We start from the raw sequence: 138,598 nt of genomic DNA, 5'->3' as shown, positions 1-138,598 counted from the left end.
GCATAATGTCATAGACACACAGTCTATTTTCAGGCAGTTTTCAGGTTAAAGTGTTGTCACTGCTGCCCTGCGGGGTGTCACGTCTGGATGAGTCTCTTCTCTGTTCTTTCTCACCCACCCACTCTTACTGACCTAGATCCCCAACTGCAGGAGCAAGTGGGGAGGTGGGGGCAGAAGGGTCATCCAGGGGGACATAGGGACAGGGCAAGAAGTACACTTCCTTTATTACTGCCACCACGGAAGGCAGAGTGGGGCTGCTCGAAAACAGGTGATAGGCAGAGGGCAAAGAAGGGGAAGCAAAGTGGCCCCTGTTCTGTTCTGCACAAATCTTCCCCACCTCTCCTACCACAGCAGCCAGTTCCCATACTCTTGGTTCAGTCTTGGGTCAGTTTGAAGGGAGACGGCTAGATAAACCTGTTCCTCTTGGCATCATAAAGCTGTGCTTGACCCTCATATTCCTTTTGGGTATTTATTTTCAGCACTAAGATTTGATCTTCGCCTCCTGTGAAATCTGACCCTCAGTCCATCCCTCTCCTGGGAGCCCCGTCTGGGATGCCCAGAACGGGCACTGTGCTCTGAGGACTCAAGGCAAACACACTAGTAGGGCCAGGGGGGTGATTGTTACTAAGTCATCTGTGACCTTGGCAGGTCACTCAGCCTCTCAGTGATAAAGGAGTGAGGTTGGATTTCAGGGGCAAGGGTGATTCTCATGTCATAGCTTGAGCCATTTGCTGACCTGTCCTTGGTCACAGAGGGCTAGGCTGGAGCCCCATCCAGGGCATCCTCAGGGCCTGTCTTCTGTGCTGTCTTATTAGGTAGACCTAAGGATTCACCAGTTGCCAAGGCCAAGAGCCTGGGAGACTTGCCGAGTCCTGGGAATCATAAGGGCACATGATCAGGCTGGACAGCAGCAAAGTACCACCCAGAATTCCCGGCCCTTGCGTCCCATCCCCCTGGACCTGCCTCGTCCCCTTAGGCAGGCGTTTCCTGTTGATAAGAAGTTCAGTTAACAAACACTGATAAAGAGATGAAAAAAGGAAATTGACAGGGCTTGGGTATAATGGGCATTTTGTCTGCCTTTTCTACCCTTCTTCCTTCTCATAGCGCTCCTCCCCCCCTGCTTCCCAGAACTGAGCGAAAAACATGCCCCCCACCTCCACTATGGGGACTATTTTGTAGTTTCCAGGAATTTAGCCTTACAGAGCCCTCAGAAGCAGGGCCTGGTCTGACCGGGGAAGGAGGTTGGGTAGGAGCTCAGAGGCAGGAAGCCCTGGGTGCTTCTAGGCCCCCAGGTCCAGGGAAAAGGGCAGCGGCAGCAGGAAGGAAGGACTGTCAGGCACAGGTTGCATCTCCGACCTTCCCTCTTCCCTTCCTCTCCCTCCCCGCAAGAGGCCTGGATCCAAGTCGTGGAGAGGTGGCTGCGTAGTCTATAATTAGTGGATTTTCCATCATTTTCATCTCAGGCTCATTACTGGAAAAAAATCTCATTAATTTTGACTCTACTAATTTGAAATCTATGATCCTTCAGGACAAGAAGCTGGACTGCTGTTTACAAAAATAAAATAAACAAGTTTGCAAAGCGTGTCCGACTGCCCTTCCTGGGTTTGGATTTGTAAGCTCAGCTCAACAAAGGCACTGTTCTTATGCGCTCGGCCTGCAGTTAAGATACCCTGCCACCAGGTGGGTGAGGAGGCTTTGCCCGTCGCTCGGGCTTCAAGTAGTCATGGATCACGGACAGAGGTGTTTTAACGATTTATAGTCCATACTTCCTGTTCCCTCTTCCCCGGAGAGATCATTCCTTAATAAAACAGTTAGGCAAACATAAAGCGGCAGAATAGATTGTTCTAAGTGGCCGGTGTTTAAAAGAAAGCCAACAGCCATCTACAACTTGGAGCCTTTCTCTGGAATTTGGAACTGTTTCCAGCCCTGGCTAGCACCTGACCAGGGCCATCTCCTGGCTTCAAGCCCTTGAAGCTGTTGTTGCACTTCTGACACCTGAGGGAAGGAGCAGAGTAGTGAAGAGCCAAGGGTTTTATCCTAGTCCAGACTCCAGTTGTCGGGGGCAGGTAATAGCTCACTGGTAGAGCCCATGCTTAGCATGCATGAGGTCCTGGGTTCAACCCTCAGTACCTCCATTAAAACAATAAATAAATAAACCTAATTACCTTCCCACTAAATTAAAAAAAATTTTTTTAAAGATTCCAGTTGGATTTTTTTTTTTAGTAATTCAAAACTTTACTCTAAATTTTATGTGGAAGAGTATAAATTCATGAAGAGTTAAGTCAATTTTCCCCTATTTTAGGTTACTTTTTGAATAGGTTATACATTCACATGATACAAAAACCAAAGTGTCAAAAGGCAGACACTGAAACGTCTCTCTCCCATCCTTGTCTACCGTCTGCCCAAGTTCCTTGATCCCCAAAGAAATTACTGGTCTTAGTTTCTTATGTTTCTGTCTCTTCCGAGTTCCTCTATGTGAATATAAGTGAATTTGAATCTGGATCCTTGCCTCTCCCCATCTTTATACAAAAGTAGCATATTACATACACTATCCTACACCTTACTTTTTTCACTTAATGATTATGTCTTGGAAATCTTTCCATATCTGCACATAGAGAGCATTCAGATTCTTCCTTCCTTCCTCTTCCTCCTCCTCCTCCTTCTTCTTCAACAACAGCATAGTATTCTGCTGTTCGAATGTACCATAATTAAACCAGTCCCCCATTTTGGAGGTTTTGGTTGTTTCCCATTTGGGGCTATTATAAACAGTGCCACAGTGACTAAACTTGCATGTATATGATTTTGTTTCACTCAAATATATCAGTAGAACTTCTAAAAAGGGGAATTCCTAGGTCAAAGGATATGTGAATTTGGCCAAGTCAATTTTGGAAAAATGTGAAGAGGGGAGACTTGCCCTCACAGACATAAGACAAGCCATAGTAATAGAAATAGAACACTACCTGACAATTGGACACACCAACAGATGGACAGGTGGAACGTAATAAAGGGCCCAGAAACAGAACCATACACACCTGAGAATTGATATGTGCCAAAGGTGGCATCAAAAATAGTGAAGACGGTAGCTAAAGGGTATAGTGGGCTTTTTTTTTTCAGGAGGAGAGATGAGAATGTTGTAAATTAATTGTGAGAATAATTGTACAATTCTGTGAGTATGCTGAAAGCCACTTTAAATGGGCAAACTGTATGCTATCTGAATTATATCTCAATAAAGCTGTTTAAATATTAGTGATGAAAGGTTGGTTTGTTTCAATAGTGTTGGAAAAACTGGATTACCATTTTGAGGGGAAAAGGTTGGGTCTCTACCTTACATCATACACAAAGATGGACTCCAAATGGTTTAAGGACCAAAATGTGAAAGGGAAAACTATAAGGTTAGTAAAAGAAGATCTAAGAGAATATCCTTGTGACTGAGGGGTGGGGAAAGACTTAAACAAGACCTTTGAGGTGGGGAGAATATAGCTCAGTGATAGAGTATGAGCTTAGCATGCAGTAAGTCCTGGGTTCAATTCCCAGTACCTCCATTAAAATTAAAAAATATATATATACATATTTTAAAATCCAAGACCCTTAAAACACAAACAATAAAATGAAGAAATATATGGATATGATGATACCAATTCATGCTTCAACAATACACCACAAATAAATCTAACATTAATAAATTAATAAAATGAATAAATAGATGGTAGACCAAAAGAGATATTTGCAGTCCCTAAAACTGTTAAGCATTAGCATCTACAATATATGAGAATGGTATCTACAATTTATGAGAAAGTCCTGGAAAGCAACAAGACTCAATTTTTAAAAATGGGCAAAAGACATGGAGAGCCAGTCACAGAAAAAGACGCCCAAATGACTAACAGGTATGAAAGGCTCACACTCACTAGTGATCAGGCAAATGCACGTTTAATAACATAGCAACTAGCATCCACCAAAATGGCAAAATTAGAAAAATGAGTAATGTCAAGTGTTAACAAGGAGGTGGGGAAACAGGATCTCTTGTTCAGCTCCTGTAGAAGCATGAACTGGTGTAGCCGTTTTAGCGTTATGTAGTGAAAGTGGGTATGCTGATGCCATCCGACCTCGTGGCTCACCTTCTGGGTTCATATCTCAGAGACATTGTCATACAGGTCCATAAGGGGACAAGCGTGAGGAAGTCCAACACAGCAGGGTGCGTGGTATCAGGGGGATGGAGCCAACTCTGTGTCCATCGCTGGGGGAATGGATAAGTAAAATGTGGATGAGTATTTCAAAGTATTACGTCATCCATCAGAAGCAAGGAACCAGATATACACACAGCAACATGGGTAGACCTTTAAAATGTAGAACTGACTGGCAAAAAGAGAATGAAGGTTATAGCACAGTGCCTTTCATGTGAATTTAGAATGCGTGATAAAACCATCATCTGATCCAGCAATCCCACTTCCGGGTATATACCCAACGGAATTGAAATCAGGATCCCAAAGAGACGTCTGCACTTCCGTTTTCATCACAGCACTTTTCACAACAGCCAAGACGTGACGCAAACTAAACGTCCGTCGACAGACAAATGGATAAAGAAAAGCTAGTATATACATACAAAGGAACATTATCCAGCCATTAATTAATTTTAATGTTAATATTTAAAAAGAAGGAAATCCTGCCATTTGCAACAGCGTAGATAAACCTAGAGGACGTGATGTTAAATGAAATAAGCCAGGCGCAGAAGGACACATACTACAGGATACCACTTATGTGAGGAATCTAAAATAGTCAGGCTCATAGAAGAAGAAAGCAGATGGCGGTTAGCAGTCCTGGGGTGAGGTGGGAATGGGGTGGTAGTACTCAGAGGGTACAAAGCTTCACTTAGGCAAGATGAACAGGGCCTAGGGATCTGCTGTGCAGCACAGAGCTTCTAGTTAACAATACCGTATTGTATAAAAGACATGCTAAGAGGGGAGACCTTATGTCAAGTGTTCTTAACACACACACACACACACACACACACACACACAATAATAATAGAATTCATACATATTCAAAACAACGCTACATTCTTAACAAGGATATGCATGCACTTAAGGATGAGGAGCAAGCTTGGTAGAATGCTTGTGGGGTGAGGGGAACAAGGTGGATGGAGATTGAAAAGGGGATTGGAGAAAGAGGTGGAAAATAAAACCCGAGAGAGGCCTGCTCCCTTGCGCAGGCCAGAGATGATAACATGGTTAACCAGCACGATTAACCTGAGGCCCCTACAGGGCAGGGGGCAGGGGGCAGGGGGCAGGGTGCTGAAGAAAACAAAACCCACGAGCGCTGCTTTTGGGTCCTGACTCAGCCACCCAGGAGCTTGTGATGCTGGGCATGAAACAGCACGGAACACTTGGCTTCCTCACCTTGAAATGCGGGTAATATGGAAGGTGGTTGTGAGGAATCGTGATCGTGTTGGGCAAGGGGCCTGGCAGAACTGTTGTTTGATAAATCATCATCATCATCATCATCATCATCATCATCATACCGACAAGCATGCACTGTCCTCACGGTAGTGTTCGAAGCTTCAGTCTGCCAGAGCTACAGGCCGGGTTGGTGTCAGTATCTCTCGCTCTGTCCCTTTCTCCAATGAATGCAAGAAAGGCAACTCCTCTCCCCAGCCCCTGGCTCTCTGACGTCCCCGGCCTCCTCATCTGTGCAGCAGCAAAAAAAGAGAGATTTGCAGGACAAGGGCAGAGCCTGTGATAGCAGATATACATGTATATGCACATATATGTATCGATACATGTGTATATATGTATTTATTTCAATTAGAAAAAGACTCCTCATCCTGTACTTACTGGCTGCTCCCTTTGGATCAATACTTTGGTTAGGTCTTTTGTGAAATGAAATTTATATTCACGCCCACCGTTCCCTTAGTAACAATCTCCAGCAATCAGATCTGCTCTCTGGTGGAAATGGCCTTTGGAAAGCGCCGTGCGGTGCACAGTGGCACAATCTTACCTTCGCCAGAAACTGTGTTCTGATGTAGCCGGTATCTTTTCCAGAAAAAAAAAAAAATTGAACTACATTTAAGCCGACTTAACAAGGTCTTAAAATAGATATAAAGTGGTTTCACCCCGCAAGGGGAATTCTTAAAATACGAAAGTACTGTTTTTAAGCATAGTCAAGTACTTCAGAAAAACTAATTTACATTCCAAACAATTTCTATGCTAATTACAAATCATTCTTTCCCAACCACGAGGTAATATTTTCTGTTACTGTATGTACCTAAAAATGAATAAAAATTATTTCTCTTTTTTTAAACTAATATTCATTCAAACTAGCCCTTCCACAATTCTACCGGATTTGCACTTTTATTGTATTTCAATAAAAATTCGATTTTTTTTTGAAATTGACAATTTGACTCCTAGTATTGAGGTAAAAAACACAAAAAAGGGATTTATCACAGTTGTGTAAATGAGAAGGCTATGACTCTCAGATTGCAACGGATTTTGCCTTTTTCTGTGTAGGAAATGGAAGCCCCAGGGTGCTCTCAACTGCAGACACCAAACCTATAAACTCATTGCATCCAAACCTCTCCCTTCTCAGGTCCCCCTTTCAGGTCCTCACACTTCATGGCCCTTCACTTTTTGAAATGAAGCCTCAACATAGCCTTCTCTCTGGAGTCTGTCCCGCTGGGGTGTAAACTTGCTGCAAACAAAACACTCAACCCCACCCTGCTTCAAACTACCCCAGTCTCTCTCCCTTCCCCTTCATGGTCACATTCGTTGGTGAAGTCTCTGCTTCCGCACCTCCCACTCACTCCCCAGCCCACCACCTTCTGGCTCTGCCATGGAAACAGATCTCCTGGAGGTTACCACCGGCCTCCTTGTTGCAAAATCCAGGGCACCCTTATCAGTCCTTCCTTTTTTAACTACCTGGCAACATTTGACTGCTGACCACTCCCACCTCTTGGCTTTCCTGCCACATGCTGCCTGCTGCCGGTCTCTCTCCTTCCTCGCCAGGGGCTCATTTGAAACATCTTAGAAGGTCACTCTTCTTTACCTCTCCCGAAAGTGCTGGTGTTCCCAGTGTTCTGTTCCAGGTCCTCTTCTCCACCTACACACGCCCCCTGCATGAGCTCATCGCACCTTGGCTTTAAGGCTCACTGATGATGACTTCCAGATCTGTGTCTCCAGCCCACACCTCCATTCTGAGCTCTAGACCTCAAGACGCAGCTGTTTCCGGACATCTCCTTGGATGTCTCCCAGACTTCTCAAACTCATCATGTCCAAAACAGAACTCGTTATCTGTCACCCCAAAGCTTGCTCTGCCTCTGATGTTCAGAGAATGGTATTACTATCCAAGCAAACATAGGAGATTCGATCATGACCGCTTTCTCCCAATCATTACCCCTCTATCAATTAAACACAAATTCTTGTCCATTCTATCCATTATCCAACTCCCAACTCCAACTCCGTCCACTTGTCTCTGTCCCCACCCTGGCCCCAGCTATCAGCATCTCTCCTCTCGGTTAGTAGAACATCCCCCTACTCTCCTGCATCCATCTAGCCCTTCCAGCTTATCCTTCACACCGCAGCTGGAGAAGTTCCTCTAAAATACAAATCGACACTCCATAATGCGCTCCATTGAATGTCACTGCCCTCAGGGTAAAGTCCAAACTCTTTATTAGCAGGCCCTTATGGCTGGACCTGACCCGGCCCACAACTCTGGCGACGTCTCTTTCCATGGCCCTCTTCCACCTTTGTATTCCAGCCACACTGGACTTCTTCCTTTCAGCTCCTTAGACCCACAGTTCCCTTTGCGTCTGGGCCTTTGCACATACTCTCCCCTCTGTCTAGGACACTCTTGGTCTGATTACTTGCATCAGTAATATGTGTGTTGTGTGATGAAGTGGACTTTGGAGAAAGGCAGTCCTGGCTTTGAATTCTAGCTCTGTTGTTTTCAAGCTCTATGTTACCTTGAGCCTACTGACTGACTAATTCTCTGAATCTCTGTTCTCACTTGTAGAAAGAGGAATAACAATACCCACTGTGTCTGGCATATGTAGGTTTTTCTTTTCAACCACCTGACCCTCTTCCACCTATCCACTCTCACACATTTTTTTTCTGGGAATTGCCCTTTCTTCCCTATTTCTATAGGAACAGAGGTGGTCCCTGGCAGTCATGTTTGTACAACATGATCAAGCCCACTCTTCACAGATAACTGGGCCAGAGGTTGACACCCAGCCCAAGTTGGACCATCAGTTCCTACCTCTAGGCCCAGAGTGGGAACCAAAGACCCTCCAAGTGGGACCCAGAGAGCATCACACTGGAATCTTCCCTGTGCAGTTGGATAGAGCATAGATTTAATGGCTGTCAGGAGTCAGATGTTTCTGTGCGGACGGGATGCAGAGAAGGCTGGCCTGCATCAAAGACAATGGAAGCAAAGGTTTCAGCAAAGGCCTGGGAACCAAGAAAAGGTCTTATACCTTTGACATCCTGTTTCTAGGCACTGCCTGAGACCAGCTGCACTGAGTCTGGGAGAAACCCCTTCATTCTTAAAGAAGAACAAAAATGTTTTTTCTTAAATAGCTAAACTGGGTTTCTATTATTTAGAATCAACAAAGTCCGACGTAATTTACCTATCTTACAGAGTTAACGTGAAAGTTAGAAATGAGGTACATATACATATGGTAGGTCACCAAGAAATAATTACAATAATATTATCAATACAGTCAAAGGATGAACGAGGTTAGGACTGAGGAAGGGAATTCAGAACTCTCTGCATCCATTTCTCTAGAATAGTTTCAGAAGGAGGGCCCAATGCTTAGTACTGTATCATCCCATGAATTTTTTTTAATTGAACAGGTAAAGTATAATATTTTAGTAATTTTGAAAGAAAGGAAAAAGTTGTGTATAATCTCATCCTACCAAACTGAAGCAAATATTTTTATTGCATACATAATTTACATACTTATAATCATGGTGCACATTCGACTTTGTGTTCAATATTTTTCACTTATGTCATAAACATTTAATATTTCTATACAGACTTCATAATCATTTTAATGACTGCATAATATTTAATACAACGTATTATGTAATATATCATCATCCTGTATTTTTTCCATCATAAATCATGCTGCAGTGTATGTCTTTGTGGATAAGGCTATTCTTTTTCGCCACCCAGAGATACCTCTTGTAAACATTTTGCTAAATATCCTTCCAGCCATTTTTTATGATAATTTAAAAATCAGTATTAGATTATACTATACTACATATTTTATAACCTGCTTTTCCCCATTTTAGCTGTATATCATAATCTTGTGGTTTGATTAAGTTTTCTACAACCCTTTATATAGGTGTACCTACATGAAGATTTTTGGATCTTCGTTTGTTACCAATATTTTACTATTTCAGCTGAAGCTGTGATGACATTCCTAATCTTCAAATCTTTATGCAGGTGTCTGATTACAATATTCCTTTGGGATGAATTCCTACAACTGGAATTACAGGGTCAATAAGTATGTGGATATGCTGGATATATTTGGGATCATTCCTAGGGTTGGAATTATGAGATCCAAGTTTAGAAATTCTTTAGGATTCTTAAAAGAAAAATGGCTGCCTTAATTTTTGAGTGGAATTTTAGTAGGGGAGGAGAGGGGAGTGGTTTTTTTGCCTTCTCAGAATCACCTCCTCCTGAAACTAACATTGTAAATCAATTAGACTTCAATAAAAAATTAAATAAATAAATAATAAATAAATAAAGTAAAGAAGGAAAGAAAGAAGAAGAAAAAGAATCACTTCTGAGAGGAAAGACAGATGGTATGCACTGGGTTATGGGGACCAGCTATTGGCCCTCCTTCCTCCCTCACCTGCACTATCCAGGGCAAGGTCCCCTGAGTCCCAGGCATTTCAGGGCAATGGCAAAGATCAAAAGACTTGGGTTCCTGGTGCTGGTTCCACATTTTACTGGCTAAAGGACTCAGGCAATTCACTTAGATGTTCTAAAGCCTCAGTTTCCTCATCTGTAGAGTGGGGCCAGTGATACCTACTCTGGAATCATGTAGTCTGTCTTGAAGGTGAAGGGTAGTAATATAACAATTATAAATCCCTATTCTGAGCCGGGCATTTGTTCAGCTCCAGCAGGAAACAATGGTGTTCAGCACCAGGATCCATTTCTGACAAGAGGATGGAGACATGGTGGTGGAGAGTGTTGAACTGTGGATTTTCACCCACCTGGCCAGTGGTGTGGCTGGGCAGGAGTGAGCCCCCGTAAACCCTTCCCTCTGGCGCCCCCATTGTCTGGAACGATCCTGGTGGGGAGTGGCTGGAATGGTGGCCAGCCTACTGTCTGTTGTAGTGGCTGCAAGAGCAGTGGTGGGATTCTTTGGCTTTTATCCACAACCTCTTCCTCCCCCGAACCCGGGCGGCCTCTGTAGGTTCCCATGACAACAGCACGCCTGGAAAGGACCAGCTTGAGGAAAAAGCAGATTTTACGGTAAGAAAAGCCGGTCAGAAGCCACAGGCAAGGCAAGCTGGAACAGGGGCTCCATGGTGGGGCTGTGTCCTGAGACAAAGACCACAGAGGTGTGAGTACAGACCCTGCGCTAGGCCGTCTCCAGAACAGTACCTGACACGTCTAGAGCACTTACCATGGCCAGACACCATTAAATGTGTTGCTGTATCGACTCTGATTCTGACAAACCTGTGAGGCAGGACCATTATTTTCTGTTTTACAGGTGAGGAGACAAGCATGGTAAGGTTAAAAATTGGCAGTCTGGCTCACAGCAAAAAAAAAAAAAAAGTGACAATGAATATATGTATGTTCATGTATAACTGAAAAATTGTTCTCTGTACTGGAATTTGATATAACATTGTAAAATGACTATAACTCAATAGAAAAAATGTTAAAAAAACAAAAACTGGCAGTCTGCCCTCAGTGCCTGCATCATGGATCTCTTGGACGTCATAACTCTCCTGTATACAGCCTTTGGCAATTGATAAAGGACAATTTCATTCTATCCTCACAAAATTTTTGCAAGATGAAACTTACTCTTCCCGTATTACAGATAAGGAGCCCAAAGTTCAGAGAGGCCAAGCGATAGGCTCTGAATTACAAAGCTAGTAAGTAGCAGAGCTGGGATTTGAACTCGGATCTGTCTGAACCCAGAGCCCATGGTCTTTCTTCTACTAAGGAAATAGTAGACCTTCTTCAGATGAATATATCTTCACCTGGGTACATTTTCCCATAAGCCTTGAGAGGTGGGTAATGGTTGCTTAGTATAGCTTTGGGGGGGGTGGAGGGGGTGGGGGCAGGTGTTCCTGTGCCTTTAGCACTGTGCCAACATACACACACACATGCACACACACACAGGCCCTGGCAGGCTGACACTGTCCTCCTTCCAGCCAGGAATGGGCCCGCCTACTCACAACAGGCTTCCCAGTCCAGTGAGCCTGCCCACACCTGCTTGCCTCACCTGGGAGAGGCTGCTAGAAGGCACGTCTCCCCACCCCAGCTCACTCTGCGTAGCCAGGCTGGGGCTTCCCAACGGAAGAAGAAACTTCCGGAAGTCTGTGAGGCCACTGGGACTTTAGGGGATGTTTTTCCTAAACAGAATGGGGAGCCTAAACCGCCGAGCTTGAAGCCTAGGCTGCTTAGGGTAGTTAATGAAGGCTCTGTCGTCCCTAAAAGACACTGTCCCCAGTGTTCCTCCAGTGTCTATTTTTCACTTAATATATTTAATGAGTTGTCCTCTGATTTGATTATTTTCTGCGTGATGACCTTTAATTTTTAAAAGTCCTACAATCCCTGCAGAAAGTGCAGTGGTCTTCTGTCTAACTGTCTGTTGTTCTGTCTCATCTCTGCCAGACCATTTCATATTTTCACCTGGCAGATTACGTCTAAAGTCATGAGGTAAAAATCACAATATTTGCATAAGATCAGGCATTGCACAGATACTGATCCTATAACTTCCTCCTGAAAGGGGGGGCACACTTGGAAAACTAAAGACACATTTAGACCCACCCCTTCCCACCTCTCCAGAGTCAACTGCAGCAACAGAACCTCAGGTCCTGCCAAGTTCCCTCTCAGGTGGTGGGCTGGGTAAGAGGCAGAGACCTGAAGCCTGTCTTGCAGCAGGAAGCTTCTACACACTTTTCCACTGGAAGCAAAACTAAGGCTCTGTCCCCGACTCCATCAGCCTGACCATCCAGTTCCCCTCTGAAGCACCCCTAGCACGCCTGTACCTGGGGACGACTTGGAAACCATCCTAAGAGGCCTGGACACCCCAGCTTTCTCCAGCAGCTGGCCAAACTGCCTGGGATCAGAACAGAATGATCCAGGGTGGGAGGCACAGGACGGACAGCTCTCAACTCCTCGCCTGTGGAGAAACTAGCCTTTCTTTAGAGGACCCAGACATCTATCCACAGGATAGCACAAACTCCACAGTGGAATGGGCAAGAAGTTGAGAGGGAGAATCAGAAAGAAAAGAAGTGGAGGTTGGTGGAAGAGGGTGGGAGACCATGGCCAAAATACGTCAATATTATGTTTGCTTTTCCCTCTTGTGGGGCTGGCGGGGAGGGCAGCCCTGCTGCCTTGAGGACGGAGCACCTGTGCACACTCAGCTGCACCCCCTCCCCTCCCGCCTGGCCCCAGCAAGCGGTGGGCATCTAGTAAGTGCACACCAGAGCCGCTGGTTATGTTGATGAGCTGACAGCACAGCACTCAGTCTGCAAAGTCCAGACTTCTGTCTCTTCCACCCCCTGGGAATTTCATAAATAAATCCCTGGATCTGTTCCAAGAAGAATTTCAAGGCTTCTCTGCGTGTGTGTTTCCAGAAACACAAACAATTTTACATGCTGCCTGGTGTGCAAACTCCTAAGCAACTCCTGGGGAGGGATGAGGGCTGGACATGGCCTAGAGAAGCTGGAGGCCTGGTTCGGGCTGGGCCGGACCGGGCCGGGCAGCCAGCAGTTCACAGGGTAGGTTGGAGCCGAGGCTCTGCAGCTGGCTCCGCTAACCTGGCTCGCAGACGCCCAGTCGCCCCAGGCTCAAGTTGCTCAGCCTCCCCTCCCCCGCCCTCTGGCTTTGGCAGTGTCTCCACCAGGTTTTCGAAAAGTGCTGGGGTCTTAAAATAGCATAAAGGCACACACACACTCAGACTATAGTGTCAATTCCCGTACCGCAGAATGATCAAAGAGGAGGGAGAGAGGAGCGGGAACTCCAGGGCATCTTCCTGAGCAGTGAGCACTGTGAGTGTGGGATCAGGCCCAAGACAGGTGGGCACTTGACGTGAGGAAGGGGATGGAGGAAAGGGGAGGAGAAGACAAGATAGAGCCCGTGTCTGGGTGTGTGTGACAATGTGACAGGGCTCCTAGTCACGTCTGGGGTGTGGATATGTGTGTGTGCGTGTGGCTGGGATCATGAAACCGGAGGCTGTGTTGTTGTGACCAGTCTGGCAAGAGGAATCTGGATTTCCCTCCTGGACTGTGAACTCCTAGAGGGCAAAGAACTAAAAACCTCATCTGACTCATTCCCAGGGTGTAGCCCGGGGCCTGGCACAAAGACACTCAATACATGTTCCCAGGATCAATAAATGATGGCTGGATGCACGGATTGGCTAGAGCATAAAATGGCAGCAATATAGTCCAGCTTCAGACAGTGAGATTAGACATGAGGGCCCCAAAGTTAGTATTTATTGGGAGGGAAACAGAAGTGGTAGGGTTTATGATCTGTCTGGGATAAGAGAGGCAACGCACCCAGGAGAGGGGAAGGCTTCCTGGAGGAGTCAGGTTCTAAGCTCGTTCTGAAGAGTGGGTAGAATTCCTTGAGCAGGCCTCCTATGCTATGAGGACCAATACGCTTGAAGCAGTGGAAGTGAAAATTTCCTGGAAAGATACATGGGAATCTCAGAGAAACTGGTATGGGAGAATATGGCCAGATCTCATGGGATCTCAGAAGACCCTGGGCTGGGTATGTGCTGAGGACAATTGGGCTGTTAGAAGGGGTGAGACTGGAGGATGTGTGTGCACAGTCACACGTGGTAACCACCCGCCCTTCTTCTCCCCGCCTTGGCTCTACTCCACTCTCTCCTCCCAGCTCATCCTCATACCCACCCACATGGCCCAGGGTGGCTTCCAGGGACTACTAGATAGCTCCTGCCACCATCCAAGGAAATGTTTCTACGCCTCCTTAGTTCAAATGCTCATGAAAGAGAAGCAGAATAGCTTGGCCAAACTATTTACTACTTTCCCTTGGTTCAGATGCCCATCCCTGGGGCAATCACCTGTGGCCAGAGGGCAGACCGTGTGCTTATCTAGGAGAAGAGGATGAAGCAGGTGAGAGTGATACACTCTCATAATCCAGATGGAAAAGAGGGAGCAGGAGCTGTCCGAGTTGGGGGAAGACCGTGAGAGAGGACTTGGTGGGTGTGCTTGTCGGGGGTAAGTGTGCACGAGCAGGAGGGTTTAAGAGAGAAAGAGAGAGAAAGGAGCCAGCATGATAGGAGAGCTGTCAGGACTGGGATTAGCTGGGTGACCTCGGGCAAGGTATCTAATTAATTTCTCTATACCTCAGTTCCCCATCTCTACAATGGGGTGAACAGTAGTACCACTCCTGTGGGTTGTTGGGAAGATTAAAAAATAATCCACAAAGAGCTCTTGGCACAGTAAGTGGTCGCCTGTCTATGCTATTTTTATGTGTAGGGGAAGTAAGTCCAGATGAATACTAAGTACTCATCATGTAGAGGTCTTGACTGCCAGTTTTGGTTTTGTCCTGGACAAGTCGCTTATCTTCCTGGACCTCGGTTTCCCCATCCGTGAAACAATCGGATCAGACTAAATAATTCCTAAAAATCCCCTCTAGATTTAGAATGCCATGCATTTGGCTTGGTGTTATGGGCAATAGGGAGCCTGTATGTTTTCAAGAAGGGAGATGACAAAGTGAGAGGGGCTTTCTGGGAACACGGGTTTTTTAGTGGCCTGACTGGTGACTGTAGGAAGGGTGGCCAGGAGGTAGGAGGTTGCAGCACTTGCCGTGCCAGAGGTGTGTGTATGAGGCTCTGGATGGGGCTTCATCGGAGGCATGGAGAAGAGGGAGTGGCAGACAGGCGGAAGCTCAGAGGTCCACAGCAGAGGGAGAATGACCAGGAGAGCCATCCTGCTTGGCCACTGGGCACGCCTCAATAGAAACTGAAGCATGAATCATCAAGGCTGAGGGCACTGGGCCTATTTACCAACGAGGTACTGGGCTGGAACAAGGTCAGTGTGAGGGTTAAAGTCATCTAAAACCATGCAATGGCCTCTGGAGCATGAAGTGAGGGGGGGAGAAGCCTGGGGAAGATCTTCTTTAAGAACAGCAGAGCACAGCACCATCCCATGGGGCCAATGAGCACAGACTGCAGCTGTAGACGATATGTATCAGGTCCCTGGTGCTTCTCAGGTCCATAGCGGTCCCTTTAACCAGCCTCCCATCCTCAGCCACCAGCTGCATCTCATTCAAGTTCCTTCTGTTGCCTAAGCTCCCCTCTCTCTGCATCCTCAACTCCCTGGCCCACCTGTCCTCCCACCAGTCCCTACTCTTCTATCCCCACCCTGTCAGCTTCCAAACATCCCCTCTTCAGCTCAAACTCTGGGCTGCTGAGCACCTCTAGGGGAAACTATACCATCAAAGAGGCTCGTTATGAACTCAACTTAATGTTCAGCAGCTCTGGCTGGGCCCCAGTGCCACCCTGGAAATTCCCTTCTGCTTTCCTGTGTTCCTGGGCACCATTCTCATTCTTCCCAGTGGCTTTTACAAATTCTCACTACTCTCTTCAAGCACATCTGCCATCATATGCTGTCCTGCCTCCTGACCAAAACAGAGAGCCATGCCTGCAACTTGATTGAGAACATCCAGGTGACCTCTCATGCCTCTAAACTTTCTTTGTTCAATCTCCTTCCTCCAGCTTCTGGGAAGGAATATTTTCTTTCAGGCCAAGCCTACCCCCTGTACCTCTGGGTCTTCATCTTGTGCTCCCCATCCACCCTGGGTTCTGGCTCCATCACTTATTTTTTCTTCTTCTTGGATATTTGAACTCCTCCTGGCTCCTTTATTGCAGCCTAAGTTGCAATCTCTCCCTTCTTATTAAAGCAACAAAATACAGCAAACACTACTGTGACTTTGTCTATCCTCTGGAAATCTCCTTTTCTCTCTTTTGTCTTTTCTAGTCTAGAAATCTGTATTTTTAATTTGGATTATTTAGCCCATTCATATTTATTGTAATCCCAGATGTATTTTAATTTATTTTCACCATCTTATTTTGTGCTTTTTATTTATCCCACCTTAATACTATCCTTTCCCTGCTCCCCTTTTCTTGCCTCCTTTTAGATTGATTATATTTTCTCATTCCATTTTCTTCCTTCTCTTAACCTGGAAGTTATACAGTCTGTTTCTCTTCTATTAGTGAATATCTGACAATTAATAAAGTATGCATAAATTAATATATAACTTATACATTCTTTTTTTTAGATCTCATTTTTGAAAGACATTTTCTATGAGTATACAATTCTGGGTTGACTCTTATTTTTCTGTTAGCCTTGTTGAATTGTTTTTGGATTTTTGACTATATAGTTCATATTTTTTGGAATTTTGTCTGTGAGAATTCCTTGTACCCTAAGTCGAAGGTGGGTTCCTCTAGAGATGATTTCCTCTTCTTCCTTCTAGTTACTACCAGGGGGTACTACCAGCCCAGGCCCACTTGAATCTAAGTAGTGTGTAGGTTTTTCAGAGTCAAGGTTCAAGTCAGGCAAATTTCCTGGAGGTCTCCTGGAGGAGTGAATTATTTCTAGTTCATCCTTCAACTGAATGTGTTATTACCCCTTGTGGTTCTCAGCTTGGAGCAGAGGATGATTTAGTAGATTTCCCTACCACGGGCAGGCCTGGGCTTTGTCTTTGGTCCCCTGTATCCTGCTCACCTTCAGAACACCAAAGTTCAAGTTCTCAAGGTGAAAGCCAGCTTTGGCACTATATTTTCCTCTCTCTGTTCCTTAGTTTTTGACTTGAGTATTCCCTTTCTTGCTAGATTACTGAGCATTTTGAGTTGTTTCTTTAGCAGCAGATCTGTTCAGGGAACCTGGTCTATCATTCTGAAGGAAATCCCAACCCATCCTCCTCCCATCACACTCAAGTTCATTTAAAGAATAGATGGCAGGCTTTCTAAGCCTTCACCTCCCGTTCATTTTTTGGCCCCTGAAGTTAGACCACCACCTCATCTTCCATTGAACCTGCTTGAGTAAATGTCACCACTGGGCTTCAAGTTATCAAATCCTAGACATTCTTTGTTCCTTAGCTTACTTGTCTCCTTCTCCACATTAGAAACTACTGATCTCTTGAAATCCTCTCCTGCCCTGGTTTTCATGATTCTATTTTTTCCAGGTTCTTTTCCTATTTCTCAGACAGTTCCTTCTCTGTCCCCTGTTTCCTGACAGTGTTATTGTCATACCCCTGATCTGTTTGAACAACTATGATAAACTACTGACTTCCAAATCCATATCTCTGTGACTCCAGGTACCTACAGGAGGCCCTTCAAACTCACAATGCCCAATGGGGAGCTCATTATCTTTCTCCTAGACTGGCTCTTGCTCATCTGCTGAATGAAGCCACCAAGCAGCCAGTCACCCAAGTTAGATTATACTGGAAATATCTGGGCCTCTCCCCATTTCCTCCTCATTTCCCACATCCCATCAGTCTTACAGTTTTTACCTCTTTAAAATCTTTTGAATCTAATTTTCTTTCTCATCTCCATAGCTGCTGCCTAGGGTCAGGTCCTCCAGTTTTGTCTTAGCTACTAGAATTGCCTTTTCTTTGGTTTTCTTACCACCAATCTTGCCTTCCTTCAACCATCTGCATAAAGTTCAAGTTCATTTGGTTGAACAAAGTAGTCCTTCTAAAGCACAAACACGATCACTTTACCCCCTGCTTAGAACCCTTCTAAGAGTACCAGAGAAAAGGACACTGCCAAGCGGATTTCTGTCTATCACTCCAAAATCACCTTTCAGCTCCACCACCAGCCCCCTTCACCCTGCACCCTCTGGGTGTGCTGCCATGCCTAAACACCAGGCAATTTCACCTCAGTGTCTTGCTCATACCGCTCCCTCTGCCAGAAACAATCTCCTTCCTTCCCCTGCCCACACGAGCCTGTCTATCTAAGGAACACTCTTAGATCTCCCAGGAGTCAGCTGGAGCCTGGCCTCTTCGTGAAGGCCTCCCCACCTCCTTAGCCCTGCAGAGCTGAATCATCCATGCCCTCCTAAGTGTCCCCGCTGACCCTTTACAGAAGTGTTAGATAACATGTTGTTGCTTTTTTTTTTTTTAATGCTCCTGTCTACTAGAGTGTAAGTTCCTTGATGGCAAGGACTATGACTTATCCTTGTTTATATGTTGTGCCAGGTACACTGCAGGTGCTCAGTATGCCCTTGCAGGGTGGATGAAGATGAGCTATTGCCTTCTTGGCATTAATAAGCCTGCTACTTACAGAGGCAAATTGTGCTGAATCCCTTAGGAAGAGTGGTGTCTTGGTGCATTGTGACCAAGACAGCAGCTGTAATACTGGGTGGTCTAGTCAGTGGAGCCTGAGGAGTAAGACTTTTTTCTGGAGAAGTGAATCCTGGTAGCTCTGGGAAATTTCATGACAAGGGGACCAAGCAGGACGGACGAGTAATTTATAGATTGTGATGTGGGTCCTGTCCTAAGATTTAGGAGGCTTATAGAAATGGACACTTTGCTGAGGACTTCAGGGATGGTAGGAGAGCTAGGCTGCCACAGGGAGTGTAGGGAGATTGTGTGGTCTTTATCTGCGCAGCTCGGGGCCTAAAAGGGAAGGTACATGCATCATCTGGTAAAGCTCTGACTTGAGGAGATGCCTTAAACTCTGCGGAATATGGTGTGAGGACTATAAATCACCCCTGCCCCACCCCATCAAGTCTAATTTCCCACCTTCAGGTGACTGTTGAAGACCAGTCCCTAGAAAAGCATGAGATGCTGTGATGTTGACAAAGCACAGGACCGGCAGGCTGTGGCTTCAGCACTTAATTAGATGTGAGCTTAGACAAGTAGCTTACCTTCCTTAGGTCTCAACTGCTTCACCTGTAAATTGCACACACCCTGACATGCCTCAACTACTTCATAGGATTGTAGCAAAAGTCAAAATCATCATCATCATCATAAGAGCTATTGTTTTTATATCACTTCCTATGTGTCAGGGACTGTGCCAAGTTCTTTCTAGACAATATCTTCATCCATCCCCACATCTCTGAGATAGAACTATTATCAGCTCCATTTTACAGATGAAGGAATTGAGGTTTAGGGAGGCAAAATATCTTGCCCAAAGTCAAATGCTATCAAGTGAGCTAATGGAGCTGGCATTTGGTCGGTGGACCCAGTGTTCTGGTTCCCTGGGCTGCACCTTCAGGTTCGTGACTGCCCCTGCAATCTAGGAGTAAAGCAACCACAGGTCTCCTCCGAGACTCCTGGTCTTGTGGTCACAGCAGCAGCACTTAGCTAGGTATAGGGAAGGACAGACACTCCCCCTCAGCCTCAGTGATGTGCTCTTGAATGGTCCGTTTTTCTTTCCAAGGGGAAGGGTTGATGAATGTACTGTGTTGAATAACGCTCTCCCCCGAGTAGTTATATCCACTTGGAATCTGTGAATGTGATCTTGTTTGGAACTAGGATCTTTGCAGATGTAATCAAGCTAAAATGACTTGAACTCGTACTGGATTAGGGTGGGCCCTAAGCCAATGATTGATGTCTTTATAAGAAGAGAGAAATTTGGATACAGAGGGAAGATGGCCACCTGAAGACGGAGGCAGAGATTGAAGTTATGCTTCCACAAGCCAAGGAACATCAAGAATTCTGGGAACCAGCAAAAACCAGAAGAGACAAGGAAGGATTCTTCCCTAGAGCCTTCAGAGAGGGGATGGGGCTGCTAACACCTCAGTTTCAGATTTCTAGCCTTCAGAATGGTGAGAGAGTAAATTTCTCTCCTTTGAAGCCACCCAGTTCATGGTACTTTGTTAAGGCAGCCCCAGGAAACCAACACAGTAATCAGCACTGTGTCCACTGCGGCTGGGCACTCATAAGGGTGGATGGAGCAGAGTCTGGGAGGCCAGTTAGATGGAAGGGAGGGGGGTGCCCATTTTGGGAGAACAAGGCAGAGCAGTATAAAAATAAAGTGTCTCGTTATCCAGTTACTAACAAATGTGTAAATGGTGCCTCTGCAAGACTTTGCCCATGTGTGTTTGTATGTAAGTCGTGTCTGGAGAGTGTGTCTGCAGTACAGCTTTTTTGCTGGATATGAGGAGGGACGTTCTTCAAGTTGGTGATAATTTCTAAGGTGAAGATTCCATTTGAAAAGCTCTTCCCACTCCCACCTTTGGTCATCCTCTCTATCCCTAGATCTCAGGTGATGAAACTGTGCTTACAGAGGTTAACAAACTTGCCCAAGTTTTCATGACAAACAGTAAGAAAAGGAGACTTCAGATCCAGAACTCTGGGTTCCAAACCCTAACCTTTTCACGATCTCAAGCTCTTTTTCAAGCTTTTGAAAGTGAACTTTTTTCAAAAAGATATGGGTGATTCAGTTGACCTTCTATAAGCATTTTCCCCCTAAATTTGTAAGTACAACTTACTTATTGGTAAAATATTTAGAAAATACTGTAATGTTTAAAGAAAAAGTAAAAAATTATTCTGGTGATAATTACTGATAATATTGAGTTTTTTTTCCCAGTCTTCTTCCTATACAGAGACATAGTATCAACAAAATTAGAGTAATACTGTAAGCAGTTCTGTATCTTGCTTTTTCATTTAACATTATCTCATGAACATTTTCTCACGTCGTTACTTTTAGTAATATAATTTTTAATTACTAAATAACTCTCCATCATATGGATGGACCATAATTTATTTGTCTTCTGTTTTGCGTCCTTAAGTTTCCAGCTTTTTACAATAATAAACATGCAACAGTTATCATTTCTCATAAATATTTGTCCTCATTTCTAACATTTCTTGACAGATAGGGGATAATACTGGGTCAGTGGGCATGCATATCTTAAGACATTTGATACACAATGCCAAATTGTTTACCAAGAGGGTTCTACCTATCAGCAGAACGGGAGTGCCTCACACCGCACCCTCACCAAGATTGAGTACTGGCGTTAAAAAGCCCTGGTATGTTCCGAAAAGGGTCATCCCATGATTCGATCGCACAGGTGGCTGTGCGTCCACGCGGATCACGGGGCCACACGGGGCTGGGAGACCAGTTAGGAGGCGGCTGCGACGATCCCGATGGGACGTGACGGGGGGCCTGAGGCTAAGCAGTACGGATGAAGGGAACGGGAACACGCACGGGACTCGTAGAACATTCGATGCGGGGGGTGAGGGTCGGTGCCGATAAGATCACGCTGCGCTGCAGGGGGTGCAGGACAGGGCGGAGGCCTCGCGTCTGGTCCGGCCACCTCCGCGCGGCCCTCGGCACCCACCCGTGAGATTGGCGGAGGCGAGAACCCCTCCCACCCCTTTAACAGGGACACTCCCCTTTAAGGCGGGCGCCCGCGCGCACCCGGCCCCGCCCTTCGGGGGCGCGCGCGGCGGCCGCGGCGCCGGCTCCGCCGGGAGCGCACGTGCTGGCGCCGGGCGGAGTAGAGGGAGGCGGGAGCGGGGCGGCGGGAGGAGGGGAGGCGCCGGGGGCGCGCGCGCGCGCTGGGCGCTGCTGGGCTGCGGCGGCGGCGGCGGCGGCGGCGGCGGCGGTTACTATGGCGGAGTCGGCCGGAGCCTCCTCCTTCTTCCCCCTTGTTGTCCTCCTGCTCGCGGGCAGCGGCGGGTCCGGGCCCCGAGGGATCCAGGGTGAGTCCCGGGGGCGGGGGCCAGGATGGAGAGGGCCGGGCGAGGGCGAGGCCTCGCGCCGCGGCCCCTGGCTACAGCGCGCCCCCTCCCCACGCGCACAATATGGCCGGGCGGGGGGCGCGGGGGAGTCGCGGTGGACCCCAGTCGGCTTCTCCCGACCCCGGAGGCGCGGCCGCCCAGCTGGGGCCGAGCTCTCGCAGGGCCCCTGGGGACGCGAGCCCTGTTCCAGGCGGAACTGGATTCGGGGAGCTCTCAGGGGTCGCGCTCCCAGCACCCCCATGTTCCATAGAGGAGAGTGCGGGCTTCCTTCTCCAAGATTTGGAGATCCACGTTTCTGTCTCTCAGCATGTTAAGGGGCGGGGGTCTTCATTCTCTCCCCCCAGATGCTCCTGGGGGGCGCCTTTTCTCCCGCCAAGATTGTGGGGCTCGGGCGATGGGGTCTTTGCTGCTCCGAGGTATCCTGGTGTTGAGAGTCCTTGCGTACCTCAGATGAAAGGGGAAGGGAGTCTCAAACCTTTCCTTCAGATCTTGCACTTGGGGTGCCTCTTTCCCTCCCTCTCCTTCCTCCCTAATATTCTGGGAAAGCGAGTCACGTTTCCCCTCGCGCAGTGCCTTGAGTTCAGTGAGGCCAAACCCCCCACCTCGAATACACATGCCCCGCGGAAGCTCTGTGGAGGAAGTGAGAGGAACAGGCCCCTAAACCCTTTTGGAGCTTGGCTTTGGAACCTCTCTAACCCTAGGAAACCCAGTTCCAGAACGGTTAATCTGCATCTAGATGTATTTGCTTTCCACCTCGCCTCTCCCACCCCGCCCCAGGGGGCCCATTCAGTTCACCACTTAGTAGATGCCTTTCAGGTGACATCCTCCAACCTGTCTCCAACCCCCAAGATTATTTACAGACCCCACCAGTGGACCGGCTCCTGCCCTTGGTCAGGATCTATTTACCTTCCCACACAATCCCTCTTCCCAGCCCTTCCCCCCACACACTCCCCCACCCTCACACACCCCTTACCTTCCAACCCCCACAGCCTTCTGCTCCCTGATACCACCCCCACCCTTCCTGCTACAGAGGTGGTACCTTTCAGTGGGACACTCAGCTGGGTGTGTTGTTTATGAGGCTTTGGGGGCTGAGGACAGCAGATGAAATCCTATAATATTTAATTTAAGGGAGTCGTCTAAAATGTGTGTTGGCATTGGGGTAGCAGATGAAGGTTATATCTGGCAGTTATATTGAAGTAATTATTGACCCACAGATGGATCTGGGAGAGACGATCAGGATTGTATTCGCTCCCTCTGTACAAAGCCTGCTGCTTTGACTTCTCAGCAGCCCCTAACCTTCCAGCAGTGGGAGATCAAGTGTGTGTTCTGTGGCTCTCTTCTCTGCACTAAAAAATAATGGTTCTCAGGTGGGTTCAGGCTTCTTTAATAAACCAGACAATCAGCAGAAGACATCATCCCACTTTGGAGTCTCAAAAACAAGTTCATTATGTCCATCCAGCCTTGATATTTGTTCCCAGTGGTGCAGCCTGTGCGATGGGGTCTTTGTTCACTGGCTAAGGCTTCTGTTAAGCACCTCATGTCTGTCCCTGGGTCTCACTGCTCTGTGCATAGGTAATATGCTGGGGGCGAGGGGGTCTGATAGACATGGTCAGGTGTATGAACACAGCCTGACATTGGTGGTAAGTTAATGGTTTTTGTGAATAGTGTTTGCTAGGCCTTATGGGCCATGTTTTTGGAATGTGTAACATGATGTTATTTCTCTAGTAGGATAGTAGATAAGGAGGCAGCCTCTGGGTTTGTCATTTTACATGTGTATGAATAAATCTTCAAATTCCTTCCATAGGAATTTTTATCCTGTCCCTAGTATATCTAAGATTTTTAACAGCCCTTTCCCTATTGGTTTAGTATAGTGTCTGGTGGGATTTTTCTTGTTGTGAGCCCAGTTAAGAACATTTAATTGATAATCCAGCTGGTTCTGAATGGGACAGAGTTCATTTTTTTAACCTTCTGAAAATGGGTGTTGGGGTGAGGATGGGTGGGCTTCCTAGGGAGTTGCTTTCTTTTTTTGGTGAATGGGAAATTAGGTTGTGTATCCAGCAAACAGTCTCGAAGGCCTTTAAACTTGGCCAGACACTACAGTTTTTTCCGGGACACGTCTAGTTGCCAATAGTGCATGCTGCAGAGACCACTGTTGCAAAAGGCTTAAAGTAAAACGTCAGTTCTGGGAAAATAGAGGCTGTGGGAGAACAAGAAGTTGATTGCTGTCCTCCCCTGCACTTCCTCTGTTGCGCTCCCCTAGGTGGGCTGGAGGAGTGGCAGAGCCAGGCAGCCCTGATGCCTGGTCCTTGGTCAGGACATGAGGGCAGCAGGGGAGAGGTGCTTTGTTAAATAGTGAGCTAACAGCGGCTTAGTAAAAGTCCAGTGATAAGGAGAGTGAGTTCCAGGTTATAAACAGCATCCATTTAATAGGTATACCATGTTTTAAGGCCTACCTTTGGAATTTTCTCTCTAGTATTTAAAAATGTAACATTGGATTCTTAGCAGGAGAACATGACATTCATTTCTTAAGACAAAAGTAACAAGGGAGACATTTGAGGTTCTGATAGGAATATTTTGAATTTCTGTAAATAGACTAAAAATTTAATTTCAGGCCAAGTCTTGTAATTTTGTTGAATGGACATGGATTTGAAGTACAGTGAAAGTGAACTCTTGTAGAGAAGAAGAGTCTCTGATTAGTTTTGTTAAGAGCTCCTGGAACAGATGTGATGAAAACAATAAACTGGCTACTCCGGTTAAAGGTTAGAGACAGATGAAGGGAGGAGGCTGGTTTGCAGCCCCAGAACTTTGCTCCCTTACAGGTTGTCCTTGGATAAGGCACTTAACCTTTCTGTGACTGCCTCAGTTTTGCCTCTGTAAAGTAAGGAAATAGTCCGTGTCGCTCTTATTGGGCCATTTGTGAGACTGACTGACTGATAACCAGTTGGCTGGGAGGTATTTTTAGACACAGTTTCTGACTTCAGTGAACAGGCAGTGTTGGGCTACTTTTTATCTTACGGGGCAGAATAACTCTTGGGATTGATAGAAGCACCACACATCACAGTGTGCTTAATTTCTTCTTTTTTGTGCATTTTTGTGGACTGGGTTCAGATTTCCTCGAGTTAATTTCTGCCTCTTGACAGGTCCTCACACCATAGATCAGGCAGCCTACCTGTGCTAATCAGAGACAGTCTGGAGGGAGCGACCTGCTTTAGGCTTTATTGGTTTGGCAGTGTTTTAATTCTTACGCAACTCTGGATATGTTTATGGCACTATGTAAATGTTACATAAGAACATGGAGGCTGAGAGGTGGCCAGAATGGCGCCTGTGAACACAGGAGGGTTAGACCGAGGACTTCATCCGAAAGGACCTTGGGAGTCTGCAGTCAGTGCAGGAAGAGGCCCCACTTCATTTTCCTCTGAAAACCTGTTTAGATGATCCTGTCTTTCAGGTGGACTGCTGTGTTATAAATAGGTTTGTTCTGCACCGGTGAGCTAATTGTAACCTTGCTACCAAAATATGAATCAGTAAACGAGGAGACGATGAGGCATGCTGCTGCTTCCAGCATGTCCTGTTGAAGCTGCTTGTTGCATTGGGGAACATGAGTTGAATTGCGTCGCATTCTGTTCTCATAATAACTCAGGAGTAGAGTGTTGAGATGGAATGGAATTCTCAGTTCATGGTGCTTGAAATCTTTATTTTTGAGGGTTGGATTAGAATACTGAAGTGGCTGTTTTGTTTTTATTTTGAAATCCTTATTGCTTATTGTTCGATTTTTGCTCAGAGCAGCTGTGAACATTAATTCTGGGATTCCCGCCTCTTTGTCTTGAGTTCTTGTGTTACTTGTCTGTTACACTAGGAGTTGATGTAAGAGGGTCTTATCTCATTTTCCTCTCCGTATTCGTAAGAAGATCCTGGAGTCCTCTTGCTCCTCAGTCCCCCTGATGCTGCAAGTGCTGTAGGCATCCGGAGCCCATCAGTTCCGCCTGGACCGGGAGGGAGTGCTGAAACCTTTGAAGGGATCGGCTCCTTAGAGCCGGCAGTCCCTGCAACCTCGGCTACCTTGCGGTCACTCTGCAGGCACAGCCTCGTGGCCAGGTTCGAGTCCTGCTCTTGGCTTTTGCTCTCCTCAGCCTCTCTCTCTCACACGTGGTATATAGCCCGCGCCTAGGCCTCTGAGGCACCGGCTCTGCTCTTGTCTGTTTGCTGGCCCCTCCATCATGGGTGAACGCTCTTCCAGAGTGGAGCTGTCTTCCTTCCTGTATGGACCTGCTCTCTAGGTTTCAGAGACAGCGCCACCTCAGGTGTTCTTTTTGGGTTTCTTCTCTTTCCACTTAGTCTGAAGCCTGCAGTTGTCTTGCTAAATGTTTTGAATTTAACATAATGAAAGTAACTGCCTGTCCCTTTAATGTCTCACTCGTCCCTAATATTTGCGCAATTACATATAGGAGGTTTCTTTATTCATGCGATTGGGTGTGTGCCTGGAATGATTCTTGGCACGGGGAGGTAACAGGGAACAAGATGGACAAAAATCCCCAACTCATGGAACTTACGATTGCAGTGGCTCAGACTGGAAATAGATAAGTAAACACAGTTATCAGTCATGAGTGCTCTGAAGGAAATAAAATGGGATGGTGTGCTGGAGTGCACTGGGAGCTGCCACTTCACATCTCTGTCAGCTTCATTGTTTTATCTGTAATATGGGGCTAATATGGTCAGGTCTCAGTATTTGTGGTAATTATGTTCTGTGAGGCCCACTCGAAGACTGAGTTAGCAAATACTGTACCATTGCTCCTGGGAGAGACACAGGGTTTGGTTCCTGCGAGCTGCTGGTCACATTTTCATCAGCTTATCAGTACATAATCTTGTTTTGTCTGTGTTTCTACTTAGACACCTTATTTAGACACCTTATTTAATATGTATTGTTGATTCCTTAACATTGAACTTAGAGCCAACAGAACATGCCTGAGCGAAGCTTATTCAATATATGTATTTTCCCTGCAAGGCACATTACTGTCTTCTTGAGCTTAGAACACTAGACAGCATTTCAGCACTACTCTTGGGGGCCATTTTAAACAGTGAAATCACCAACAAAAAAACACAAAAAGATGAAAAGCATAGTACTGAATATACCATGAGAAGGACTCATATTTACAGCCTGAGAGCTCAAGCAAGAAGGCAGAGCATTGCCTTGTTCAGCTGGGATCGTGTGCAGTGGGTGGCTCAGATTTTTCACTACTCTGCACATGTCTGCAAGTAACCGTGAAAGCACTGAGAGTATTGATTTGGGGGTTACAAATAAATTTTAGCAAGTAGGAAGATTCACAAATACGAATCCATGAATAATGAGGATCAACTATTTTGTTAAAGCTGTACAAACAAATGATTGTGGCAGAGAGAAAATTGTATCATGTGGAATTCCAAGGACTCCTAATTGGTTTCACTGAACCAGAATTTTAATGTATACAGTTAGACGTCCCGTTTCCAGCCTATAGTAGCCTAAACGTATATGTATATTGAGTACTGCTATGATGATTTAAAGGTTCCTCTCACACACGGCTGTTGAGCACATGCCATACACCAGGCACTGTTGTAGTGTGGGGATACAGCAGTAAACAAGAGAGACAAGATGCTTGCCTTTATGAAGCTTGCCTTCTGGCAGGTGAAACAGTACAGAAATAAAATATAAGGTGATTCTGTCTACCAGAGTTCTCCCCTCAAGATTCCTAACCTTTGGTATACACACATCTTTCTTCCCAGTTACTCAGTCAAACATGAATCTAGGTAGTACAGTTGACCCTTGAGCAACATGGGTTTGAACTGTGTGGGTCCACTTATACTCAGATTTTTTCAGTAAATACGTACTACGGTACTATATGATCCAAAGCTGATTGAATCTGTGGACGTGGAACCACAGCTACAGACGGAAGATTGTAGTTGCCTGTGGAGTTTTGACTCTGTGGCGGTTGGCGCCCCTGAGTTGTTCAGGGGTCAACAGTATGGTGAAGGGATTAAATCAGTTGACCTTTGGATAGGGAGGCTGATGTGGTGGAGCTGGCCTAATCAAGCTAGCCCTTGAAAGCAGAGAGTTGTCTCAGCTGATTGCAGAAGAGGAAGGCAGAGATGCTGCAATGGGAAGAAAGTAAACATCCATGTGTGAGCTGCCTGTGGGAGCCATGTGGCCAGGAACTGCAGGCCAACTGGGAGCTGAGAGGCCCTGGCCATCAGTGAGGAGGGAAGCAGGGGTCCCAGTCCTTCATGCACAAGACACTGGAGTTTGCCAACAACGAGCAAGCTCGAAAGAGATCCCAGCCCTAGAGGAGGAAGCAGCCCCGGCTAACATCAGTCATGCTGTGCCTGGACTTCTGACCTACAGAAACTGTGAAATAGTAAATAGGTGTTGTTTTAGAAAGTGTGTGTATGTATGTGTGTGTTTATGGTGAGTCAGATGGTGATGTGAGGAGAAGGAAAGCAGGAGAGAGGAATCCCTAGACAGGCTTGACGGTGCTGGAGGCCTGGTACCCAGCCATCCTGTGGATGGACCTTGCCTGTGGAAGGCAGTCCTTTGACCACATGTGGCTTTCGCCTTCTGCCTGTTACCTTTTCCTAGATATTTGTGAGTGAGTGGAGGAGAGGGGAGATTGTGGGTGCTTTGTAGATAAATTTTTTAGGTGATTGTGACATTTTGAGTTGAGGAATCTGTGAATTGAAGTATATTTGTTTTAGTAAGTATTTATGTTGAACCCGCCTTGCCCTACATCTTCATGTGTTGCCTTGGTCTACATTTGTTTGTTATGTTCTACACTTGTAATAGATAAGGTTGCATCAAATTCAACCAGGGCTCATTTCTAATATCCAGGAGCAAGCTGAACATTGAGAGGGATACTGAGGAAAGAATCTGTCCTTGCCAGTGAGAAGTTTCCTCACAAACTGACTACTTCTGCTTGTTGAAACAACCATAAAACTGCAGAGAACTCAGACCTTTCCCATTCACTAGGATGACAGCAGTGATAAAAGCATCTGATTTACTGAATGTGTACTGTACTCAGGGGTACACTGAGCACCTGTGCTACATCGCTTACTCTACTTACAACTGTTCTCTGAGGCACTCTTATCCCCATTTTACAGAAGAGAAAACTGGGGCATAGAGAGGTTAAACAGTAGGCCTGAAGTCTGCCTGACTCCAAAGCATGTGCTCTAAGTACTGTACTGTGTACTGTGATAATGGTTACGGTCATTTTCTGACCAGTCTCTGACTCCAGTCTCTCACTTGTCCTCCGTCTTTACACTGGATTCGACTTTGGAAAGTGCACTACTTTTATGTGACCTCCAAGATCGACTCCAGACCCCTTAGCCTGGCATCACAGTCCATCCAGTCTGGCTTGGGCTTCCCTCCTGGAACCTTGGCATTGTTGTTGCATCTGTCCATTTACTGTGAACCTAACATGCCTTGTGCTTTTCTTGGTCTTGGCCTTCTCTTCTTAGCCAGATCCAGCATCCTCCAGTGTGGGACGCCCTTTGTCCTCCTGCCATTCCCCCAGCCATTGGTTCCATCCTCTCTGCTTTTCTCTTTGGTTCATATCTGTAATATAGAGGTTCATACTGGTTTATAGTTGTCTGCTCCTCCCACTCTCCCACCTTCTGCCCCCTAATAATTGATGATAGGAACTGCCTTATTCTTCTTTGCATGTCCTATCACAGCCTTGCGTATTTTAAGCACTTAATAAGTTTAATTGAATTCATTCATTCCTCTCAGCAAAATCCTAGGTTAATAATTCCAATTCTGTCCTGCTGTGATTTTATTATCTCCCATATATACAGTTTTTATCCCAGTCTCTCAAAAATGCTACAAACCGTTTGTGAGTTACTTGGAACATCATCATCTCAATTCCTAACTCACCTCTTCCATCTCTGTTTATTCCACTCTGTTTATTTTACCACCTACCCATTTTATTCCAGCCAGATGAACTTGGTCTCAACCTCATTATTTTTATTCTAAGTCCTGGCTGATTTTTTTTTTTCCTCTTTCATTGTCCCAGTTGCCTGAAACAACCACTCCTATCCCTCTTCTCACTCAAAACTGGGATGTACACTGTCGCCTCTCCACACGTCCATAGTATAGTAAGTAGGTCAGGCAGCAAACACAAAATACCGCTGGTAAATACCCTTCCCTGCTCTAATGAGCCACGAGTGTGTCTGTTTAAATACAATGAAGCACGAAAACAGAATGGTTTTACATGTCAGTATAAACTGTCAGTACAGGAGAAACACCAAGTTACTGGTAGACAGTCTAGATATGACGGCCAAGTCTGTACACTTAGGTCCTGGGAACACTAGACCTCGTAATGATGCCACTCCTTCCAGTTTTACCTTGACCTTCTGGGCCACAGGTGGGCCCTTGCTAGATGTTCGGGTGTTTACAGTCAGCCATAAATTAAGTCGCAATGACAGGTCTCCTTAGCATAAACATCAAACGTCTCTTTTGAGTGAGAACAAAGCTTTCATTCTCTAGACCTGAGGCTTAAGGGTGAACTTGTCTAAACAGCTCTCTGGGGTTGGGTTTGTCTCCAAATAGAATGTCAGAAAGGCAGTTTGTAGAATAGATATAGTGTGGAGCTGGCTTTTCAAACACCTTTCTCTTATGCAAACCCCACTCCGAGACCTTTTCACAGATTGGAATTAAATACCAAGCTTATCAAATGTCTTATTGTTAACTCTGTGTGGTTTTTCTTTCCCTCCTCATACAAATAGCTTCCTTTAGTAAGTCAGTTATATTTTTTTCGTAAGTACTTTTTACCAGTACATTTTGGGGTTTTTTAGGTTCCACCAACTACACATGTAAAATTTGACTTTATTATGGCTCTTGGGTACTTGAGAGGTTTTGTTTTGCTTTATTTTAGTGTATTTTTACAGTCTGATTTTGATGATTGTGAAAGGTGGAAATATAATTCAGGTCTTTTGTTGCCAGTGGCATCTGATTGCTTTACCTTAATGCAGCAGGGCTTTCTGCCTGGTACAGTGTCAGTTCCCCGTCCCCACCCCCACCTTCTCCCTTCCCCGAAGAAACAAACATTGCATCTACTTTGTGATAGCTTAGTGCCAGACACCTCCATTTTTAAACCCAATTCAGGATTTTCATAAACATTTTGGCAGTTGTCTAGATCAGTAGTTACTGAATGACTTTTTTTTTTCTTTTTTTTTTCTATCTTTTCAAAGCAGTAGAACCCTTTTAAAAATGAAAATGTAGAAAGGTACATAAAGCAGATAAGAGCAGAGCCACTCTGGCAGCCCCCTTCCCGCTCAGCTTAAAAGCTGAGATCTGTTGAATAAGATTTATTAAGCACGGTGCTATTTACCGGGAGTTGTGCTAGACACCAGTGAGAAGGTGAAGAAAAGAAAGACACTGGTTCCCTCTGTGAGAAGTTGAGAGGTTCCCAGGACATCTTGGAGAGCCGAGGGACTCAGGAAGAACGCTGTACCTCCTTTTTTTGGCATGCATACATTAGGTTTTTGGTGTTTCTGTTTTATAATTGAGGTTATATTATAAATGCTGTTTTACCAAAATTTGCGGTATTTTTTAAATTGTGATAAAACACATATGACTGACAATTTACCATTTTTAACCATTTTAAAGCGTATAAATCAGTAGTGTTAAGTACATAATGTTATGTAAACCATTGCCACTATCTAGTTCCAGAACTTTTTCTTTATCCTCAAGGTAACCCAGTAACCCAGTAAGCAAGTCTTTACTACCCCAACTCATACCCAACTAGCCCCGACAACCACTGTTATGCTTTCTGGATATTTAGTGTAAATGGGATCATACACTATATGGCTTCTTTCAATTAACATATGTTTTCAAAGTTCATCCACACTGTGGCAGTAGTTTATTCCTTTTTATAGCTGAATAATACCCTATCGTATGAACATACCACATTTTTTAAAGCTTTAAAAAAATCTTTTTTTACAATTAAAAATTTATTTTAATTTTCATTTGGGGGGAGGTAATTAGGTTTACTTATTTATTTTAATTCTTTTCTTTTTTAATGAAAGTACTGGAAATTGAACCCCGGACCTCATGCATGCTAAGCACACGCTCTGCCACTGAGCTGTACCCTCCCCCCATCACATTTTGTTTATCCAGTCTTTGCTTGGTGGACATTTGGGTTGTTTCCACCTTTTGACTGTTGTGAACAGTGCTGTTATGAACATTCCTGTCCAAGTTTTTGTTGGAACACTTGTTTTCAATCTTTTGGACATATACCTCGGAGTAGAATTGCTGGGTTATATGGTAATTCAACGTTTAACTTTTCAAGGAACCATCAGACTTTGCCACGGTGGCTGCACCATTTTATGATCCTACTGGCAGTGTATGAGGGTTCCAGTTTCGTCTGAGTTTCCACCAACACTTTTTTATGGCCTTCCTAGTGGGTGTAAAGTGGAATCTCATTGTGGTTTTAAATACATTTGAATTTGAAATTCATTTGCATTTGAGGTGATGTTGAACATCTTTTTATGTACTTGTTGGCCATTTGTGTATCTTTGGAGAACCATCTACTCAAGTCCTTTGCCCATTTTAAAATTATTTTTTATTATTGTTGAGTTTTAAGAGTTCTTTACATATTCTGGCTACAAGGCCATTATTAGATACAAGATTTGCAAATATTTTCTCCCATTCTGTAGGTTGTCTTTTCATTCTCTTAATTTTGTCCTTTGAGGCTCCAAGTTTTTGATTTTGATGAAGGTCAGTTCATCTGTTTTTCCTTTGTTTCTTGTGTTTTGGGTGTGGTATTTAGGAGACTTGCCAAATCCAAGGTCATGAAGATTTGTCCCTATTTTCATTTAAAAAGTTTTAGAATAGAAGCTTAAGCTCTTATATTTAGATCTTTGAGTCATTTTGAGTTAATTTTTGTACATGGTGTGAAGTAAGGGTCCGACTTCATTCTTTTGCAGGTGTATTTCCCATTGTCTGGCACTGTTTGTTGAAGACTAGTCTTCCCCCCAACCCAAATGTTCTAGACAGGCTTGTGGAAAATCAGTTGATGACAGATGTATGGATTTATTTCTGGACTTTCAATTCTATTCCATTGATTTATACGTCTGTACTTACGCCAGTGCCATACTATTTTGATAACTGTAGCTTTGTAGTCTTGAAATCAGGAAGTGTGGGTCCTCCGACTTTATTGTCTTTCTCTCCCTTCTCCACCCCTGCACCAGGATCATCTTGGCTATTCAGGATCACAGAGTTGTGTAGAGTTGTGGTCTTTGTTCTATCCTAAAGAAGCTGTAGGGAGTTTGGATAAGGTCCAAGGAAGAATAATTAAAATAACCATGTGTTGCAATAGGCTATTCTTACTAGTTTGGCCCATCTGATGTCATCTGAAAGGATGAGGGCTCAGAGGGAGCTTATGATCAGGTTGTAAAATCATGAAGAGCAAGGGTGGCACAGGCTGGTTTGGGCACCAAATCTTAGATCCTGTAGAACTAGAAGATTGCCCAGTGAAGTTTGGAAGAGGCAAGGTTAGTGTAACCTGAACACGACAGTCGGTGTTCCACACTCATCCCAAATTAACGAAACTTCTTATCCCCCGGGAGGAATTAATATAAGCTAAAAATCATAAATACTGTAGCTTTAAAACATCTGTGGACCTTAATCCCCTAGGACGTAGAGGGATGTTTTGCGGCATGTTTCCTACCTGTTGAGGTTCATGCCCCGACCCTGTGCTCTCCCATACCCTGTCCCTGATGATGTGAGCTGAGTGGCAGTGAGTCTAGCCCTGTTTGATGGTTCTTGGGAGTTTCCAGTGAGCAACAGCCTTGCAGAATGTCCTTCCAGAGTGTGCTGGTGGGCAGGAGAGAGGTGCCCCGACCCTGTGCCCGGCCCGTCGGAGGGGTCATCTTTGCTCAAACCCAGCCAGTTAGTGCCTCCCTAACACGCAGCTGGACGGAGTCCGCCCACTGCGGGGCTTGTCAGCCTTCCTTTAGGCACAGCCTTGCTCTCAAATCAAATTTGCTTTGCCATCCAACCACAGACCACCTTCTAGTCATACTTCGGAAACATGTTCAAATCCTGCCAAAATGTCTTTGGTTCAGGTTTGACTAGCTTGTTCTTAGCAAAATGCTATGCTAGTGGGAATGTTATTCTGACCACTTTTCACCTTGCCTTTGTGTAGATGGGTTTTGTCCCTCTTCTGTGATTGGCTTGTCTAGTAGTGTTATTCTATGACGTAACTCTTTGGTCATGGAACTCGGAGAGTTTTAGGTGTGTGTTGTTTATGTACACGTGTGAAGGCTGATTTAACCTGATGAGTCAATACGAACCAGATCACAAAGGGCTGTTATCATTAGTCCAGATTTAATTTTTTAAAAAATCAAAGTTAGGTTTGTGATTTAGTGTCCTAGTAAAGTTTAGTAAATTCAGATATTTTTATAGTTTTATTGTCACTTTATTTCAATGGAAAAATGAATAGCAACAGAAGACAGTTTGAAGACTAGTCTGTCTTTAAAGTTCAGGAAAAGGTGTATGAAATTAAAGTGGAACTTCCCCGTGTTGGATCAGTGATCCAAACAGTATGAATTTAAAAACATACCAGATTCAGATTTCAGCTGGAGGATTTTAGAGGTCATCTGGTTCAGTCCCTTCTTCCTGGTTAATCGTGAGGTAATTGAGATTCAGGAAGGTTAAATGACTTGCCCAAAACCACTCAGCTAGTTACTGGCAGAGCTAAGAGTCGAATAGCAGTTTCTTGCTGTGGTCTTGCGGTAACTTGGCACTTCCTAATTAGTGGTTAAAGAGACACATTGTGCGCGTGTGTGTTTACTTGAGTTTTACATTGAAAAGAGGGATTAAAATTGAGGGGTTAAAATTTATTCAGCATCTGTTTGCTAAACATTTTTAAAATCTACCATTGCGTGTGATTCTTACATAGTCCTATGAAGTAATTATTAACAGTCCCACTTTACAGATTAGGAAACCAGGCTGCAGGAAGATTACTAACTTGCCCAAGGTCATGTGACTGACTAGCAGTGGTATTTGAGCCTTGGGTCTGTGTGACCTGTTCCTGCCATGATACCCTGCTGTGGTTCTGGTGATGGTAACCGAAACCTTCTCTGAGGTGTGGGCAGTTGTGATGGTTATCTCAAAAATATCTCTTTTGCAGACTTCTCACCCACTCTGTAAAAGTACAGACATACACAGACGTGTGCAGAGAGTGTCCTTGTGGGAGAACCCACAGCCCTTAGCAGATGTGGGCTAATCTTCATACCATCTCTGTAGCATAGATGGCTTTTTCTGGTTGGGTGGCCGAGCCCAGAGAAATTCAGGGACTTGCCCAGCCCCTTATCACAAAGCCGCATGGCCCCGCTCCCAGTTCCGTTCTTTGGCCCGTCTAGCATAGATTTCACCACTTTTGTTCTTTCCTGTCTTGCACCAAGATTGTTTAAGTACTTCCCAAAAATAATGAGCCACGTGTGGGTGTGCTCATTCTCCAGAATGAATCACTGTGAAAGAGGCCGTGAACCAGCGCAAGGAGAGTGAGGATCTGGGCTCAGAGGCTCCCGGGTCCCCTGGCTGCTAATTGACGGGCTCTGAAGTGAGCTTCTTTTCAGAAGGCGGCTGCGGGTCTGGCCCGCACATCCCACTGTGCTCAGAATAGCCCTCTGGGAGTTGTTCGTTTTCCCTCCTTGCTTCCCGGAATAGCCCCGAGGCTGTTCTCGGTGCTGGACGTCAGGGCCGGTGTACTGAGAGGTGTGCTCGCCACGGGACCCCTTTTGTGCCTGAATGTCCCCACTGTCATGGAGAGGAATGGGTGTCAGCGACGTTCCTGGATGAGTAGTCAGGACTCCAACCTCAGTCAAAGAGATTTGGGTCGAGTGTTCTGAGAGCTGCAGAAGTAAATTTGAGTTAGCAGGAGGAATGAAAAGAGAGGGCAAATAAGGTTATTTGGGAGGAAAAAAATGAGGAGGTTCCTTAGTCTTTCCTTGTGTCCAAAGGGTTGGAATTGAAATTTAGGAGGAATTTACTTTTATAATTGGGATGCTAGTCTAAAGGGTACCTGCTTTAAACTTCCTGCCTTTAAAGTGTAGCACTACCCAAGCCCTTCAGCAGGTAGCTGCGTGTTTTGGAATTTCTCCCAGAAGAAAGGGCTCTGATCAAACGTGAAAAACTCCCACAGGCCATGCGGTGAAGATCCGTGCTGTCCAGTTACCTGTCCGTGCTCGCCCTCCCTGGCTTATGGAAAGCCTCCTTACGGAAGGAGGGGCTGGACCCTGAGATATTTAGAATGAGTCTTTGGATTTGAAAAGCAAAGAGATGCCTTCAGTGTTTTGGACGAAGAGACAAAGATAGACTGTTAACAGCCCAAAGGGGTGAGTTACCACGGGCTAGTTTTTCATAGGACTGGTCATATGGTCATATGGCCCCCCTCTTCTCTGGGGGCCATAGTTTGAATATGTTCCCTGTCGGTATCTGGATAGTGTTCACTTAGTGTCCAGTCAGGGACTCGGTGGGCCTGTCACCGCCATCTCCTGTTGGGTGAGTGCTTCGTTCAGCACCGAAAGTCCCATCCTCAGTGTTCTCGTGGCTCAGGCCACCCTCTGGCCCATCAAAGGGGTCAGGGCTGGGTTAGGCTGGTGGGAGACAGTGCCGGGGAGAACCAACTGCTGCTGTCTGTGCTATTCTTGTTGGTCGGATAAATAAAGGAGTTCAGATTCCAGGGCTGCTGAACCGGCTTCCAGAGGCACCAGATTCATTTACAGTAATTTCCTGTCAACAATGCACATTTAGGGATAATACATACCCAGCCAGACTCATTAGTCCCAGAGGTGATTGCGTACACTACCTACTTGAAAAAAGTCTATGTATTATACTTTTTAAAGTGACATCCAGGGGCCTTTCAGAGTGGGTTAGATTTATTGAGCACATTTGATGCATTAGCTCGTTTAACCCTCACAACGACTGAATGAGGTAGGCACTAATATTATCTTCTTTGGAGGGTGTTCTTTTTGCCCCTCATGAGAGGGGCACCTGCTGGGGAATGAAACGGAGAGGTGGATGTTGGACTAGTGCAGGGAAGCTTTTCAAAGGAAGTGATGTTTAAGCCGAATTTTAAAGAACTTGTAAGAATTAGCCAGAGGGATAAAGCACTGCAGCAAAAGCCTGCGTGAGAGCATGCACACTACGTTCAGGAAACTGTGGGCGTGTCTGGTGTGGAGAAAGTTGGGGTTGGTGGCCCCATGGAGCCCTGGGTGGTGTTGGATGGAGTATCGGGGGGGAGGATCCTCTGGTCTCCACAGAGAAGGGGCTTTCCTCTCATCCTCAGGCTTCTAAATTTACAGGAAAACCTCTTTCCCAGCCACAAAACAATTTTTAATAAGTCTAAGGCAAAATTAAAAGGGTAGTTTCTGTTTCTTGTAGGCGCAAACTAGAGCACTTAGAGGAAAACGATGGGTCCCTGAGAGCCTTGTTTGTGGGCTGAATAGACAGGTGGAAAGTTTGGGCCCCCATTGATGATACCACCTTTTTGGCCCCATCTCTATACAAGCGCATTATTTTGGAACATCAGGAATGCTGGGGGGTTGTATTCTAAGTCTGGAGAAGGACGTAGGGTAAGATCTCACCATTAATGTCAATGTCCACTCCCAATTTTCCTGCAGCTCTGCTGTGTGCATGCACCAGCTGCCTACAGACCAACTACACGTGTGAGACGGATGGGGCCTGCATGGTTTCCATTTTCAACCTGGACGGGATGGAGCACCACGTGCGCACCTGCATCCCCAAAGTGGAGCTGGTCCCCGCTGGGAAGCCCTTCTACTGCCTGAGCTCCGAGGATCTGCGCAACACGCACTGCTGCTACACCGACTTCTGCAACAAGATCGACTTGAGGGTGCCCAGCGGTGAGTGGACACCCTTGTTGGACTATTGGCTCATCGTGGAGGTAGGGCACCCCTGTTGTTTCATCCTTCTCTACTCTGCCCCAATCCCTTTGTTTGGTGATAGGTAAAGGTACCTTTTTGATGCCCCCCCACGAGGTGACATGGGATGGGATTCCTCCCAAGTCCAGTTTGTTTATGTCAAGGATGAGGGAGACATTGTCCAGTGGGTCGCAGACACAAAAGCTGTGTTTGGGGCGTGGCTGAGCAGCTGTCGCAGCCAGGGAAGAGCCAGGCAGGGGTCCCCGCGGGAGGGTCTGGGGCTGATCCCGAAGGGGGCAGCCCCACAGCGGTGAGGGAAGCTTCTGACGTGATGGTGACAGCAAAATGCGAAGAGGAACTAGAACTGGGAAAGAAGGACGGTAATCAAGGCCTGAAAGTATTCTGTACCACCCTTCGCAAATCTGCCATTTAGGAGGTGTGACTGGGGAGGTCAGAGGAGAAGGGGCCGTGCTTGAAGAGGCCGTCACACACATGGGAGAGTAGAAGCCGGCTTGTGCCTGCGGCGCTGCGGTGGGAACAGCACCACGAAGTGCTGAGAAATTATGAAGCAGGTTATGGGTTTGACAGTTGAAAAGGGCGCCTTCGCTAGAGAGATATGCATTTGAGAGCATCAAGGCAGACAGACTAGCCAGTCAGACCTGCAAGGTGAAAGACACCTTGAATACAGAGGGAGGAGCTGGGGGTCAGCGAGGCTGCAGCGTTCCCTTGTTTTTACTCTCTCTTCTTCCCCTCTCCTCTCTCACCTGACCCAGGTCACCTCAAGGAGCCCGAGCACCCCTCCATGTGGGGCCCCGTGGAGCTGGTGGGCATTATTGCCGGCCCGGTGTTCCTCCTGTTTCTCATCATCGTCATTGTTTTCCTTGTCATTAACTATCATCAGCGCGTCTATCACAACCGTCAGAGGCTGGACATGGAGGACCCCTCGTGTGAGATGTGTCTCTCCAAAGACAAGACGCTCCAGGACCTCGTCTATGACCTCTCCACGTCAGGGTCTGGCTCAGGTACTGCCTCCTTCAGGCCTCGTGTCTGTTGTTAGCCTTCATCCCTGTCTCCCAGCAGGATGGAGCCTGCAGGAGGAAGGCTGGCCATTTGGTTTCATGATTCTCCTTCTTTTGGAGTCTGACACGTAATAAGATAAGGTAATGGATTCACAGAAAATCTTTCCTTCTCTGGAATTCCAAAGGTCAGGTGCAGAACCCTCCATTCCACAATCCCTGCTCTCTCTGAGTCTTGTAACCGTACAGCTATTAAAATTCACCTGGTTCCACCTGAGCAGTGGCGTGCTCAGTTTCAGGGCCCCTTTGGAGAAACAGGAGTGTGCCAGGTTCCTGTGAGGTGGTGGCAGCTAATCATTGATCTGCGAGCAACCGCAAAGGGAGTTTAAGGACACAGAGTAAACCCGAGAGCCAGGGCTGGATGAATCATTGACCTGCACCGGTTGCCCGGGGGTTTTCTGGTGGCGGTTAAAATAAATGCAACTGGGCCTTCCAGCGTGCCATCAGCACCACTTCCGGGGCTGCCTGTTGTTAACTGAGTCTTTCTTAGGTGGTGGAATTGAACAAAACACTGGACCTTGATGCGAGACTAGAATTTAGGATAAAGGGAGTTGGGTCGTTCCAGTCTCAGGGTAGAGCTCAGCTGGCTGTTAGGTGTGGCTCTGGCTGCAAGAGGGTCTCTTTATGAAGATAAACAATTATTTTAGTGACAGTGATATTTCTGTTCTTGTAGAAAAAACTCATCCACCAAGGTCATTCTTGCCACCCTAGCTAAAAGAAACAATCGTATTTATGAGAATTTTGTGTGTGTTTGTGTATGTTTTCTTGCCAGGTGGCAAGACTATTCTGTAGGGAAATTATGCCATCAGTCATGGCCAGACATCCCTCCTTGAGCACAGGAATACTTTGAGCTCTGACATCTCCTGAATTTCCGTGGTTTTGCCTTTATTAAGCTCTGCAGTAGAGAGTGCCAAAATGATGGATATATTTAAAAGCTGCATATTTTTAGGAAGAGAGCAAATATATGGCTCGTTCTTTGCTGAAAGAGGGTAGGGCAGTGGTTAGAACTGACTGGCTCTGTGACTTGACTTGCTGCCAGAGGAGGGTAGCTCAGATTTTTCAGAGTCTTTTTTAAGGTCAGGACTAGCTGAGATTAGGGAAGGCCCAGGGCAGTTGCCTAGTCATCTGGAGTAACGTGACTAATGACTCGTTCTCTCTGGATGGTTTCATCCATTCTTAATTCAGAATATGCAGAGTTTCCAAGGTGTTCGGGCTTTAATTCTGTGGACTTGCTGCTTATGTGACTTTCAGTTCACACTAATAAGTGTGAACTGTCTGGATGATGGAGGGTAAACAAGATGGGAAAGAGGCCAAGCCAGGGTCGGATAGAAGGGGCGGGGACTGTGGGAAGGGTCATCCTCCAGAGGAGGTCGTGTCTCAAGGGGTCTTGAAGACTGAGTTGGAAGTTTCGAGAGCGGTAAAAGGGCAGGGAACATTTCAGGCCAAGGAAAAAACCTTAAGCAAAAGAAGGACAGAAAGGCGTGAGAGTTCACCAAGTGTTTAGCGACCAATCCTAACACCACCGAGTGTTAGGGACATGTGGTGCCCACACTGGGGGTGGGAGCCAGGGGCCCGGGTGGGAAGCAGTCGGGTGCCTGCTTTACCTGGTGAGGTGAGAGGCATCTACTGAAGGTTTTCGTGTGAGACAGTGCATGTCCATGTTTTCCTGTGGAAGGAATTCTGGCGTGATATGGAGGGTGAATTCATTCATTTACCAACCTCCTGATGGGGAGAGTGGGATGAGGTGGGGCTGTGCGTGAGTGTGCAGGGCTGAAGCCCCATGAGGTAGGGACAGAAAGAGCAGTTGGAAGTCTTCTAAAGAAGGGCTGGAGCGAGGACAGGCATGGAGGGCATGGAGGGGAGGGGGCTAATTTGAGAAACTTTCTGGTGGTTCTGTGCTGTTGTAGTTAAAAGCATGAATTTAGGAGTCAGTCCTAGATTTTGATCCCGGCCTTGCCATTTACTGCTTGTATGAATGCGAATGAGTTACGTGACCTTCCCCTTTGAGCCTTAGTCGTCTCATTTGTAAAATGGGGATAATAACAGTACCTACCTTTATGGGTGGTTGTGAGGAAATGAGGTAATTTATGCAGTGCCCTTAGCAGGGTGCCCAGTGCACAGTAAGCACACAGTCAGCAACTTAGGGAGTAATAACACAGTTATCTGTTTGGTCAAGGGGAAGAGGGAGTTAAGATGGTGTGGGTGACCGGTTAGATAGGGAGACACTCACTGCATAAGTCAAAGAGGCAGTAAATGGGTCCTATAAAGACAGTGAAATTAATCTTAGAATAAGCATGAGTAGTCCCGAGTCCTTCGTCTGGAGCTCCCTCCCTGGAGCTTCCTCCTGTGTGAACAGAACTTTGATCTTTTTGGAGAGAGGTAGGAACCTTGGGTGCCCCACCAGTTTGGGTTTCATGGGCCACGCAGCACTGCCCTCTAGTGGCCAATGAGCAGAGCGGCTTCCCCATAAAGCAGATGTGGGTGGATTGGCCCACAAGAAGCTGGCTGAAGAGCTGATAAATCCTGTCAGACATTTACATTCAATCTACCATTCATACTAAATGAGAGGAGAAATTGCTTAGATGAGGAACAGCTAATTGTGTACATTTCCCTTTCTGTGTTCACTCACTCTCCGTGTTGCCCGGCTTAGTCCTCTGGTGGGTTACCTGGACATGGTACAGGGACAGCCACAGCTTTCCGTGGTCAGTGGACCAGTGTAGAATGGAGGCACTGTGATGAGGGCTTTTCCAGTGTGGCAGTGAGAGTGGGAGTTGCAAAGTTCAGCAAATACACAATGTCAGCTTTCTTTCCATTCTTTTATCCACAGGGTTGCCCCTTTTTGTCCAACGCACAGTGGCCCGAACCATCGTTCTACAGGAGATTATTGGCAAGGGCCGGTTTGGAGAAGTGTGGCGCGGCCGCTGGAGGGGTGGTGATGTGGCCGTGAAAATATTCTCTTCTCGTGAAGAACGGTCTTGGTTCCGGGAAGCAGAGATATACCAGACAGTCATGCTGCGCCATGAAAACATCCTTGGGTTTATTGCCGCTGACAATAAAGGTAAAGGGCTAGGTCTGGATACGGGTGTCCCTGAGTCAGCAGTTGTCTCAGATGGAGGGGTGACTGGGGAGACTAAAGAGCTGTGGGACAGCACAGCTCTGTTTGCCTTCATAGTTATCCCCCATTGAAAGAGACTCTGAATATAAGACAGTGACTGTCAAACTCTTCTGCTGCGAAAGGTTATACAGAAACCCAGGTTATTAAGCAAGTAAATAAGCAGTTATTAGATAAATAAAATAAACCCTCGACCTGCCTGCTCACTTTCCCTTTGGCGATACTCCTAAACCCACCCCTGGGGTAGTCCCTGTAGGGGCTCCAGTAAATTTACCTTGAAAACAACTGGAATGAAGAAATGCAACTTCAAGCCCTGCCAAGAAAGGCGAGCCCCAGAAAAGCATGTGGTCCTCGCTCTGCGATTGACCAGTGTCATACACACTATTGCAGTGGAGCAGGCCCTGCAGAGCAACGGCCTGCCTCCCGCCAAGGGCTCCCCCGTGGCCTTCAGGTTCAGCTTTTGGTCCGCTTGTAGCTGAGTTTCCTTCTTTCCTCCTCCCTTGCTCTGCTGACTTTGCTTTAGTTTTTGAATCACTCTTGTATGCTCGGGCATGTGCTCATTTGTAAGGACCTTGCTGACTAGCAAAGAGACGAGCAAACTGACGGTTGATTATAGGAAGTAAACAACAGCTGTTCTAGTGAAGACTCGGGGTGAGACGGGGGTCATGGAGGTCATACCTGAGCTTGATTGAGGTGAAGGTGGCAGGAGCTGGTCAGAAAGAAAAACCAGTGAGAAGGGCACTCCAGAAACATGTGCAGAGGTGCAGTATCCTTGGGAACCTGCAAGTGACTTGGGATGTTCCAGCCAAAGACGTGGGTGGAGAGGCGGTGGAGGCCAGATTAGGAAGGGCCTTTTTGAGAGGATTGTTTAATTCTGAGATAGTGAGTAGCTGAAATTTCATTCATTGGTTCAGTAATATTTATTGACTACTGCCTGGATCATCACATGTAAGAACAAGACACAGTCCCTGCCTTACAGCACCTGGGAAGAGGGGACAGCAGACACATACATGGGCAGGTAGCATACTTGAAGTTAAAATGGCATTTACATTTTAGAAGAGTGTCTCTGGCAGTCATGACACAATTTGCTCCGTGGTCCAGCGATTTTTAGAAGTTAGTGCTGATGAAGCCTGCGGACGATGCTAAGTGTTTATTTTTCCTTCCTAAAACAACAGCAGACTGCTCATTCCCCACATTGCTGTGGGGGTTTGTAGTGGCCTCAGCTGCCCCCAAGCTGAAGAGTCTTGGACTTTCATGCAAGGGAAGAAGGGGAAGAGAGCAGTCATTACTCCTCCTGAGTAGGCTGTTCCTTTTTAAAACAGCATCACCTTTTGATAACATTTAAATCTTAGAAATGTTTTAAAGGCTCAAAAGATGTCTTCCCTTTTAACTTACTGGCAGGGTCCTCAAGACTTCAGGGCTGATTGCGTGTAAGGGGGTGTGTTCGGTGGACCCCTCATTGGTAATCAAAGAATCCAAGGTTGGTGCTGTTCCAGGAGCCACTCCCTGTGTTGATTCTGGCAGCTTGTGTGAGCAGGATCTGGCTGTTGAAACCCACATCAGGGCCAAGGAAGAGAAAGATCGGACTCCTTTGTTCTTGTCTTTTTAACATATACTATAGTGTCCTGGAACTAGGGCCAGCCTGGAGTTTGGGAGATCTCAATCCAGTTTCCAATCTTCTTACTGCCAACAGCATAACCTAATTAGATTACCAGCTTTTGGTTTTTCTTTTTCTCCCTCCCTTCCTCCCAACCCTCCTTCCCAGTGTACCCGGCACCCCCCACCTTGTACAAGAGTGTAGGCTCGCCACCTTCCGTTGCTCTTCTGGGGTAAGATGACCTCTCTGGAATACTTGGAAGTGTGGTCTTTGTGCATTGGAAAGCATTTTTGGCCTGGAATATGACAATGCACGAAGGAGCTCCTTTCTCCTCTCACAGAGAGCCTGATAAGAGCAGTGGACTTAAATGAAACACGACACATGAGACTAGGGCTGGGCCTGGGCCCTGTTCGAAGGGGCCTGGAGCCCAGAGGCTGACCTGCTGGCAAAGCCTTCCTTCTGGGCGGGGGTGGATGCCGCCAGTCATGGTTTTGATGAGCAAGTCTTGTCAGGATCAGAAGCAGTGCTGCAGTTGAAACAGATGATTTTTGTTTCTTTCCCTAAGCACGTGCTTCCTCTTCTGCTTCGCATTTTAAATTTGGTGTAATAAGGGGGCGCTGTTCAGAGTCCTGCAGCCACCTACGAGAAATAGGGGCAGGTCTAAGAAAGACAGTCTGTCCTTCTGTCCTTCCTGGAGTCTGAAACTGTAGACAGCTGTGGATAGGACAGCACAGAGGGGTGTCAGGAGGTGTCGGGGGGAGTGTGCGAGGACCCGGGTTCGGGGGTCTGACTGGGGTTTACATTGTACAGACTCTTACTTTCCCACCTTGACCTTTTTGCTGGTGGCTGTGCCTTTCTGGAGCTTCTCTGTGGTTCTCTGCAGATAACGGCACCTGGACACAGCTGTGGCTCGTCTCAGACTATCATGAGCACGGCTCTCTGTTCGATTATCTGAACCGGTACACGGTGACGATTGAGGGGATGATTAAGCTGGCCCTGTCTGCCGCGAGTGGGCTGGCACACCTGCACATGGAGATCGTGGGGACCCAAGGTGAGTGAGCCAGCTGAGGGCTGGTCCCATCCCCAGTGAGCTCCCAGAGCTCCTCACAGAGAAAGCTGGAGCTGGGCCTCAGGAACTGTGGTCTTGTCTAGAAGAGAGGGGTTCAAGGGGAGGGTGTGGCTCAAGTGGTAGAGCACATGCTTAGCATGCACGAGGTCCTGGGTTCAATCCCCAGTACCTCCTCTAAAATTAAATAAACCTAATTATCTCCCCCCCAGCCAAAATAAAATAATTAAATAATACAATAATAAATAAATAAAATATTTTTTAAGAAAAAGAAAAAAAATGAGGAGAGGGGTTCGAGCTCCATTCGAGCAAGAACAAGAGGGGCCTATGCCTTCAGAGCTCTCCTGGGGGTGCTCTATAGTGGAAATGTTGGTTGGTTGTCCCCGATGGCCTGGTGTGGCTGTTGGTTGGGGAGCTGGTGTTAACTGAGTGATCATCTCAGACGCCCAAGGTTGCAGGTAAAGAGAGGAGACTGAGAAGACTGAATAAGCTACTGTACAAGCATCAGCTTTCGGCTTAGTGACTTCACGTGCTCCTCACTAGGGACAGCCTGGGGAGTTAGACACTGGGCTCCCCTGAGCTAGGAGGGTCTCCTGGGGGAAAAAGACCTTGAGTGTCCTTACTTGTTGACTGACATCAGCTCTCTGAGAGCTCCTGGCTCTTGGCACAGTGGCACGTTACTTCCTGCTGCCGGCTCAACCAGGGCACAGCTCTTCTTGCTGTGACAGAAAACCAACCATTCAAGGTGGACCCTGTTCCTAGGCTCTGCAGTGATAGTAGCCATCCTTACCTCCCTTGTTTGGTTCTGAGAACCTAGTCAGTGCTGGGGCTTTTCTCTGAAGGCCTCAGCAATCCCACATGGACTGTGTTAGCTCAGGGAAGGCGAGCAGCAGTGTTAATATCGTACTGTTAGCTAATACCCAGGGCCTTCTAAGCGCCTGACTTACCTACATTAATGCATTTAATCTTCACAACATTCTCATGAAGTGAGTGCTGGTGTTTAATCTCATTTTATGGATGAGAAGACCAGTGTATAGATGGGTTAAGTTGCATTTCCAGGATTACTGGGTTAGTGGGAGGCAAAGCCAGGACTCGAACCCACACAGTCTGGCTGCAGAGTCCTTGCTTTTAATGCTTCTACTGTCTCTCTTTACAGATCCACATTTGTTTGTTTGTTTGTTTGTTTGTTTTTTCTCTCTCTCTTCCAGGGAAGCCTGGAATTGCTCATCGAGACTTAAAGTCAAAGAACATCCTGGTGAAGAAAAATGGCATGTGTGCCATCGCAGACCTGGGCCTGGCTGTCCGTCATGACGCTGTCACTGACACCATTGACATTGCCCCCAACCAGAGGGTGGGAACCAAACGGTAGGGAGGCCTTGGGCCTCTGTCCTTGCCTCACCCGTGTACTGAGTGGCCCACGTGTGCCCTTACCCATCTGCACAGGGTGGGAGATGTAGTCCTGGCTCTCAGACAGCCAGAAGTTGAACTGAAGCCCTGCTCCCCACATTGGAAGGCCACACAGGTTGTATCGAGCAGATGTAAGAGCCAGGAGCACAGCTCCCTAGAACCACATACCCAGAAGTGTTGGTGCATTGGGCGGGGAAGGCAGTGGATAAAGAGAACTGGGAGCAAGATTTGGAGGAGGAACAGGCACCAGGCTTGGCTTGAGGAGAAGGGAAAACATTGTGGTCTGAAGGAGCAGCCTGTGCAGGACCCCTGAGGAGGCAGGGGGCGTGTTTTTGCTTGGGGTTTAGAGAGCAGATTTGCCAAGCTAGAGCAGAGCTAGTCCAGGATGGAGGTTAGAGGCACCCTGCAGGATCATGGGCCTGCTTCCCACTTCAGACAGAAGGGAAGTAAGAAGTGAGGAACAGTGGTTACAGCTTGACTTCACAAGTTGGAAATGGAACTTTTCATTGGCTGGAAGAGGAGGTCTGTTTACCTGCTGAGTCTCTGCAAATGTAATTAAATGGTACTGCTGCTTTTTTCCCTTCCTTTTCACCGGAATGATTGCAGTTACCCAGGCCGCAGAGTGTGGGGCCTGAGGTGATCTGATTTGCCTTCCTGGGGGGAGCGGGGCGTGGCTCGGGCAGTACTAGCGAACTAACTGAGGGGAACGTTGATGACTGCCTAGAATGAGTTTTCGCTTCTCTGCACAAGTAAGATAACTGAAGAGGTTCAGACTGAAATTTAAACTCAGCCCATCACTGTGGCTGCATTCAGTAAAGTCCCAGACCCCAGTAGCAACCAGATATCATGTGCTGTTCCTGCTCTGTGAGCCACAGTACACATACCTCTGCCAGGAAATCAAAACATGCTTAAAATAAACCTTGACGGTTGAAAAACAGAGACAGAGATAAGAGTAGCCTAGTATCACCAAACCTGTGCTGTTCGCATTTAGATTTGAATCCAAAACTTGGGAGTTTGCAATAACAAGGATTAACCACTTCCTTCTTCCCAAGGGGCTCTCTTGGGGTGATGCTCTCCCACATTCAGGGGGCCCTTGAATCAGCACTTTTGACTCAAGACAGAAATCATCATTTTCTGTGTGTGATCACGTTTCCTTTGCTGCTGCAGATACATGGCCCCCGAAGTACTTGACGAAACTATCAACATGAAGCACTTCGATTCCTTTAAGTGTGCGGATATCTATGCCCTCGGGCTCGTGTATTGGGAGATTGCTCGAAGATGCAACTCTGGAGGTACCTTTCTTCTTGCGTCCTCTTGCTCCTGCCTCCCAGCCCAGCGTGCAGGACCACCCGAGGGTGCTAGTGTATTCCTGCCCCACTTCTCACAGCCTGTCAGAGGCCTAGTGCCAGAGCCCGTGACGCTCTGAGTTCTCATCAAAGCGGGTCAGCAGTGGGGCCTGGAGCAGCCTTGCTGAGGGTGTGTGTTTACTCTTGGGACCAGCTTGTTGAATAGTGTTTTATGTTGTGACCATTCCAGAGGCTCATTTAGGTTTGTTTTTTTTTCTAAACACATTGTCTGTTTTGTCTGTGGAGACTGGGAAAGCCCTGGGCAGGAATAGCACAGGACTAATATAAGGGTCTCCTTTGCACAGGAGGCAGGGTATTCTAACACTGGCTCTCAAGCTCCCTCAGAACATGGTGTCTCATAGATAAAATAATAGTAGTAGTTTTGCAGTTTGTGGGAGAAAGCTTACTAATGCATAGAATTTTCTCATGACATGATGAGTTTTTTCCTCTGTAGTTTTTCCTTAACTCTTTGGCTTTTGCAACTGCTCAGCCATGTCAGAACCCCATGAAAGGTCGTATCCGATTTAGCAGAAAACATTTTTTTATCATTAGCTTAGTACATCAGAATTTAACAGTGACTTTCCAAGTGTTCTGCCACGTGATCGAGTTCTCGCTCCCCTAGAACCCTGCCCTCAGCCACTTGTCTCTGACGTCACAGATTCCAGGTCAGTGGGAGCGAATTAAATTTAAATTAATTAATTAAGAAGAGCTGGTGAGCGCTCCCGCAGAGCCCTTTCCTGTGCTGCTGCCTTTCTCCATCTCTGGTGTGTCTTGTAAGATCCCAAGTATGGAGGAGCAGCCAGGTATTTTCCATGGAATTGTACACCTTAAATTTTGATCATTGTATACAGATAAGACAGATCAAGATCAACCTGGCCACACAGGTCTTAAACTGTGAGCAAGTTAATTTTTTCTTTCTCTGTGGTATCTAGAAATTGGGGCTGAGTGCATACTAATAGTACTAATATTTATTCACCACTTGCCATGTATAAACTCATTTAATCTTTACTGCAAACCTATGAAGTGGGTCCTCTTATTGTCACCATTTTGCAGATGAAAAAAAGGAATCACAGAGAGAATGAGTGATTTGTCCAAGGTCACACAGCTAATGAACTAGGGTTGAGACTCTGGCAGACTGAGGCCAGAGTTTAAGCTAACTACTCCTTAGATAATTACCAAGTTCGACTCTATTTAAAAATTTGTCCCATCAGCTCAGGACAGCAGAATTTTTTCTGGAAAAAGGCCTGAGAAAGTTACATTGGGTTTTTTAAATTAACTTTTGATTGTGGAAAATATTTCAGTTTGTAGCTCCAAAAGATAAGGACTTCAAAAATATCCTTTTATCACACTTTAAAAAAGAGACAATAATTTTTAATGTCGTTTAATATTAGCCAGTGTCTCCTAATTTGTTTAAAAACAGCTTGTTAAATCAGCGTTCAGATAATATCCACCCACTGCAGCTGATTGATAGACCTCTTAAGTCTCTTATAATCTACCGGTTCCCCCTCCATTGTGTTTTATCTTCAGCATTTTTTTTTGGTTTGTTTGTTTGTTTGTTCATTTTTTAGTTGGAGAATCCAGGTTCTTTGTCCTGTAAGGTTCTCCTGTCTAGATTTCCTGAGTGCCTCTTCTTGGAGTTCACATGTCCTACTGTTTTGTGAATTTCTTATATAAGAGTTACATCTGAAGACTAGAATCATATTCCCCACCCCCCCCGATCCTTATGTTACAAGGCACATGTAAATGCAGTTGTCTCTGTGATGTTAGCAGCCATCGCTGGTCATTGTCTAAATCCAAATTTATTAGAGGTTGAAAAATGCTAATGTTCCAGTTCTGTCAGATTTTATGTACTTGCTAGATTTCTTCTTTAAAGAGGAATTTCCCCTAATTGTTTGGTTACCAAGATGTGTAGTTTGAATAGGAAAGGCAGAAAAAATATTTCATTCTTTCCATGTATTTACCATTATTTAAAATAATGAGTTTATTCTGTATCATGCTACAGAAGTGGCTGAGGTTTTGGCTTATTTGTTTTCAGTGTCTTCATGAACTGGTGGACTTAAAATACTTGTTCCCACTGAAGTTATGTCTTCCTGTTGCTTAAATGTTCTCATCCTTGGTCAGTCGGGAGTTTTTCAGGTTGCTGCTTTCTGACATGACTGCAGTAGTCGTTGATGGTTTCCTTGTTTTTTGGTGTGAGGAAGATTCCTGGCTAATCTTGGGTGTCTCTGGTCCCGTACCTGGAGTTGCCCAAGCTCCCCCAGGAGCCCTCGTTCCTCTTACTGGGAAGCGGTACTTACAGATCACAACATGGGTGTTGTCGCTGGCTTTTGAGTAATCTCTTCCTTCTCTCAGTAACTCCGGTGGGTATTCTCTGTTCTCCCAGGAGTCCACGAAGAATATCAGCTCCCATATTATGACTTAGTGCCCTCTGACCCTTCCATCGAGGAGATGCGGAAGGTCGTGTGTGACCAGAAGCTACGTCCCAACATCCCCAACTGGTGGCAGAGTTATGAGGTAAGGAGCACCCTCTCTCCTGTGGCTTTCCCACCTGCCTGATTTCTCTACCTTGGAAAAACGTTTCCTGACCATGGGGCCAACCCCCGGGGGCCTCCCTGAGTGTGTCAATTACTACATACTGTTAAGTGCTATTGTGTTATATACGGATCCCCGAGGGACTGCCGCCCTTCTCCTGGACACTGTAGGATCCCCTTTGGAATTGACAGCCTAAAAGAAGAAAATGGCTTGGTCCCAGGACACAGATAAGAGGCAAAACAAAAAGAGACAGACTAATGCTGGGCATTGGTGATTCAGTGGTAGAATTTCTCTCCTGTCAGAGACAGACTGAGTGGGAGCCGTTAAACCTGTCCAACTAGAAAAACAGCCCTGGAGCCACAGGGGTGAGCTGAGCTCTGTGGAAGAGTTACAGAGATGTCCACAGAGTGCGTGGAAGAATGAGGGTGGGACTCAGTGAAAAGATGGCTGTGAGGGAACTGGTCTTTCTGGAAACTCAGAAGTGAGGTTGGTATGGAGAATTTGGATTCGGGAGCCATGGCAGATGAAGTGGGGAGGGGGCGACATTCAGTGGAAGTAAGAGAAATAAGGACACATTTCTGATGTAGAATCCTAATAAACATGGAGTTGCAGGCGCTGGGGACGGGCCGGCTCGCTTGCAGAGAAGGACCCCCCACCTCTGCAGGCTGCGGAATCTGGTGGGGGCGGGCAGGGAACAGGGTTTGCTTAAACTGGTGTGCGTGGGCCTCCTTTTAACTCATGGCTCTGCTTTAAGGAGTGTAACCACTAGGGGGCAGGTCTGCATTGAAGAACAAAACTACTTAGCTCGCATTTTAGCGATGCCTTCTCTTTGCATAACAGAGCAGCATTTTTCAAAATGTTCCTTGGAACCCTCAGTTAGAGTTTATTTACTTCAGAGGGTGAAAGAGGCCGAAAGAGCCGCCCCCGCCCCACTCCCTCTTCAGTCAATTTGAATGTTGGGACTCTGCTTAGGAAAATGTGGGCCCACTGCTGAAAGAAATCTGGAAATACTGGCCTGCGGCAGCTGTCAGGGGACTTGTAACCCACAGTAACCAGTAGCATCCACAGGTGACCGTCCAGGTCAGCCGCCTGGCCTGCCACGGTGGTGGCCTGTGCACTCAGGCCGTGGCGGTGAGCTGCTGTCTCTGGTGGGCCTGCCTCTCGGGGTCCGCCCCTCCTCCCTCAGCGCCCTTTCTGCCACTGGGCCACAGCCTCCTGCACAGCCCCAGTGCGCCCCTGCTGGTCCTGGTTCATTGGCTGCTTTTGAAAATAGTCAGTAAACAGTCATAAACGTGGGTACTCCAACCTTACTGAAAGGATTTTCTGGTCACAAGTGGTTGCAGGGATCTCTCAGGATTTCCCAGGCACTGGGGACCGCCGCCTGCTTGCAGAGAAGCCCCCCTGAAGGGAGGGAGAGACAAGGGGAGGGGGAGGCTCGCAGTGTTTCCCTGGGGTCCGGAGTAGGGCGGGTGGGGGATGCGTTATGACAGACTTCACACCGAGAAATAAAGAGGGGCCTGGGGTCTGACAGGCAGGCTGCATTGACACCCCCGTCTGGTCTGTGTGTGCAGGCGCTGCGGGTGATGGGGAAGATGATGCGGGAGTGTTGGTACGCCAACGGCGCGGCCCGCCTGACTGCGCTGCGCATTAAGAAGACCTTGTCCCAGCTCAGCGTGCAGGAGGACGTGAAGATCTAGCTGCCCCGTCCCCGACACGCGGCCCTGGGCAGCGGGAACTGCGCGCCGAGCTGCCGTGCTCGCGTACGATGGAGGCCTACCTCTCGTTTCTGCCCAGCCCTCTGTGGCCAGGAGCCTGGCCCACAAGAGGGACAGAGCCCGGGAGACTCGCTCGCTCCCACGTTGGGTTTGAGACCCAGACCTTTTATATTTACCTCCTAGTGGCACGGAGCCTCTGAGAGCGAATGGTGTGGAGAACTCAGTGCCACAACTCGGACCGGCTGTGGTGGGAAGCCCCGCAAAGCCCAGTGCCCCTGGCGAGTAGCCGAGTAGCCAGGCGTGGTGGCAGGTGGGCGGCCTGGGAGGGCCGGGAGGAGCTGGGCGCTGGTGCTAGGGCTTTCCTCCGGGACCAAGCCCAGCGCAGCGAGGCGGCCCAGAGGAACCAGAGGACGGCCCCTCCTCCCGCGCGACATCTGGAGGGACTGCCAGCGGAGGCAGAGTGCCGGCCGTCTGTCCAGCCCTGTGTGCATGTGCCGAGGTGCGTCCCCTGTCGTGCCTGGTCTGTGCCACGCCCTTACACATACGTGTGTGTGTGTGTGTGTGTGTGTGTGTGTGTGTCGGTGCGCACTTACCTGCTTGAGCTTTCTGTGCATGTGCAGGTCGGGGGTGTGGTCGTCATGCCTCTCTGCGTGCTGGTGCCTCTGTTCAGTAGTGAGCAGTGTCTAGTTTCCCTGGTGCCCTTCCCGGAGGTCTCCCTTCCCTCCCCTCCTTCCGGAACCCCCACGCCGCGGTGGTACTCCCTCCCCGGCAGGCTGCTCCGCCCGCCCCTGTGTCAGCCCGGCCCTCCTCCATTTCAGACTGTGGAACCAAAGCTGGCCCAGTTGTCCGAGGCAGGCGAGGCTTTTGGGTCCAAATGTGAGGGAGGCGGGTGGGATGGGCAGGGCAGGAATCTGGGTGGAAGTCTCGGGTGTTGTGGTCAGCGGCCACCGTGGGAAATGAGCCAGCCTAAGGGCATCGTCCTCAGCAGTGTCAAGGAAGGGCCAAGGTATTTGAAGCCCAGATCTTGGGACTTGGATTGGAATGTCACAACTGTCTTTCATATCCCAGATTCTGGAAACAGCAGTGTATATTTTTGGTGGTGGTGGGTTTAGGGTGGGGAAGGGAAGGGAGGACAAGGAGTGGGGGTGGAGTCTGGGGTGGGAGGGAGGCATCTGCATGGGTCTTTTACTGGATTATCTGATCACGGTGGAGGGAAGATGTGAGACTTGCATCTACTTCAGGGGCTTTACTAAAGGGAACAGCCCGAGCTGAACCTGTTATTTAACCTGAGTGTAGTATTTAACGACGTCTAGAAGCAAGGTTGTGGGTGGTGGTTTGGTCAGCATATCTTAGGTGTATAATAACTTTGAAGCCATAACTTAACTGGAGTGGTTTGGTTTTCTTTTTTTCTTTCTTTCTTTCTTTTTTTTTAATTTTATTGGGAGGGTCTGGATTTTAACTTTTTTTTAAATATTGTTAAGTTTTTATAAAAGGAAAACCATCTCTATGTGATGATTACCTCTCAATCTATTTGTTTTTAAGGAAATCCCTGAAAAAATAACCACAAAAAAAAAATACTACAATCGAACGCACATAGCTCGATCACACTGGAAACGTCTGTCTCTGTACCTGAGCCTGTTCCCCCTACTCAGCATCACAAGTTCCTCTGCCCTGGGGGTTAGTCTGTCTTGCATCCTGCCTCCCCTCCCAGTTCTGTAAGTGGGTTTGCACTGGGGCCCTAGCCTTTTGTGCGTGGTCCAGTGGGCTGCACCTTCTCCAGGCATTGATTCAACATTTGTTGGGTACCTGCTGGGAGATGGGAGCTGCCCTGGGCGTTGGGAATGCGTTTGTGAACAAGATAGGCTTGGGTCTGACTCTTGGAGCACTGACGATGGAACTGATGCAAGTTAGTGGGTGCTTATTTTGAGACCAGCAGTTTTGTAGTTGGTTCTGAGAGACTTTTGAGCCTGGAGTGATTGCTCTTACTAGACCACTGAGGAGCAAGGAAGCCCCTCTGTCCCCAACCAAAGAGGCTGGTGGTGGCAGTGAGACCCCCCCCCCGAGTCACCGCATTCATCCTGAGCCCCTTCCCACCCCCAGGGGAGGCACAGTATATGTGCAGCCTCAGAGCATCCCTGCCTCGTGCCCAGCGATTCTCTGCCAAAGCTTTTGGAGGAGGGGGCGAGCCCTCTCCCCGCTTACATCGGTCTCCCCGGTACTCCTGGCCTTCCTATTTATTTTCCTGATGTATTGCTTCTTTCCTTGCATTAAAGGAGATCTTTCCCTAACTCTTTGGGCCAATTTACTGGCTACTGACGAATTTCCCTCAAATACCAATTGCGTAGTTAGGGGGACTTTCTTCCCCACCCCTGCTGACGCCCACCTGTCTGCCCTGCAGCAGAACTTGGCGGGTTATAGGAGACAGTGGAACTCAGACTCCTCTCCCCCAGCCACAACCAGCCTCTGGGATCTGCCACCACTCCTCATCCCGGGACTCCCAAGCCACTCTCCCACTCCCCAGGTGGCCCTGCTGTCCTCACCACACACTCCTCCTCCACCTCTGGGGAAGACTGAGCAGTGTTTTGGGAAGCTCCCAGCCCCACCACCGCCACTCTTAACCTAAAAGTTAGGAATGAGAGAGTGAGAGAGTTGGGGAGAACCTGAAGCTGTGGTTTTGGCCCCCTGAGGCTAACCCTGATCCATAGGGCTACCTGCACCTCTGGATTCTGGATTCACAGACCAAGTCCAAGCCCGTTCTTACGTCGCCATCAAGGCCCCCGAACGGCATTCTCGGTACTTCTGTTTGTTTTTGTACATTTTATTAGAAAGGACTGTAAAATAGCCACTTAGACACTTTACCTCTTCAGTATGCAAATGTAAATAAGTTGTAATATAGGAAATCTTTTGTTTTAATATAAGAATGAGCCTGTCCAATTTCTGCTGTACATTATTAAAGTTTTATTCACAGAGCTTTCCTGGTGCTGTCTGTTTTACATCTGTACACTGACCGCCCATCCTCGTCAGGGGGGTTGGGCACGGGCTGATGTTCTGAGGTAGCCTCTCTCCCCGCCACTGGCCAGGGCTCGATGTTAACACCAGCTGCGGCAGATCACATCAGGAGAGGACCTGGTCGGAACATCTGGAGTCTTCCTGTGGCTGTTCCTCTGTGCTTCACAGAGGGAGGGCCTGCCGTGTGAGGGAGCAGAAGACAAACTCAGCGCCTTTCCTTGGGCTTTGTCTTTGTCTTTGAGCATTTTTCTCTTTATTCAAAAGAGGGTCTTGATCTTGGTTAAGTCACAAACCACCTCGTCTCAAAGGTAGCCTGAGCTCAGTTTTAGCTTTCCCTTCCTAAATGGGAGTAGAAATGAATTTGGGTAAGCTGAGGCAACTGAGATGGAGTCTCCAGTGCTTACTCTGGGACTTCCAGTGTGTGGGTGGCTGTGAATGTTCTTATGTCTCTAGGCCGAGGAACCCAAAAGAGAAAGTCCTAGAGTCATAGACTCTCTCAAGTTTAGATGGGACTCCAGAGGTCGCTTGGCCCACTACCCATCAGGCACTTGACTCCTGCACAGCATCCCTGCCGAGTGGTCTGGGGCCTCATGCCGTGACACTCTGGACCACGACCTCCACCTGCAGGCCATCTACTCAGTGGACAGCTCTTCCTTACGGAGAACTGGGCAGCCTCCCTGTGACCTCCATCCATAGGTGGTTCAGAGCACTTATTCTGTCTTCTGTATAAGATCCCTTAAAATACTTAAAGGCAGCTGTCATGTTATCATGAATCTGGCAAAGCTTAGAGTTTCTTCAGTTAATATTAGCAAATACTTATTAAAAACTTGCTGTGTGCTAAGCAATGTGCCAGAATAATTGGCTTTACATACATGAACTGCTTTTATCCTCAAAACAACACATGAGGTGGCCATTATTATCCTCTCTTTATGGATTAGATGATTAGAGAAGACAAATTGCCCATGTAATTCACAAGGGTGGAAAAAATCTGGGGTCCAGGATGTCTGAGCACAGACAGCAGCCTCTCAGCCTCTGCAACTCCTGCCTGCATGGTGCCGTGTTCTTCCCCAGTGCAGGCTGCTCTCTGCAGAATCTGGCTCGAACCTGGGGCCACAAAGGGCATGTAACATCCCATCCTGGCGTTCACTGACAACACAGACTGAAATGAGAGTCCTAGGCTGTTTGACACCCTCAGGTCACATCCCAGGACTGCACCTCTTGTCTTGGGTTGAGTAAAATCCAGCCCCTTTCCTCCATCCTGTATATGACAAGTTGGTATTTTGAACTCAAGTGTGGGACCTTATATGTTCACCCAGTTAAATTTTACCATAGAAATTGCCCATTGCTCTAGCCTATCAACATTTTAAAATTCTGATTGTTTGACCCAGAGTTTTCCATTGTCCTCCCATCTGAGACTGTTGGGCTGGAGAAAATCAAGTAACTTACCTCTAGAAGTTGGCTTTAAGTTTGGCATATATCCCAGTAACCCCGATTAGCTGCTAATTAAGTTGTCCTTGTACCCTGCCACAATTTTGTTACGGACAAAGATAACAGAAGTTCAAGTACCTTGCTGAAGTGGCAAGGTTTCCTTGTGGCTGCTGCATCTCTGATCTGTCTGTCGGAAGGAAAGGTAAAGTGGCTTGTAGTCGATTTCAACCCAGCTCAAAAGCCATCCTCTGAATAACCAGTCATCTTGCCAGATGTGGACCTAAAATTCACTAGGCTATGGATTACAGGTTCAGCTTTACCATTCTGAAAATCAGAAAGGCAACTGTTCTGGGACCTCTTCATGTGCCCTTGAAGGCTACTAACAACATTTCGTCTTTGTAAGGCCCACGACACAGGTGACCCGAATTCCTTTGAATGGTGTATCACTGGGCAGTTTGTTTCACACGCTTTAAATTTCTGTCCCCCTCCCCAGGCCATGTCTTCTTATCTTTACAGTCTGGAGAACATGCTTGCTAAATACAACCAAAACAAAATGAGGGGTAGAGGAGGAGAGTCCAAGAGACTTGCAGGAACATATGAGGGTTACATCATGAAGGTGGGAGGAGGGGAGAAAGCTTTGGATCAAGACAGGAGTGATTTATCAGAGTTCACCAGAGAAATGGAACTAATAGGGTGGATGGATAGATGAGATAGATGTATTTTAAGGAGTCGACCCACATGACTGTGGGGACTGGCAGGTCTGAAATTTACAGGGCAGGCTGACAGGCTGGCGACCTGGGGAAGAATTGATGTTGCAGTCTTGAGTCAGAGGGCAGTCTGGAAGCAGACCTTCCTCTTCTTCAGGAGACCTCAGTCTTTTAAGGCCTTCAGCTGATTAGATGAAGCCCACTACTTTATGGAGGGTACTCTGCTTTACTCCAAGTCTACTGATTTAAGTGTTAATCACTTCTAAAGTGTACCTTCACAGTAACATCCAGACTGGTTTAGCCAAAGCACTGGCACCATACTCTGAAAGGTGTTGGCCATCCCATGGCCAGACAGGATGGGACTCAAGGAATATGACAGATAGGCCTGGGTCCACCCAGGAATGCTCCTTGGAGGCCAAGGATGGGGGCTCACTGGGATAAGAAGGTTTAAGGAACCATTGGATGGACTGGCCTTAAATAGATTATCATTAAATAATAAGCATTTGTTAAGCGACCTTAGTGTGTAAAGCAGTAGGCAGAATACAAAGACGAGCAATCTGTGGTCCCTGCCTTTCAAGATGGAGAGAAAGGATTTGTACAGACAACATTAGGGCCGATTTTAGCAAGTCCCTTTAGAGAGAGGTACCTAATGTGTCACGAAAGCACAGGTGAGGTGCCTGGAGGAAGAACGCCCTCCAGGGCTCCCTTGCCTGTGGGATGGATGAGTTAGTGAATAGATAATTACAGTGAAGTAAGTGCTGTGATAGGGGTAGACACAGAATGCTCTGGAAACACAGGACAGACAGGAGGAGGGGGCAAGAGAGGTGACATCTATTTTGGGGTAGGCCCTGGCCTGCTGACTGGGGAGGGAGGGGGTTTTGGTCAAAAAGAATGTGTCGGTATTTGAGAACCACAGGAGTTCCCGGGCTACAGTGAGGGAGCCGGGGGTGCACAGAGGAAATCTCTTAGACCTGTCATGTGCTGAGAAGTCAAGACTGTCCTGGGGGCCACCAGTGCCATCACTTCCCCTGTGACAGCTACCTCAGACTGTGCTAATCAGTAATTTTTCCTCTTGGGTCTGAACCTGATCTCCAGATTTTCCCCAAGAGCATCCTTATGTGGAGTTGTCCCATAAGTGAGCCCCTCTTTGCCCTTCCTGATGCAGGGAATGGGCCATTGACAGGTTTCGAGCAGGGGAGTGATGTGATCTTACTTGTGTTTGGGGAAGAACACAGTGCTGACTTGAGAAGGCGATTGCTGAGGTGGGAGAGCAGGAAAAGCTGGAGGAAAGGGAGAGACAGTGGGCAGGGTGCACAGGTTTGGGGCAAGGCCAGGTGCAAACAGTGAGGGAAAGAGAGAACCCAACTTCAGTTTGGAGTGAATGGGAGAATCTTGGCCTGGTGCAAGTCCCCTGGGAGAAGGAGCCAGAGCAGCTGTGTTTGCCAAGAGGGAGGAGAGCTGGGGAGTCTGGGGCCCTAAAAGCTGTCATTTTCTGTCCTAGCTCATCTGGACCTGTCTGAAATGAGGTGGGGTAAAATAACACATGCCCTGTGTCCTAGGAGTGGTGTGTGGATTCTGTAAGGAAAACTAGAGAGCGAACCCTTTCTCCCTTCTGCCAGTCTCACCTGTTCAAGCTGGGGATACCTTCCTATCCCACCTAGAAGGCAAGATGGTCCCTGGCTTCTGGCTGGGACTAGGCTCAGAGGCCACCCATATCCAACACAAACTGCCATATCCACCTTGCCCCTACTCTCAGACCCCCCAGAATTAGGTCTTTGGGCTGTGATGGACCCCCCCCACCCTTGCTGGGCCCCAGTGCCACACACAGATACTACCCTGTGGAAACTGTCGGGCAATAGGAACCATTAAGAAAAAGAACCACTCCCTGCCCCATCAGCTGCCCGCCAGCTGCCCAGGCCTGCCTCCGCGTCACGCAGCTGGGGCCCAGCCCCTCATTCCTGCCCAGAGAGCCAGCTGAGTTCCAGGCCCTCGCCCTCCCCCCTCCCACTCAGAAGCAGTGGCAACCCCGGAGAGGAGCCCCAGGGAACCGGTTAACCCCCACCCCCTGCAACCCCTAGTCCTGGGATGAAATGACTGAGCTAGAACTCTGACATTCACTTAGTTACCAGAGGGGCCTGGGCTTCTGGACCTCCTGCCCCAAGCGCGCCCCTACCTCCTGATGGAAGCCCAGAGCTTGAGCAGCCGGGTGAGGACAGGACTCAGGGGACCAGTGACTGTAAGGTATCTGGGCAAGGGCTTGTCTGAAAGCAAGGGGATCTTACCAGGCCTTGTCCATTAGTCGAGCACCCCCTGTCTGTGCCCCCGCCACAGGCCAAGTCCTGTATACCCTGAGAGCTAGGAACCAGGGCAGCTGGAATAAAAGGAATCAGAGTCTGGGGAGCTCATTCTGAAAGCCGGGGACTTGCTCAAGAATAAGGTACAGATTGAGTGCAGATGTCTGAGGAGCCAGAGCGATGGGGCTTTTGCAAGGAGGCTTCCAGGGGGAGGAGATCAGAGGGGGAGGTGTCCCAGTCTGAGACTGCAGGCAGCGTGCAGCATGCTTCCCCTACCGCCTGAGCCTGAAGAAGCTACAGAAGAAGATGGGATGAGGAGAACAGATGCTAGACAGGAGACTCGGGCTCGGGAGGAAGTCGTGGCAGGTTGGAAAAGGCAAAGCTTCAGGGGCCTTGTGTACTGTCAGGCTTGTGGAGGTTCCTGCATGGAGGAAGCCCACCAGCTGTCTGCCTTCTCCCTGAGTTTCACCTGCAGCAAGGCAGCACCGGCTTAGATCAAAAATACAACTTCCAAACAGGCATGAAATTCCAGAACTTGGTGACCAAAGTGGAGCTTGGTATCTCAGCTAAACACAGACCCTCTCGGGCAGGAGAGGAGCTCGGGGAGGGGTGGTCTTTAAACCCAGCTGGGATTCCAGACGGAGTCTGACACCAGCCAGACAGCCCTTCAGAGTCTGGTTTGAAGAGTTTCTGAGAAACTCCCAGCCACCAGAGGGCATCCCCACCCCACAGTGTGGCGTCCCGGGCTCCCCATCACCTCCCTGGAGAAACTAGGGAGATTGGGAGGAGGAAGCAGACACGGATTTCTGAGCTCTCAGGAGAGCTACCAGCAGCTGAACTAGTCTCCAGAGCCAGGAGACCTGGGCTCTAGGGGGTTCTAGTGGGTTCTAGCACCTGTTCTGCCGTCGTCTTTCCCTTCCTGGCTGGCCTCATTTGACCTCCTCTGTTAAATGAGGGCTTGGACCACACGGTGTCCTTTCCGGACCACAGGCTCTTTCTGGCTCTGAAATTCTAGGATTTGAGGAAACCATGCAATAAGCCTGACAGAAATTGCATCTCCTGGGCCCACTTTTACTCTGGGGTTCTCTAGGGCTCCCTGCCTGGCAGGAGGAGGAAACGTGTGTGGACTTCAGCTCTTTGGGGCTGTTCTCTCCCTTGGAGGCGGGGAGGCAGGCCAGCCTGGATACTGAGGGGAAGCCTCTGTCTCCACGTCAGCCTGAAGGAGGAATGTCTCAGCAGGGCTGGCAGACACAGGTGCTGGGACACCCTGGAGGATTACCTAAGGGACACCTTAGGTAACTCTCTGGGACAGGTGGGGTGGTGGTACAGAAGAGGCTGTACATGATGCCCTTTGGAGGGTCCCTTCAGGGAAAAATAAGCATTGGAGAGAAGAGAAGAGAAGAGGAGAGGAGAGGAGAGGAGAGGAGGGGAGGGGAGAGGAGAGGAGAGGAGAGGAGAGGAGAGGAGAGGAGAGGAGAGGAGAGGAGAGGAGAGGAGGGAAACCATTGCCTCTCCTGCATTTGCTCGTCTCCCCATCCCCACCCCCACCACAGATGCCGTCTGTCAGGATCAGGCAGCAGACGGTCCAGGGGTCCATCTGTGCTAATGCTTCACAATAGAGTCCCATGTTTCCCCACCAACACCCCCTCGGCCCCTCAGCTGATGGCCACTTGGTGGTGCCAAGGGAAAAGGTGGGAGGAGGGAGAGGAAGGCACTAAGGGAGCCAGCAGTCGGTTCCTGGCCGTCCCCAACCACCCCCTGTCCCCCACCCGACAGGCATCCTGCCATCTGGACTTGTGTAATCACTGCGGGGTAGAGAAGCACCCCCTCCCACCCACACCTCCTGTAGGGGCTGAGGCTCCAAGGGTCTGGGGGTGGGGAAGAGACAGAGTCAAGGGGACAGGGAAGAAAGGAGATGGAGACAGACCCATGGACTAAGAGAGGCAGGAGACAGAAAGCCTTTCCTGGCCTCCTCCCCAGGTTGATGGGCCACTAGCCCTTCTGTACTCTGCAGGCCACACATCTAACACAGTACATGTATGTGCACCACTCCCTACCTACCAAGAGCCTCTGTAACCCAGTGAGTACCTGGCCCAGAGCAGGGCTTAAACAGGGTGAATGAAGAAGGGCATCACAGTGGTTAGATTGCAGACTCTGCAACTGGGCTGCTCAGGTTTGAATTGGCTCTGCCACTGAGTGGCCTGGAGTAAGTTACTTAACTTTTCTGGGCCTCAGTTTCCTCTTCTGTAGGGGTGATAATGGTACCTGTTTCATAGCATTGTTAGGAAAACCACATAAGCTCATTTATGTACGTAAGAGCACACATAGAGCAGTGTGCACATCACATGGTAAATGCCCAATAAATGTCAGCTATGAAGGCATAACACAGATTTGGGAACACTGGAGGAGGGGACAGATGAGGACAGTGCATTCCTGGCTTCTGTTCAGTGGCAGACAACGGGATGTGGAGCCCCCAGCTTGTGCTGACGCCCTGTGGTGGCTGGACCATCTTTAGACGCCAGGCCTGGCTTTCCACTTCCTCCTCTTACTTCTTATTCAGCTGCCACTGAAGACAGAGACTTCAGCTGGGCCATTCCCACCTCTCCCATGGCCTGGCAGCCACGGACACCATCCCCCAACTCTGACTACCTGCTCAGCCCACATCTCCTTGTCATGAGTCAACCCCATAGTGAGGATCTGTCTGCTGAGAAAAGGGTACCTGAGCCCCAGCATCAGGAGCTGAGGAAAGGTTTACCCAGGAGGGACCATTCCTGACCTTCTGAGGGGACAGGCCAGAATTGTCCACTACTTTCTGGGTTTCCACCTCTTCTCTTTCCTCTTGACATGGGAAGAGGAGGCATGTCAAGCCTCTTCAACTCTTCTGGGACAGCTTTGTGAAGGGGAAATCCTGGGCCCTTTCACTCCCTAGTGGCTTCTGCCCAGTCAGTTCAGGCCATCTCTTCCCTCCCGTCAGGGATCTCACGCCTCCCCCTGCCTCCCTCTCCTTGCCTAAAGTCTCCTGTAGCCCCCTGGATCTCCTAGAATCTTACTCTGGGCCCTCAACCCTCCTTACAAGGACTCTTGCCGCCAGACTCCATGAATTTCCAAAGCCATCCATCCCTAACTCTTCCAATCTTGTGCGCAAGCCCCTTCACAGGTATCGCCCCTCCCGCCCGCCCTCAGGTATCACGGAGACACCTATCCCGCCCGGTGATGCCCTGGGCCCCCCTCCCCTCTGCAGCTAGCTTTTTCCCCTGTTGAGTGCTGGGTGTCCAAGAGTTTCCTCAGCCTGGCCGGGCGTCCGGAGCTGTGGGCGGGGCTCCAGGGCATTGGCCACCCCCCAGGGGGCGGGGCCTGCCGCGCTGCGGGCGAGTCCCTGAGAGGCCGCTCCCCTCCCGCCCCCAGAGCCCGCCCGGCTCTCCGAGCCTATAAAGGGAGGGGACCCACCACCCGCCCAGCTGGCATCCTCCGGCAGGCGCCAGATCTGCCGCGTGGAGCGAGCGCCGCCTTCGAGGGGCGCCGGACGCAGGAGTCATGACCCTCCGCCGACTCAGGAAGCTGCAGCAGAAAGAGGAGGCGGCGGCAGCCCCGGACCCCGCCGCCCGGGCTCCCGACTCGGAAGCCGCTCCGATTCCGACCCCGACCGCGGCCCCCCCTGCTGCAGCCGCCAGCCCTGGGACCTCCGGGGACGAGCTGTACGCGGCGCTGGAGGACTATCACCCGGCCGAGCTGTATCGCGCGCTCGCCGTGTCCGGGGGCACTCTGCCCCGCCGAAAGGTGCGTCCCCCCATCTCCCGGGGACCCTGGCCCTCGGTACCCTCCGGTGTCTCTTCCTCAGGACCCGCGTAACCCGCAACAGCCCCCATCCCTGCCTGCCGACCCCTATACCATTCTCCTGGGGTCTCATGCCTTCTCGCCTGGGAAGTCCGTGAGGAGCCGTGGACTCCGAAAGCTCACCCTTCCGAGTCCTCCTATTCCTCCCCAGCCCGCTGACCCCACGGACACGTTCAGATCCTGCTGGGTCCGCAAGCCTCCCCACCCGCGGCCCCGGCTCCACCTGGCCCCCGACCTGAGCGGCTCCACTCCCCACATCCCCCCGCCGGGTCTCGCCCCTCTCCTTCCTGCCCCCGCTCCGGTCCCCTTCCCCTTGCCGCATCTAGTCTTCAGCACCCCAGCCCCGCCTCTCCCGCGTTCAGGTGTCTCGGGGTCCCCCGGGCCCCTCGACAGGGCTTCTCGTCCGAGGAGGCCTCGGACTGGGGTCTCTCCGCTCGCCCAGTCAAGTTGAGGGTCCGCGGGGCCGGGAAGGGGAGGAGGGCGGCCGGTGCGCCGCGTGCGTTCTCGCCTGGGAAGTGCGTGAGGAGCCGCGGACTCCGAGAGCTCACCCTTCCGAGGGGACGCCGGGATTCCTGGGCCCGGGGCCTGCACCTTGCCCGGTGTCTGAGGTGCGGGGTGAGAGGCCACCGCTCCCTGGAAGTCTGCCGCGACCGGACGCGGTGGGAGGGTCGCAGGGCGCCCGCGGGGCAGGAAGGATGCGGGCCGCGCCCGCCCTCCGAGGGGCTCTTCCTCTGGTCTGAGAGGGACCCGGGCGCTCAGAAAGGGGAACTCAAGACCCAGGTTAAAGAGAGGGGGCTGGTGGCCTTTCCCTACTCATCACCCCCTCCTCTTCCCCTGGCCCCTGGCTCCCCCCACACACAATGAACAGCTTGTTGAGAATTTGCATTTTATGAAAATCGCGTGGAAAGACAAAGGGGTCTCTCTGTGCTGCCCAGTCCTTCCTCCCTGGCCCATTTGGGAACTGTCCCCACCCCTGACGCCAGTCTTTGGTTTTGGAGAAAGAGGGGCTCCCTTCTCTTCCTGATCTTGGGGCAGGGTTAACAAGGGCACTGCCACAAAGGCCCTGGGCTGTTTGGGGCACATGGGACAAAGGCTGATCTGGGACCTGGCTTCTTCCAAGATCAATAATTTAGGGAAGGAGAGAGACTGCTTTAGTTTCTCAAGGACTCAAAGAGGTAGGAACACTCAGCTCTGCATGGTATCTCCCACACCAGCAAACAAACAGCAGCAAAACAAACAAACAAAAACCTCCCAATCTCTTTCCTTAAGCATAGTGAGAGATTTAAGGACAAGTTTGAGATCTAAGGTTTTTTTTCATTTTTTGTCCCAGAAAGCGACAAAGTATATGGCAATGTTGAGAGACCCAGCTGGATCTGGGCACAGCTGGCCACTTGCAACTGGAATCCACAGTTGGTCCCTGAAACAGCCTGTACTTTGAGGGAGGAGGCTTGGCCCCTCTGTCCCCTGCCTTTCCATGTTCAGGCCGAGATTGCCAGCCCCACAGACTGGGGTCAGCTCCCCCAAGCTACTCTCTGTGGCTGAGAAATTAGGAAGAGAAACCCAACTGGCCCCGGGAGGGCTCTGGAGTGTCTTGACAGGCAAACACAGGGCCCCTCTCTGCGCTTCTTTGAATAACATCTGGGAAGAGCCCCTGCTTCAGCTTGTTGAGGTCTGGGGGACCTGAGCCCCTGCAGACATGCACCCTGGGGGTGGAAACTATTCTATCTAAAGTAATGAAACCCTCCACCCTCCAGCCTGGCAACCAACACAGGACTTAGAGATTCATGCATCTCGAACCCAGGAAAACGGTTGTGTCCCCACAGTCCCAGTTGTGGGGGTAAAGCTTAGGGAGAAAGCTATGGAGTGATACTGATAGTGGCACTCGGCAAGTAGTTACCCCAGCACCAGAGCAGGTGTGGAGCTGGGGCCGGTCAGACAGGCAACAGGAAGTGAGGTGCTGGGTTTGGGGCTGAGGCCCAAGCAAGGAACCTGCCAAAGGAGGGCTCGCAGCATCTGCTCCAGGACAGCTCCTCTCACCTGCCCCTTCCTGACTCTCCTTCTTCCCACCCAGGGCTCAGGGTTCCACTGGAAGAATCTCAGCCAAAGTCCTGAACAGCAGCGGTGAGTCACCATTACCCCAACCCCTGCTCTTGTCCAAAAGGGTGAGGTGCTGGGGTGGGAAAAACACGATACAGCATCTCAGCCGAGCCAGGGGAAGTCATTCTCCTACCCTTTCGGCATGGCTCCCTTGCCGGGAGTGAGGGGCAGGTGGGGGTGTGGGCTGTGTGAAGGGGGTGGCAGACGAAGGAGGTAGGGACTTTTGAGTCATCAGGTGCTCTTCAACCCACCCCCAGTCCCTGCCAGTTACCCATCCCTGGAGAGATCTGGATCTGGGAGGGGGAAGTAGGAGAAATCTTCGGGACTCCCTTGAGCCCTCTTAGTCCCAACAAACCCCGAGAGCCCAAACCGTGGCCAAGCTGCGTCCAGCTGCTCGAGACCTGGCTGCCCCTGTGTCTAGAACCTCAGTCTTCTGCTGGCCCCATCCTGTGGTGGCCTCTTAGGAAGGATCTGAGGTGAGGGCAGAAGTAGGTGCTGACTTGGGCCCCACTCTGCCCATGTCCCATCCTGATTTAGGCCTGGCTTCTTCTAAAATGGATCAGCAGCCTATGGCCTCTTGGCCAGACTGGACTGTTTGATCCTTGAGCTGAGAGTTGTTTTTATATTTCTAAAGGGTTGTAAAAGTAAAAACAAAGAACAATATATACAGAGGCTGTCAAATATTTTAGGTCTCGAAAAGAAAGGCTTAAATATTTACTGTCTGACCCGTTGCAGAAGGCAAAAGAAAATCCGAGAGCACTGGAGTAGACACAGAAGTCACCCTGCTCCCTGTCCCAGTACATGCAGAGGGGGAAAAGGCCTGTGTTCAGAACAGGGAGGAGCTCAGGCTGGAGCTGGGAGTTGCTGCTCAGCATTTGGGGAGTACATGGGTCGGGTTGCACTCGGAGAGGCCTGGGTCTCCAGAGCCAGTCTGAGGCCATGAGGCTTGAAGGGGCCTTCAGAGGCTGCTTTAACTCTGCCTCTGGCTGAGCGGGAAGGAAGGGGGTGGGGTGGGCAGAGGAAACTCCGGGCTCCCCCAGCAGGCGAGGATCTGGAGCAGCTCCAGACCATTGTGTCCAGTGGGCAGGCCTTCAGTGCGGGAAGGGGCGGCCTCGAGGCTCCCCTCCCCACCAGCCCTCACATCTGGTGGGCTGGCCCCACCGCAGCTGGGAGGAGCAGCTGTGGTCTGGGCTGAGCCTCGTGACTGGCCTCTGGGGGTGGGGCTAGCCCTCTCCCCAAGGCTCTGGAACTGAAGACGCTCCAGGCTGGGGCTGAATTTGGAGTCTTAGCTAGTCAGTGGTCTTCTGGGGCTCACTAGAAAGCTGGGGTGTGGCTGCAGAACTCAGCTAATCCACCCACGCTGAGGGCCAGCCATCCCAGTGCCTCCCCAGCAAGAGGCTGGATGGATCATGTGGCTCAATGAAGCTGATTTCAGCTGCCTGTGGGGAAGGACATTCTGACAACCTGCGATGAATGTGACTAGTCACTGGAGGCTCTGAGCCCCTGCCTGGATGTCCCAGAGCAGAGTCCAGCATCAGTGGGGGGCCACCCTATGGAACCACCAAGCTCCTTTTAATCCTGACAGTCTTGGTGAGATGGCCCCTGTGTCTCCTGCAGGAAAGTGCTGACTTTGGAGAAGGAGGAGAACCAGACCTTCGGCTTTGAGATCCAGGTGGGAGAAGCTGGGTGCAGAGGGCAGGGAGGGGTTGGGGGGCCATTCTGAAGGATGGATGGACCCTGTCCCAACCCTGGGCTGAGGGTCCCCTTGTCTGTTATAGACTTACGGCCTTCACCACCGGGAGGAGCAGCGAGTGGAGATGGTGACTTTTGTCTGCCGAGTTCATGAGTCCAGCCCTGCCCAGCTGGCTGGGCTCACACCAGGTGGGGCCTGAGCCCAGGACACAGGGCTCTGGGAAGGGAGTGTAACCTTACTCCCAAACAGAGGGAGCAAGATATCTCTTCTGAAATCAATTCCATTCCTCTGTCTATTTTGGGAAGGCTAGAAAGAATGGGTTGGCTCCAGGTAAATTTGCCATCTTCTGTGGGATCCTGAGTAGTTGCGTCTGCAAACTGGGAGAAATACCGTGTCCTCACATCAGCGTGGTGAGGGGATTCCCTGTCACAGAGCAGGACCTGGGGAAGGGCATCTGTTGCTGCTGCTGTTGTGCCTCCTCCTGGCAGTCTGGCAATCCAGCAGGGGCAGGAGCGGGGCAGGAACTACGTTTCATTAGATCTGCTTGATATTGGGGATCGGGGCCTATCCTGCCCCCGACCTGGGCCCCGCTACTTCCTCCAACAAGGAAATGGAACCTCCAGTAGGAGACTCTGGGGATTGACCAAATCAAAAGCACCAAGTCCCAGGAAGGGGCAGCCTGAGACTGCACGAGTTGACCAGTTCTGTCTATCCGGTCCTCTCACCATTTTCTTCTCTAAGCCCTCACCTCCTTGCCCATTTACCAGCAGCCCCTGGTAGCTAAGTGGTGTATTACAACTTTGCAAAGTAAGTTTCCCATCCATTCTCCCCCCTGATCCTGCAGTAGCCATGGCAGGGGTCCACACACCCTTTTCCAGGTGGGAAATGAGCCCTCAGAGATGGTGGCTTGCCTTGCCTGAGGTCAGGAGGCTCTGCTGAGGCCCAGGGTATCAGAAGCTGAGGCCTCTTATGCCTCGGGCCCATGTCAGTACCAGCTCTGTGGTGCACACCCTGCCCCCCTTCCTGTCTGAGCTGGGTCTTATGACAACCTGTGGGCTGGACTAAAATAACCAGCTCTGGGGCAGCCCAGGCTTGCTAGGAGGGCTCAGCCTTTGGGGACAGAGCTTCCTGAGGGTGAGGTGAGGGTGTGGGTGTCCGAGGGCCCTAGCCCCTATGCTGGGGTGCTGGGCCTTGGACATGATCCCCCAGAATCATGACTCGGGGTAGGGAGTTCAGGAGAATTCTCTAGGGTTATTACCCCTACCCTCCCTGGCGAAGGTAGGGGGCTGGACTTCTCCCACATGCCCTATGGAACGGATGCTGATCCCCACTTTGCCTGGCAGGGGACACCATCGCCAGCGTCAACGGCCTGAACGTGGAGGGCATCCGGCATCGGGAGATTGTTGACATCATTAAGGCGTCTGGCAATGTTCTCAGGTACGTCCAGGTGCCACGGTCCCAGAGGGGTCCCTGAGCTCAGCCTCTCAGTGTTTCCCCGCCCTGTGGGCTCACTCAGCCTTTGACTCTCCAACCTCCTCAGACTGGAAACTCTGTATGGGACATCAATTCGGAAGGCTGAACTGGAGGCTCGTCTGCAATACCTGAAGGTAAAGCAGCCCAGGTGACATCCAGCCTCCACTCTCTTCCCACACCCCTGCCCCTGACGGCCCGACTCTTTTTAGGGGTCATTCATCTGTCTGGACCCCCTCATAACCTTAAGGTTTCTTCTGTGTATTCCCTGATCCCTCAGTCTGTAGCCACCTCCTGCTAGTTTCTTGCTTGCTCCTAACAGTGAGGTGGGGGATGTCTCTTGCAGCAAACCCTATATGAGAAGTGGGGAGAATACAGGTCTCTAATGGTGCAGGAGCAGCGGCTGGTGCACGGTGAGTAGATGAGGAGTATGAAGGGCCACTTGCGCCCCTACTCCTACCCCCATTTATGCCTCCTCTTCAGAACTAGTTGGTTTACGTCCTCCTCCAGAGTAAAGAAAGTTTCGTTGAGCTACTACTTTGGGTACAATGCTGCCCCCAGGGCTGATGAACACGCATTTTTAGCTTATTCTCACAATAGTCCTCTGAAGGAAGTATTAGAGTGCCATCTCTATTTTACAGATGGGCACACCAAGGCCCAAAGAGCTTGTTTCAGAGCCCCTCCGCGTCTCCTCCGTCATAAATGGTCCTCATAAGGATTTGGGTGTACAGTTCCTGTTTTACAGACAGGGAAGTAGGGCTGAAGGTTGTGACTTGTCCAAGGGCCACAGAGATGGTCAACAGGAAGGAGCTGAGGTCTCCTACCCATGCCCTCTGACGGCCGTGCCTCGTGTCTTCCGCCCCGGCAGGCCTCGTGGTGAAGGACCCGAGCATCTACGACACGCTGGAGTCGGTGCGCTCCTGCCTGTACGGGGCGGGCCTGCTCCCGGGCTCGCTGCCCTTCGGGCCTCTGCTGGCCGCCCCCGGGGGCTCCCGCGGGGGCGCACGGCGGGCCGGGGGCGACGCGGACGACGCCGTCTACCACACGTGCTTCTTCGGGGGCGCCGAGCCGCCCGCGCCCCCGCCGCCGCCGCCGCCCCCCGCGCGCGCGCACGGTCCCGGCCCCGCCGACGCCCTGGCCCCGGGGCCCCGCGCCGGGCTGAGCCGCAGCGCCAGCGTGCGGTGCGCGGGCCCCGCGGGCGGCGGCGGCGGCGGCGGCGGGGGCGCGCCGGGCGCGCTCTGGACTGAGGCCCGCGAGCAGGCCCTGTGCGGCCCCGGGCTGCGCAAAACCAAGTACCGCAGCTTCCGCCGGCGGCTGCTCAAGTTCATCCCCGGACTCAACCGCTCCCTGGAGGAGGAGGAGAGCCAGCTGTAGGGGCGCGGGCGGGCGGGGGAAGGTATTTATTTATTTATTCGTTCCAGCCAGTGCAAAAAGGAGGCGGGGCGGTTGCCCGGCTAAGGGGACCCCAGGAGCCCAGAGCAGCGGGAGAGGGCCCTTGCCAGCCCCAGCTGGCCTGCCTGGTTCCTGGCTTGTCTCTGCCAAGTGGTGAACCCGGGCCCCAGGCCCCTTTACTCCTCCTTCCCAAAACCACCATGGGAGGTGGTGCAGGGCAGAACCAAGCGAGTTCGCTCAGGGTTGGGAGAGGTTCGGGGGCCAAAGATGGAGCGTGCCGTCTATCATCTGGGTCAGTAGTGCCTTGTGGGGTGTCCAGGAAAACCCCTCCTCCGAGTGGGGGACCCTGTCCCACGAAGCCCTCTCCTCAGCTTTACTTGCTCCCCACCCTTGGCCTTGGGGAGAAATGGCCAATGCTGGGTCATTCCCCCACCCTCCACACACACGCGCACACAGTTCCAGTTAACCAGTGGGCCCCTGAGAGGTCCTAAGGTGCTGGTCCCCCTCCCTCCTGGCCTTGACCCCTAAGGGCTTGGCCCCTCCCAGGGGCCTGTAACTAAGTGGGGTCCTGCCAGGCATGGGTCCTGGGTTCTTTGCCCCTTGGGGGACAGGAATGGGAATGTCCTGGTTGGGGTGGGGGCAGCTCAGACTGTTCCACCATTTTGCATATTGTTGCTTCTGAACCACAAACTATAAAATTGACTTTTTTTTGCATCTGTGTCAGTGTGGTGACTGCCTGAGGGGGAGGACTGAAGCTGGGGCAAGCTCTGACTCCACCACGCACCCGCCCTCTAACACACACACAGACACACACACACACAATATTGTACATCTCATTTCTTGGAGCCTGCAGCCAGGGAAATAGACTGGGGGATTTTAACTTACATGTATGGGCCTGACCTAGAGGCCCCACATCCCTTCAGAACTTGGGCCTCTTGTTTAAGGTATCTTGAGCCTCCCTCCCCAAATACCACAACAGGTGGGGTCAAGGCTCCTCTAAAGTCCTTAACTCTCCCTGTGTAAATAACTGCTCGGCACCCTCTCCCCCAGGAGACCTTAGCCATCAACCATCTAACCTGTGACAGGCCCAGTCACTGTCACTCCACTGTTCTAGAACTCCTCGGAGGCTTCCCATTACTCCCAGAGTAAGATTCCAACTCCCATGCAGGGCTATCTGACCTCTGCCTGCCTCATTTTCGTGCCTCCCCTGCCACTCCCTGCTCTGGCAGCCTGGCCCACAGTACACCTCAGATGCCCTGCCATCGCCCTTGCTCTGCCCTTAGCTGGCTCCTTCAGGACTCAGCTCTGCCTCCAGTAGGCCTTCCTGTCCTGTGTAAAGGACCGTCACGCCCTCTGCTGTGACAGTGCCTTATTTTAGCTCCATCATACTACTCATCCCCATCTGAAATTGTCTTTACTGTGATGGGTTTTGGTTTTTGTCTGTCTCCTCTCCCCATTAGGAGGGGCACTCCTTGCAGCAGGACTCAGGGACCTCTCCTGTCTTACTCACTGCTTTACTTCTTATCCAACACCAGCACATAGTAGAACCTCAATAAACACAGTGTGTGCTCAAAGCATCTCCAAGAGGTGGTCACTACCTTCTCTGAGGTGACTTGGGGAAAGTAATCTGTCCAGGGTCACACAGAAAGTAAGTGGCAGAGTTGGGCTCAAGACTTGAGACTCCAATGCCAGTGTTCCTCCCTGGCAGTAATCAGCACACACACGGTGGCTTTAAGAGGTCCAAGTGGCACCCCCCACCCCGCCAAGGCAGGCCACCTCCTATCCCCTTCCCCTGCACTTGCCCCCTGAATGGGCTTCCCGCTTCCTCTCTCACCCCTGGACCATCCTTCACACAGCTGTTAGGGCACTCTTTCCAAAAAAGAAATTGGATCACAACCCTCCTCTGCTTAAAACCCATTATGACTTCCCCTGGAATAAAAGAATAAAATCCAAACTCTTTATCATGGCCTATCCACAATGTGTTGTCCCTCTGGGCAGACAAATTACAAAAAGGCATCCTTTCCTGTGGATTGACAGCAGCCATGCTGGCCCAACAATTTGGCAACTAGGAGCCTTTGTGCAGTGCACAACCTCTGCAACTAAACTGGGATGCCCTGCCATCTCTTCAAGCTCAGACTTTCTCCTTCCATGTCACTTATCACATTTAAACCACACTATTCTTTCTAGTCCTAATCTCAAATATGGCAAGCTTTCCTCCCTCTGGCCTTTGCCCATACTGTTCCCTCTGCCTGGAATAGTCTTTGCAAGACTGATTTCTCCATCCTCAGGTATCAGCTTAAACATCCCTTCCTTAAAGAGGTTTCCAGGATCTGATCTGAAGTATTTCCCTGTCCCCATTATTTTTTATCTTGAGCCCTCTATTTTTTTTTATAGCATTTACTCCCAATTGGTAATTATACTGACTTCTTTTCTATGTCTTTTGCATTTCTAAGGCAGGAAACTCAGCCTTGTTTACACCGTACCTCCATGACTTAATACAGCCTGGCACAAAACAGGTGCTTAACATACAGGAATGCCTCCTTGGGGCCAGCCCTACACAGGGATGGCCACCACCTCCCCACCCCTCAGCCCTGGAGGGCAGGATGGCGAGGCCCCTCTCCTGCTCCATCTGTGGGCCCCTCTCACAAAATCCCTTCAAGGCTGGGTGTCAGCTCAAGTCTGGGCACCTGCACCTGGCTGCCCTGCCCTCCCGGGTCCTGGGGAGGGAGGACATTTGATTAAGAAAATGGAGCTTCCCCAAGCTCCCTGTTTGAACAGCTGCTCTGCCGTGATGACAAACAGAAGCTCCCAGGGGCTCAGGTCTAGGGGAGGAGCCCTCACACACCTTTGTTCCCAGAGCCCAGGGCTGCCAGCAGACCAGCTGCCCGGGCACAGCCGAGCACCTTCCTGGGGCTGGGGGTCTGCCAGGGCTTCCCTGGCTTTCTCCTCTCAGAATAGAGTCCCCGCCCCTCTCCTACCAGCCTGTTCCTCCCCTCCCCCACCAGGCAGCTAGCATTGGGAGTGATGTCAGTACCTCTCACCCAGGCTGAAAGGGGCTCCTGGCTGGCCGTGTGCACTCCGAGGAGGGTGAGGGGGTGCCCAGGGTGGGGCTGGATCCCACCTCTCAGCTGATGGGATGACGGCACCAGCACAGCAGCCTCCTGCCGTGTAGGTGGGTGACAGGGAGTGACTAATGTGCGAGCTGCGATGCTAAAAATTAACCCAGGGATCGTGTTTGGTGGAGGGGTGGGGGTGGACGGGAAAGGAGCAGGGACTCGGAATACTGTGTGGTCGGTATTCCCCCTGCCCTGCCTCCCCTCCCACCCCTCCTACCCTTCCCACCAGCCTTCTGGTCCTCTCAAAGCCTCAGGGGACTCTGTGGGGGCCCTTCCCCCTCCCCAGGCCAGAAGGGGCCCCCAATAATTCCAGGGAGGAGGAGAATGGACCCCACTTCAGGTCTCGTGCATGGTAGAGTGAGGACACAGCCCTGCAGATGGAGTTCGGATTTGAGGTCCCCACAGAGCCCTGCATCTGTCCCCATCCCCTTAGTATGGTGCCTGCATATCCCCAAGTCCCCCTCTGCCTGGGCCAGAGCTCTGCCCAGGGGCGGTGGGGGGAGCAGAAGCAGCCACTGCACAGAGACAAGGGCAGACTCCTATCAGCAGGCTGCAGTTGAGGGACAGTGGGGGTGGCAGCGGTTCTGAAGGAAAGGACACAGAAATATCTCCCAGAGCACCTCCTAGGCACTGGTACTGTGCTAAGCACGTCCACATCCATCACCTCACTTGGGCTTCACAGCATATCTGAGAGCCCATTCTACAGATTAAGAAATTGAGGATCAGAGAGGATAGGTAGCATAGCTGGTACTGGCCAAGCCAGCATTCTCTCAGATCTATTTGTCTCTAGAGTCCAGACTGGGGAGTGGGAACTATTCTTGGAGGAATGAGTATGAGGACAGGGCCAAGATGGTAGGAACTGAACTTCCAAAGCCGTGGGACTCACTTGCAGGGAGTAAAGTGGGAGCATGGAGGGTAAGTGAAAGGTGGGACCTGAGGGAGCAGGGCCTGAGATGTTCCAGAAAGCAAAAGGAGGAGGAGATCAGGTCCAGAGGGATCAAGGTTTCATGGATGTGGGTACTGTCTGGAGTAAGGTGGGAACATTCCCATCAAAATGAGAGGGTGCCCTCGGGACTGGGTTCCAGGAGCCACAAAAGGGCTTGGAGAAGAGCTTTGTGAACATATGTAAGAAAACCTGTTAGGAGGGAACCCCCAAACACTCCTGTTTTGCCTGGAGACAAAAACCAGAGACCTTGAGCTGAATGGCAGCAGGAGGAGAAAGGGTGAGACAGTAGAAGATGTTTTCTGCTCACCAGCCAGTCACTCGTGGAGCTGGGGAAGTGAGAGAGCTGTGGACTCTCCAAGTGTCAGGAGAAACGTCAGGCTGTCGAGTTGGGAGGTTCCCCGTCCTGCAGTGACGGCTGGATGGGATGACCTAAAGGAGGGAGTGATGGGCTGACACAAGTGAGAGAGAGGAACTTGGGGTTGTGGAGAGGACATGGGACCAAGGAAGGTTCCTCATAGAATAAAATAGCCAAGAGATGAGACAGACACTGGAGAGTAGAGCAGGTGCGCCTGACCCCTGGTGGTGACCTGAGAACACTGCACCTCTTGGCCCTGAGCTTGCCAGGAGTGGGACAGAAGTAGGATCCTCCCCTCAGCCAACAAGCCGTGCAGGCAGCTCTCCCTGCCTTAGAGCCCCACCTCTTCAGCTCTGCCCTCGCACCCTTACGAAGTGGAGCCTCTTCTGAACCACACAACCCATCTGAAGCTCTCGGACACCCTTGCTGGGCCTGGCACTGAGTGGGCATTCAAACAACATTGATTGAAGGCATGTATGTCTGAACAGTGAACGGTGAATTCAGAACATATAAGTGATCTCTCTTAATTGATTTCAACCACCTTAACTTCTCTGTGTGGAACTCCACATGGTCTGGGAGCTCTGGACTGCGGTGAGGGGGAGGAGGAGGAGCAGGAGGCACAGGTGCTGGCCTGCAAGACACAGAACTGTGGCTTGTAAGGGAGACCTCCTGAACCTTAGCGAATTTTCTGTTCCTGGAGGTTAACCTTTCAGTAAAGAACACACAAATCTATGAAAAGTAAAAGTTATGCAAATATTGCCCCTCGGGGCCTCTTTCCCCACAGCTTCCCTACAGTCACTTAACAGCCCCTCCCCGCCAGCCCTGCACAGACACACAGCTGGCTGGTCCATTCTGCAACCCCTCCCTCCACCAGAGTGACTGCTCACCCAGGTCCCTCTTTCAGCTCCTTCTTCAAATCTCATTCTGATTGAAGGCCCAGATCAAGCCACATTATCTGCGAGGAACATGGTCTCTGGTTACGTGAATGCAAGACCAGTGGTTACCAACGTCATCAACAACTCGCCTGGGGGACATTCAACAGTAGTAGGACCCTATGCCTCCCCATAAGATTCTGATTCCAGAGTTCTGGGGTGGGCTGGAGGATTAGCATTTTTTAAAAACACCCCAGACTCTTGATAAGAATTTACTGACTGGATGTTGAATGAAGATGGTTCTAGAGACCTCTGAGCTCCCCACCTAGAACCACAGAGGTCTTCTCATCCATGTCATCCTCCAGGAGCTGAGGACCTGTACCTCCCACTGGCACAGACCCACTTTCTGCTTCGTGGTCAAAGTTTTGGTATGTGTGGTGGCCACTACCCACAGACTGGGAGCTCTCTCAGAGGGCAAGGAGATCCCACTGGACACGTCTGTGTCCCCACCTTGGTTGGACTAGGGCATAGGGACACAACACGGATATCCAGGACCTGCTGGCTGAGTGGGTGTAGTCATTTCTGGGGGGTGGCAGGGAGAGAAGTGAGGGGAGGGGTGAGGAGGATGGGGCTGAGCAGTTCATGTCTAGACCAGTGGTTGGAATCAGCAGAGCGAGATCAGACTGGCGGTGCTGCTGGCGGGGGAACAGCCCCATGAGCTGCCCAGGGGCTTCAGGACTGACTTTCAAGTTCTGGGCTTGAAAAGGAGTGGGAGTGGGGGTGCCTCTTTGGTGCACGAATTGGAGTCAGCTGGGCTTCCCCGCCACCACCTGCGCTCAGCCTGAGGCTGGAGGCTGAGTGAGGGCTGAGCTGCGGAGGCAGGTCCCAGCCTGGGGGTGCAGCCGCCATTAGCTGGGGCTGGGGGTGGAGATGCGGACTCTGGGTTTCGTTTGGCTGGGAGCTGGCAGGGAAGCAGGTGGCAAAGCCTGAGTGAGTGAGTAACCGCCTCCCCGGAGCAGCCAATCTTGCCGCCCCAGGAAGTCCCACAGACACGCTGCACCCCCTCCCCCCGCCCACGCCGAGACCTTCTCTCTGCACACGCCCACCGCCGCTCCGCCTCCAGCTCGCTCTCCCTGCCGCAGCGCCCCGGCACCCTTGACTCCATCGTGGAAGCCGACACCGGCCCCCCGGCCCCCAGGCCCCCCTCTCCTGTCGGTCCTCCCTTCATCCCTTGCCCCACCGCCCGCAGACCCTTCAGAATCCGGGAAGAAGCTCCCAGCGCTCCGCCCAGCTCCCTGGGTGTCGGGAGGGGCGGTCCCGGCGGGGGAGTGGCCCGGGTGTGTTTGCGGAGTTTGGAGCGGCGTCGCCCTCTGCTGGGCAGATCTGGGAACTGCTTCGCCTCCGCCGTCCCGTCCATTTCCCTGCCCCTAGACCGCCTGCTTTCGGACCCTCCTTCACTTTTCTGCCTTCTCCCTTCTTCCCACGACCTGACCCCTGCAGGATTCCGACTATATAGACAGATGTCGGTTCTGGTTCCAGCTATGTTACAGGCTGTCTGCAGCAGAGTCGTAGCCTCCCTGAGATTTGGCTTCCTTCCCTGTGAAATAGCAGTTATGAAGTCCAAATGCCTCACAGTGAAAGAAGACACTTTGTAAACTGAAAGGGAGCATCTGAAGATGAGGTGTGGTGGTGGTTAATGCTAAAGGCGTTCTCTCCAGCCTTCTCCCTTGCCCTGGCCCACAGCCGGAGGAGAGGGATAATTCATCCCTTGGGATCACCACATTTTGATGCATTGCCTTTCAGTCTTTTTAAAAAATTATATTTATAGGTATATATTTATATATATTTAATACAAATGTGACCATACTCTGCATGCTGTTTTACGTCCTTTCTATTTTTTTTTCTTTCCAAGTGAACAAATCATGGTAAAAGCCTGGCTTCTGGAATCAGACAAATCTGGATTCAAGTCCTTGCTCTGTGACTGCATTTCCATCCTTGGGCACACCACATACCCTTCACTTTTCTCAGCCTCAGTTTTCTCCTCTGCACAATGGTGATCATGTCAGGAATACCCACTTCACAGACTTGTGGTAAAGCCCTGGGCAGAGCCAGCTCAGAACCTGTTAGATCTCTTTTCCAGCTTCCTGTGTTTTGAGCAGGACTACACTCCAGCCACCTGATTCTCCGAGCGTGTATGGCATTCTTCCTCTACACATGCCCTAATGGTAAGAAAGAGAGAGATCTCCATCTCTGAGCTTGCCGCACCCCACCTCTTGGCCCCATGGGTCTCATTATTCCTCCAGCCCACCTAGAATTTCCCCTTTGAGGGCCTTCCAATTCATCCTCTGCCTTTTTGGCCTTTTCCCCAGAAAAGGGCTCCCTCATCACTTCCCTGAGTTCCCTGCTACCTTGCTGCCTCCTCAGAGAAGCCTCTATGACTGTTCCTTCATCATTAGCAGCCTTGGTTATTCTCATTTACCTGCTCTATTTTTCTTCTTAGCATGTCTCATTATATGGCATTATGTTACAGATGTTTTTGTCTGTATCTCTCCATCCAACGCCTCTCCCTGGAAGATGGGGACTTTCTGAGTTTTTTCTCCACCTCTGTGGTTCCTAGAAGACTGCCTGGCACACAGTAGGCCCTGGACATATTTTTTGTGTGAATGTGAATAAATCTACCACTCGCCACTTCTGTCCGGTAGAGGGCACCACCACACAGCATTTTGGGGTCTCCCTGGCTGGTGCGAGGATGGAGATATTTATAAAGCCCACAGGCCTCTCTCCTCCCACTCTGTGGGTGCTGGGTCGGGCTGGGATCGGAAGCAGGAGGGCCCCCTGTGCTAATCTGCCCTGGCAGCGGGGAGCTGGCATGCCCTGGCCGCCTGAGCCGCCGAGCTCCGGTGCCCGAGGTCGGAATACCCTGCCTGGCGTCCTGGACACACCCCTTAGCAGCTGGGGCTTCTGGACAGATCACACCCTGTCCCTGGCTCTGCAAAATGAGGGCAATGACATAAGCTGCGCTGCTCGCTCTGGGGTTTGCTGTGAGGCCCAGACAGGAATGTGTGTGAAATGTTTTGTGAATATAAACACCGCGGGGAATACAATTTACACAGGCCTTTATTGGTAGTAGCAGCAGATTAGCAACAAAAGAGGAGAGATTAGAGGGCACTTGTAAGGCTAAGAGAAGGTGGGTTTATGAAGGAGATTAAAATAGTGAAGGAGAAAGAAGTTAAAAATAACAACTACCTTTCACCAAGAGCTTATTAGGAGACACGCTAAGGAAAGTGATCCCTAAACATTGTCTAATTATAGCCAACACTTACATGGAGCTGCCCTGTGCTGGGCACTGTTTAAGTGCTTTATGCATAGAAACTCCTGGGACCCTTACAATTCAGGGAGCTGGTGTGTGTGACTGTCTCCATTCTGCACAAGGAAACCGAGGCCTGGAGAGCTTAAATAACTTGCCCAAATTCACAGTGATAGGGCTGGGATTCAGACCGGAGCAGGATGTGCTCCTAAGCCCTCCTTGTCACAACCCCCGTGAAAAGGAGATACTATTGTCCCATTTCCTGTATGGGCTCAGCAAGCTGACAAAGCCAGCCCAAAGCCATGATGCAAATACAAGTATTTGAATCCTGCTTAACCTCCAAGGGCTACTTCCCAGTCCCCACCGCCCCCGCCCCCCCCACCAGGAAAGGGGCTTTGGGGATGGATACAGGTGCCAGCAGCAAACACACCTGCTTCTTGCTCTGGGTGTCAGGGGAGGATGAGTGAACAGAGGCTGTGCAGGGCTGAAGCGTGAAGAAGCTGCTCAGTGGTCTCCAATTCATGGGAGGAAGGAGGCTGGGTCATCTTTTGGGCCAGGTTGGGAGGGAGGAATAAAAACCTGCTGATGGACACCAGGTTGTCCACAATGATGCCACCCAAGCCTGTGAGCACCTCCACACACACCTCCACCCATGGAACAGGGGCTCCAAGGGGGCTGGCCTGACAGTGGGAGGAGGAAGTAGCCCCATCCTTTACCACAAGTGCCCCCAGCCCAGCCCCTGGCTTCCAGCTGGTTACATAAGCCGTTCCATACCGAGGGACTGGAAATAGCCGTGGTGGTGCTGGGCTGGGCTGGGGGCATGATGAATGGTCTTCAGGAACATTATCTGACCTCTCCTGAAGTGACCTGAGGGCCTGCCGGTGGTTCAGGTTACCCAGCCCTCCCTGGGAGGAGGCCCTGCCTGTCCTCTGTGACTCTGGGTCTGGACATTTATGGTGCGAGTGTCTGAGGGATCGTCCCACTCACAAGCTTGAGTGGCTGAGGGAGCTCGCAGCCGCACCATGCCCGCTGTGGCCTCCCTGGGTGCTGGGAGCCAGAGCCTTGCCTGGAGAAAGGGTTTGGGGTCTCTGCAGTCAGCACCAGGGAGAGCTGGGCGCTGTGCTCCTGGGTGGGGGGTGTGGTCCTCTGCTAAAGGCCCCGAGGGAAGAGCAAGAGGAGCCAGAGCCGTTGAGGGTGGGATGGTGGGCTGCTGGAGGCTGGAGGCTCCATTATTCCAAGGCTGTACTCCACTTCCAAACCCATGCTTCTGTGTCACAGCCCACCCTGCCACCAGACTCACAGCCCTTGGATCCAAGGAGGTGCCCGTACTCTGATGGCCACTGGAGAGGACAGCACCACAAGCCCCCTCCAGGCACAAGGCACACACATCTGGACTCCCAAGAGCACCTTAGACAGACTGTCAAAGACCATCTGGGGTGTGGGAGGATGTTCTCCCAGTGCAGGGTGATCATCCGGTGAGAATTATGAGTATGCCTATTCCAATTCTGTGCCTTTAAGATACCTACTCCTCAAAAAAAGAAAACGGAACAAAACCCTTTCCCTAAAAATAGAAGTCATGCTTTCAATTACTTAACAGTTAAATTGCCTAATTATTCCCTTTCAAATCTTTCAGTGGAATGGGCACTCCCAGGGAGTTAAGACCCCTTTACTCCATGACTCCAGAACCCTCTGACAGGTCAGAGAGAACCGCCTAGTTGGAGAAGTGTGGGAAATCTTACAAAGGAGCTATGGAAGTTTCACTTTCTTGATGACAGATTCTCTGCTCAATGGTCAGACACACACACACACACACACACACACACACACACACACACACACACACACACTGCTCTTCTTGGTGCTCAGCTGTGGGGGCAGGGCCTCCTCCCCAAACTCCTATAGCAGCCCTCCCTGGAAGGGCTTGCCCGAGCCAAGGCACTACCCATGCCTCTGCCACCTTCCTGTGTGCCTGTGGGGCCTGGATTTCTGAGCCCATGGCAGAGGAGACAGACCCAAAGTTCTCCAGAGAGCTAAGGGATACCCACCCCACTGCTGGGTAAGCCTGTATAGGGACAGGTGCCCCCCGCCCCCCGCGTTCTCCGGCCTGCCTTCCTGTCTCTCCAGGCCCTCCCCCGGGAGTTGTCACCGGTAACCAGAGCTGGATCATCTGGTGAGAGCCGGAGGAGTGGCGTTGCTTGGCAACCTGGATGGCGCAGAAGATCCAGCTAATCCGGGCTGCTCTAGCAGGCCAGGCCCCTCACAGCCTCCAGGGCAGCTGCCTGCGGGCTAGTAGCAGACCCTCAGAGGAAGATGCTTAAAAACTTCTACCTATTTTTACCTATTACCGCTTCGGCAAATCCCAAGTTACAGGCAAGTTCTAGCAGACCCCAAGGTCTGAGCAGGAAGAACCCTTTCTATCCCCACCCTCCCTCCCCTCCCTCCCTATTCCTCTCCCTCTTCTTGAGCCCTGTTTTCCTTCGCAGCACAGTGAAAAATCTGCAGACCTTTCTGGGGGTCCTAGCTCTGCTGCAAGCCATGAAATTTAGGGCAAATCGCTTCTCCTCTCTGTGCTTCAGCCTCTAATCCGGGAGCCAGTAGCTAGTGGTTCAGCGCATAGATTTGAGTCCACACCAGCCTGGATACAAATCCACATTCTTCTATTTCTCAGACTTCAGGCATATTATTTAATCTCCTGGAGCCTCAGTTCCCTCAATACTAAATAGTACCAATCTGAGAGGGCGTAGAAAGAAGGAAGAGGAGATAAAACAAGGAAAGTGCCCAGCATAGCGTCTGGCACACGGTCCTACACGATGCTAATTCCCACCTCTGCTTTCCCACTGTCTCGTCTCCCTGGAACATTTGGCCCTCCCCCACCTCATAAATATTCCTCAGTTTAAAACTCACTTCCTGAGGAAGAAGAAAAATTACTTCCCTTACCCACCACCCCCTTCTAAATTACAGCTTCCCATTAAATATCTCATTGGCACCCTGCAATTCGTTTTCTCTTTACGGCGCTAATTACTTATTTGCAAGATAGTTTAACATCAGTCTTCCCTACTGGGCTGTAAGTAGGGGCGGGGGCAGGGGTTGTGCCTGTTTTGTTCTTTACTGAGTCCCCAGCGAGAGGGTTTGGCCTAGATGTTCTCCAAAGTAAGGTCCAGCTTTCTGTATCTCTGTATTTCTTATTTCTTCCTTCTCTTCGTTTCCAATTTGACCTAAATAATTTTTGCATCATTTCTTAGGTTCCCTGAATCTCCAAGAAGCAGGGTCTAACCGGAAAGATAACTCAAGAATCAAGGGCGCCTATCCCTAATTACATTCCACTCCCCACAGAAGTGGCTGGACCAGATTTGGGGTGGAAAATCCCAAACAAGCTTCCCTCGAATTTCGGATTTCGGACCCCTCTTCTTCCTCAGCCCGGGGCAGGGGGGCATCCTGGCAAAGAGGTCTATTTGCACACACCAGATTCAAAGGAAGCGAACGCCCAATGACTGATTTGCATACTCTCGTACTATTGGTTGGAAGGGCGGCACACTAGCCAATGCTTTGCAGCGGTGTTTACCGAGCGGCGGCTGAGCGCCGCCGGGTGATGTAATGGAATCCTGGCTGGACCCAGCACGGACTCCCTCCGGTCCGCCTTGTGACGTACCCAGCGGCTTCCCCGGGCTCCACCCGGCCCAGCCTGGCCTGGCGCGGGGCAGCGCGGCCGCCCCCGGGAACGCGGCGTGGGGCGCAGCCGAGGCCGCAGCGCTGCAGTGGGGCCCGGCCCTGTTCCTTCCGGCCCGGCGTTCCGGTCCTGGCCCCTCGGGGAGGGCCCGCGGGGCCAGATCTGATCTCTGGCGACGTGGAGAAAGATATCGTGAAGCCGACAGCAGAGGATTACCAAACTCAACTCTTCTGGGGGTGGATTACCGGCCTCTCACTTCGTAAATCACACAGTTCTATAACTTTTTGCATTTGTTTACAGCGAGCCTGTTGCTTTTGTAATTAAAAAGTTACAAAGAATTTGTTTGTTTTTAATAAAGAGCCTGGCTTGGATTTAGGAGAAATCTTGTCATTAATTTCAGCTCTGTCACTTCCAGCCTGGTGACTTAGGCCACTTTTCTTCGTGCTGGCCCTCACAGCCTTCCATGGCAACCAGGGAAAAGCGAATGTAGAAGCACCTCGAAAAGCACTCAGTTGGGCCCCTCATGGTCCCTATGTAATTCAGAGCATGTAATCCCATCCGGATGGTGTCCATGGAAGGCCCATGATCCCTGGGACAGCCCAAAGAAGGCCCTGTCTTTGTGCCCCCATTTTTTTTTTGGTTTTGCCCTTTAATTGCTCCTAATCCTGGGGAAGTGTAGGGGGACCCCAGCCATGTATTTCTCCATCCTCAGGACCCGGAAGGGAACCACTAAGGGAATCCCCACCATAGCCCCTCTCCTCATGAAAGGCTGGGGCCTGGACAGGGGAACCCCTTTGAAGCCCAAATGGGCTGGGGAACCCCCTTGACATCCTTTTACCTTCATCCCCAGTGGGATGGAGGTGGGGTGGAATGGTGTCTCCCTGACTAGGTGGAGTTGGAACATGGGTTTCTGCTACTTTGAGATGAAAGGGCACGTGAGGAAGAGTGAGGGTGTGGTGGATTGTTCTGGGTCCTGAGACTCTCCACTCCCAGGATCTCAACCCTGCCCCCAACCCATACCTATGAGCTTTGAGGTCAGTCTTTCTCCTGCATGGGATGCCCTCACTTCTTTCTGCCTTGCCCAGTCCTGTGTTTCCCTTCACACTGTGCCCCTGTTCTCTTCTTCTGGGGGTGGGGGTGGGGGTGGGTCCTCTCAGATTAACCCTTTAGATTCTACCCTAGTGCTAGCTCGAGGCCTCTTAGAGGCTGCCTCTTGGAACTTCTGGCAATGTTTTCATAACTATTCTTGTGTCCTGCCTCCTCTCCATCAGACTAGGAGCCAGCTTGTGTGGCAAGATCTTGTCCTTCTCCCTTAGGAATTTCCCAGAATGTGGGACAGCACTGGCCAGAGGGTCTGTTATCTCCTCTAGTCCTAGCTCCTGAGCCATCCAAGTAGTTGACCTTCTCTCCACTCTGTTTTCCCATCTGTCATACGGACTGTGTGGTGGTTCCTGGAATCTGTGTAGAAAGAGGAGGGGCTAAACTATGAAGGAACAAGAGGATGGGTAGAAATTAGAGCACTGGTCTGGGAGTCAGAAGACCAGGGCTGTGGTCCTTGCTTGGCCACTAACAAATTGGGTCAAGGAGACAAGGGGGCTGGAATTTTAACATCTGTCATGACATAATGAGGTGACATTGCCCTCATCTGTGCAGCTCCTCAAGCTCCCAGATGAACATACCAGCTGGACAAAGCCAGGATGAGTACTTTGCATGTGCAGTTTCAAGACAAAGTCCCCAGCCTTGCCTTCCCCCTAGTTTTTTGTGTGGAAACTGCAGGTCTGCTATTATGTGCCAGGCTCCTTGCCGCATTCTTCTTTCTACTATCAAAGATGTGCTCCTCATGACAACTCTGCGAGAGAAGGATATGCTGTCATCCTCATGTTTTAAATGAAGAGACTGAAGCCAGAGAAGTTGAGTAACTTCCCTGAAGTCACACGGTCGGTAATAGTTGGAACCAGTATCAGTCCCAGGCCTCTTGAGCCTCTGTTCCTTCCACCTCTGACTCTGCCTCCACAAGCCACACCGAGATGTGTGTTTTAGCGGTACATATTTTAGTATATATTTTATTTCACTATAAAATAGGAGGGTATATAATAAAGCCAAGTTGTGCTAAAGTATTTATAGAAGGGAGAGACCTCTGTGGGCTGGAAGCCTTTATGGAAAAACTGGTAACTGAGCCTTTTTAAAAATGTTATCCTTCCTGTCCAAATAAATGTATTTCTCCTACACAGGCAAATATTTTTAAAACGTATTTCAAAAGTTAGATTTCTGGAAAAAGAAAAAGAGGAGGTGGGGGCAGTGGCTTCTTTAAAAAAGTCCATTTGGAAGGAACTCTTGGGGCAGGAAGAGGGGAGGTAAGGTGAGGAAAAAGCCAGACTTGTGGGTCCCCCTTGACCTCGCCATTGTTGAAGTCTTGATTTCTTTATCTCTACATTGGCCTAATATTTGAATCTGGGAAGGAAAGAAAAAGGTTCTGAGAAGGTGATTTTTGAGACAAACCAGATTCTTGGGATTGTTCTGAAGAATGAGAGAAAGGGGCTTCTGAGCTGCAGCTAGAGTTTAGGCCAGGTCCAGGAAAGGATTTCTGGGGGTGGGCAGCAGGGTGGGGAGAGGAATGTGGCCCCTGGAATGAGGGCTGAGTGGGGGTGTGGGGCCTCTTTTGGAGAGTTTTGAATGCAGAAGAGATTCTTTGCTGCGTGGGGGCTGGCCTGGGTGATTAGCATGCTCATAATTTAAGGTGGCTCCCCAAATGAGTAGGGGCCTGGGTGGCTGGGGCCACAGAGCACAGGACTGGGTCCTGCCTGATGGGTATTCCCCAAGGGTCTTGCCTGCCGAGAGGTACAGAAGCAGATATTGTCACCCCAACCCCGCCCAGCCAGACCCTAGCCCCACTGCTCCGGCCTTGGCCTGGCCTCCCTGAAGCAGCCACTCCTAAGTGGGTTGCTGTTGTGGAAGAAGGATTTATTTGCTCGGGACAAGTACAGTTCTCCCACTTCCAAAGAGTGTGCCAGTGAGGTGGTGGGGAGGCGACTATGGTCAGAAGCGGGTTGCCCACTCAGGGCTTGCTGGCCACTGTGATGCATGTCTGTATTTCCTACACTAAGCACTCCTGTGGATGGAGAAAGTCAGATTCCTAAAGGAAAGCAAGGAGGAGAAAGTAACTGAGTGCCTACTGTGTACAAGGCATCTCTACAGTTGTTCTATCCTCCCCACTCCCGATAACCAAAAAAGGTGGATAATATTATCACACTCAATTTATAGGTAAGGAAACTGAGGCCCAGAGAGGTGAAGTGACTTGTGCTAGTTCACACAGTAGTACAAGATCCTCTGGAATGCTTCTCTTCAGGAGAAATTTCACTCGCCCAGGAAGTTCTCTTTCTCTGCCTAAGCCTTTTTGTGTGAAAGCTGGACACCCTGCTGGCTGGGCTCCGAGCACTCGTGGTGGCATGTAAGGCCAAGTGATGCTGGTGGGGGTGTCCAGGGTTCAGAGGGCTGGAGCCCTGTCCTCTCAAAGCAGCCTAATTGCTGTGTGACTTTGGGCCGCTGCCGAGCCTCTCTGGGCCTCACTTTTTCCATCTCTTCGTAGGGAGGGGGGAAGCCCCGGGTAAATTTAGTTATAACCCAGCTCCAGGTCTGCTTGCCTCGGAAGGTGTTAGCAAGGCCACAGACGCCTCACCTGAAAAAAAGCTCCCCAACCCCGGCCGCAGCGGGGAGGATTATGTAACAAGGTGTGCGGCGAGGCTTGGGGAGAGGGGCCCGTGGGGCGGGGCGCTCGCGGCTATTCCGGGCGCCTCTATTTTTAGCCCCATTGATGAGGCTGCGTCGGCAGCCGCCGCCGGGATTCCGGAGACGTCAATGGGCGCGCGTCACGGTCCCCGCCCGCCCGCCGGGGGAGGCGCGCCCGGGGTCTGGGACGGCAGCGCGGGCGGCCGCGGGCTGCAGGGGCGGGGGGCGCGGCCGCAGCCGGAACTGGGAGGCGGGGGGCTGCCCCGGGGCGGGGGGCGCGGGGCCGCGGCGGCGCGGCGACAGGAGCGCGAGGCGGCGGCGGCTCCACGGTGGGGGCCCCCGCGACCCCCGGCTGCCCGGCCATGGGCGCCCTGGCGCTGCCGAGCCGCCACCCGCCGGCGGGGGCGCGACCCCGGAAGGCGGGGGCGGAGAGGCGAGCAGGGTTTGCCGGGCCAGGTGAGGGGGCTGGGGAGGGGACGCGGAGGACCCCGGGAGAGGCCCGGGAAGAGTAGGGTCTGCACAGGTGCGTGGCGGCGGTTCGGGACTGCACCGGGAGTCCTGCTCGGAGATCGCGGGCGGGGGGCAGGGACTGGATTCCCGGCGGAACCGGCTACTCCGAGTCAGCCCCCGAGCGCGGCGGCCAGCGCTGTCTCGCCCCAGCCCGCCAAGGGTGGGGTTTGGCCCGCGAGGGATGCTGGAGGTGGCCAGGCCGGAGAAATTCCTTCCATTTCCCCACTGGCTGCGGGGAACGGGTCCCAGGAGTTTGGGAGGTCGGCTACCAGGACTGGGGAGTCGGGAAGGACCAGGATTGCCCGGTGCAACCCCTTCGTGGGATTGAGCCGAGAAACCGAGCCTGGAAGCCGTCTCGTGGAGTCAGGAGTGGACCTGGGATTAGAAATGCTGCAGAGGTGGCATTTACAGTGGTTTCCAGTGGAGTATTAATTTGGGTTTGGGGCTAGTACTAGGGGCGTGCTGGGAAAAGGAAGGCTGGGCAGAGGTAGGGGGGTGCTGATGGATTAGGGTACTGATAACAGCCTGGCTGGAAGCTCCAGTGGTGGCTTCAGGCGTGGTGCTAGACCTACTCCTAGTGAGTTGGATGATGACTTGAAAGGAAAGCCAGCTGACTCTTTGTAGTGACCTAGAGCTGAGAGGAATGACAATGCCAAGTGTATAGTATGATAAAGCCAAGATTTCAAGCGATGGCAGCCAAGCAGAAGGATGGACCAAGGCTACCAGGGTGAATGTGACTGATTATAAATGTTGAGGCCTGTGCTAGAGTTAAGAAAATTAGCTGAGAAGTTCAATCCAGCTACCCAGGTCCTGGAGTTTCCCACTTACTCTCTGGTGTTGGCTGTCAAACTGCTCGGTGCCCACTAAGCAGGTCCAAGGAGGGAAGGGTGATGCCTGGCCCTGCGCTCCCTGGTTGGGCTCCCTGGGTTCTAATCCCAGCTTTGTCACTTGCCAGCTGTGTGGCCTTGGGCAGGTTGCTTAACATTGCTGTGCCTTAGTTTCCTCCTTGGTAAAATGTTCATCATAATAATCCCTTCCTCAGAGTGTGGTGAGGCTAAAATGAGAACATGCATGTAAAGTGCTTAGTAATATATCTTTAGCATGTGATGTTCAACAAATATTAGCTTTTGTTGTTGTTGTTGATAATAGTAATATGCTTATTTCTGGGTGAGGACATTGGCCAGTGCAGAGTTTATATGCCATCAGGAAGCTATCAGGGCTGCAGAGGGTCTGTCAGCAATGTCCTGCTGCAAAGAGTTTAGTTAAGAAAAGACTCACATACCTGATAGGAAGAGAAGGAGGAGGTTTCAGGGGGGCCCTGGGCTGGAGGCTCTTGAGTCAGTTGTGACTCAGCATAGGGAAGAACCCTCAGACTGATTCTGTCCTGGAATGAAGGGACAGCTCTTTAGCTGCATGTCCTCCCCACCTTCTTTCGTCACTGACTGACCCTCCTCCCAGCCCAGTTTTGATGCAGGCATGTGTGAGTGCTCCTCTCCTCTATTCCACCCGTACTTACTGAGTACCTGCTAGTGCTAAGCTCTAGTTTGGAGACGGAACTCTGCAGTGATTGAGACAGACAAGTGAACAAATGAACACTGGTCCTATTGGAGATGATAAAGATAGGTTAATGTGGCAGGGTGGGAGTGGAGGTGAAGTTGGAGTGGAAACCTGACTGATGAGAAGGAACTCGCCATATGGATATCGTGGGCAGTGACTTTCCTGGCTGAGGGAACAGCCAATGTGAAAGGCTCTGAGTTGGGAAATAAAGCCCATGGGACTGGAGCACAGTGAGAAGGAGGCTCAGGAGGGGTTCAGTACTGAAGTCTGGCCTGTTGCTCCCACTCCATTGGGAGGCTACCATTTTCTCCTTCTCCGCTCCCACTCAGCCAGTTTGCCTTCTGCACAGTGCTGACTGTAACTGACCTGGATTTGGGCCCCCAGTGTTACCTCCTGGGGCCCAGGGATCTTGGGTTGCTCTTTCTGGGGTCTCCCACTGTTCATGGGGGGTTGGGGGTGGGGGCTAGGGCCTGACTGCAGACCCTGTGTCTGGGGTATGGAAAGATGGGGAGATGACTGTGTCATTCTGGGAAACAGGTGTAGCCTGTGGGTCTGGCCAGGTTTGAAGCTTAGTTTTGCCTTCTCTGTGGGATTGGAAGCCCTCCAGATGATCCAGACTGCCTTCCCCTCCTTCACTACCTGCTCCCCATTATACCCACAGGGACACTGGGTACTGGGAGCTCTGTAAGAGGAGAATCTGGGTACCATGGGCCAGAGGAGCTCCTCTTAGCCTGTGGACCCTGGGTTAGGAGTCAGGAGCCCATCATCCACCACCTGGGGCCTCCTCCTCTGTACTCCCTCTACCTCCCAGTGTGGAAGCATCTACTTCTCTTTCCCCAGACCTCATCTCAACCTGAAGGGCAGCCCAATAACCGAGGAAGACCAAGCCTTGGCTGTTCTGCCCTCACTGTGGGGCCCTGTCAAGATAGGAGAGTGCTGAGGAGGGGTGGGAAAAGGGAAGGAGACCCCAGTCAGGGGTCTGGATTGCCCTGACTGAAGGCTTTGACACTGGCGGGGTTGGGAGGAGAGCTTGAAGAGGCTAGAGGGGTGGCACACACAGGTGGCTCTGGAAGTAGAGGCCAGGTGCCCAGAAGTGGTTTGGAATAGGGACCAGGGTCTGGGATCAGCTTTTATTAGCCATTTCTCCTAATAACGATACCACATCTACATATCCAGCACTGTTGTAAGTCCTTTACACACATTAACACGTTTTAAGCCTGATGATAACCTTATGGTTGTTAATTATAGAGATGTTGATTACAGATTGCCATTTTTCTAGTTGAGGAACAGAGAGGTTATGTAATTTGCCCCAGGTTACAAGTGATGGAGTCAGGATTTGATCTCAGGCAACAGTGATCCAGCATCCATGCTCTTAGCCACTCCTCCAGGCTGGACCTTCCTGTTTTGTGACTAGAGTCCCTTCAAAGATTTTCTGCAAGTTTCCATTGTTCTGGTTAGAAGGCTGGGCTTCCTGGAGATGGGGGCATGGAGCCCCTGCCCTGTGGGGGCCTTTGAGGCTTTGGGGGTCAGGTTGGAGCCCCTTAAGGAGAGAGGGGTATTCTGTTCTGTCCTCACAATGGCTCCCTTTTCTCTGTCTACAACATGCCCTTTTGTGCACATCAGGGGGCTGGGAGCTGGAATGAGACACCCCTTACCCCACCCAGGAGTGGGGTGTGAGGCTAAGGGGCTGGACACTAGAATGTGTCTCCGTGGCTCTGAGATGCCCAGATGCTGTTGGCTGCTCCTGGCCACACCCTACATCCCCAGGAGCTGTTCACCTGGGACATGGGCCCCCAGCCTCCAACGCCCAGCTCAGGGAGGTCCTTGGGCTGGCTTTATCACCCCAGTGACCTGAGTCCTGCCTCTGTTCCCACTCCTGTGTTTTCTGGCTGTGCTGTCTCCAGGGAATGGGAGTCCCTGCTGGCTGGTTTCTCTCCACTCACACTGACTTTCCCTTTGTAGGCCTCCACCATGGACAGAGGCCAGCCCCAGCCCCTCCCTGGTGTCAGCTCCTTCTGCCAGGCCCTGAAGGCCCAAGGGATGGCTGAGTGTTGTTCAAGGTCTGTCAGTCCATCCAGAGTGGTAAGTGCCCTGCTGTTGCCCTTTGTGCACCCTTGGGGCCCCGAGCAGGTGGGGTTGGGGGGCAGAGGTGGATGTGGAGCTGTCTGAAGCGGATGTGGTTTGGGGGATGGAGGGGGAAACCCTGCAGAGGTGGCAGGCAAGGTGCTGCTCAGCGACACGGGGAGATCTGATTTCTTCAATGGTGGGGGTGGTGCGGGGGTGGGGAAGGGGGAAGCCTGACTTTGTGAGCAGGACAGGTTGGGGGCTCTGGGGCTGGGTGACAGGGGGTTGTGGGGGATGACAGCTGCTCCCGGAACAACATGTCCCTGGTTTCAGGAAGCTGCTGGGGTGGGGTTGGGTAACTCAAGGCCAGGCTGGGAGTCGAGTGGGGCAGACCTGGGGCATGGAAGGCTGGCTTTTTCCTAGGGTTTAGACACTGCACCAGGGAGTGCATGAAGGGAAGGCTGGGACCACCCCATCCCTCCCTGGTAGGGTGATGACGACCCTGTTGCCATTGTGGCAGGCCGGTAGGTCCTGTGGAGTCTGGTGTGGGGAGGTGCCTCTATGTATGGGGAGGGTCTTGCTGACAAAGGGCAGGGGCGGACCTTCTACTGTTCATCCAGCACCTGTGAGAGGGAAAATCTCAGGCCTGGGGCCACTGCTAGAGAGATCCTTGGCCATCTAGCTCCCCTCCTCCTCCTGGGGAAGAAGAAACTGAGTTAGAGAGGGGAGAATGGACTTTTCAAGGTCCTACATGGAGGACGTCTGGAGCCAAGCTTAGAGTGCAGGTCTCCTGGATTCGGGCAAGCCCAGAAGTCTGGTCAGCTTGGACATACCTTCCTTGTCTGAGGATGTTCCAGAGAAGGCACAAGCTGTCTGTGGGTGAGGGGTGGAGTGTGGAAATGGGATTTCCACCAGGCCTTTTCCTGGGGACTTGAGATAATGGAGGTGGGGCAAGGGCACCATAGGCCTGATTACTGTGTTTACCTGAGAGAGCTAGAGTTCAGCTTGGCGCCCTGCACAGGGACCCTGTGATTCCCTTCTTCCTTCCCCAAAGCAGAGGGCCATCTCTGAGCAACAGCCTCCTTCGGACCTTGAGAAATCCCCAGATAAAACAGGATCTGGCTCAGTATCCCCCCTGACCCCCAAACACTATTGCCTCATGTGGAGTTGGTGTTCAGACTACAGAGAGTCCCAGAAAGGTGGCTGGGGTGGGGAGGGTGGGGTGTCCAGCCCTCTGAGCCTGGAGGGAAGGAGGGGAAGCCCTGGGTAGCATGGCCTCCTGTTCCGGGGCCTGGGCTGGGTATGCACCTGGCCTCCTGCTGGCTGCAGGCTCTGTGCCACCAACCTTGGGCTGGGGCAGGAAGAGGATCACTGTAAGGAGAGGCAGGTGTCCTTGGTCGACCAGAGATCTGGACTTGAGAAGCACGTGAGTGAAGATGACAGCATCAGGCCAGGTGTCTTTCCCTCAGCTCAGACCCCGCCTCCTGAGCACCTAGCCTTCCCTCTGGGTACGCAGTGGCTCGGGGCAGAATTCCTCGTGTTCAGTCCGTTGTCTGGGTGATGCTGGTGGTTGGGTGGAATTCCCATGACAGATCCGCTGCCAAGGCCACCCCGAGGGGCTGCCAACGGGGGCCCCGTGAGCGCTAGAGCTGCTGGTCTTGTGACGTGGGCACCTGACTGCCAGGCCTGGGCATGGACCCAGGGTCACGCTCACGCCGGGTCTCCCGTCAGCTGACTATTTTGGGCTCTTGCTGACCTGAGCCAAAGTCAGGCCTCAGCCAAGAGGGCTCCAAGGCAGCTCCCCCTGTCCCCAGAGCCTGGCTCTAGTTTCAGCTATATAAACAGGGGAGGACGCTCTGGCTTGGAGACAGCTCCACGTCCTGAGCCCACTCAGCTGGTGCACAGCCTCGGCCAGCAGACAGGCTGACTGGGCAGTCACATCTCTTCCCACAGGGCTCCCTGAGGCCACCAGGAAGAGTCCCTAACCAACACTGGGATTCTCCCTTGGTGCAGTTGTCCAGGACCTCTGAGAGTCAAAGCAGATCGTGTGGAAGAAACTGGTGAGTCTTAGGGCTGGGGAAATCGAGCTATCAGGGCTGGGCTGTTGGGTCTTTTTCCACTCTGACTGTCTACTTTGTGGTTCCTTTGGCCTTAAGAAGAGGAGGGATGGAGGAGGAGGCAAGGGTGGCTGACCCTCTACAGGCATGAGAGTAAAGACTTGACTGTACTTGGATGATGGGAGTTGAACATGGACCATTTTGTACTTGAGAACCAAGAGATGTGGAAATAGGTGATAAAAATCATGCCATCTCTCTCCTTCCTCAGAGATTTGCAGCAGTGTCTCAGTCCTCCTCTCCCATCGACCCAGCTTGGACAAGGTCTGATCAGGCTAGGGAGGGATGCTGAAGTGAGCTGGGTGTCAGTCAGGTACCTGGGCACTGGTCCCTGAGTAGGATCCCTGGGCCCCCAGCTGGTTAGGACTGGGGGTCCAAACCCTCAGCCTGACTTTCCGGAGCCCTCAGCCCCTGCCCTGCCCTCCTTGCCTGGCTTCCCAGCTGGTTTGGTGCCTGAGAAGCAGGGCTGGAGCAAGGTCTGGCAAGTCTGCCAACCAGCTTGCCACAAACACGCTCCCTGGGAGCCGGGCCAGGGCTTCGGCCGGCGTGGATTAAGTGGAGCTCCTTACGTGGGAGGCTCTGTGCTCTCCTTGTCGGTTCTCGAAAAAATATTTTTCCCCTTTCTGAACGTGAGTCTCTAAATGAATCCAGAGCCTGTGACTAAAAATACTTTAACAATAGGAAAATGCATCAGTCTTTCCGGCTGGGGCTCGTTATCAGAGGGTTTTTATTTTGGAATTTGAAATTTTGCCCAGTGAGGCTGGGTGGAGACCTTGGGCAGGGGCAGGAGAATTTGATGGGTTGTTGATGTTCTGCAAGGTGGTGGGAGACCCTCCAAGGGTGGAGGAGAGAGGAGCTGGCCAGGAGCTGAGCAGGCTGAGGGGTACGGAAGGAGATTTGAGGAGGGTGCAAATGAGGCGCGAGCCACCCTTTCCCCAAGGAGCTCCGTGATCTTGTCTACATTTTCCAGCTCTGTCTGGATGTTCTTCCTGAAGTCTAATCCTATTCTTTTCTGCTGTATCTGAATTTCTCCTGGCCTGAGAGGGGGTTGGGGCTTAAGAAATCACCAGGCTGAAGATAACCTCTGTGGAGAGAGGCCTGACTTCCTTAATTAACCAGCTTTCTTTAGAGTATCGATTGAGCACTTGCTGCATACAGTCTGGAGTTTCCCTGATGCTGAAGGGAGCCACATGTCTGGACATGCTCTCTCAGCCCCGGAGACGAAGAGGTGGGGATGGGGTTACTATTTATCTCTAGTTCTTGAAGAAGGATGGGCAGTGCCGGCTCCCTAGTCGAGCTGGCAACCCTGGCATCTCCTTTCCCTGCCCACCCCCCAGCCCCCAGACAGTGCTCCTGTTTCAATGTTGAGCCTCCCCCTTCTCTTAGCAAATTGAATTCTCCCAGCAGTGCGACTTGTGTGTGATGCTGTCAGCATTGGGCAGATGAGGAAACGATCTCAGAGAGGGCAAGGGACTGGCCCTGGGTCACACACCAGCCTTGCTGGCTTCTGGTCAGAGATGCCTCTGACAGTTCCTGTATCTTTTGCTTCTGTTGGGGGCTGGGGTGAGAAGTGGAGGGTGCTAGCTGACTGGCCCATGTCCTTGGGCGCCTGTTCTTGGGGAGGTGACGACACATGTGGTCATGGCGGGGCCTGGGCATGGGTCAGGAGATCAGGCCTGGGCCTGACCCTACACCTCCAGTTCCCAAAGCTGTCCATGGAAGCCCCCTGGGGCAGTAGGCAGAGCTTCCCTGCCTGCAGCACAAATCCTGCCAGCTGCCAGGGCAGGAAGAGGAAGTGGCTGGGTCAGGGCCGGTGATAGGTCCTGGGGCTAAGGAGGGGAAGCTCCCGGGGCCACTTCTCAGGGGGAGGAGGCAGAGCTCATTCCCTCTGCCCACCCCGCGGGAAGGGCGTGGAGGCCCATGGGTGGGGATGCTCTTGGTGAAAGTAGGGCAAGTTCCTGCCCTCTGCTCAGCAGAGGTGGGGGCCAGCCTAGGGGGGAGCGTGAGAAAGGGGCTGTGCAGTTCCACTTCCTCCATCTCCTATTTACCCACTTCCACGCCCACTGTCTTGGCTGGGGGACGATGGTGCACTTTGGCTGCCCATTTGGGGCCTGCCCTGGGCTATTTACTGTCAAAGATACATGAAGGGATCCCCCTTATGAGCACATAAGTCCCTGGGTCCCATCAGATTTGACAAGCAGGGACCAGGGCCTAGTGAGTGGTTCAGAAAACACACTGCGAGACGACCCCTTTCTAACGTCAGATACGCAGCCTCCCTTTAACTGGAGCTGTGCTTGGAGTATGTGTTGATAGAACCAATACATAATGAGAAACAGCCACTGTTTCTCTGTGATTTCACGAGCACACATTTGAATGAGTCTGTACCCCATAAATTCCAGCAGCATCTGCATCGATTTGAATAAATATGCTTGGCGATTCTGTAAATAAACTTTTTATTTCTGAAAGTGTAACATACATACAAATCATAGGTGTGAAATCTTAAGAGTATATAATTTGATGACTTTTCCATAGGGAACACACCCAGGCAACCATTGTCCAACTAGAAACTGGAATGTTTCTAGTCCCCCCAAAGACCCCCTCGTAGGCACTGCTGTTTTCAACTTACAGGTCATATGTGTACCTGTCTCTGTGGCGCACTTGTAAGGATCAAGGCTCTCGGGGCCAGAAGCCACAGCTCTGGAGTTCAGAGTCAAGGGCAGTAGGTCCAGCACAGAACTGGGAGTTGGGGCACCTGAGTCTGAGTCCTGTCCCCAAGCTGCCATCTCCTCCTATATAAAATGTGAGTGGTAATTCCAAACTTGGAAAGTTAGGGAGAAGATTAAGTGGAAGAATCCATGTGAAGTGCCTGGGCTGAAGTCTGACCTGTGATTGGTATTTCCTCTCCCCCTGCCCCCAAACCCTCCAGTGAAAAGGTGTTAATTTTTGAGTTAGGCTGGTCCAGGAGGGTGGAATATGAGTCTAATGGGTCTTAGAGGATCAATAGGATTAGAGTAGAAGGAAGAGGAACAATGTGCCCAATGGGTGGTGGGACCGTTTAGCCCAGGGTCCTGATATTTGGGCAGCAGGGAGCTGGGGATGATGAGGGCAGATTGGTGGGCTATGCTGTGCAGTGGGAGCCTGACCTTGAGCAGCTGTCTCTTGTCTCCAATACAGCATCTTTCCTAGCCTTTCCTGTGTTATCACCACCCTGCCTTACCTTCTGGTCCTTACCTCTAGTTTTGGACACCTCTCCCATCATTACCTGTCCCTGCCTGCCTCCTACCTCTCCTTCAACGAGCTGTTTACTCTGACCTTGCTCTTAAAGACTGGGGTTGAAGGGGTGTCTCCTTGGATTCTCCATCCAGCCTTGGACCAGCTTATGTACTAAGCCTCCCAAAGTCTGCATCAGTTATGGCTTTTTTCAAGAGTTCCACCTTAGCTGGATTCCACCTCCCTCAGAGCCCCAAGCCACCCTCCCTGGAGGGCCAGCAGGGATGAGGCCCGGGGTCCCCAAGCCCCTCTCCCTCCCTCCCCTCTGTCTTAGGCTAGGTTCTCCCTGGCTGTGTTCCCAAGAGGAACTCTGCCCTTTTCTCCTTATTTCCTTATTTTCAGAGTGTATTGTGCTCAGAGCCGCCAGCATCCCCTGGCTCCACAAGCATGGCCAGGCGGCAGCTGCAGTTGCCCTCTCTCCCTCTGCTTCTGGGGCAGCAAGACTGAAGCCTCCAAACCTGCAGCCTCGCGGGGACGTGGGGCCAGGGTTGCTGGCACAGATCTGAAGGCTAGATGCTGAGATGTGGAAATTTAGGCTGGGGGCCTGGACAGCTCCTCATCACACTTGAGTTCCCTGGGGTTCCTGGGTGGGCCTCCCATGAGAGGGTAGGGATGGTCTGTGTTGCTTTTTACAAATGGAAAGTGGTGGGGGAGAAAGGGGGTGCTAGGGCTCAAGGTGGGCTCAGCTCTCAAAGAGCCATTAAGGGTGCAGCTAATATACCTATTTTTGCTGGTGAGGATAAGCAGGAAGAACACTGACCTGGCTAATCACCTTTTGCTAACATATCAGAATTATTTTTATTTTCTGAGAAAGGCCCCGAAGAGGTTGGGGAGGCATCGCAGGGTCGGGTGGGGGGCTAGGTGAGGAAATCAATCCAGACTTGCTTGTGCTCCTGAGCAAAGTGCAGCTCCTCTGGCCTCTAATCTGGAAAATGGGAGGGCATGAATTATATTATATATATATATTTGAAATATATATATATTTGATATATCTGATATGTATATCTATCTATCTATATTTCTCTATATCCCTATCTATCTATCTATCTATTCCTGAATCCATCCTTTTTTTCCCCCAAGTATAATCCTATGCAAAAGCCCAAGACAAAGAAAAACAAAACTTTGGCTGAAGTAGGGTGGGGATCCTGGACGGGTCCCTTCACATCATCCTGCCCACACTTGCCCTTCACCCAGGTGATCTTGAAGGATCTTCGGAAGATGGTTAGGAAAGTCCGGAGCTCTCTGAAGACCAATCCTCGCTGAGACTGTACGCTGAGATGGGGGAGCTATGTTAGGTCCTGAAGGGATCACTGAATGAGACTGGTGTTACATGAAGACTGCTCCATCCGTGGTGGACAGTAGGGTTTGGAAAGGGGAGAAAGCTGGTTAAGGGGCATTATCTTAATGGGCGTGGGCAAGGAGAGGAGTAAGTCACTGGCCTCACTCAGCTGGTCTGCTGCCTTCAGGCACCAGTGGGGCATGGGCTATGGCTGGCAATAGGAACAGGGATCCAAGATAGATTCCAGAATAGAATTTCAGAAACAAATGGAAAGCTGCATGTGGGGCAACAGGAGCAGTGATGAGGTGGCGGACAGGGAGTTCAGACATGGCAGGCTCTGTCTGGAATGGGTGAAGTTTGAGGTGCTGGCGGGACCTTTGAGTGGGCAGAAGTAAAAGTTGGAGACCAGAGGGTGGGAAAACTGAGATGCGGGTGAGAGGAGAAGTGAGGAGCAGGAAGTGCCTCAAGGGTAGAGGGAAGTGCTGGAGGGTGACCGGATGACCTGAGAGTGGGGTCCGTGGGTGCAGGCTCAGTGTGAGCTTACCGGGGAGCTGAGGTGGGGTGGGTGGAGGGGCTCTCTTCTCCTAAATAGTAGCCTTTCTCTCTTATCTAGCAGGTGAGAGCTCCCCAGACTTCGGGCAGAAAGTGGGGAGGGGTGCCAGCCAGCCTGGGGAAGGCTGCAGATGCCCGGATGCAGCCCTGCCAGGGCGCTCCTGGGGGCAGGTGACTCTCTCCACTGGTGTTGGAGACGAGGTGGGAGGGTGCGTACTCCCTGATCATAGACGGGGAGGGTGTGAAGAGATCCCCTAGAGATGTAGTTAGTGGCGGAGTTCCACCCCAGTGTGCCACCACCTTGCTGTGTGACCTTGAGCAAATGCCATTATTTTTCTGAGCCTGTTTACTTATAAAATGGGGAAGAGTCGGCACAAATTTGAAAATATTTCTCAGGCTCCACCCGGTTCTGAAATTCGGTAATTTCCCAACCAGAGTGCTCTCACTCTGTCAGGGACTGGCGAGCGTAGTGGTGAGAAATCAAGTTCACCGTGTGAAGCACGGCCCATTGGCCTATCTTGGGTTTAGCGAATCCCTGCCCTCCGGAAGGTACTTTGCATGAGAAACCGAGGGGAGGGAATAAGGGGGGGTGCGAGGGGTGGGGGGAGTAGTGTGGTGTCTGACGTCCCTGGGGCAACCTCTCAGCCCGAGACCTTGCTGGGGCAGATGGGTCAAGTGCACTGGCAGCGCTGGGGCTGAGGTGGGGGCGCAGGTTCCCTGGGGTGCGTCCCTGAGTTACCAGTCCCAGCGCTAGGCCTGCCCGGGCCGCCCAGCAGGGCAGTGGACACCCTAGGCTGGCGGGAAGGTCTGGGGTGGGTGCAAAGGCGGAGCCGGACACTGTTGTGGCTCCCGGGAGCAGCCGGAGATCCTCGTCGGGGGAAGCCCCGCGGCCGGCCGCGCGCTAGAGCGCCCCCTTCTCCGGCTCTGGCCCTCTGGTCAGTTATTTCGACCGCTGCGGCCCCCTGGCCGGGTCCTGGGTCTGGCTTGGGGGAGCCTTGCAAGTCCGCGAACTGCTATTTTTAGCCGGCGCGGCGGGCGCGAGGGGACTATTTATAGATCAAACAATCCGCGCTCCCTGCGTCAATGGAACCCCGCGTGCGTCACGCGCGCAGACATTCCAGGCCCCCCCTCTCGCCCCGCCCCCTCGGGCTCCCCGTCCCCGCGCCTCCCCCTGGCCGCCTCCCGCCGGAACCGCACCGCCCCCCGCGCCCTTGTATGGCCAAAGCTCGCCGGGCCGCGTGCGTCAGTGGCGCCCCCGCCCCTCCCCATGCGTCACGGAGCGCTTAAGAGCTGGGTCCTGCGCGGCCGGGAGTCCCAGTGGTGGAGGCTGCGAAAGTTGGGGGAGTGTGCAGAATCGCAGGAGCGCACGCGGGACCAGGCTGCGACTTGGGGCGCTGGTCCCGGGCAGGGGGAGCAGGAGCCGACGGGTAGGTGCCCTACGGAGAGCGTGCACCTCAGCAGGGCTCTCTATTTTGTTTTCTGGGGGTTGTTGCGTAAAGGAGATGGATGTTCGCACGGTCAGAAAGGATGTTTTAGGGTCAGCGTGAAGGAGGGCGGGTATAGGATGCAGCTCTGGCGTTGGGGGTTAGTGGTTGGAACGGAATGAGGACCCAGATCGGACTGGAGTCTGCTGGGTGCGGGGGGTGTCTGTGCAAGGTGAAAGCCACAGAGGGTTAGGTTGTTGCTAGCTGTGGGGACTTGTTCAGTAGTAGGCTGGCTGGAGTTCAGTCTCCTAGGGTCCATTAGTAGGCACAGAGCGCCGGGGACTTAAGTGCTGATGGGGGTCTGAGTAGTGGGTGGGGGAGAAGGTGCACAGAACTTGGGCTGCTGAGATCTGACTCCTACAAGGATTAGATTTCCAAAAGGGACTCCTTCCTAGCTTGTCCCTGCCCCTAGTTGTTTTCTTAACACTTAAGAGGCTGTCGCTTAGTTTGTAGGGATCCTCAGCCCAAAGTTTCTGCCTGAACTATCTTAGGAGAAGTCTGGATTGCCGAAGCAAATGGCCAGTATTGGTGGCTGAACTGTGGAGGGACACTGCTACTGTGTGTTGGAATAAAGGAGTCTTCTTAGGGGCAGGGTCTCTGGAAGCACTGGGAAGATTGTTTTTGCTGTAGCTTGGTGATGTGTGTGTGTGTGTCAGTAGGGGGCGGGGGGGGAGAGAGGTGGAAACCCTGGTGTTGTGTGTGTGTGTGTGTGTGTGTGTGAGAGAGAGAGAGAGGGAGAGGGAGAGGGAGAGGGAGAGGGAGAGGGAGAGAGAGGGTGGAAACCCTGGTCCTCAGGGATCCCGGATAGGAGTTGCTAATGTTTCAGTCTCTGGTGTAGTACCACCTAGAGGATACACCCTCCCCCATAGTCTCTGTTGGATCAGACAGGTAGGGTGCAGCCTGAGGCTTGTTCAGCATAACAGGTGCAAACCACATTGTTGCCAGGACCTGCCTGAAGCCTGATTCTCCTTGCCCCCTCCTTCAACCCCGCCTCTTCCTCCTCCTTGCCGCTCCCCCCACCACAAGGCTAGACGTAGGTCCATATCTTGTGTCATTAAGTACCTGCAGGAAGCCAGGAGTCAGGGGTAGTTTGGCGGGGGGGGGGGGGGGCGTTGATCCGGGTGTGGGACGTCCAAGTGGAGAAACGGTATTTGAATAAGGCTGGAACACCCAGCCCTGCTTAGCTGCTGCCTCTCCTTCTCCACCCCAAATCCATCCCTTGCCCAGGCTGTCCTAGTGCAGGCAGACGTGGCCACCCTTATCTCTTGCAGGTGCTATATGCCTGTGGACAGGTGCCACTGAGTGGGTGGGGCCAGAGTTTCTAGGGGCTCTGTTGTCTGGGATGGTAGTGGGAGTGTCAGGCCATGGGTGGAGCTGCCCTGTCAAGGGCCAAGGAGGTGGGAGAAAGGCTAGAATCAGAGAACTCCCTGGGATCTTGGCCAGGAAGTGATGCCAGCCTTTGCCCCCTCCTGTTATCCCCCTTGATTATGGCACTCTTTGTTCCAACTTGCTTTCTTACTCAGCCTCCCTCCCTGACCCATGAGCCCTGGGGTCATGTAGACCCCAGGCTAGGAGTTAGGATGGGAAACTGTTCCAGAGCCCCCTCTGTGTTAGTTTTTGACTGATCTTGAACTTAAGGATCCCCCCGAATGATGCTCTGTCTGCTTCTTCAGGCTTCTCAGTATTGGAGGGTGCAACCCTCTTCGCCTGAACTCGTGGACTCATCAGGGCACAGACACTCTTTAGTGGAGGGACCCAGGGTTCCATCCGCCCACGAACAGGCTCCTTCTCCCTGCTGCATAGCCATATCAAGTCTTCTGCTGGCCTCTGCGTTCTCTTATGGAAATAACAGGGAGAAATACTTTGGGGGTAGCAGAGAAATTTTTCTTCAGAACTGCCCATTCTCCTGGAAGTCCACGGGGCTGCTGTCTTCTCCCTTATGCTCCCCCTTCCAGGTATATGGCCTTTAAAGGTCTGGAGCCAGGTTACCCGATCCCTTGGGGAGCTGGGGACTGAGTGAGGAGACTGGGCTCCCGCCCTCTTTGCTTCTGGGAGCATCCCAGGCAGCGCAGAGTGGGTACCCATCCCCAGATGGCAGGACTGGGGTGAGCATAGGATCTACAGCCTTTGCTCAGTATGTAAGGGGGGCGCGGGGATGGAGGGGACAGGCTCATCACTGCATAGGCTGCTCTCTTAGGCAGCTGGAACTTCACTCCCAGCTCCTCTTCCATTTTCAGGGTGTCCTTCTGCCCAGGCACTGTGTGGGGAGGAGGAAAGGAGGTTTTGCAGAGGCTGGGCCCCTGCCTGGGAGTATTCCCAGAAGTGCCAGGTTAGAGGAACAGCGTATCTGCTCCCCGGGCTCAGACTTTGCCTGTCTGCCTCTCCCACCCACCCTTCTCCCAGCCCCGACCCGTGCTTTACCCAGTGAGGGAGGGGCAGGGGGCCGGAGGAACACAGCTTTCCCCTGTTCCAGCAGAGAAATGCTGGCCGGATGCCTTCCCTAGGGTTCCCAGGCTGCTGGGGTGTGGCTGGCCTTCCGACTGAGCCCACTCTTGCTGGGTCATTGCCTGGGGGCTTTATGACATGAAGGTTGAGATGGTGCTCTGGTTTGGGGCCAGGATTCCTGAGTTCCATGGTGGGCCATGGCCCTAACGCCTCAGTGTCCCATGTCTGGCTGGGATTCCTGCCACCTGGCTGCTCAGGGGCCTATACTTAGAGGTCAGGCTTCAGGCTTCTCTTACTGACTCCCCCCTCCCTCCCTTTGGTCTCCTCCCTCTCCAGAGATGCCCTGTATCCAAGCCCAATATGGGACACCAGCACCAAGCCCAGGAGCCCGTGACCACCTGGCAAGCGACCCCCTGACCCCCGAGCTCAGCAAGCCCAACATGGACCTGGCCAGCCCCGAGGCGGCCCCCGCTGTCCCCACGGCCTTGCCCAGCTTCAGCACCTTCATGGACGGCTACACAGGGGAGTTTGACACCTTCCTCTACCAGCTGCCAGGAACAGCCCAGCCGTGCTCCTCGGCTTCCTCCTCGGCCTCCTCTACATCCTCATCGTCGGCCACCTCCCCTGCCTCTGCTTCCTTCAAGTTCGAGGACTTCCAGGTGTACGGCTGCTATCCTGGCACCCTGAGCGGCCCCCTGGATGAGACCCTGTCCTCCAGCGGCTCTGACTACTATGGCAGTCCCTGCTCAGCTCCGTCACCGTCCACGCCTAGCTTCCAGCCACCCCAGCTCTCTCCCTGGGACGGCTCCTTCGGCCCCTTCTCACCCAGCCAGACTTATGAAGGCCTGCGGGCATGGACAGAGCAGCTGCCCAAGGCTTCTGGGCACCCCCAGCCACCAGCCTTCTTTTCCTTCAGCCCCCCAACCGGTCCCAGTCCCAGCCTGGCCCAAAGCCCCCTGAAGCTGTTCCCCTCACAGGCTGCCCACCAGCTGGGAGAGGGAGAGAGCTATTCCATGCCAACAGCTTTCCCAGGCCTGGTGCCCACTTCTCCACACCTTGATGGCTCGGGGATGCTGGATGCACCCGTGAGCTCAGCCAAGGCCCGGAGTGGGGCTCCAGGTGGAAGCGAGGGCCGCTGTGCTGTGTGTGGGGACAACGCTTCATGCCAGCATTATGGCGTCCGCACCTGCGAGGGCTGCAAGGGCTTTTTCAAGGTACTGGGCTGCCCTGGGTGTCGCTTTTTATGAAAAGTGGGCTAGGCTGTTCTCTTACCCCAGCGGGGTCTGTGGTAGCATCCCTTGGGTTCTCCTCCCAACAAGTCCTGCCCTTTAGGAAGAGGGCAGGTCTGCCAGGTGGGCCACTGTCCTGGGGACCCATAGATGGCAGGGGGCTGGGACTGAGGCATGCAGGGCCAGTGGGACTGTAGAAAGATGGAGGGAGGGGTGAGATTTGGGCAGAAGGTGCAGGCTGCAGGGGTACCCAGGAGGGGAAGTTCTGTTGACCAGCCTCTGGTTCTCCCCTGCCTGGCCTACCCCCACTCAAGGTCCTGGTGGGAAGGGGGCCCCAGGCACTCGTGTTCCTGGCACAAGATGAAAGGATCTGGGAAGAGGGCTTGGTGCTTGAGGGCTGGGGGTGGACTTGGGAACAGGCTGTGTGTTTGTCCCAACTCTGGGTGCCTGCTTAGCTTCCTGTCCCCACCCCCAGCCCCTCCTCAGCCCTCCTGAGTCTGCCCCAGGGAAGGGGCTGGTGGACACAGGCATTTTAAGAAATATAGGTGTCTGGGCTGCCGAGGAGCCCCTTGCCCCTAGTCTTGTGTTCTGAGGGTCTTCCTTCTGAGGCAGAACCCTCACCCAGTGTCCCCAAGACTTTTTTCTTCCTCCCCCCGCCCCTCCATCACTCCCTCCCCTGCCACCCAAATGTTAGAAAAATAGCTGTGAACAGAGAGCGCTTTTGTCTGCGATGGCAGTAGGATCTGGACGGTCCCCTCCCCTGGGCTCCCCCCACCCCACCCCATTCTCTGACAGCCTGTTCCGTGTCGCCCCCCCCTCCAGCGCACAGTGCAGAAAAATGCCAAGTACATCTGCCTGGCTAACAAGGACTGCCCTGTGGACAAGAGGCGGCGAAACCGCTGCCAGTTCTGCCGCTTCCAGAAGTGCCTGGCTGTGGGCATGGTGAAGGAAGGTGGGTGGCTGGGACCCACTCGGCGGGAGAGAGGTGGGCCTGAGCCGGGTGGGGCAGGCAGAGCTCCCCAGACATCTGTGCTCGTGGGCCACAGATGGGAGCACGGCTGGGCCTTATCTCACCCCCACCTCCACTCCACCTGCCTGCCTTGTGGTGGGGGAGGTCCCTGAAGGGCCCCTTCAATCTTGGAGCCTCTAGGTCCTTGGACTCGGGGTACTTCCCAGCATGGGTGTGCACAGCCGGGGCTGAGTCCCTTCCTCCCTCACGTCTACCCATTTCTCTGCAGTTGTCCGGACAGACAGCCTGAAGGGGCGGCGGGGACGGCTCCCTTCAAAGCCCAAGCAGCCCCCAGACGCCTCCCCTGCCCATCTCCTCACCTCCCTGGTCCGGGCACACCTGGACTCAGGGCCCAGCACTTCCAAACTGGACTACTCCAAGGTGAGGCCCCACCCACCCCACATTCAGTGCCTTCCTACATATTAGAACCCTCTCCACCCCAAGTTCCACACATTGAAAAAAGAGGAGGCCCCTCTGAGCTGACCAGATGGAAAAATGTACCCCTTTGGGTGGTGGCCAATTAGAAAAATGTGCTCCCTCCAGCAGCCACAGCCCTGGGTTAATAGGCAAGAATTGGCAACTGCGCATGGGCGGAATCTCAGCTCTGCTCACCCCTGGGACCTGGCATCCAAGGGCATGACATGGCTGTACTTGGCGGCCTTGGTGCGGGGCTTTTCCCTGGGGTGCTGACCCCCCGGGGACTGCCCCCTAGTTCCAGGAGCTGGTCCTGCCCCACTTCGGGAAGGAGGATGCTGGGGACGTGCAGCAGTTCTACGACCTGCTCTCCGGTTCCCTGGAGGTTATCCGCAAGTGGGCCGAGAAGATCCCAGGCTTTGCCGAGCTGTCCCCGGGTGACCAGGACCTGCTGCTGGACTCAGCCTTCCTGGAGCTCTTCATCCTGCGCCTGGCCTACCGGTGAGCCTCCCGCTGTCCGCTCCGCCCTCGCCCTGCCACCCTGCTGCCCTGCCCTCGAGCCTCGCTGACTGTCACCTGTGTTCCTGGCCGTCAGGTCTAAGCCAGCTGAGGGGAAGCTCATCTTCTGCTCAGGCCTGGTGCTACACCGACTGCAGTGTGCCCGAGGCTTCGGGGACTGGATCGATAGCATCCTGGCCTTCTCTCGGTCCCTGCACAGCTTGGTTGTTGACATCCCTGCCTTCGCCTGCCTTTCTGCACTCGTCCTCATCACAGGTGAGTGCCCAGTCTGGGGAGATGGGGAGGGCTTAAGGGCCTGGCCCTGGGCGGGCTGGCATCTGGAGCTTCCTGGGCCCCCACACTGTGAAGGGAGGCTGACCAGGTGCAGAGCGGGGCCAGCACGGCTCCAGGCAACACAGCTGGTAGGCAGCAGAACCGGGGTTCAGGCTGAGCTGCAGCTGCTGCAAAGCTCAGCCAGCCTGTGAATTAGCCCAGACTACCCAGGATCCTGACTGTAAGTGTCATGTGTGGCCTAAAGTTAGGGTTTGTTTTTAAAATCTTAACTATGTTATCTACAGGGAGTTTTCACAAACTGAGCGCAGGCACATAAACAGCGCCTAGATCAAGAAACAGATGTGACCAGTGCCCCAGAACCCCTCCTTGTGCCCCTTCCAGCCATCAGCTCCCCCGAGGGTAACTGCTACCCTGACTCCTAACAGGACAGATGAGCCACACTTGCTGTGTACTTTATGGCAATATAATTATGCAGGATAGACTTTTTGGTATTAAATGTGGAGGTTTTCAGATCTCCTTATTCTTTAAAGCACCAGAACCTGCCCCCATCTCTTTTTCACTTAATTTTTAAAATTTAAATTCCACAAGCTGCGTAAGACAAAAAACTGTAGGACAAAATCCAAGGCACTGTAGGCTGCAGACAGAGTGGAGGGTTTTGAGGGCTGCTTACTCTGGTGGTGGTGTCTACAACACTGCTGCTCAAACCTGGGACTTCTCACAACAGCCTGGGGGAAAACCCCCCAAAACAATAAAACAACACTGGCCCAGTCAGAAAGCCTGCTTAGAGTTTTTTTCAATGACCTTAGACAAATCGTTTAACCTCTCTGGGCCTCAGTTTCTCACTTGGGAGATGAGGCTAATGAGCATTACTGCCTTCCTGGGCCCCTGATGGGGCGCAGAAATGGGCTCACGTGTGTGAACGTGCTTTTGCAAAGTGCAGAGGGGTGTAGGAGATGGTCAGTGACAGCAGGTTGGGGGCTCTGGGGGAGGCTGGGTCTTCAGGGGTGTCTGGTCCTCAGCTGTGTGGCTGATTTTGCACCGTTCCCGCAGACCGGCACGGGCTGCAGGAGCCGCGGCGCGTTGAGGAGCTGCAGAACCGCATCGCCAGCTGCCTGAAGGAGCACGTCTCGGCCGAGGCCGGTGAGCCCCAGCCGGCCAGCTGCCTGTCGCGCCTGCTGGGCAAGCTGCCCGAGCTGCGGACCCTGTGCACCCAGGGCCTGCAGCGCATCTTCTACCTCAAGCTGGAGGACTTGGTGCCCCCTCCGCCCATCGTGGACAAGATCTTTATGGACACACTGCCCTTCTGACCCCAACCCGGGAACACGCGTGCACTGTGTATGTACGCTCGGACGCCACCCCACGTGCCTTTTAGCCCATGGCCCACGGACCTCCGGAGCACCACCCCCGGCCCGGGCCTGAGCTACAGACTGGCCGGCTCTCTCCCGCTTGCCCTGGGAGGTCGGCAGGGAGCTCACGCCCTGGGGGAGGGGAATGCATTCACGGGGTGACCCCTACTATTTGTCTTACCCCCCCAGCCCAGCCCTGGCCTTCATGTTTTTGTAAGATAAACCGTTTTTAACACACACACACCGCCATGCTGTAAATAAGCCGAATGCTGCTGTAAATACAGGAAGGAAGAGGTTGAGGTGGGAGTCCGGGTTGGGAGGGGAGGGAGGGGGCCCCCACCGGCCTGGGCCCGCCTTTCCCAGCCTCCTCCTACTTGCTTTCTCTTCCCAGCCTCCTTCCACATGTACATAAACTCACTCTAGGAGGAAGACAAATGACAGATTCTGACATTTATATTTGTGTATTTTCCTGAATTTATAGTATGTGACTTTTCTGATTAATATATTTAATATATTGAATAAAAAATAGACATGTAGCTGAAGCTGGGATCCTGTCTCCCTCTCTGGCACACCTCATAATTACAAAAGCGACAGAGGTGGCTCCCCATAAATCGTGGATGTTACCAACCTGAGCTAATAGGCCTCAGTTTACTCAGCTCATTTCCCAGGGGTGAGAGCACCGGCTTTGGCTCTAAGTTCTTAACCTGGGGCAATGGGCTCTAATTCGACTTCCACATCTGTAAAACGGGGAGGGACCCCCCCACCCCCCAGGCTGCTGGGATTGTGGGAGGGCTGGGTGGTGCTCAGTTTAGGACTGGGGACCGGGCAGCCCAGAATGACAGTAGCAGCTGTAGTTCCTCAGTGTAGGTTTTTCCATCCCCATTTTCAGCATTCCTCTCCACGTGCCTAGCACCCAGCAACAGGATCCAGGTTGATGGTGGCCCTTGCCCTCTTAGGAGGAAAATTGTTCTGAGGCTCCTATGTGTGCCAAGGTGCCCCCTCGTAGGTTCTCCGACCCCCCAAGCTCATCAGATGCTCAGGTGGCTTAAAGTGCACGTTCCTAGGCTCTACCCCAGAGACTTGGACTTGAAGACGGGTGGGGTGCAGGGTCTCTACTCTTACCAAGCACCCACTCTTGAGAAACATGAGCATAAATTAACCCCCTGAGGTCCAAGGTGGCTGGCGGCCAGGCAGGGTCCAGCCCCTCACTGTGCTCAGTACCCTGGCAGCCTCATCTTGTACTCAAGGACCCGGTAGGAGCCTTGGAGCAGTGTCCCTCGCACCCATTCCTCACAATCTTTGGCCCAGGGCCCCTGATCCTCCACCTCCACGGCCCTTGGGAACTGGTTGGATGAGGGTAGCACTTCCTGGATGGAAGTTCAACAAAACAGGCTCTGCTCTGAAGCAGAACAGGAGCCAGGCCCTTCCCCGAGGCTCCGGCCCCAGCCTGCAGGTTCTCCCAGGGAGTCCCAACCACCTGCCGTCCTGGAGTTCTGGGAAGACAGTCCAGCCCCAGGTCTTCTGAAGGGTCCATGTGTGGTTAGGCTGGGGAGTCCTGGGCCCTTGCATGGTGACCACCCCCCCGACACCCCCAATGTGGACTTCCAAGCGTGTGTCCCGGCACCCTCCGCCCTGGGACCCTGAAACAGCCTTTGTCACAGCAGTGGCACCTGGCAAGGTGGGGGTGGGGTGGGGTGGTTGGGTGATCAGCTTCTGTTCTCTGCCCTGCCTCCAACTCCATGCTGCTCTCTGAGGTACCCCTTTTCCTCACTGGGCCTTGGTTTCCCTGTCTGTCCCGTGGGGAAGTGAGTCTGGAGGCAGTACTCTGGCCAGGAGCAGAGCTTGCTGGGAAATCTCCCACCAGCTGTGGCTGGTCAGAGTCCCTCTTTCTTTGGGTCGCAGATGGATGTGGAACACAGGGCAGGCCCCTGGGGAAGGAGAAAGGTGCAGGGGTCAGGAAGGAGAGGGCAATGGAGAAATTTGGTCCCTATAGGTATCTAGGCCCCATAGTCATGATAGTAGCTACCACATATCATGCCCCATCACCCACTAGGTTGTTTTCATATGATGCTTGTTACTCCCAGCCCTCAACACCACCATATGAGGAAAGCGTGATTACCCCACTTTCCAGGCGGGCAACACAGCAGAGTGGCAGAGAGCAAGGACTCGACAACCAGACTGCCTGGCATTAAATCTTGGCTCCAGCTCTTACTGGCTGTGGAATCAGGGGTACGTTACTTAACCTTTCTGTGCCTCAGTGTCTTCGTCTATAAATGGGGAAAATAGTGGTACCTATATCACAAAGTTACTACAGTGACCACATTAATGAATGTATACAAAGTGTTTCCAACAGTGCCTGCCATGTAGCAAGCACTCGATAAATAACAGCTATTGTTTTCACCAAAGAGGAGAATTTATTTCAGTGGAAAGGAAATGACTTTCCCAAGGTCACTTGACTTCTAAGTGGCTGAACTGGGTGTGTCTAACTACTTACCATCAGGTATCCCTGCCCAGGGTCTTGTAAATAAAAGACACTCCATGCATGGTGGCTCCTCTCCAGGACCCTGGCTATTGGGGTACAGGGTTGGGGGGCTGATTTCTCCAGTACCGCCCTGCCCCACCCAAGGGCTGAAGCCTGGAGGCAGGCCCTTTCTTTTCAACTGGAAGAACTGGCCTTCAAGTCTTGCTAGGGGCCGGGAGGGCGAACAAGGGGGCATTGAGCCTGGTGGGGCCTCACAATGGCGGCTCTGTCCCTGCGGCCCGGGGGCTGGGCCGTTTCCGTCGGGGACAATAGTCAAAAGGCAGTGACGCCGGCAGAGCCTGGAATCCCGGGCGGGATTTTCCAAGGCCTCAAAGCCTGCTGTTTGTCTTCACAGGAGACCCAGGAAGCCTGACTCCCTGTCTCCCCCCAACCCCACCCACGCTAGGTCCAGGCCCAGAGGCCCAGCCCGGAGGTGCTACTGTGACTGGGGATGGTGGCTCTGAGGTCTAGGGTCTGAGTGGGAGCTCTACACCCCAGGGGTCTGTGCCTGATGGCCCTTCCTTGGGCCCTGGGACAGAGGAAGCTGCCTCACACCTGGACGTGGTTATGGAAGGACGTGGCCTGGGTCGGCCTCAAGGAGGCGGAGAAGCTTCTGAAGGGCACAGGCAACCACCTGATAATTGAGCCTTACGGTTGGTTCTGGGTGTCCAGTGCACCGGGCTGTGTGGTAGCCAGCTCTGGCTGCAGAGGGGAGCCTGTGAGAGAGCCTGTCCGAGGTGGGAGGCCACTGTGTGGTGGTGGACAGTCCATGGTGATGTCCTTCCATGTCCATGGGATAGCTTTGTTGGACCTGTTCTGGTTGAGGGCAGGGCTGGGTCCCCCTCGTGTGAGAGCTGGGCCTGGGAATTCCCATGGTGTTTTAGCTTAAATCTGGATGAGCCCTAGACCCACCAAGCCCCTGACTTTAGCAGTGAGCCCAGGACGGCTGGGCCTTCTCAGCACATGAGGCTGAAGAGGTGAGCCTCAGTCCATCCATCTTGCTACCCTGTCGGGCCTGGCCTTGAAGCCCCACATCACGGCCGGCAGCTGCTCTGTGCTCCCTGGAACAGCCAGAATGGTCCCAAAGCTCTGCTCCAACCCACTCCAGGCTCAGGCTGCTGCCAGCCTTGCCCTGGCCCCAGGCTGGGGGCTGTTTGGTTAAGGCCGAGACTGCGTGGTGGGACTCGACTCAGAAGCCTCTAGCCCGCGGTGGTAAGGGCAGGGAGGACCCAGTGCAAGGCTGAGGAAACCCTCCTCTACTCCCCCAGTATGTCCTTCCCCACCCAGCTGGGGACATTCTGAGGGCAGGAGGTACGTTTGGTGCATTCCAGGGTCCCCAGCTGGACTCAGAGCTGCCTGAGGGCAATGGGGCCCTGGGGGCTCTGGCCTTGACGTCTACCTCCAGCCCCCCTACCCCTAAGCCCATGCTGCAGTCGTCCTGCCCACTGCCCTAGCTCCCCTTTGCCTTCTGCTGGGCCCTGACCCTGCTAGGCTGGTGGGGAGCCATTTGAGGTCTCTTCAAGGTCTCACCCAGGTGCTGGCTCAGGACCATAAATCATGCCGGCATGGCTGTGGGGGCTGGGGGTGGCAGCTGGGCCGGGGAGGGGAGTGCGGGGGGGGGGCCTGTCCCAGGACATGCTGCGTTAGCAGGGAGCAGTGCCCAACTGTGAGCCGGGCCGGGTGCTGACTGTTGCTGCCCTAGTCCAGGCACATCAGAGGGAAAGGCTCCCACCCAGGGAGGCCAGCCTTGGGGGAGACCAAGCAGGAGACCTGGACCCCAACCCAGGTAACTGGGATACCATGAGGATAGATACAGAGGTGATCCCCGCCCGACAGGAAACTGAGGACAGAAAAGCAGCCCCCCAGGAGTAGGTGGAGAGACTCCCTCACTAGGGGTGGGGTAAATAGCCCTCTCCTTTAGCAAGGAGAGTCACGCAGAATCCTCTGCCCCAAAGAACAACAGACACTCACACACCATCCAGAGGAACAGAGACTCAGACCTTGCAGGAAGGAGAGATTGACCCTTTCTTCCCCCCGGGACAGACACAGAAATAAAGCCCCACCCCAACTTGGCCAGAGAGACAAACGCATAGATCTTCTCAGAGAAAGTGACACACCACCCTTCCCCAACGTGGAAGGACAGAGCCCCGTGTATTCCAGGGGGACAGGCAGCAGATATGCCACCTCCCGCCCAGTCCAGGTCTAGAGGCTGCCTGATGGCTGGGAGGCACCTCTTTCTCACGCTCTCTGCCACTCTCTCGTCCGCCCAGCCATTTCCTCTGCCTTGGAGATGGGGTGGGGGGAGGCTGGGAGTGACATCCCAGAAAGGATGAGAGGTGGAGGAGCCCCTGCCCAGGATTCCAGGGGGCAGATGTCAGAAGGGATCAGCTGGTCCTCACCACCCCCAGTGCCTGGTTCGGGTGAGAGGGTCAGCAGGCAGGGTGCCGGTGACCCAGCCAAGCTGGCCGCTGTCAGGAGCCCCCGGCCTGACGTCAGGCCTACTCATTGTTGCTGCTGGGGCTTGAGTCACTCCCTGTGACGCACTGGGGTCAGCCCTGGAGCGGCTGGGGGTGGCCTGCAGGGCCAGCTTCAGGGCTCAGCTCTCCCCTGGGCACACTAGGATGGGGTGGGGCCATCCGAGGCCACATTCACTATGCAAAGCCAGCTGCCTACTCCCAAGGTCTTGGGTTGGCCTTCAAGTTCCCTCCAAAGGCCTTCGCTGCAGGCAGGCCTCAGAGGGCCTTCGCTGGTCGCCTTGCCTGCCTGGCTGGCCATGGCTTTGGATGAAGTCAGCTCCATCCGTCCTGGCCTCTCCTGCCTCAGAACTCCCAGTATCCACCCTCAGCCCTCAATGAGACCTCTCCCTCCAGCTCTTTTCTTTCCCCTTTCCAGAAAGCCTCCCCAGAATAATTCCCTGAAGCTCCACTTCTTCCTGGAATCGCCAGCCCCCCTTCCTGTCCATCTCCGCAGGTTGGAGTCTTGTGCTTTCTGCAGCAGTCCCGGTTTTCTGCTGGTGCCCAGTCACCGCCCACCTTGCTGAGAGCAGGCCTTGGGGCTCCTCTTCACTCTGAATGTGTCGCTTTCTATTCCAGGCCACTGGCATCTCTCCGGGATGACAGCCGTCCCTTCCATCCTGGCCCCCTTTGGCCCCTGCAAAACCTGCTGCCATTCTCCATACCATTTATCATGTTTTCTTGCCGGCCCATCTCCTGTGTGAGACTCTGAGCTCCCAGAGGGCCGGACTGTGGCTTGTCCACCTTGGTAGGACACAGGCCTGGCATGCAGACAACTACACATGTGTGACATGAATGAATGATTACATCTTGGTCATCATGAGTAGTGGCACAGGATGGGAGAATTCATTCCACACAGCCTCATTTAAAAAACATTGAAATATCATTGATTTACGATGTTGTGTTAGTTTCTAGTATACGGCATAGCGATTCAGTTATACATATACATTTTCTTCATATTCTTTTTCATTATGGGTTATTACAAGCTATTGAATATAGTTTCCTGTGCTACACGGTAGGACCTTGTTGTTTCAGCCTCTTTTTTTTTTTTTTTTTTTGGCCAAGACCCTCCCTCCCTGACAGGACCACCCAGATGGGTGTAGAACTCAGGGTCAGAGTTGCAATGAGAATGGCCCTGTAAGGATTCAGGGGGGCATGGAGAGGCAAGGATTGGCCAGCTTCTGGGCCCCAGATAAGGGAGATGAGAGAGATCAGCCTCACCCTCAGGCAGGAAAGGCTCCATGGACAGGGAGAAGTTTTGGAGGGAGGAGAGTGGATAAAAGGATTGGCAGAAGGAGGAAAGAGTAGCCATGTGGTCTTGGCAAGTGTACTAGTCAGGGTTCTCTGGAGAAATAGAACCAATTGGAAGTATATATACAGAAAGAGATTTATTATGAGGATATAGCCTATGTGATTGTGGAAGCTGTCAGATCCCAAGATCTGCAGTCAGCAAGCCAGAGGTCCCAGAGGGCTGATGGTGTGGTTCCAAATGCCACCAGGCAGGCTCGAGGCCCAGGAGGAGCAGTTGTTTCAGTTCAAGTCTGAAGGCAGGAAAAAGCTGATATCTCAATTTGAAAGCAGTCAGGGTCAGAACTTTTTCTTCTATTCAGGCCTTCAACTGATTGGAGGGGGCTGCCCTCACTAGGGAAGGCAATCTGCTTTACTATGTCTATGATTCAAGTGTTAATCTCTTCCAGAAACACCCTTCCAGACATCACTCAGAATCATGTTTGACCAAATGCCTGGGTACTTTTGTGGCACAGTCAAGTTGATGTATAAAATGAACCACTACAGCACATCACTACATATCACTGAGCTTCGGTTTCATTATCTCTAAATTGGGGGCAAACTGTATTTACTGTCAAAGGTCAGTTGGAGGAATCAACTCACTAACACATGTGAAGTGCAGGTGTTGTGCCTCAGGGGACAGAGAGAGGTCAGACACTCCCTTCTCTCACTGGCACTCACTGGGAGCTGGGCTGTTTCCTCCCTCTCCAGGGCTGGTTTTAACCTCTTTGGGTCCCTCTCCTTTGACTCCTTACAGATCTTACCCTCTCAATATTTTATCTTGATTCCCTTCTGGTTTAGTCCAGGCTCCAGAAAAGGATGCTGGTCTGTAAGGCAGGCAGCTTCTTCCTCCCTCAGGCCTGGAGGTACTCTGCCTGGGGAGAGGTACCTACAACTGGGTCAGAGATGAACCAGAGACCAGGGCTGCACAAGGGTGGAACTATGGGGAGGAAAGAAGAGGTTGGGAACAGATGGGAGGGTGTGTAGCCTGGTGGAAGAAGGGATTGTGTAGGGGTTTTGGAAGAACTGGGTGGGAGAGGGGATGCCTAAATGGTGGGTGGGTGATAGGGATATGCTGGGGTCACCCAGTACTGGTATTTGACACCCGTCTATACCTCTGATGATCAAAATGTAATCCTTCATTCATTCTGGACTCTGCATTCAGTAATCATCCTGTAGCTGGAAATTGGACACAGTAAAAAAGTGGTACTTCCCCACCAGAGAGTAGGTGTTGGGTGGGGAGGGTGAGGGTGAGGAAACCAGAAAGAGAACTTCTGTCATGGTAAGGAATCCTGTATTTGAGCCCCAGCCTCTACCACTTACTGAGTGATCTTGTGCAATCTCTCAGTGTCAATTTCTTTATCTACCTTGTAGGATTGATTGGTATTAGGCTTAAATTAATTAATATACATAAAGCACATAGAATCATGCCCTTTCCAGTCCACTCAGTAAATGTTATCTATTATGATTTTGGGAGAGGAAGTGTGTGTTAGGAAAATGAGCATCTTAATCTGCAAGTAAACAACACAGGAGTGTCTCCTGTTGGTGTTGGGGCATGCCAAACTCTGGGCATTAACAGAGAAACTGACAAATCCTTGGCTGCCCTGGGCTTATAGTCTACATGGAGAACCAAATATGCTCCCAGAAAGTTACACAGCACAAATATGTACTCATATTTGTACAAATATACACTCATATTTGTATAACAATTTGGGGGTGGAGGGATGGGTTAGAGTGCCTGTGCTTAGCATGCACGAGGTCCTGCGTTCAATCCTCAGTATCTCCGTTAAAAACATACAAACAAACAAACAAAAAAAACCAGTTTACAATTCACAAAGGCTTTTCAATGAATTATCTCTTGTGATCCTCGCAACAGCTTCCCATTTATAGAGGAGGAAATCAGAACAGATGAATGACGTCAAGAGATACAGAGGCAATGGCAGAATCACAAGCTTTACAAGAATTGTCACCAGATCGGTCATGGCAGAGCACCAAGAAATGCTCCTGTGTGAAGATAACACAGTAAATTTACGACCCTTTATCCAGCATCTTTTTCCGGCCAGGGATCTTGTCTATTACGCATATTGAACAAGCTAAAGTTTTGCCGACCACTCAGCATAATGCACAGAACACTGGCCTAAGCTCATCTCCAGGGCACCTCTCCGAATGACATGCCCTTCATCTTAGGGGATCGGTGCCCCTTCCAGGCCTCTGAGTCCAGAGTAGGGGACCACGTCTCCGTCCCAGGAGTGGCTCGCCGCCGATGACTCCTCTCAGCCTAAGGGAGGCAGCACAGAGCCCATCAGGCCTCTCCTTCCCTCATCTCTATGGCGGAAGTGAGTTGTTCCGGCCGAAACACAACAACATTCTCGGTGATGGGAGTTAATGGATTCGTCCACTTGAGGGGGATATTTCTCACCATCAAATCTTAAAATCCGAAAGATAGTCAAGAAAAAGGCATCATTCAAACTATAAAGCAGCATAGGGCTCTGTTTTTCCGCTTGTGTGGCGGTAAGACGACTTGGGCGGCCGCACTGGTGTCAGGGCTCGGCCAGCCGTGCCGGCGCCCCCGCCGGAGGCCCATGGGGCGGTGGGACCGGCCGGGCTCGCTGAGGCGGGCAGGTCTTCCGGCGCCGGCACCGCCTCCTGCCAAGGGGAACTGGCGCCTGCCGGGAGGGTGGCTTCGTGGCCCGCGGGTCCCGGACCGGGATTCCGGCAGGTACGGGTCCGTTCTGGCCGCTTGCCCCCTTTTTCCGTGCGAGGGCGGGCGCGCCTCGAGCTCCTGGGCCCTGCCAGGCCGGGCGCGGGGCGCCGCTTCCGAGACCTGGAGGAGTCCGCTCCTCCCGCGTCCTGGCACCGTGGAGGTTCGCGGGGAGCCGCGGTAGGAGAAACCCGACCCGGGCGGGAAGTCCTTCCTTCGTCCCGCCGGGGTCTCTTGATGCGGAGCCGAATAACTTTGTGTTTTTGGTTTCAGCTCATCTCTTGCGGTTCATCGCACACGCGGAGGTTGGCGTACCTGCGGGGATCGCACCTGCGGAGGGCGTAGCTGGGCGTGAGGAGGAGGAAGGGCGAGATCCAGCCTGAGTGACCGGCACTCCAGCCTGCCCTCGTAAGGTGAGAATGGGGGTGCTCTGGGCTCCAGCCTGGCTCAGAGAAGGCGTCAGCCTCTGCTCCTGTGCTCTGCAGACCTGGGCCTTGGGGGGACCAAAGGGACGAGACTGCCCAGGCCCTGCCTCGGAGAATTCCCCTGCTCATCGGGGGCGGGCGTGAGGGAGCAGATAAACTCATCACAGACCAAAGATGGCTGCGTTGGGAAGGAGGCTGGATTGGGTTAGTACTGACTTCTTGGAGTAGTGGAGTCTAGCATAGCGCTGAGAATGAGGGAAGAGCCTGGGTTTGGGGCAAAAGTGAAGAGATGTATGGCTTGTTTGGGAATTACTGGGACACGAGAGGGGGAAGTTGTGGAAGAAAGGGGAGCCGGACCAGAGCTAGAAGTTTTTAGACGGGAAACAGCTAGATTGAGTTTAACTAGAGGGCAGAAATGAGCAAGAGCGCCCTGCTCAGCCTAAGGGTGTAGGAGAAACCAATCCAGCAACCATTCCTGGGTCAGGATGAATTGAGCAGTTACTTTGTACTAGGAACCAGGTACTGAGATTCCAGCAATGAATAGGATACGCTCCCTGCCCTCAAGGGCTTGTCTGCCTAGTTGGAGAGCCTGGACAAGAGTAACATCTGTGAAAAGCTAACTGATAGTACAGGTAGCTCTGGGCCGATTGCCAAGTGACAGGCAGAGCCAGCTTGATTTCTGAGCAATCTGAGGACAGTTGCCCTGTGTTTAGGGGCACACAGACAAACAAATACACTTCCAAGAGAGCTGCCAGATCCTGAGGAGATAAGATGTGATGTCAAGCTGGCATGTTTATGGGGACTGGAGACTCTTAACCAGTAGAAGAGGTAAGGGGGTGATGGAAAAGTTGCCTCTAACTATCTGAAAGGCTTGTTTATGGAAAAGAGATGAGATTTATTCTTTGTGACTTTTTTGTTTGTTTTGGGGGGAGGTAATTAGGTTTATTTATTTACTTCTTTGTTTTAATGGAGGTACTGGGGATTGAACGTATGCTAAGCACGCACTCTTCCACTAGGCTATATATACTCTTCCCCCTTATTTTGTGTGACTCTTGAAAGCAAAACTAAGACTAATGTTTTGAAGCACTAAGAGACAGATTCCTTCAGTAAAAAGGATAACTGAATTGAGCTGTTTAAAGATGGAGTGGCCTGCTGTGAGAGGTAGTGAATTCTCTGTCAGAGGAGGTGTGTTAGCTGAACCCTCTCCCTCTGGGCTCATACTTAGTTACTTTTGAAGGTCTGATTCTTAAGTCTATTATTTCCTTCTCACTCTCTCCACCAGTCCTGTCCTGTAGCCTTGCATCATCTCTCAGCAAAAAAGATGTCATAATTATAGCAGCTAATACTGAGTGTTTACTGCTTGTCAGGAACTGCTTTAAGTGCTTTACAGATGTAATTCATCCCATCCTCCAGATGACCCTTTCAAGGTAGCTATTGTTAACATCCCCTTTTTATAGACTAGGGAAACTGAGACATGTGGGGATTAGGCAGCTTGCCGAAGATCACACAGTGAGCAGTTGGCAGAGGTGGAGTTCCAACCCAGGCTGTCTGGCTTTCAAGTCACTGCTCTTAACCCCTATTCCACTGTGTTTTACATGTGTTATTTTATTTAATCCTCATAGCGATCCAAATTTATAGATAAGAAAATAGACTTAGAGAGGTTGAGAGATTTGCTTAAGGTCACAGAGCAAGATGTAGGGGAGCCTGGATTCAAACCCAGCACGGTTGGACGAGAAAACCCCCACACTCTGCACTTCACTCTCCCACAACCCACTGTGCCATCTCGATAATGGTCACTACTGTAGGGGCCTCTCACTGAATTCCTTGCCCAGCCCTTTCTATCTTAGATTGACAAATTTTTAGCAAGAGCCTGTGAATGGCCCTGGAAATGTGCGAGATTTGGTATGTACATGTGTCAGTCAGATGTTAAAGTCTAGTCTTCTTAGCTTTTCCTGACTTCTCAAAGCAGTTTGTGACCCCAAAATCGTGAAGAGTTATTCTTTGCCCATCAGCCAGAGTTAATTTTTGGATGCACAAATTTGATCTTGGACAGTGATGCACTGACCCTTCACTGCCTGCAGGACAGAGTTCAAATGCCTTAATCTGGTCATTCAGGGTCCCAGGGAATCAAATTCCAATCTTCCTTTTCTTCTTAGTCCCACTGTGTAGTCTCACCACTCTGGTAATGTTTACCTGCCTATCTCTCCTCTATCCTGGAGTCTTAAGGGTAGAAGCTGACAGGTGTTGCATGGTGTGCAGGTGCTGTAAAATGCACTGAATACCGTCACAGAATTCAAGCCCTGGCTGGTTGTTTGAATTGATAACTTTGAAGCTCTCCTCCATGCTTACTTTGGCAGCACATATACTAAAATCGAAGCTCTCCTATCTGACCCCGAGAGTCTAGGATTGTTGATTGTTGGCTGGCACGTGCTGCTGCAGCGCAGAGAAGGGTGTGGGGGTGAGGTGAGGCGGGGCCGGGCCTGGAGGGGAGTGAACAGGCAACACACAGGTTGTTCAGAAGGTGTTGGCATTCTGACCTGGCTCCTCTTGCAGGGTGGCCCCTGGGTGGGGTGAAGCTCCCTCATCTTTACTCTCGTCCCCATCCCATTGTGGGCCACTGGCTACAAGATGAACTGTCGCTCGGAGGTGCTGGAGGTGTCGGTGGAGGGGCGGCAGGTGGAGGAGGCCATGCTGGCCGTGCTGCACACAGTGCTTCTGCACCGCAGCACAGGCAAGTTCCACTACAAGAAGGAGGGCACCTACTCCATTGGCACCGTGGGCACCCAGGATGTTGACTGCGACTTTATCGACTTCACCTACGTGCGTGTCTCCTCTGAGGAGCTGGACCGCGCCCTGCGCAAGGTCGTCGGGGAGTTCAGGGTAAGGGGGTGGAATGGTGGGCTGCGGGTGTTCCCTGGGTGCTGTCCCCCTGGCTGGCTGTCAGACCAACTTCCCCTTCCTGGGTGTGCAGGTCAGGTTCTTTCAGGAAGGTGCATTCAGAGCTCCTCTGGGTGGGGAGAGCTTGGTGGGGGGCAGCGAGGGGGCCTTGTAAAAATACTGAGGAAGAAGGAGAGCAGGAGGCCTTGGTGGCCAGGTCTCCTGGGCGATCATTGCCCCTGTGCTCTTGACCCTGTCTCTGACTCCACAGCCCTCTCTGCTGACACCTTCTCTTTTCCTCTGCTTCCACTTGGGCCTTTCCCATATGAAACTCCCAGAGAGCATCCCTTGGGGAGCTTGGTGCGTGTTTGTGTGTGCCTGTGTGGGTGCAGAGAAGGTGGAAGGGGCACACCAGGCTGCTAAGGTTGGTCGCCTCAGAAGGTGGGACCAGGGGTGTGGTTTTTAATTTTATCTTCATTTGAGGTTTCAGTGTTTCACTGTTTCAGTGAATGTGTCATTTTAGATTTTCAAGTAACCAAGGGAATTTCTTTTAAGGTGCCCTGCCTGGGGTCAGACAGAGATGGAGGGTTGTCTGTCTGACTTCCAGTCCACATGAGTTGAGAGAGCCCCTACCTTGTGCTGGGCACTGCACGCTCCTTGCAGGGGGTGACCCCTCTCCCAGGCCACAGTATTGCCCACTCCCCAGCCCCCCGGTCCCTTGGAGCTTGGAGAGAGCTTCCCATCCCCCTGCAAAGGAGGCAGCGGTTCTCAGCCCTCTGTCCTCCAGATGCCCGTGAGAGGCGCGTGGAGCATAGTGGTTAAGAGCACACACTCTGGAGCCAGGCTCTACCACCCAGCAAGGGTGTGACCTTGGGCAAGTTACGCCACTCCTCTGGGCCTCAGATTCACTGTGTGTAAAATTGGAATGATAATTATACCCACTTCATAGGGCGTATACACTGGGAGGATTAAATGAGCCAAGTGCCTGAGGCCGTCATGCAGAAAGCTTATAGAAGTGGTAGCCAGCGTTACTGTCAGCGGGGTCATGTGAGCTTGGTTTGTCCATGAAGAAGAGTCTCCTTCCTTGATGGGCAGTTTAGGACTTGAGAGAGTCTTCCTTACCCTCTGGGTTGGCCCGCAGATGGAAAGGTGCTTTAGGGTCTCGGCTGTACTAGGAGGAGTGTGCGGCCACCACACCCCATGGCGGTGACAGGCAGAGGTACTGGACCAGGTGGTCCCACCTGCTTCTCAGAGGAGAGAGGGAGAAGCAGGCCGGTCTGGTCTGTCCTTCCCCTCACGTCCTACTTCTGCTCCTTGGCTTCTGTCTTTCTAATGAGGGATCACTGGGCTTTTCTTTGAGAGACTGTGAGTTAAGGTTGTCATTGAGTGAATGAAGTAGGGCTGGGCTTAACTGGGCACGGAGAAGGCAGATAACATTTGCCTGGAGAGGAGGAAATTTTGGAGAGAAGGTGATTTTGGAGAAAAAAATAAAACGTTTTGAAGGATGGGGGCCAAAGGAGTGGGGTTGTGGAAGGAGAAAGAGGCCCCTTCTTGTAAAGTGAAAAGCAAGAATTTAAAGTCAGTCTGGATTCAAACCCTGGTGCAGTCGTCATCCACTGGCCTGTGACTTTAGCAAAGTAACTTGCCAGGACCCTGAGCCTCATTCTGCCTCAGAGAAACGGAGGTTCTGTACCTGCCCCCCAGAGTTGTGGAGAGGAAGGGGCTGGACTGTGTGTGTAGAGTGCCTGGCCCAGAATACGGGCTTAAAGACATCAATTCTGAGCAAAGCTGGAGGAGTGGGGCAAGCAGATTTCGTTGGTTTGCTTGAACCACTCCATTTTAGGCCGGCAGTTTGCTATATCACTTCACACAAATCCTTTACTCTCTGGGTCTCATTCCCCGCCCTCCCTGAAGGACTAACCAAGCCAGGAGAGCACGTCCATGGGGCATAGGAAGCAGGCTCTCACAGGGCGAGAGCCCCTCACAGGCCTTGGCCTGCTCGTGTCTTGCTCCTCCTTCTCCAGGATGCTCTGCGCAACTCCGGGGGCGACGGGCTGGGGCAGATGTCCTTGGAGTTCTATCAGAAGAAGAAGTCTCGCTGGCCTTTCTCAGATGAGTGCATCCCCTGGGAGGTGTGGACCGTCAAGGTGCACGTGGTGGCCCTGGCCACGGAGCAGGAGCGGCAGATCTGCCGGGAGAAGGTGGGCGAGAAGCTCTGTGAGAAGATCATCAACATAGTGGAAGTGATGAACCGGCACGAGTACCTGCCCAAGATGCCCACGCAGTCCGAGCTGGACAATGTGTTTGACACAGGCCTGCGGGACGTGCAGCCCTACCTCTACAAGATCTCCTTCCAGATCACCGACGCCCTGGGCTCCTCTGTCACCACCACCATGCGCAGGCTCATCAAAGACACCCTAGCCCTCTAGGCCTTGCTGGGGCCTTGCGTGCGCCTTGATGGCTTGTGGACCTTGGCTTCTGAGGACCATACTGTTAGGCCCTTAGGGGCTCTGGAACCCACTCTGGGTCCTTGATGAGACTTGGAAGGGCCACTGCTGGCTTCCTTGTTTTGTGGTTGCCAGTCTCTGGCCATCCTCTTAACCTTCACTGTGGGTCAAGTCTGGCCTCCATGGTCTCTCCGCTCCCCTGGTGGGGGGGGTCCCCTTTCCTTCACTGTACAGAGGAGTCGTCACTAGGATGGTGAATAAAATTGAGAATGTGAATTTAGGTTGAGCCATCTGTCCCTTGGCTGGCGTTCTGCCCTGAAACATGAACACTTCTGGCAGACCTATGGGGACATGGGGGTATGTGGAGGGCAACATTCCAAGATGAGAGGAGTGGGTGGATGGGATTAAAGACAGATTAAAGCTGACTGATTTCGTACTTTGTTGGACATTCACATAAGCAGTGTGACCATAGTCAGTCCCATGAATGAGGACACAGATCAGGATCTGCTGCTTTGGGATATGATATGACTGTGGTATTTCTCCTCCCTTCCTAAGGACGCTATGACATCCTTGTCCTTTATATTACCTGGTCTTGCTTCAGGCACCCCCAAAGATCTCTCCTCTCTATTCATTGAGCACATCCAGGCCCCCACTTGCACCAAAAAGCTCATTTGATTTGGTGTCTCTCTCTCTCTCTCCCTCTCTCTCTCTCTCTCTGTCGAGATTGGCCAGCTCTCACTTGTCCAGTGTCCAGTGACCCTTCCAGTTTGAGCTGGCCTTTGCCGTTGTTAGGACATTGCTTTGATAACTCACACTTGTGTGCTTTTTATTGTTCCATATTTTAGAATGCTTTTTTGTGGGGTGGGGGTTAAAGGAGGTCCTGGGGATTGAACCCAGCACCTTGTGCATGCTAAGCATGTGCTCTACCACTGAGCTATACCCCCCTACCCCCTACAATGCTTTTTGGTTACATCTGGGCCAGTTCTAACCAGATTGAATGAACTGAGTGTAAGCAGGGGTGCTAAGGGAGAAGTGGATTGGGGGTCTTGTCCTTTGTCCTGGAGCATGTAGGTGCAGGGATGGCCAGGAGGTGTTGGCATATTTTTTCTCATTCCAGGCTGCTCTTGGCTGTGTGCTATTTCATGACAGGTTTTGTGATGTCCTACCTTTGACCTCTGGGGCACTGGGGAGTTGGAGAACTCTGGAGGTCCTCAGGGGTTAAGAGATGGGAAGCAAGTCCTTGATGAGCAGAGGGGTGGGGGTGGGTCTTAAAGTGCCCCCTGCCCTCCATCTTCCTGCCCTGGGGCCAAGGAGGCATGGGCCTGCTTGTCCAGCCCTAGGAGGCTCCCGAGGGGATGGTGGATGAGAAAGGCCACGCGTCACTAAGGTTCTGGAGGCTGCTCTTTCGCCTCCTGTCCAAGTGGCCACCTAGGCCACCTAGCAGTATTGGTCTTTGGCCCAGGGATAGGAAGCCCAGGATTGAGGATGGTCCTGTGTCCCACTCAGCGGGGGCAGCACCCTAGCCAGCATTTGGGGTGCGGTCTGGAAGATCTTTTCAGGGTTTTGAGGGAGGGTCTGCTCCTTCTTTTGCCAAGCGGGAGGAAGAGCCCTGGGGACAGGACTCCTGGGTTTGGCTGGTTGGGTGCATGCGCCAGATTTGCATGCGTTGGTCTGTGAGCCTTTGGGCCGAGAAGCACAGCGACGCCCGCCGTGACTGTGGGCCGTATCTGCACTGGAGGAGCCCTTTGTCTAGGAAGGGCCCCAGCGCTCTGCTCAAGGGGTGGGGGCCCAGAGCGCCTGGGATCCGCCCCTCGGGTCCCTCCCCGACGCAGCCGCAGCCTGCCCGCCCGGCCGGGACTCTCGCACATCTGGCGATCCCGAGCACAGCTGGGCAGCCGGCACCGAAGCATGAACGGCTCACAGGCGGGCATCGCAGCCCGAGCCGCCTGGCTGAGCTCCTGCTGCAACCAGTCGGGGGTGCAGCCGGAGCCCCCCGAGGGGCCGCGCGCCTTGCAGGCAGCGGTGCTGGGCGTGCTGTCGCTCCTCGTGCTCTGCGGGGTCCTGTTTCTGGGCGGCGGTCTCCTGCTCCGCGCGCAGGGCCTGACGGCGCTGCTGGCCCGAGAGCTGCTCGCGTCCCGGGAGGCCGAGCCCAGCGGCGCCAGCGGAGGCGAAGACGACTCTTAGACGCCTGGCTGCGCTCGGGGGTCGCAGCCTCCAGGCGACCCGCGGACTCCGCGCCTTACTGCGAGGGAGCGGCCCCGGGCGCCCGACGGCTGCGGCGGACGGAGCCCCGGCGCCCCCCTCCGCCGCGATGCTGGCGCGCACGCGCAGGTGAGAGCCCTCGCTGGCGAGAGCCGCAGCGCCGGCCTCGGGGCGCAGGAGGCCGTAGCCTTCGTATTGGCACTGCTCTCTGGGCGCAGCCACAGAGCCCCCAGCTTTTCAGCGACTCCGGTTTTGCCTCTGGAAGCCCACAGGGTGGGGCCTGCAGCTACCCCAGGTGTGCCGGATCTGAGCGAAGAGGCTGCCCCTCCCTCCCTCTTCCAGTCTCTCTCCTGTAGCAGCGGCCCCAACCCAAGGCTTTTTTTCTAGATCACTGTTACTATGGGAGCGGGGGAGGCAGGACAGACCATGGAGCAGGGAGGCCGGAGGGGCCACAGTGTGCTGTGAGGCCCTTCTTCCCTGCAGCCACGCCACCCAACTTTGCTCCAGCCCAACCTAGTACTAAGGCCCAACTTGGTGTCACCCCCAGCACTGCCCATCCCACTGGAAGGCTGAGGAGAGACACCTCCACAGAAACTCAGACAATCCAGGCCTCTGGCTTCTGCTTCCTTCTCTCCTTCTGGAAGCCTTTTCCCTGGAGGGGATTTGAGTAAGATTCCTCACTGTGGCCTCCCTCTTGAGGCAGGGATGGGAGTGAATTTCAGGGCAGAGCCTGGGACCTGGATGACCCTGGGGGATGGGGCCTCCTCCCCCAGCCCCTGCACAAGTTGGCAGGATGCATGTAGCCCAGAGCAAGGAGCTTTGGGGGTGTGTGTGTGTGTGTGTGTGTTTGTGTGTGTGGTAGGTGACAAGGCTCCTAACAGCTGAGGGGCCTCAGGAGCACGTTGCTCCAGGAAGCTGTGGCTGAGGAGTCCCAGCTGTGGGGTCTCCATCTGGCCCTCTTGCCTCTGTCTCTCCAAGGACAGGAGCCATCTGGAGGGAAGGGCCTGGGTGGCCAAAAGACAAGGTAATTCTAGGCCAAGGCTGCCTTGGGCAGAGAGCCACAGGGGTTGGTGAGGGAAGTCTTCTCTGTCCCTCCTCTCTGTTCCAGGTTGTACCTAGGGGGCCCCAGGAGGTTTCTGTGGGTGGGGCTGTTTACTGGAGGTGCCTCTGACCTCTCTTGCCCCTCCTACTCTAGAGCCCCTCCCTTGCCTACAAGCGGCAGGCAGAGGCAGGGTCCCCGCTTCCCTCTGGCAGAGACCAGAGTGGGCGCAAGGGAGTGAGTGCTTGTGAGGAGGGGCTGAGGAGGGGCAAGGGGCTGGAGTGGGCAGGGTGCAGCTAAGCAGCTGTGAAGCTGACGACGTGTGATCTCTGCTCAGAGCAGCCCAGGATCTGGTGCTAATCCTGGGCAGCTGTGCCACACTGGCCTCGCTGAGCTGTGGACTTCTCACCTCAGGCACACCGCCCCCACCCCCTTGGAGAGAAGGCTGGCCAGGGCAGTGAGAGGTGTGTGTGTGTGTGTGTGTGTGTGTGTGTGTGTGTGTGACTGCTCCCAGCACAAGGGCAGCAGGCAGGACCCAGGGACAGTCCCCACCTCCCTTTGCTGTGTCCTCAATTCCCCCTCTTTATTGTACCTGGGTTCACCCACCCCCTTGCCCCATACCTTTGCTGCTTTTCCATCCTTTCTCCCATCTCCATCTTGTGCTCTTTTCTCCTTCCCCAGCTGGGACAGTCCGCTGTGAACCCTTCATTTTACAAATAGGAAAGCTCAGAGAGAAGAAAGTAACATGATGTGAATGACAGAGCTGGAAATGGTCCCTGGGGCTCCTGATTGATTCTGAGCTCAGTGGGTGGGGGCGGCATCCCTGAGTGAGAAGGACTCCTTGGGTGGCCCCTTTTACTCTGTCCTCCCTTTCCCTGATTTCTCACCACTCTTTGAGATGCTGATGCAAAATATAGACTCTCCTCCCAAAAGAATGACCCTTCACACACATTTGGCATATGGCTTCTGGGGCTGGAACCCCAACTACCCCCACCTCCATGTCCTCCCTCCTGTCCTTACTTCTTAGTGGCCTTGCTAGATACCTTCTTGCTGCTGGGAATGGCCTTCCAGATGCCACAGCAACTCCGCAGCCAGCTGGGCTCAGTTTTCCTGGCTGAGGGTGGGGGTGAGCTCAGAGGGTCAGCTGGAATATACATGTATGGAAAAGAATCCAAGTGGAATGAGCAGAGGGATCAGAGGTCAGGGTGATGACTTGGATTGGCCTTTGGGTTCAAGTCTGGGTGGTGTCAGGGATGTAGAGAGATTTGCTGGAGGGAAGGGTTGTGCCCCCAGTATCATTTTTACTCAGGCACTCAGGCAGGGCTGGGGGTGTTGGGGTGGAGGAAAGAGAAGAAGGGGCAGGTAAAGGCTTTCTTCATCCAACTTCCTGCCTTCACTCTCCCTTTCAGCTCAGTGCTTGTAGAGCCAGCCTGTGGCATGTGCTAGGGACCTCAGTGTTCCTGAGGGAAGATACTGAGATGCTTGCCATGGAACTCTGACCCTGGTCAAGGCTGTCAGACTGAGTGGGGAGGAAAAGAATTTAGAAAATTGAGAAATGGGTGCTGCTGTCCCGCCATCTCAGGCTCTCAGGCTGACAGTGAGAGGTGGGGGAATGGCTGCAAGTCTGAGTGCCATGTACGGAGGCCGGGCATCTGGACCCCAGCAAGCCCCAGTAGCCTGCACTTTCCTTGACAGAAGGGCTGGGGCCACAGATGGGAGGACATCTTGCCTTAACCTTCCCGCAGCCCCTGGATCTCACCCTGAGCTGGAAAGGGCCGTTATTCCTTGGCTTCCACATGGTCCAGCTCCCTTCCCAGCAAAGATTGGGGCGGCTATCTGTTACAGATTCCTGAGCTTTGCCTGGTCTGTCTCCCAGAGAGCTCTCCCTCCAGCCCTCTGGCCCATGGGGAACGCCTGCTGCCTTGATCCATGTGTGGTGCAGACAACAGCCTGGGAGAAACCTGGGTTGTGGTGAGACCTAAACCCGGGATGCTTGCAGTTAGCTGCTTTCTCTGATCTGCCCCATCCAACCTCCTGAAGTGCTCATGGTGTGGGTCTGGGAGATTGGCGCTCCAGGAATGAATGGGCCCTCTGGGCACTGAAGAGGCCACACCCCCTGGATGCTCAGTGCGGCAGATGCTGGCCACGCCCCCTGCCTGCCAGGCCTCTGAGGACACCTGTCCCGTCTCTGGTGCAGGGCAGCTATGGTCTTACAGGCCACTGGCTTGTCCCTGCTGAGGGCTGTGGGTCATTGTCCCCCATTTGGAGGTCTTGGGTGCCACTGCAATGTCCCATTACTTCCTGTGGCTTGTTGTTAAATATGCTGATAATGCAAGTTTGGAGTATACAGTCAATGTTTCCAGCTCCTGACTCTTGGTATTAGTGGTACCCCTGGGACATCCTCCAGTTTGGAATGTTTCTGGCAGATTCTGAAGTAGCAACCACAGCCCATCTCCCCTGGTCTCTTCTCAGTGCTGGCTATTCCCCTTCCATACCCAGATCCAAATCTTTCCAAGAGTGGGTGGGTGGGAGGTGGGGTAGTGACTCGCACGCCAGCACTTGGCTGCCCCTCTGTGGCCAGTGAGGGCAAGAACACCACTCCACTCAGTTGATAACATGGGGGGCTCTGATCACAGTCTGGCCAGAGCTTGTGCCTCAAAATGAGGGGATTTTGTGGACGTGTGCACTGAATTCTACATTGTGAACTTCCCTGAACCTCACTCTTTTAATCCATGAAATGGAGGTAACAATGTCATGAGGATCAAATATGGAGTATGCTTGTCTGTAGACAAAAGGCTTTCTACACTGCAATTATCATGTGACGTTGTTTTTGTTAGTTTTTCTCCAAAGCTGGCCATCCCCAGAGGAGAGGTGTAGAACCACCCACCCAGTTCCTGGGAACGCTTCGTTTATTCATCTTTTCCATGAGTGTTTAGTGAGTGACGGCTCTGTGCTGGCCAGGTCCCCGGGGCTGGGGATGAGATGAATAAGACAGAGGTCCTGCCCTCAGGGAGCTCACACTCCTGTAAAGAGCACTGTTCACAAGACTGAAGTTAACACTGGCAATAAGAAGTGTCCAGCGTTGTCAGAGCCAAGAGTAAAGAGTGACTGGCTTGGCTTGTAGAGGTGGTGGCCATACTCAACGGGCATTTATGGGGCAAAGAAGGGGAGGAAGAATGTTCTGGGCAGAGGCACAGAAGGGTGTAGGGTTGGAGGTGCCCTTGAAGCAGGTAGGTAGAATGGAGTGTGAATGGATGTGAGACCAGAGGGGTAGCAGCCTGATAGGGAGTGGAATTTACCCTGGGGGCAGTGAGGTGTCTGGAGGGTTTTAAGCCAGGAATTGACATGGTAAGATCTGAATTTTAGGGAATTAGGGGTAAATCTGTGGGTGGGAGTAGGCTAGAGGTAGAGAGCCAGCCAGGAGGCTGTGGTCCAAACCCGGCAAAGATGATGGTGGCCTGGACTAGGATGGAAAGAAAGGGAACAGATCCAAGCGATGTTTGGGATTCAGGCTTTGGTCACTAGTTGGATGTGAGAGATGAGGGAGAGGGAAGCGGGGGAGAACAAAGCCCTAGTTCCTGTTCTGAATTAGTGAGGGGGTGGTGATGCCTGCCACCCAGTGAGGGGCTATGTTATCAGTTAGGATTTTTTGGTCTGACTTTACAGGAAACTCAAAAGATAGTTGGCTTGAACAGAAGGGAATTTATTGGCCCACATGACTGCAAAGCCCAGTGGTAGTTCTGGCCTCAGGCCTGCTTTGACTCGGGTCTGACAGTGAGAGCAAGCCTGGCCCCTCTGCCTCCCGTGGCTGGGTCTGCAGCCTGTGTCAGCTTCTGGCAGGGTAGTCTGATGGTTGGAGCAAGGACTTGACATCACCGGCTAGATTTGTGCTGGCACACCCTTCCCTGGCTATGTGACCTGGGCAAAGTGCTTGACTCCTCTGTGGCTCAAGTCCCTCCTCTTTTGAGTGGGGAAAAGCAGTGCCAAGCTACTGCATCTTTCCTTAGGACGAAATGAGATCCACACGTGTAGAGAGCCCAGCGCAGAGCCTGGTGCAATAAATGTGCGTGTTGTTAGTCTCAGCCTCCACATGAGGCAGGATGTTGGCTTCATGGCCTCTCAAGTTCAAATCTATCAGGAAGGCGGGGGTCCTCTCCCAGGTCCTTCAGGCCAAACCACAGGAGCAGCTGTGACTGTCCTAACCTTGAAGAACTTGCTGCGAGTATGGAATATTCTAGATCTTGATCACATTCTCTACTCAGACACCCCAAACCACAGGGCCCAAAGGATGGAGACTGTCTCCTCACCAGATCTAAGCCCGTTTCTGTCCTGGAGTGAACAGAACAGAGGGTGGGCATAAACAGATACATGGCTATTGCAGACGTTGGGGGTGGGGTGGGTAGGGTCACAGGCAGAGAGGGTGGCCAGTAAGTCCAGTTCTGATGTGTTGAGTTTGAAGCACCTCGGGTACATCCAAGGTGGACAATTAGTGTATAAGGCTGGGGCTCAGCACAGAGACTTCTGGGCAGTGGTGTTGCTAGAGACAGAAAATGGAACTGTGGGAAGGGACCAGGCTGGGGGGAGAAAGGAGGAGGTTGAGGGGGCCACCCTGGCAGGCCACCACTAAAAGGCAGAGCAGAAGCAGAAGAGGAGCTGGCAAGGCCCTCCTGGTGGAACCTCAGCCCTGGATGGCTGCTGAGTGCCCCCAGAGAACATTTCACCCCTGGGTGGACTGGTGGCACCAAGAATGGTCACCAGACCCTGCAGGACCCTCTCTGAGTCTGGCCAGCTCCCTCTTCCGACGCTGATAACTGCCAACCATGCCCTCTCAACCCTGCCTCTGCCCCCACCTGCCCCCATCTCCCACGCTCTGCTCAGATACCCTCACCTCCTACTTCTCACAGAAAGGAGATGCCATCGGACAAACTCCCTCCACTCTGTCCCCAGACCTCCTCTGGCGCCTCCAGGGGCTTTTCCCATGTGTCCCCGGAGAGGAGCCTCCCCTAGCCCCCATAGATGCACTGTCCTCCTTGGCACCCCCACCCCTTCACTTTTGATTCTTTAATGCTCCTTTAACTGCTCCTTCCCTGCTGGCTCCAACTTCAAAACACTCAGGTTTCTTGCATCTTAAAATAGCCCTCCTCTGCACCCAGGGCTCCTCCAGTTACTACCCTGTGTCTGGCTTCGTCTTTACAGCTAAACTGCTCTAAAGTCACCCATTCTGCTGTGCATCCCTCATCCCCCTTCCGTCCTGGCCTCCTGCTCACTCCTCATTCCACTGCAGCCTGCCTTCTGTCTACACTGGCTCTGGTGGGTCAAGATCTACCTCTGGATGCTTGCTTGAACCTGCTTTTCTGTTCTTATCTCAGCTGCTCTCCCGGCACCTCTCCCTCCTCTTCACAGCCATCCCCATGGCTTCTGGGGCAGCTCTGAAAGAAGCTCCGGGACGTGGAGAGGGGAGGCTGAGACTGTAGGCTCCAGAGTGATACTGGGTTCACACCCTGGGTCTGCCACTCACTGGGTAACTGAAATCCTCTCCGTCACTCGTGAAATGGGATCTCAGAAACTCCTGAGATGGTGTGGACTTCAGCTTGTGGGAGGCTGGGCCCTGGAGTGCCTGCCTGTCTGAATCCAGGCTCCCCGGCTCCCAGCTCTGCGTGCCCTTGGCAAGACTTGCTGTCCCTTGTCCCTGTCTCACCTCTGTCTGGGGGTCCTGGCCAGCACCTCCTCTCTCCTTGCCCAGGGCTCACATGCCTCAGGACTGTTGGAAGCCTTCCTCTTGCCCTGCCCTCTTGCCCTGGGTGCTCTCCCCCTCTCCTGGAGCTGAAATCACCATCTCTGTGCATGCCTCTGAGAGGTGCAGCCCCACCCTCACCCAGGTCCTGAATGCGGCATTAATACATTGGTCCATTCTGCCGTGATTTACTCAGCAGCCTCTCTGGCAGCCACAGGAGAATACATGGTAAATGAGACAGGCCCCTGCTCTCAGAGCCTCCGTTGTTCTGGTGGGAGGGGACATTTAATGAATGTGTGAACAAATATACGAGGTAACTGCAGACAGTAATACAACAGGGCAATGGGATGGAGACCTGTAGGTTGTTTAGGTGGAGGTAGTCATGGAAAGCTTCCTGGAGGAGGCGGCATCTGAGTCAAGCCCTGGCCAGTGAGGAGGATCCAGCCAGAATAAGGGCTGGAGCAGAGTGTTCCTGCCGGAGGGACAGTGGGTCAAAAGGTCCTGCCTTGGGAATGAGACTGGTGCGTCTGAGGAACTGAAAGGAGGCTGGTGCGTCAGGAGCTTAATGAACTAGAGGGGCGGCAAGTCATGGAGGGAAGACCTTTGCTCCTGGTGCACCATCTTCACTCCTAGCCTGTCTGGCTCCCAGGACATGGTACCACCTCCTTCCCAGCAGCTGTCCTCCCCTCTCCTTCCCTGCACATCACCAAATGTGGTCCATTTTACCTTTTAGAGAGCTTTGCTCCATCTCTGGCCGCCAGTCTCACCTCTCACGCAGCCCCCATGTCCATCGGTGCTTCTTGGCTCACCCTGCTCCATGGGCCCCAGAGGGGTCTTGTAAAAAGGAGTAGCCTGTCAAGCTCCTCCCTGTCTAATGCCCCCACCCCAGCCCTCAAAATAGATTCTCACTGGTCGCAGACGGAGTCCAAAATGTGGTTCCCAGGCTCCTACTTGGGCTTCTGCTCCCTCTCTTCGTCGTCTCTGTCCAGCTCCATCGTGTCCTCCAGGCCTCTGAGAAGCTGTCTCCACCCCTCCTTCCATTTCTCGGCTGGCCCCTTGCCCTCCTTAAGGCCTGGGGATCCCTGTCAGGCATTTCCACAGCCCCTGGGAGTCTCCATCCATGTGTCCAGTTACACGTCTCGTGTCTCTCCTCGGACATCTCGTAAGCTCCGAGAGAACAGGGCCAAATGTGTTTGTTCCCTGCCGCCTCTCCAGTGACTGTCGTAGTGCCTGGCACATAGCAGGTGCTCAGTAAATATGGGTTGAATGAATGAAGGGTTGAGTTCTACAGAGAGGCTGCGGGAGGGGAGGATGGAGAGGAGTCTCCTGGACCGCCCCCCGCCCCTTGAAGCTGCCCACGCACCCAAACCTCCACAACCCTCAGCCTCACCCAACAGCATGAGCCCCGGCTGCTTGGCATCCTCACAGCCTCTGTCCTGACCATTTGACCCTGATCCCCTCTGGCTCTGATTCCCATTCTGCTCCTCCTCTCCCCAGGCTCAGCCTCTGCCCCCTCAGATCTTCCGGTGAAGCAGGTGGCTCCCTGCCCCTAGGCCCTGGGCCCTTCTTTTTATTTTTATTTTTGCTTTTTTGGGGGGTGGGGCAGGTAATTGATTGATTGACTTATTGATTTATGTATTTATTTATTCAGTGGAGGTACTGAGGATTGAACCCAGGACCTTGTGCTTGCTAAGCACACACTCTTCCACTGAGCTATACCCTCCCCACGAAGATGTATTTTTGTGAGGGATCATGTTAGGGTTCCAAGCTGTGCGGTGACTTAATTAACTTGGTGCCTTTTAACACAAGAGTGTGCCTAATGTTTGCTCTTTACTGTCCCCTCTGTTCCTCTTGCAGTCACTGTGCCTTGTGCAGATCTCCCCCATGCTTCAGAGGGCCATTATGGTGGTGCCTCTGCTGTCCAGGGGGAGATCCTGGGGCTCCAGGCCCACCCCATTTCTCTGCAGAGTCTCTTTCCCCCGCGGCAGCCTAACTCCTTTACCCCCGTGACAGCATCTCTTTACTCACAGTGGATAGTTCATGTGAACCTACCTGTTTTCATGACTTTGAACCTCTTCCTTGCAAAACAACGACCCAGCTAAAGGTAGATATACCTCCTTTTTGGACTGGCTTTCATGACAAGCCACCATATTAGCTGGAAACGTCTCTGGTTGAGCCATCTGCTCAAATGTCAGCTCCAACAGGATAGGGGTTCTTGCTATTTCATTCACCGCACACAGAGGGCTGCGAGGAAACAGATTTTTAAACGCAGAGCATCGTCCCTTAAATTTCATCTTTGATCACGGAGTGGGGAGGAGGCAGAAACTATAAATGCATCATAGCCCCTCAGTTCTCTCGAGTGAAAAAAATGTGTTAACTCCCAGAGACATGCTAGAACCTAGTTGAGGCACCTCGGAGTTTGATCCTATAATAGGCTGCCGGTGTGAATGGAACCTTTAGAGAAATGACAGCAAAGTTTAAGAGGGTTAGTCGGTAGACTTTCAGATACTGTCAGGCTCATCTTTTAGATTTTGCCACATACTGTCAGTTCTTTAGACATCACTCTTCATGGGTTCGCAAAAACAAACAAACGAAAAAACAGATTAGCACATTTTCCCCCCGCTGTGTGCAAGCTGGGTGGAGAGGGCAGAGCTGTGTGGTTGGCAGAAGATTGGAACAGCACGCTCCAGCACCTGGGAGGGCGGGCCAGAGGTTGTGGAATTAGTGCGAGCAGAAACCGCTTCAAATGCACAGGTGGCAGGCGGATGGAACATCTCGCTGCCTGTTGGTTCCCAAATCTGAATGTATCTTTTCATTTCAAATGTCTCTATCAGATACCAAATGTTACAGGAACTGTAGGGGAATGAATTAAAAGTAGAAACAATATTTCGTTCTTTGTCATTTGAGAGAAACGATGAATATTTCAAAACCATTTGGTAGAAAGCAGGGGGCGATGTCTCCCTTTCCCTCCCCCAGTGGCTAAGGCAGTGTTCCTGTTTCCTTTTTTTAAATGTTAAATTGTATTTATTTATTTATTTAATAAAAAAAATTTTCTTTATTGAGATATAGTTGATTTACAAAGTTAGTTTCAGGTGTACAGCAAAGTGATTGAGTTATAATGCAGTGTTTCTTAAAAGTGGGTTCCATGGTCCTCCAGCCTCAAGGGACTTTAATGGAAACATCTCTGGCTGCAACTTGAGTAAAGGTCTTGTGTTACTTGAATAAAGGGTTCTGTGGTCATAAATATGGGAATCTTTGTGTTAAGTAAAGTTAAAGAGGTTTCTCTATTGCAGTTCTTGTAAGAAGCATTAATATGCCAATATTATGATGAATCAGAGAGAAGCACAGAGCACTTCCCAGCAGATTTGACCAAAGAATTATTTTCCCCCTCCTTCTCCTTTTTTGAAAGGAGCATCCCACGGGACCACCATTCCAACCAACATGCTTTGGGGAATCATTTAAAACCTTCTCTTTGGAAGAGAAGAACAATTTTGGAAAAAAAAAAACAAAACCAAAACTTAGCTCATGTCTCTTCAGACAACGCATTTCCTTTGCTTTGTCAGAACAACAGTATAAAATTAATTTTATTTCCAAGGACTGTAATGCCACATTACTAAATTTAAATTCACTTTTTTTCCCAAAGAGGGTTTTAAAAAACACATTTCGGAACTACTACTTAGTGTGAAACAAATCTCTGCATGGAGCAATGGCCAAATATGTACAAGAATTTTATACAGGATGCAAATGTGATTTCAGAATTTCCATTTTGCCACAATTATTTTACCCAAAGTTCACCATACCCTGTGGTTCCTAAGACGCAACAGATCTTGGGTGGTTTCCCTTTAGCATGGCTGTGACAAAGGAAGCCCTTTCCCTGAACAGCTATTTTGCTTGCTTTGCTTTTACCAATCTCTACAGCTGGTCCACAGCCTTGTTGCCTAAAATGAACTGACCTAGACACTAGGGTCAGTGGCCTGGGCTATTGGCTGAGGAGTGGGGACCAAGTGGCCAAGGTGCGGGAGAAGTTGGCTGCATTGGCTGAAAGGCTGGTCATGTTTTACTAGACTAATCTGAGTTTACCTGGGTGTGGTTTATCATATTACACATGCTGAACTTTAATTGTAACTCTGCTGCGATTATGGATGGAGGTGTCATGTTGGCTCCATGGCTGCACCAAAATAGTGGAAATTCAAAGATTCTTGATGAAAGGAGTGGCAAAGTCATGTTGTAAAGGGGCCTGGGGGATGGAGATGGTTGTGAGTTTCTTTTGAAACAATCTGCCATAGGGTGGTCAAATACAGTGCCCACCAGGGTTGGGCGGGAAACGTAGGGTCCCCCTCTAAGGAAGGGGGGCTACGCAACTTGAGATGACTGTTACATGAGGAGATTCAGGCCTGATGGTGTCAGGTCTTCTGATTGTTCAAGAGGAGATGGAAATCCAGATTTTTATATAAATTCTACTTATTTGTTTTTACATTTTTTATTGAAGTATAGTTGATTTACAATATTGGTTTCAGGTGTACAGCAAAGTGATTCAGTTATACATATGCATACATATATATTTGCTTTTCAGATTATTTTCCATTGTATGTTATTACAAGAAATTGAATATAGTTCCCTGTGTTACACAGTAGGTCCTTGTTGTCCATCTATTTTATACACAGAAATGTATGCCTGTTAATCCTCAACCCCTAATTTATCCCTGCCTTTGGTAACCATAGTTTATTTTCTATGTCCATGAATCTGTTTTTGGCTTGTAAATAGAATTTGTATCCTTTTTTTTAGAGTCCATGTATAAGTGATATCATATGATATTTGTCTTCCTCTGTCTGATTTCATTCGATATGATAATCTCTAGGTCCATCCATGTTGCTGCAAATGGCATTATTTTATTCTTTTTTTATGGCTAATATTCCATTGTATTTATACACCACATCTTCTTTATCCAGTCGTCTGTTGATGGACATTTAGGCTGTTTCCATGTCTTGGCTACTGTAAATAGTGCTGCTATGAACATTGGGGTGCACATGCCTTTTCGAATTAGAGTTTTCTCCAGATATATACCCAGGAGTGGGATTGCTGGATCATATGGTATAAATTCTACTGATTTTTAAATGTAGGCTCTATTAAAAAATAGTGTGAGCCAATCCCAACTTCCATCTGTGGTGAAAGCTGGCCCACGGGCTGCCAGTTTGTGACTGCTAGTGATTGACAGTCTCTATCTCCAGCTTGAATTCTTTCCTGAGCACCAGAGCCACATACAGAGCTGCCTCCTAGATGCCCTGACACCTGGAGGTCCCAAGGCATCTCAGTTTCCACTTGTCCAAAATTGAACTTGTCATCTCCTCCATGTCTGTTCACCCTGGGTTCCTGTTCTCAGGGATGATACAGCAAGCATCCAATCACCCAGGCCACCTTGGGAGTCCTCCCAGGTGCTCCCGCCTTCTGTCACCACTTGCAGTTCATCACAACTTACTTTCTGGTTCTAGTTACTAACTATCTCTAGCATCCTTGTCCTCCTCTCCATTTCCTTGCCGCTGTCTTCAGGACCTTATCCTCTCTTACCTGGACCATTTCCAGAGCCTCCTAGCTGGTGTCCCTGCCTCCAAATTGTCTTCCTTCCAGTCCTTCCTCTGGAGCTGCACTGATCAATATTGTAGCCACTAGCTACATGGCTAGTATGGCTGTTTAAATTAATTAAAATTAAATAGAATTTAAAAATTCAATTCTTTAGTCTTAGTACCCACATTTCAAGTGCTCAGCAGATACATGTGGCTGGTGGCTTCCATACTGGACAGTGCAGTTACAGAACATTCCCATCACTGGATGCTTTGTGATCACATTACCACCTAAAACCTCCCTGGTTGTCCATTTCTCTCTGGATAAAGTCCAGTCTCCTTAACCTAGTTTACATCTCCTCCCCACCCCTGTCTAGCTGTCCAGCTGCACCTCCCATCTTGTCACCACACCAGCTCCTGCCTGTGACTCGCCTGCCTTCATGGGGCAGCCTGGAGCCCCTTGTTTACCTGCATCACCCCAGGCTTAGTGTTCAAACACTGCTTTTTCTTTTAACATTTAATGATTTTAAAAAACTTTTTATTAGTTTTTAAGGTTTTCTTTTTTCTTTGCGTGTTCTACTTTATTTATTAATGGATTGAACCCAGGAACTCATGCATGCTAAACAAGCATTCTGTGCCACTGAGTTATACCCTCCTCCCCCCCATCGAGCACTGCTCTTGTTTGGGGCTTTGTAGCACCCACCACAGGGCCCCACACCTGCTGGCATCACACACACACTACCCTTAGCACAGCTGGACATAGCGCTTAGCACTCTGGTGACAATTTGTCTCTCTCTCTGTGAGTACAGCTGTGCTTCTTTTCTGTCTGCAATCCCCCCTCCCCGCCAACACACTGGTCTAGCCCAGTAGGTTGCTCAGGGGCCAAGGTTGGGGGTGGGTCTGGAGAGACTGGGGAACACAATCCTGGGAAGCATCCTGGAGTTAGCAGGAGGCTTCCATTTGCAAGGGCGCACCTCACTCCCACGGAGCTGAGCAGTCAAGGGGGGTTCTCAGCTCAGCCAGCTGGACAGTGAAGAGGGAGACTGGCCCCCAGGGCTGGTTTGATGGGGTCTCAGCCTCTCAAGGCCTAGGGGAGTCTGGTCTCTCTTCAGGCAGGTGGGGTGCAGCATCTGCCTGACATAGCGTCCCTGTGTGGCCCAAGTGGGCATAGCAGCTCCCAGGGCTGTAGCTTCCCTCCCCAGGTCCTGGGAGAGAGCAAGGGTGAGAGCGAGGATACAAGTTTGGGAGGCTCTCCTAGGAGGGCAAGGAAACGACTTTCCAAGGAGACCACAGCAAAACTCTCCTCGTCCCGTGTTCCCTTTACCATGTTTCCCCCAACCCAGCCACACCCCTTACTTAGGCAATGGTCGGAGTGAGGGAGGGTCATCTGTCTCAGTTTAAATTCCCTCCTCTAAGATCCCAAGGCACCCTGAAAGTATGCCAGGGGAGTTGAAAGACCCCTCATTTCTTCACAGGGAAGCTCTGAATCAAAGAAAGTAATCCAGGCCAGACCCCTTCTCTTCTGATGCCAGTGGGCCCTGGGGGACCAGGAAGAAATGAAGGATTCTGGACAGAATAATGGGGACCTGATGACCTCTGGAGCATGACAGGTGCCTTGCAAATGTGGAAATGCTCTTCCCGTGAATCTCATTCGTCTGAACTTCTTGTCCCTGGGAGATGTGGATGTTCCTCTAGGCTGGAGCCACCTGGAAGGGACTGGTGGGTGTCTAGCTCCCTCTAGTGGGAGTCCTGAAATGGAATTGAATGGGAAGATTGGCGTCAAGGGAGGTCAGTCGGGACTGCACCTTATGTCCTCCAAGCATTCCCATCACCTCCACGCCCTCCGCAGGACGTGTAGGGGTAGGCAGCGAGGCATAGCCTGTTTTCCCCGCCCCACTGAAGGTGGGGACGCTATTTAGGCTCCAGGTCTGGGACCTGAAACCTAAGGAAGGAAGGCACAGCAGGGAGGCTCTTGGGGGAGATGCTCCATGTTTGGAGGGAGAGGGAAGGAGAGGGAGAGAGGGAAAGACGGAGGGAGGGAGGGACGGGGAGGTGGGGGGACTCTGTGTGGGGAAGTTCCATCCTTGGAAAGGCCCGCGTCTTTAAGTACCACAAGGGAAAGTCCAAGTCAGTTGGAGAGTTAACCATTTTCTCTTAGAAGAGGTAATTCCCTTTTATGCAAAAAGAAAAAGAAATTTGTATATGGAATAAATGGGCCTTTGGGGAATATTAGTGGGAAAGGGAGCCAGCCACCCCATCTCCTTCCACTTCCCAACAGAGAGGACGTCAACCTGCTGAGGCCAGGAAGTCCACTGGGTGATTTACGGCTCTAGAGGTGGCACAACAATGGAAAGAAAAATAAACCAGAGGACACGTGCTGGGAGTGAGAGACCCAACGTTCTGACGGCAGCAGGGGTGTGGAGGGGGGAGACACCAACTCCTGCCGTGTCATCTGCACTGCATACTGTGCACTGGATCTCAGCTTCCACTCGGTCCTCCTTCAGTGTGCCTTTTGCAGTGCGGAGGCTGGAAGGCCAGAAACCACCCTTCTTGGACTCCCTTGCAGCTAGAGTGCATTAGGTGCAGCCAGACAGACGCGCTTGTGTAGGATTTGGAAGGCGGAGGTGCGATGGGGACCGTCTTCCTGCTGCTGTCTTTGCTGAGAGCAAGGTTGTGGGAAGGTGGTGGTTCCACCTGTCTGGTCTCTCTGTCCCAGTGTCCAGTCATGACAGTCCTGGGCACCGGATAGTAGTCATGGTGGTGGCAGTGTCAGCCACAGCAAATCTTTTTTTTTTAGTTCATCAGAGAAGCTTGGAACACACTGATTTTTTATATACTCAACTTTTCTCTTCTTTTTCACACCCTGCTCATGTAGACCTACTAAATATTAACATGCTGTCTTTATTTTTTAATTGAAGTATAGTCAATTTACCTTGTTATGTTAATTTCTAGTGTATGGCATAGTGATTCATTTATACATATATGTATTCCTTTTCATATTCTTTGTCATTATAGGCCATTACAAGGTATTGAATATAGTTCCCTGTGCTATGCAGTAAGATCTTTTTGTTTATCTGTTTTATATATAGCAGTTAGTATCTGCAAATTCAAATTCCCAGTTTATCCCTCTCCACCCCCTTTCCCCCAGGTAACCATAAGTTTCTTTCCTATGTCTGTGAATCTGTCTCTCTTTTATAAATGAATAAGTTCATTTGTAACTTTCCTTTTTAGATTCCATGTATAAGTGGTGTCATATGGTATTTTTCTGTCTGACTTACTTCACTTAGTATGATGATCTCCAGGTCCGTCCACATTGCTGCAAATAACATTATTGTATTCTTTTTTATGGCTGAGTAGTATTCCAGTGTGTGTGTGTGTGTGTGTGTGTGTGTGTGTGTGTGTGTACCACAATCTAGTCATCTGTGGATGGGGACACAGTGGTGTGTTGGTATGTCCTTGAACTCAGCAATTCCACTGGAAGCCTCCTGCCTCTCCAGCTGCCACCTGTTCCACCAATGATTTAATAAGCACCTAATTCCCTGAATTCCCCCAGACCCCCTTTTATTAATCCAGATTGGCTTGTTTCTGCAGTGCTGGCGCAGTAGGCATACAGAGGAGGCTGGTTTGAATGGAAAACAGAATGTTGAATCAACTCCTAAAAC

The 138,598-nt window shown here is 51.6% G+C and overlaps 5 protein-coding genes and 2 long non-coding RNA genes across 11 annotated transcripts; 6 read left to right on the top strand and 1 right to left on the bottom strand.

Moving 5' to 3' along the window:
• The first annotated feature begins 21,652 nt into the window (after window positions 1-21,652).
• On the top strand, window positions 21,653-54,623 carry ACVR1B (activin A receptor type 1B). Its single transcript, XM_072972771.1, has 9 exons — window positions 21,653-21,855; window positions 37,546-37,785; window positions 38,577-38,825; window positions 41,707-41,937; window positions 44,472-44,639; window positions 45,863-46,019; window positions 47,229-47,353; window positions 49,791-49,921; window positions 51,511-54,623. Exons 1-9 carry the CDS (start codon window positions 21,765-21,767, stop codon window positions 51,634-51,636), a joined length of 1,518 nt encoding a protein of 505 aa, XP_072828872.1. The 5' UTR covers window positions 21,653-21,764; the 3' UTR covers window positions 51,637-54,623.
• A 7,932-nt stretch (window positions 54,624-62,555) lies between these two features.
• Window positions 62,556-70,292, top strand: TAMALIN (trafficking regulator and scaffold protein tamalin). Its single transcript, XM_072973911.1, has 8 exons — window positions 62,556-62,869; window positions 64,998-65,047; window positions 66,641-66,695; window positions 66,802-66,904; window positions 68,060-68,153; window positions 68,257-68,323; window positions 68,533-68,599; window positions 69,055-70,292. The coding sequence occupies exons 1-8, from the start codon at window positions 62,627-62,629 to the stop codon at window positions 69,558-69,560; spliced, it is 1,185 nt and encodes a 394-aa protein (XP_072830012.1). The 5' UTR covers window positions 62,556-62,626; the 3' UTR covers window positions 69,561-70,292.
• A 6,497-nt stretch (window positions 70,293-76,789) lies between these two features.
• LOC140700422 (uncharacterized) lies at window positions 76,790-82,212 on the top strand. Its single transcript, XR_012078810.1, has 3 exons — window positions 76,790-77,092; window positions 80,299-80,544; window positions 81,417-82,212. It is a non-coding gene; the product is annotated as an uncharacterized lncRNA (long non-coding RNA).
• A 3,629-nt stretch (window positions 82,213-85,841) lies between these two features.
• Window positions 85,842-106,174, top strand: NR4A1 (nuclear receptor subfamily 4 group A member 1). Of its 3 annotated transcripts, XM_072972770.1 has the most exons (9): window positions 85,842-86,023; window positions 89,597-89,716; window positions 91,652-91,758; window positions 101,179-102,056; window positions 102,894-103,023; window positions 103,310-103,461; window positions 103,793-103,995; window positions 104,090-104,268; window positions 105,337-106,174. In XM_072972770.1, exons 4-9 carry the CDS (start codon window positions 101,181-101,183, stop codon window positions 105,591-105,593), a joined length of 1,797 nt encoding a protein of 598 aa, XP_072828871.1. In that variant the 5' UTR covers window positions 85,842-86,023; window positions 89,597-89,716; window positions 91,652-91,758; window positions 101,179-101,180; the 3' UTR covers window positions 105,594-106,174. The 3 variants fall into 3 exon arrangements, with proteins under 3 accessions (XP_072828871.1, XP_015093625.1, XP_006203064.1); XM_015238139.3 differs by lacking the exon at window positions 85,842-86,023 and having other exon boundaries at window positions 88,116-89,716; XM_006203002.3 differs by lacking the exons at window positions 85,842-86,023; window positions 89,597-89,716; window positions 91,652-91,758 and adding an exon at window positions 98,210-98,340.
• On the bottom strand, window positions 95,856-97,079 carry LOC140700421 (uncharacterized). The gene is made up of 2 exons (XR_012078809.1): window positions 96,266-97,079; window positions 95,856-96,007 (listed from the first exon to the last, which is right to left on the bottom strand). It is a non-coding gene; the product is annotated as an uncharacterized lncRNA (long non-coding RNA).
• Window positions 106,175-114,532: 8,358 nt separating the features above from the next.
• ATG101 (autophagy related 101) lies at window positions 114,533-120,683 on the top strand. 2 transcript variants are annotated; one of them, XM_006203004.4, is made up of 4 exons: window positions 114,533-114,672; window positions 114,928-115,067; window positions 117,633-117,959; window positions 119,981-120,683. In XM_006203004.4, exons 3-4 carry the CDS (start codon window positions 117,708-117,710, stop codon window positions 120,383-120,385), a joined length of 657 nt encoding a protein of 218 aa, XP_006203066.1. In that variant the 5' UTR covers window positions 114,533-114,672; window positions 114,928-115,067; window positions 117,633-117,707; the 3' UTR covers window positions 120,386-120,683. The 2 variants fall into 2 exon arrangements, with proteins under 2 accessions (XP_006203066.1, XP_072828869.1); XM_072972768.1 differs by lacking the exons at window positions 114,533-114,672; window positions 114,928-115,067 and adding an exon at window positions 115,796-115,907.
• Window positions 120,684-122,264: 1,581 nt separating this feature from the next.
• SMIM41 (small integral membrane protein 41) lies at window positions 122,265-138,282 on the top strand. 2 transcript variants are annotated; one of them, XM_031682966.2, is made up of 3 exons: window positions 122,265-122,734; window positions 136,412-136,546; window positions 137,215-138,282. In XM_031682966.2, the coding sequence occupies exon 1, from the start codon at window positions 122,312-122,314 to the stop codon at window positions 122,585-122,587; it is 276 nt and encodes a 91-aa protein (XP_031538826.1). In that variant the 5' UTR covers window positions 122,265-122,311; the 3' UTR covers window positions 122,588-122,734; window positions 136,412-136,546; window positions 137,215-138,282. The 2 variants fall into 2 exon arrangements, with proteins under 2 accessions (XP_031538826.1, XP_031538825.1); XM_031682965.2 differs by having other exon boundaries at window positions 136,412-136,655.
• The last annotated feature ends 316 nt before the right edge of the window (window positions 138,283-138,598 follow it).

This window comes from Vicugna pacos, chromosome 12 (genome assembly GCF_048564905.1).
Source record: "Vicugna pacos chromosome 12, VicPac4, whole genome shotgun sequence".
Lineage (NCBI taxonomy): Eukaryota > Metazoa > Chordata > Mammalia > Artiodactyla > Camelidae > Vicugna > Vicugna pacos.
This window is presented reverse-complemented; position numbering and strand designations above follow the sequence as displayed.

What these genes read in the sequence shown, in the direction of transcription:
- SMIM41 (XM_031682966.2), top strand. Translation starts at nt 122,312, where the DNA reads ATGAACGGCTCACAGGCGGGCATCGCAGCCCGAGCCGCCTGGCTGAGC.
- ATG101 (XM_006203004.4), top strand. Translation starts at nt 117,708, where the DNA reads ATGAACTGTCGCTCGGAGGTGCTGGAGGTGTCGGTGGAGGGGCGGCAG. An exon ending in AGGTCGTCGGGGAGTTCAGG is followed by an intron (nt 117,960 to 119,980) that starts GTAAGGGGGTGG and finishes CTCCTTCTCCAG; the next exon opens with GATGCTCTGCGCAACTCCGG.
- TAMALIN (XM_072973911.1), top strand. Translation starts at nt 62,627, where the DNA reads ATGACCCTCCGCCGACTCAGGAAGCTGCAGCAGAAAGAGGAGGCGGCG. An exon ending in CAAAGTCCTGAACAGCAGCG is followed by an intron (nt 65,048 to 66,640) that starts GTGAGTCACCAT and finishes TGTCTCCTGCAG; the next exon opens with GAAAGTGCTGACTTTGGAGA. An exon ending in GCGTCTGGCAATGTTCTCAG is followed by an intron (nt 68,154 to 68,256) that starts GTACGTCCAGGT and finishes CAACCTCCTCAG; the next exon opens with ACTGGAAACTCTGTATGGGA.
- ACVR1B (XM_072972771.1), top strand. Translation starts at nt 21,765, where the DNA reads ATGGCGGAGTCGGCCGGAGCCTCCTCCTTCTTCCCCCTTGTTGTCCTC. An exon ending in CGGGCCCCGAGGGATCCAGG is followed by an intron (nt 21,856 to 37,545) that starts GTGAGTCCCGGG and finishes ATTTTCCTGCAG; the next exon opens with CTCTGCTGTGTGCATGCACC. An exon ending in GGAGATCGTGGGGACCCAAG is followed by an intron (nt 44,640 to 45,862) that starts GTGAGTGAGCCA and finishes TCTCTCTTCCAG; the next exon opens with GGAAGCCTGGAATTGCTCAT.
- NR4A1 (XM_072972770.1), top strand. Translation starts at nt 101,181, where the DNA reads ATGCCCTGTATCCAAGCCCAATATGGGACACCAGCACCAAGCCCAGGA. An exon ending in GCTGCAAGGGCTTTTTCAAG is followed by an intron (nt 102,057 to 102,893) that starts GTACTGGGCTGC and finishes CCCCCCCTCCAG; the next exon opens with CGCACAGTGCAGAAAAATGC. An exon ending in TGCACTCGTCCTCATCACAG is followed by an intron (nt 104,269 to 105,336) that starts GTGAGTGCCCAG and finishes CCGTTCCCGCAG; the next exon opens with ACCGGCACGGGCTGCAGGAG.